This window comes from Myxine glutinosa, chromosome 1, assembly GCF_964187855.1.
Source record: "Myxine glutinosa chromosome 1, kmMyxGlut1.1, whole genome shotgun sequence".
Lineage (NCBI taxonomy): Eukaryota > Metazoa > Chordata > Myxini > Myxiniformes > Myxinidae > Myxine > Myxine glutinosa.
This window is the reverse complement of record NC_136261.1, coordinates 234,574,376-234,718,554: the sequence shown is the minus strand read 5'-3', so window position 1 is coordinate 234,718,554 and position 144,179 is coordinate 234,574,376. Positions and strand designations below refer to the sequence as shown.

The 144,179-nt window shown below is 47.4% G+C and overlaps 2 protein-coding genes across 8 annotated transcripts in view; both read left to right on the top strand.

Moving 5' to 3' along the window:
- Positions 1-870, top strand: part of LOC137435087 (signal transducer and activator of transcription 5B) — a 189,485-nt gene extending 188,615 nt beyond the window's left edge. For all 5 annotated transcript variants that reach the window (XM_068128543.2, XM_068128533.2, XM_068128553.2 and 2 more), the window contains one exon: positions 1-870. This exon is cut by the window's left edge and continues 2,901 nt beyond it. The gene's annotated coding sequence lies outside the window, so the exon portion shown is untranslated.
- A 51,688-nt stretch (positions 871-52,558) lies between these two features.
- DNAJC14 (DnaJ heat shock protein family (Hsp40) member C14) lies at positions 52,559-140,090 on the top strand. 3 transcript variants are annotated; one of them, XM_068128590.2, is made up of 7 exons: positions 52,559-52,671; positions 90,429-91,536; positions 92,437-92,645; positions 113,473-113,579; positions 116,203-116,322; positions 116,556-116,716; positions 136,003-140,090. In XM_068128590.2, the coding sequence occupies exons 2-7, from the start codon at positions 90,675-90,677 to the stop codon at positions 136,347-136,349; spliced, it is 1,806 nt and encodes a 601-aa protein (XP_067984691.2). In that variant the 5' UTR covers positions 52,559-52,671; positions 90,429-90,674; the 3' UTR covers positions 136,350-140,090. The 3 variants fall into 3 exon arrangements, with proteins under 3 accessions (XP_067984691.2, XP_067984682.2, XP_067984699.2); XM_068128581.2 differs by having other exon boundaries at positions 52,559-52,909; XM_068128598.2 differs by having other exon boundaries at positions 52,593-53,046.
- Positions 140,091-144,179: the final 4,089 nt, after the last annotated feature.

Sequence of the window (144,179 nt, the reverse complement as noted above, 5' to 3'; positions counted from 1 at the left end):
TAATAGGCAGGGTTGCCTGCCATCTTCACCCTATATGTAATCATATAATTGGGCAGCGAGTGTCAAATTCTCATCCCCCCCCCACCCCCCTCTTTGGATTTTGTTTTGTATGAAAAAAAAATAGTAAAACTTGATTGAATGCTGGCCATCACAGAGTCTTGCAAACCTGTGTTTCATGCAATTTGCCATGCCATGAGGTGGGATTGTAAGGTTGCTTTGCCATAACTCGAATACTCTGAAATCCTACAATCCGAAGGAATTCTCGGCCTGTGAAAGCCATGAAATAATTGCTTGGCTGTGCATGCTTTCAGGAGTCTTATGATTGATAACTGTGGAAGATGATATTATGCTGCCTTTAATTTTCAGTGACTGACGGTGTTTGCTGTGCTTTTTTTGAAGAGCAAATTATTGATATAATTATCCAGATATGGGGCACTCGATCACTGTGCTTTTAGAACTCGGGGTTGCAAGACTCCTTGTCGTCGCATAATTCTCATGTCTCTGGTGTTGGGTCATTTCTACACCAGCAACTTTTGCATCATAGCTTAAAATTATCGGCATTTCGTTTTTCTTTCTCAACGTGCCATGCTATCAAAGTTTAGAAAATGCTCTCAAAATTCAGCCTCAGTACCACTTATGCCTTAAGCCCATTTCATCTTGGCGGAACGCAACCAACGGCATCACCCAAATATTACCATTGTGCTGTATAACTCCTTGCAGTCGTGTGGACAGACCCAAAGCGAGCAATAGGCTTTTCTATCTTTCTCATTGTGGATTTGCTTTTGCTGTCTCTTGACACTGCCTCTCTTAATTGTTAACTTTCACTAGTCACACTATTTGCAGCAAAGACAATAAAAAATTCACAAGTTTTTTGTTATTGTGGTTTTGCTTTTACATGTTTGTAACGATAATCTGCATTATGACTTTGCCTGAACTCTTCTTGTAATATTTCCTCTATTGCCTGGTGGAAGAAGTCCGTGCTCCTCATCTGGCTTTTATTTTCTTTTTCTGCAGTCATATTTTGCAAATCACCTGTGGCCTTCACTGTGCATGTTACAAAGAGGTATGTCATATGGAAGAACATACCATCTGACATGCACATGTGCTGTTCAATTTCAGGTCCGATTGTCAATACTTACCAGTTTGTAGGCTGTAAAGACCTGATTGTGTTCCATCAATAATATCAACATTATAATAAATAGATTGCAGAATTTATTTTAATTGCAAGTGTTATGTGCTCCTCCCCAAACCCCGGCCACGGTGTACCTCCGAGCCCCGAAAGGAGTCACGGCAGAAAGATGTGCTATTATGTGTGCCATTGACCAATGGTGAAACCACACCAATCAATTGTTACAAAAACCAAGTATTGTATTAAAACCACACAATAATAACAACGCACGTACAAGAAAACCTCACTTGCACAGCAAACACCATATAATTTCTATGATGGTACCACCAATTTCCTGAATCAATAACTCACGGTATTCCCACGTGAGCAATCGGTAACATCCCCCAAAGTCACTGTGTCACGATACTAGGCCAAAGTCGATCCCCTTAACTCTCGCGATCACAAGAAAAGGTCGTACTGAGACCTGAACCCAGAACGGCTAACAGTCGACACTGCAGACAAGCCGCTTGGTGAGGTGTCGGGCCGACGTCAGTCCGGTAAAAGTTCACCCAAAAGGCGACTGGGAATTCACAACTTCGGTTCACCAGACAATGACGCTGACATGAACGATCAGCGGCTCCCAAGCGGAGAACCGCGAAGAACCACGAGTTCCCAAGCGAAATCCACGACACACGAGAACCAGGCGAAGGGCTGGTGCGAGATGAAATGGCGGACGGGCCGGTAATGGAGGCGTACTTGCTCTCCAGCGATGAGTCACTTTCGGAACCAAAAGCAAAACTCGTCACGCAGGTTTATCTGCCACAGCAATAACGACACTGTCACAGGAATCCCTTTCCCGGGAAACCCAATATTCGCTCGTGACCAATGTCCACCAGCGTCCGCTCGACACCTCGAAGCAGATCAGCCTTCCTTTCCCGATCTCACTCGATCCGCTCGCCCGCCTCTTCTTCTTCTTCCGTTTTCGCACTCACCCATCTCGTTTTCCTTGACATTATTTTTACCTTTGAAGACAGTTATCTCCATTTCACACTCAAACGGTAACAATAATAGTACATGAAACTAAAAATGCTTCAAGTGGATGACAACCACAAAGACGGAAGTGACGAATCCGTAACACAAGCCACACTTTCAGCATCGGAGCAAATTTTCATTGTATAGCAAGCACATTTAAGAAAAAAAAATTCACCCCAGATAAAACCAGATAATTTGCCTTCAGATCTTGATTGGGTCTTGTGCTTATACACTGCCTGGGATTTTCCCAGGAGTGATCGAGTAATATGTATTGTGAAGATCGTATGTTGAGGTCATACAGTCATGTGAAAAAGTAAGTACACCCCATGTAAAGTTTTGAGTTTTTCAACATATTTCAACATGCAGCTATTTGATCTTCATTTCAACAATATTGATAGATAAAGGTGATATAATATAACAAATATCATGAAACATTTACATTTTGTAGTCCATTGTATAATTTAAATAAACATAAATGCAAATTTTGCATGTGGAAAAAGTAAGTACACCCTTGGCTCTAATAGGTGGTATTGCCCCCTTTGGCAGAAACAACCTCAAGTAGGCGTTTCTTATAACTGTCTACCAGTCTCTGACATCGACTGGGAGAAATTTTTGCCCACTTCTCCATGCAGAATTCTTTCAGCTGTGCGACGTTTGAGGGGTTTCTTGCATGCACAGCTCGTTTCAAATCCCCCCACAACATCTCGATGGGATTTAGATCCGGGCTTTGACTTGGCCATTCCAGAACCCTCCATTTCTTTCTTTTCAGCCATTCCTTGGTGGATTTACTGGTATGTTTAGGGTCATTGTCATGTTGCAAGGTCCACCTTCGGTTGAGCTTCAACTTTCCAACAGATGGCCTCACATTATCCTCAAGCACCCTCTGGTGCAATGAAGAATTCATAGTGGAATCTATGATGGTGAGCTGCCCAGGCCCTGATGCAGCAAAGCTGCCCCAAACCATAATATTTCCACCACCATGCTTTACAGTTGGTATCAGGTTCTTGTGGTCAAATGCTGTCTTTGGTTTTCGCCAAACATGTCTTCTGGTACTGTGGCCAAATAGCTCTACCTTTGACTCATCTGTTCAGAGCACATTGTTCCAGAAGTGCTGGTCTTTGCCTAGGTGTTCATTGGCAAACTTTAGTCTTGCCCTGATGTTCTTTCTGGACAGCAAAGGTTTCCTCCTGGCACACCTCCCTTGTAGATCAAATTTGTGCAGCCACTTTCTAATGGTAGACTCGTGCACTTTGACATCAACAGTGGCAAGAGCTACCTGTAGGTTCCGTGATGACATTCTGGGGTTCCTAGAGACTTCTTTCAGCATCTTGCTGTCTGCTCTCGGGCTGAACTTGCTGGGGTGGCCTGGCCTGAACAAGTTGGCAGTTGTTTGGAAACTTCTCCACTTGCAGATGATCTTCCGGACAGTCGAATGATTGATTTCAAATTGTTTGGAGATCTTTTTAAATCCCTTCCCAGACTCGTAGGCATCCATAACCTTCTTTCTGAAGGCCTCAGAGAGCTCTTTTGATCTAGACATTGTGATGATGCACACTTCAACAACAAAGAGCAAACCAAACTAAATGTCTCAGGTTTAAATAAGACAGGTTCCTCCAAGATCCTCTCTAACGATGTTCTAATCATTTGCACCTGAGCTGGTGCACCTGATTCTAATTTTAGGTATTTGAAGTAGTGATAAATGTCGGGGTGTACTTACTTTTTTCCACATGTGAAATTTGCATTTATGTTTATTTCGATTATACAATGGACTACAAAATGTAAATGTTTCATGATATTTGTTATATTATCGCACCTTTATCTATCAATATTGTTGAAATGAAGATCAAATAGCCGTATGTTGAAATATGTTGAAAAAGTCAAAACTTTACATGGGGTGCACTTACTTTTTCACGTGACTGTTTTTATGAAAGTTAATAATGGAAACTATATTCCCTTAGTATGATTCTCCCCTACCTCTAATCGTCCATGTCTCGGTACGATTTGCCTGTTTCCCTTTTTATTTTAATCTACCATGTCACGAAGATCGGCACAGTAAGATGTGATGCCTGCCGGAGCACTTCTGTTGGGTTAACACACTCATAGAGATAGCTCTGGAAAGGACCATTTGGGGTGCATTGCACCTCCGGATTTATTATAACACCACCGTGTTCATGCTCCCCCACCTGTAATCGTCCCTGTCTGTTGCGCGGAAATTATACGGACATACCGTCGCTTCGCTGACGGACCAATTAAACATCCTGTTTGCCAAAATTAATTTACCAGTGTGAAGAGTGCTTTAAGCTCAGCATTGCCCAGGTAAAAAAGGGAATGGTCGTATCCTCTGCCTCTGCCACCACCACAAGATGGAGCTGCACAGTACACATTTACATGAAGAATTGATGTCACCCCCACCCACCCGCGTGAGGCTCCCCCAGGATAGTTTTGCATTTTTCCCCATCTCCTGCCCCTGTTATTGGCCTCATGACTGTTACCTTTTGCCTGAGAGCCACTGCAGCACTGCCTGGCCCACATCCCAATTGTTGTGTCATAAGGTATTCCAAGAATGAAGAATTCTGTAAGGTCCAACAGTTTTATTCAATCCAACATCGAACGCACATCCTGTTCCAAATCCTCTCCACGTTCCGTCCTCTCCCCGGAACTCCTCTTCTTCTTTGCCACGCCCCCTCTCGCGTACCTTCTATGCACATCTCCACATGTCCCCGTTTCTTTAACCACATGCATACCATAACTCAGTGACCAACAATATATATAGTAACCCTAAATTAGCCAATCTGTGAAAAAATTTAAAAGAAGCTAGTTTCAACTGATTTTGGTGGGTATGGGTATGGACAACTTCCAAAAAAAAGTAAGGAGGGATAGGGGTTGGGGAAACCTTTTTATTAGAGGTCAAAGGTCATTGACCTCTGCCTAAATCATATAAAATTGTATTTCAGCAACAAAATATGGTATATAGATGATCTTGGTGTCAAAATGCACAGGATTACGAAAGAAGATGACATAAGATAATTATTGACCCTTGGGACCAAATCCTGACCTCTGAAAATGAGGTCAAAGGTCAAAAAAGCTGTTTTATCACTAAAATGTCATATTTATAACAGGAAAATTACCATATTATATAAAAATGAGCAAAAAAAAAACCGAAGAGGTTAATTTCAACTTACGTGGTGGATATGGGGGTTATTATTTATTCCAAGAGCAGAGGGGGAGGGGGAAATTACCTTTCTTGGGATCAAATGTCATTGACCCTAGACTAAAACACTATATATTGCATTAATGAAGTCTTTGTTTTGTCTTTGTTTCAGGAGTGATTACTGAGAAAACCTAGCTGGCCTACATGTACCTTGACTACCCCAGTGCAGTGAGATGTCCCAAAAGTTCCCTGAGGCCTTTGGAACAATACTGTAAAATAACAAAATTACCAGGATGGATATATGTGAAATATGTAGTGAGGACTTTTCAGAAGCAGGAAAGCTACAGAGGTTGTACAGAAAGGGATATGAGAATCTAATAGAGCAGTGTAGACTTATCAACAACTCTTCATTATTGGAGCGATTGGAACAAAAATGGAGTAGCAACACTCCTATGACAGTCCATCGTAGATGCCGAACCCTTTTCATGCAAAAGGAGCCAGATGTTGAGGAGCAAGAGCATGCGCCAAGACCAAAGCGACAAAAGGTGTCTCGAGCAGTAAATGATGACAAAGTTGATGGTAAGATAAAGTAATTCTTTACTTGATTCATGTAAATTTCATTAAGATTCCAAGCCCATACCTGTTTTATGTTATTTTGTTTGAATTTTGAATGTTTGAAGTTAGTATGGTGATTTACATGGGATGGCAACTAACTTTGTCCATGTTTTCATGTAATGTTTTCAGGCCAGGGTTCTACTCGATTTCCGTACAGTGAAAGATGTTTCATATGCAATGAGGACATCCATTTTGATGAAAGACATCCTGATAGACAGCAGACCATACATCGAGCATCAACTATGACGCTAAAGAAATCACTTCTGAGAATCGCAAGTGAAAGAAAAGATAGTCTTGGAATGGCTGTGAAAGGACGCTTGGAAGGAATGGCAGATCTTGTAGCGGAAGAGGCTGTCTGTCATAATAAATGCTACAAGGGGAATCACACAACACGCTACAGCGATAAGCAATTTTCTGGACAATTTTCTGACCAGACAATCGAAGAGACACATGCGGAAAGCCAAGTCAAATGGAGGCTTAACAAGAGGAAGAATGCGCAACGAGAGCTCTGTGAAAGTATGGGCTGGTACGTTTTCACATCTCAAGCTTCTGGGGGACCTGATGGAAGAAATGATTGGTGGAAAGCGGAGTAAGAGGACCCACACAGACCTTGGGGCAAAGCGTCTAGAGAAAGACAGCCAGCACGTCAAGTTGATTTCTGCATGGTTTTCAACTCATAACCCTTTCATAGAGGTTAGTATAGATCTGTTTCATTTACTGATTAAAAAAAAAAAAAAACACCTTTAGAGGCCATTTTTCCCCGCAAGCGGGGGTTGGCCTATTTCGGGAACTGTGGTTGTTGTTGTTTTTCGGTCCCCTTTTTGAAGCAATGTTTTACGGCCGGATGCCCTTCCTGACGCCAACCCTTTTTGCCGCCTTTAACGACAAGCAGGGAATTACCAGTGAGCTGGTACTCAATTTGCCGACCTCGGAAGGATGACAGGCTGAGTCAACCCCCCTGGCGTTAATTCAGCAATTGACCGGGATTCGAACCCAGGATCCTAGGATCCTAAGCCGGCACCCTAGCCGCTAGCCCAACACCAGGGACTGATACTTACTGATAGTAGCACAGAAATCATTCCACATTTCAGTTACTATTTGTGGAACATTTACTTATCATCTTAGCTATGTAAAATAATATTTCATTTTTCATTTCAGGTAAAAGACCCCAACACCATTACTTCGCTGTCTAGTGGAGTAATAACTACCGACAAGTCAATTGTCAACTGTGATGATGCAGTGAGGATAGGCCATGAAATGCAAAAGGATCTTGATAATGAGTCACCGGTTAAGAGCATGAAGACGGCAAAGAAATGCAAAAATCTGGCTGAACTTCAGAAGAAAGTAAAGGTAGGCGACAAGAGGATCTACATCGAAAAGACCCTTCTTTTCAATAGACTGATTTTCATGGCAGAGAGAGATGAAGGGATCGAACACATGTTCAAATTTGAGCTGACCCCGGTCCCAACATCTCTCTTCACAATGGATGGCATGATGAGAAAACCCAAAAAGCATGAATTTGGCAAGATGCTCAAGGAAACAGCTACAATACTTGACGTGGACATAAACAGCAAGATGCATGTTGTTGATGGAGGGTGGCTACTTCATCAGGTAAAGTGGTCCAGCGGTGCAACCATCAAGACTATAGTTGATACATATGTCAGATATGTTGACAACAAATTCAAGGATGCTACTGTAGTGTTTGATGGCTATGGGGAGGAATCATCAACGAAAGACCATGAACATATGCGGCGGATGGCTGGGAAGAAGGTTTCTCCGGACATGAGGGTCACACCGGAATTGACTATATCATGTGACAGAGAGGTTTTCCTGGCAAGTGAGAAGAACAAAGGAGCCTTAATCATGATGATATCTGCAGAGATGGCAAGCCACAATATCACTGTACGCCAAGCAAAAGATGATGGTGACACGCTGATTGTTAGGTCTGCAATGGACTTGGTCGCAAGTGTTAAATCCCCAGTTGTCGCCCAGGACACTGATATTTTGATATTGCTCTGCTATCATAGGCCTATCCACTGTACTAATTTCTATTTACAAGCAGATTTTGGTGGTCTTTACGACATCTCTAGCATACACATCGGAGACAAAGAAGAGTTCCTCTTCAAGTATGGCTGGTCTGGAAACGACACTGTTTCATGCATTCATGGACATACCAAATGTGCTCTCTACAAATGCAGATTTCCTGCCAGTGTCATTACTGCATTCACAAGTCCCACTTCAACCGACTCCATAATTCGAACAGCTGGATTAAAAGCCATGCAGATCACATATGGCTGTGGGGATACTCCCCTAGAAAAGTCTCGCTACATGAAGTTCAAGAAGCAAGCAGCCAAGGGCAAAATCGATCCTGACCGCCTACCACCAACGGAAGATGCAACAGCTCAACATTCCCTTCGTGTCCATCTTCAAGTTGTGGTATGGAAGCATCTTGACACCTCTATTCTTGATCCCAAAGGAAGAGGATGGGAGTTAGATTCCAACAGAAAACTCAGACCAAAAATGCTATCTGTTGGTATCGCGCCAGACAACCTTCTGAAAGTAATTTGTTGCAACTGCAAGGAAGGGGAGAGGCAATGTCAAACAATGAGATGCAGCTGCATGAAAGCTCGCATGTCGTGTGTATCTGCATGTGGAGTGTGCTGTGGGCATTGCGACAATGGAACAGATAGCATAGATGCAGAAGAAGAAATTGGTAGCGATGAAGAAGAAACAGACTGAGTATTATTAATTTGTTGTTGCCGATAGATACTGTAAGTTCTAAGTTGTGAGTAGTATTCTGCAAATTGTTGATTATAAATTCACATATACTTTACATACACAAACTATTTGACACTAATGAACTTTACCCCCCCCCCCCCCTGCTTATTTTGACCATTAACCTCGTATTTTGGTGGTGAAGAATCCATTTCATATTTAGTTTGTATCTTGGTATAATTCTGTTACTGTTACCAATATGATATTTGATATGATATTTTGGTGATAAGACGTCTATTTTTGACCTTTGACCTCATTTTCGGAGGTCAGTAATTGGTTCCATGGGTCAGTCATTATTCTATGTCATCTTCTTTCGTAATCCTGTGCATTTTGACACCAAGATCATCTATATACCATATTTTGTTGCTGAAATACAATTTTATATGATTTAGGCAGAGGTCAATGACCTTTGACCTCTAATAAAAAGGTTTCCCCAACCCCTATCCCTCCTTACTTTTTTTTGGTAGTTGTCCATACCCATACCTACCCAAATCAGTTGAAATTAGCTTCTTTTAAATTTTTTCACAGATGAACCTTAAGTTAGGGATACTAATATAGTTAACTAGAAGATGAAATGTAGTAATGCCACAACATGTATTAATCATTAAATAAGTAATCATAGACATGCAACAGTTTATCATAGCTTTTTTTTCTTACTCTCTAAGAACTTTAGATTACATCATCACATAATCTCGTGTCCAGACTGGAGGTCTGCGAACTCTGGCATCCCGGCCGACCGGCACAGATTCTGATGTGTCTTGAGATGGTGGTGCGGTGATGCCAGGAAGGAGTGGTTGCTCGGTATCGTCTCTTTCATTCCCTTGGCAGGCAGATGCTAAATGAGAAGCATTCCAGATCCATCCATCGGACAGTTTGTACGTGTGAGATGCTCTTCGCTCCATAACTTGGAGAGGCACTGAAAATTTAGATTGTCCCTTTCGGAGGATGCCAGGTTTCCTCACTCGGACGAAGGAGCCACATTTAAAGTTCACATCCTTTGCCCCCCGCCGTTTGTCGGTGTACGCCTTTTGCTTGTTCTGCTTCTCTTGTACTGTGAGTGGTGTCTTTGCATGACGGTGTGTTGGCCTTTGGCATCTGTAACCCAGATACATACAGCTTGGTGTGCATCTCTCTCCGCTGAAGCAGTTCAGCAGGTGATCACTGTGTTGTGGCATGTCGGGTTGCCCGGTATGTTTGAAGAAAGTCAGTTGTAAATGTTTTCCAGTCTTTCCCCTCGATGTTAGCAGTGAGCAAGCTTTCTTTTAAGCTTCGATTGAATCGTTCTATTTCTCCATTCACTTGCGGGTAGTAGACTACTGACTTTCTGTGTGTAATGTCTGTTTTTCAGAAATGTTTCAAATTCCCGAGAGGTGAATTGTGAACCATTGTCGGATATCAACTCTTTTGGGTTACCTTCTCTGCTGAAGACAGATGACAGGAATTTGGTCACTGTAGTGGAAATGACCTGGGAGGTGAAGGCAATTTCTGGCCATTTGCTAAAGTAATCGATGAGTGTAATAGCGAAACAACAGTCCAGTGGTGCAGAATCTAAGGGCCCCACTATGTCGATTGCCAGTTTCTCCCAAGCTGCGTCAGGATAAGGAACCGGCTGCAGTGGTGATGCGTGTGTCACAGCTGTCTTGTCGTGCTGCTGACAAGTAATGCAAGCTTTGATTGCGGACTCTACGTGCGCGTCCATTCCCGGCCACCAGTACAGATCCCTTAACCGCTGCTTTGTCCTCACTATGCCCTGGTGAGTGTCATGCGCTAATTTGATGAAATGTGGTTGTAGTGCATCCGGGACAAGGAGGGGGTGAGTACCTCTCATCACGCAGTCCTCTTGTAATGACAGTTCACTTTGCAATCTAAAGTAAGGAAGGAGATCAGGATCCAGGCCTTTTGACGTTTTCGACCAGCGCTTTGTAAGCATTGCCCACAGCTTTGCTTGAACAGGGCAGGAAATACAGGCAGTTTTGAATTCTTCAGCTGTCACAGCAGTGAGGGTTGATGTGAGTGCGACAACCTCAACATCATCCTCCAGGCTTGGCTCTGAAGTAGGCAGTGGCAGGTGAGACAAGCAATCAGCTGTTACATTTTCAGAGCCAGGCTTGTACTGAATGTCATAATTAAATGACAGAAGCCATGCAGACCATCTGGCCACACGCATTCCAGCTCTTCCCAATCCTTTTGTGGAAAGCAGTGTAGTGAGAGGACTGTGGTCAGTGCGTAATGTGAAGTGTCTGCCCCAGAGATAAGTCCTCCACTTATCTGTAGCCCACACACATCCAAGTGTTTCCTTTTCCCCCGTGGAATATTTTCTTTCCGATTCAGTCAGCGTTCGGGATGCAAATGCGATGGTTTTCTCTGTTTTGTCAGCATGGATTTGCATCAGGACCGCTCCAAGACCATAATCAGAGGCATCAGTTGTCACTATGATGTATAGCTCTGGATCAGAAAGAGCGAGAGCTGGACTACTGACAATTAGTTCTTTAATGAGTCAAAACTTTGCTGTGCCTTGACTGACCAGGAGAAGGTGGATGGTCCCCATAGTAATTCTCTCAGAGGTTCCACAACCGATGCATAGTTAGGGATGAATTTTGCATACCATGACGTGAGTCCGAGAAAAGAGCGCAAACTCTGCACATCTTTCGGTGGGGGTGCTTGTGACACCGCACCAACATGAGCAGGGTCAGGTTTAAGTCCTGCTTGTGACACCACATGTCCTAAAAAGGACAACTCAGTCTGTCTGAAGTAGCATTTTGAAAGGTTCAGTTTCAGCCCAGCTGCATCGATACGTTGTAGTACCTCTCTGAGATTTTTATCATGTGCTTCGGCAGTCCCTCCAAAAACGATTACATCGTCTCGGTAACACCAAGCTCCGGGCTGGTTTTTTTAAATGGCAGACATCATCCTCTGGAAACAACTGAGTGCTGAAGCGAACCCGTAAGGGATTCGTTTGTAGCGAAACAGTCCCTCATGTGTAATGAAGGCAGTGAGGTCCCCGCTATGCTCATGCAATACAACCTGGTGGTAAGCACTTTGCAGATCCAGTGTGGAGAAAAGTGTGCTGCCTCGCAGCTCGGCAAACATCTCCTCCATATGCGGAAGAGGATATCCGTCAATCACCACCGATTTATTTGGTTCTCTTAAATCCACACACAGGCGAATCCCTCCGTTTTTCTTCATTGTCACTACAATTGGTGAAACCCACTCTGAAGATTCAATTGACTCAATTACATCCAATTTAACGAGCTTTTTCAACTCCTGAGAAACAGCATCTCTCACAGAAAAAGGCAAGCGGCGCAGCTTTTGCTGGACTGGTCACATTTGGTCGTATTTTAACGAGATGAATAAACCCCTTTGCACAGCCCAGGGTGTCCTCCTTGCTGTCACCTGTAAGATATGCGACTGGAGTTTGATTTGCCCTGTTTTGGGTGGTAGACGTGATGCTACCATTCAGTAATTGCATGTCGAGTGCAGCAACCAGGTCTCTGCCCAGAATGGCAGTGCCGCTCTGCACTTTGTAGAATTCCGCAGGTGCACAGTGATTCTCGAAAGTCACATCAGCATGCAAGCAACCACGCACAGGAATCGGGTTTCTCAGGTAGCTAACCAGGTGTAGTTTTGGCTCAGTCAGTGACCCATTATTGAAACATTGCATGCAGACAGATTCAGGAAGTATCAATACTGCCGAGCCTGTATCTAACATTAGTTCAATGTCCATGGGCTCTCCCCCGGCAGCAGTAACATGTACAGTGCACATTATCTTATCAGCATCTCGTGTCCTATTGTCGACACTCAACATCCGGTACAGTCACTTCGTGAACGTGTTTTGAGCTCCGGCATACTTTAGCAAAATGTCCTCTTTTTTTGCAGCTGTTGCACTGTGTGTGCGTCCTTTGCTGGGCATCCATAGTAATTAGCTGTGTGGTTTACAGAACACATCTATAACACGTCTTCCCTTGAGCCGGTTGGGATCGCTGATCTGAAATACTTCTCCCAGCGAGTCTAAAGGGTCTTTTGCTGCTCTGCGAATCCTGTGTCTGCACAGGGTGTATGTATGGCGCTGGCAGTTCCTTGGCCTATGATCTTGGCCTCCGCCATTGCCGACTCAGTCTGTCTAGCGATGGTTATAGCTTTCTGTAATGGCAGTCCCGTTTCTCGCAGTAACCGCTCTCTAATCCGAGGTGAATTTGTTTTCTCGACCAGCTGGTCCCGGATCATTTCATCTGCCAGCTCTCCAAACTCACATGTGACGACCATCTCCCTTAATGAAGCAATGTGTTGTGACGTAGATTCGCCATTTTCCTGACCACCTTGCCGAAATGTATATCGTTCTGCCACGACATTTACTCTTGGGACAAAAACATTCCTCAAGGCCGCAAGTGCAGTCTCAGCTATTAATCAGCGACTGTTAATGTATAGAGGAGTCTCTGACCTTCGGTGCCCAAGCAATGTATCAAAAGTGCGCGCTTTCTCGCATCAGCAAGTGTCGTCTCCTGTATCGCCAGCACGTCGTTTTCAAAGACACGAGTCGAGGTCGTAAAAGGCATCGAAGGCTCACCCGGGTTTTGCAGAAAGGGTGTCGGTGGATTCAAGTTCAATCCCATTCTCGTCGCCAGTTTGTTGTGTCGTAAGGTATTCCAAGAATGAAGAATTCTGTGAGGTCCAACAGTTTTATTCAATCCAGCATCGAACGCACGTCCTGTTCCAAATCCTCTCCACGCTCCGTCCTCTCCCCGGAACTCCTCTTCGTCTTTGCCACGCCCCTCCAGCGTACCTTCTATCATGAATTCCATCGTGACGGAATCACCATGTGCACTCTAATTTTGAACATATAAGGTAATTATCTTGAATGCTAAGAAGAGCAGAGAGAATTCAATTATATGTATTGAACCAGAACTGTCACATGGCTACAGACGAGTACTACTCTCAGTGAGGCAGACCAGGTAATGTGACGGAATCACATGTGGGTGACGATTTTCATGGAATTCATCCTATGCACATCACCACACCAATGCACACTATATAGCAGCCTTTGGTGGTCTTAAAACGGATGTCAACGCCAATGTGTGGTCGCTTGCAACTTTGAGCAGATTCTGAAATAATGACACCGAAACGTTGGGGCATCTTGGTGGTGCTGGTCTGGTGGTTTAGTGAAAAAATTGTTACACACCGGACAAAAGCACCATTTTTTAAAAATACAAACACCGCATGCAGTCACTGGTTCAGAAAATCTAAGCTTCAAAAAAAATCTGACGAATGGGAAGCTGAAATGATGACGTCACTAAACTATATTGACATCTGGTAAGTGCTATTCAAATCACCATAATATCGGAACGTGTCTCGTATTTGTTTGTTTTTAATGGTGTATACTGTTTTTCTTACCGAAAATTTCCTCCTTCAAAATATCTGATGATTATGACGTCATCATGACGTCACTTATGACATAACCTTGTAAAAATAAACATCAAAATATTTTGTTATTATTCGATCATGCATATTTTTTATTTTGTAAGGCTGTTATAGCAGGTGGGCTGACTAGTACTAGTAGGGTGGCCTAGCGTCAATTTTGGTGCAGAGCTTCCTTGTGGCCTAACTTTTGATTTTAGAAGGGGTGCCACCTGAATGGGGTCATAGATCCGGGTCAGGGGAACCAGGGGCACTAACCCCCTCCCATGTAGCTGTAATACGGGTTTTATGCCTTTCTCACATTGTCTATTAACACCATTTTGGGTTCATAACCTAAGTTACGCACAACATTTCATTTTAGAATGTGATGGCCCTTGTAACAGGGGCTAAAGGTCAGGTGAGGGGCCAGGGGGAGCCCCCCCCCCCCCCACCCACTTCTCAATGTCAAAAATATGGGCTTTGTTCGCAGTTATTAGAGATTTATTTCTGAGTTAACATGTGTTGTTGTTTTCGTTTTATGATGGGTGCACTTGGATTAGGTCTGTCGTTTGTTTCCCACACAAAATCAGCGACACTTTGTTGCAACATTAATTCTCCAAGTTATCTTTCTGCTTGTGTCAGGTAAAATTTCAACGCAGCATAAAATACAGACATCTGAATTTTTTTTGATGTTGAATCATGATGATGATGTTGAATGATTTGATGTTTGATGTTGATGCCTTTGATGTTGAATCCATCCATTTCAATTTTGTGCTTACAGCTTCGACGTATCACCATGGATTTCAACTGGAGCCGCTGCATCATTCGTCAGAAAGACAAGGATGAACCGTTAAAGTGTCCCATGAAGTCCTTAGATAAAGGCGTTGATGGAGCAGATGCCTATAAATCATTTCTGTTAATTGTGGAAACATTTCGAGCCATTGATGCTCTTCCTGCTGAGCTCTACTTTGGTGAAGAAACTGCTGACAGTTTTGCTTCACATGCTGCTTCTTGGCACAAGTCCTGTCATTTGAAATTCGGTAACTCTAAGATTGAAAGGGCCAGAAAAAGAAAAATGAAAGATTCCAGTGATGCTGTAAGCAAGAAACCTATCAAGCGCCGATCATTTGATGTTGAGAAATGCATCTTCTGTGAAAAGGGAAACGAGGAAGATGCCCTACGTGAAGTTAGCACCCTAGAAGCAGACAACAATATCAGGGAAATGATAACCGAACTGAATGACACAAAACTCATGACTAGAATAGTTGGAGGTGATCTCATAGCACTTGAAGCAAAGTATCATCTACTGTGTCTAGTGAGCTTAAGAAACCGGTACCGTTCTCACATGAGGGCATCTCAAACGCTGGATAATGATGATGAAAAAAATGAATGAAGCACGTGCATTTGCTGAACTAAAAAGCTACATCAAATGCCAAGTAGACTCAGGAATATTCATCTTCAAGTTAAGTGAAATTCATACTCTGTACGTAAATCGTCTCGTTGAATTAGGCATCGAAAAAAGCGTGAACAAGACAAGGCTGAAAGAACATTTGCTGATAGACTTTCCAGAAGCACAAGAACAATTTGATGGGAAAAACATAGTTCTTGTTTTCAAAGAAGGAATGAGAAAAATCTTGAAAGAAACACTTGAAAAGCGAGACTTTGATGAAGATGCTGAGACAATTGGGAAAACTGCATCCATAATACGAAGGGACATTTTGAAACACGAGTGCTTCAGGTTCTCTGGTTCCTTTCCTCTAGAATGTCAGGAAAATTCACTTCCATCAAGCTTGAAGTATCTCATCTCTCTGATTTTGACAGGCCCTCAGTTTGGTGAGCAAGATAAGCGTGACTCTCAAGCTTGCCTCACAATTGGGCAGGAAATCGTGTTTAATACGAAGAAACGACCATCACCTGGACCATCATCGTCTTCAATGAATCCGAGACATTCCCTTGACCGTGAGCCACCGCTCCCTATCTACATTGGCATCAATGTACATGCACAGACTCGAAGCAAGAAACTGATCCAACAGCTACACCACATGGGTATCAGCATTTCGTATGACCGTGTCCTACAAATTGAAAATTGGATCGCGACTTCTGCCTCCGAGCGCTTCGAAGAAGATGGTGTAGTTGCTCCAGCATCCCTCAGGAAAGGAGTCTTTTCTGTTGGGGCCTTAGATAATTTGGATCACAATCCCAGTTCAACCACTGCGATGACTTCATTTCACAGGACAGGTATCAGCTTGTTCCAGCTACCATCTAAGGACAAGCCAGGTGAAAGTAGACCACCAATCAAGATACCACCTGCTGGACAAAATAAATATTCTCTTCCTGATAGCTACGCATCTGTTCCAGCAGTGGCTTTGAAGACAAGCTCAGTGAATGTACTAAAGCGTGACACATATTCCATTGAGAGTACTTTAAATGATGCTATGACAGAAGAGAAGCAGTGGATCAAGCGGGCCCAGTCCCTTCTTCATGAGGAGGACATTGACCATGAAGATACTATCTCATGGGCTGGTTATCACGCCTTAACAAAACAACCAGTTAGGGAAGATCCACCAGCTATTCGCGCACTTCTCCCTCTGTTCCATGAGAAGTCCAGCACACCAGCTATGATTAAACATGGCATGGATGTCCAGATACAAGCGGTCGAATATCTGAATCCAGGACAAATCCCTGTCACTACATTTGACCAGCCTCTTTTTGCTTTGGCAAAGTGTGTGCAATGGAAATGGCCAGAGACCCTTGGTGAGAATATGCATGTGGTTATGCCAGGAGGCTTGCACACAGAAATGACCCTCTGGAGTACTCTTGGCGATCTCTTAGATAGCTCAGGTTGGACAACAGCACTAACAGAAGCTCAAGTAGCATCTGCTGGCACAGCTGATTCCTTCTTGAAGGCAGCACACCTAACTCGAACTCGACATGCTCATCGTCACACTTTTGACTTTGCATAATTTGCAGGATGAGGCATTCAAGTTCAGCCCTGGTCCAAAAGACGAAGACTCATGGGGAGTGTGGAGAGAAAAAATGCTGAAGAAGAGCCCAACTTTCATGTACTGGGACCAGATCATAAAGTACGAAACACTCATCCTCATCTTGATCAGGGCTCAAAGAGAGAAAAACTTTCCATTGTATGTGAAAGTCCTGGAAGAGCTAACTCCTCTATTCTTTGCTTTTGATCATGTGAACTACGCCAGATGGATGCCTGTCCACATCAGGGATATGAAGTCTTTGCCAGACACAATCAGGGACGAGCATGAGCATGCTGGTCGCTGGGTTCTCTTCAAAACTTCCAACAAGTTTTCTTCAATCCCCTTCGATCAGGCACATGAGCAAGAGAACAGGATCGTTAAAGGTGCGGGTGGTGCAATTGGGCTCTTGGAAAATCCTGCTGCTTTGAGACGATGGATGTTTTCTGGACCAGAGATGGCTAGAATGCTTAAGGAGTTTGAGGAAGGATACCTACCAAAAGGTGACGCAGAGGACTCGGAAGAATCTCAGCACCATGAACAAGGTCTTTCTGCCCAAAAGATGTTCCATAAACAGGTCAACAACCTGACTGCCACAATCAATCACATGGGTAACCCTTTTCTGGATGACTTTTGTGATCTTGTAACTCTTGATACTCGCAAGTGCGCAGATGCCTCCGTTGTTAACACTGTGCGCACATGGGAGGAAACAGGAAGGAAACAGTACCAAGACTTTGTCAAGAAAGTGTTTGATGAGCAGACCCAGTCTATTCATGATCCAATCAAGAGGAATTCGCTAGCACTCTTCAGGAAAGTTCAATACAAGACAATGCAGAAGAAGGAGAAGAAGATCAAAGTACTTCAGAATAATGTAGCTCTCCTTGGCCAACTATACGTCGCCATGCAGAGCCGTGAGAGTGACTTGGATGAATTCTTTGCACATGAGATACAGTCATTTCCTCCTTCTCTGTCAGATTTTGGTAAACTTTATCTGCCAGGTACCAAGTCAGATCTGTTGCAATGTCTTGAGCAGCCAGAGCAACGAGAGCCACCTTCAACATTTTGTTGCAAGATTATGGATGGAGCCGTTATTGTCCATTGTCTACCTGTGATTGATGTCAGCACCTTTGACAATTATGCAGATGAAGTCTTTATTCCATACCTAGAGAATCAGCTGCAACATACAAAGAGGTTAGACCTGGTATGGGACACATACATCGAAGGCAGTTTGAAAGAGAGTACACGGGAAAAGAGGGGAACTGGTGTGCGCAGAAAAGTGTCTGGCCAAACTAAATTATCACGCAACTGGATGGAATTTCTTCGTGATCCAGTCAACAAGAAGGAGCTGTTTGCCTTTCTTACAGCCAAGATCGAAAGATTCAACTGGCCACAGGGCAAAAATATCAATGTCACTTCAGAGGAAAGTGTGTCATCTTCAGGATCAGACAACATGGAAAAATGTAATCACGAGGAAGCCGACACCAGGATCGTTGTCCACATTTTCCATGCTCTTCAACAAGGAGCAAAGCAAGTGTTAGTGTGAACAGTAGATACAGATGTTGTAGTAATCATTGTAGGCCAATTCCATGAGCTCCTCAAGGCCCAACAGTCGACTGATATCTGGGTGGCCTTTGGAATGGGAAGGAAATACAGATACTACCACATCAATTCAATCTGCCAGAGTCTTGGGACATCGAAATCACAATCCCTGCCTGTGTTTCATTCATTCTCTGGATGTGACACAACATCAGCATTCCGTGGCAAGGGCAAAAAGTTAGCCTGGCGGGCTTGGCAGGCGTATGACGATGCTACAGAGGCATTCACCTACCTAGCAAAGCATCCTTTCCAAAAGCTGCATGTTGGCTCTGAGATATTCCAAATCTTGGAGAGACTGACAGTAATCCTATATGACAAATCCAGTCCACTGAGTTCTGTCAATGAGACGAGGAGAAAACTCTTCTGCCACGAGAATCGAACAATGGAGAACCTGCCCCCAACACAGGATGCACTGCTGCAGCATGTAAGAAGGGCAATATATCAGGCAGGAATCTGGACAACAAGTACTCAGTCTCTGCAAGTGATTCCATCTCCAGAAGACTATGGCTGGACCAAGGAATCAGGATCCTGGGTGCCGGTGTAGATGACAGTTCCAGAGGTCTCCAGAGCATGCCGAGAACTGATCAAATGTTCCTGCAGAGGAAACTGTTCTACCTGCAAATGTAGCAATGCAAATCTGGATTGCTCTCCACTCTGCAAGTGCAGCTGTAAGAAATAGACTATGAACTACTGCATTGCAAGATACATCTGTCTCATTTCTGCTTTTTTTTTTTTGCTAGAAAATTGTGGGGGGAGGGGCTTGCAGCCCCCAGCCCCCTCCCCCCGGTTCCAGGGCCCATGCTGAAGATCTCGCATGTGCTTTATTTCAAAAATAGGAAAATCTAAAAGCAAAAGTTGGGACACAAGGTGATCTCTGCCAAAATGTGCTTCATAATTATCACAAGCAAAGAAAAATAATATTATGGTGTGGTGGGGGGGGGGGGGGAGGGCTCCCCACCCCAATCGCCCAACCATTTGTCCCTGTTCTCAGGAACCTCACATTCTAAAATGAAATGGAGTGCTTAAAAATGTTATGTACCAAAAAATTGTGCTCATACACAATATAAGATTGGTGTAAAACCCGTATTTCCGCAATATGGGAAGGGGGTAGTGCCCCCGGCCCCCCTGCCCCGGATCCATGACCCCGTTCAGGTGGCACCCCTTCTAAAATCAAAAGTTAGGCTAAAAGGAAGCTCTGTACCAAAAATGGCGCTTTTATCCACCCTGTAACGATATTTCCACTAAGCCACCTAACTAGACTGAGGGGTACTCGAGCGAAGCATGGTAAGCAGCCCAAGACACCGCCTTTCTTCAATCTCTCCGTCTCAAGAAGTTCCATGGTGTGCTGGGTCCATGCATCTTCCTTGACCTCAGCCTATTCCAGTGGTCCCTCGTAAGATGTCCTCTTCACTGCAGGGACCCGTGTCACTGAGGTGTTCAGATTTACGGTTGGGACTGCTGAACGATTAAGGAAGATATGGCCTGTCCTTGCTTTTAGTCTGGCGGCAAGAGTGGTCAATCAGACACGGTCTGCTATAAAAGGTTGTTTTATATGGTTGGATTCCTTAGACCCCCAGCAACAACTTCCAGGTGGACAACCTTTCCAACAGGCTACTGTAACTGTGCAATTCAAGATGGCGTCCAAGATGGTCGCCATATTTTTAAATCTCCATATTGTCGTCAATTGTTATCTTATTTTCATGTGTAATACTTTGTGTCTCTGGTTTTCAAGGTCAGGGAATCTATTTATGATGGTTTCAGAGTGATATGATGTGTTTTATGCCATTTGTCTCATAAAAATCATGTGGGCAGAAATGTCCAAAACTGTGTGATCTGTAGTGGTGTGGCATTGTGTAGTGTGCATGTAGTCTAGCATATCAGAAATTTGCATGTAGTGTAGCATATCAATAGCTTGCATGTAGGCCTACTCTAGTTGCTAGTATGCATAACATGGTGGTGGTTTTGCTGTTGCAGGTGATTGCATGAGAGGTACGATGATGACCCACGCAGAGAAACGGGTGGTGGAAGGAAGCTTGTCACTGAAAAAGGAACTCAAGAGGAGACGCCAGGACACTGACATCGACTACACAAAGTGCATAATATGTCAAGGACTTGGTGCAAAGGGACTATATAATATTACAACAGACAAACTAGTTTTGGCCATGAAGGCTCGACAAGATGAGACATTTGAGAGACTCAAATATGATTTGGCTACTGGTACATGGCTGACAGACAAAATGCCCAAATGGCACAGTAAATGTAGAAACTGGTACACGAATGAAAGAGTTACAAACTTGCTGAAAAGAAGAACATTCGAAGCAGTGATGCTGAAGACTTGAACCAGCCTGGGTGCAGTACCTCTTCCCAGCATTCAAGGTTAACCAGGACCAACACACCAACATTTGATGCGAAGAATGCATGCCTCATCTGCAACAAACGGTGGATGCATGGCAAAGAGCCAACATGCAAAGTATCTACAGAAAACAGTCAGCAAAACATCATAGATAAGGCAAAGCAACTAAACAGAGAGGACATTCTCCTCAGACTGGTTGGTAAAGGGCATTACATGGTGGCCAATGATATATCATACCACAAGCCATGCATGGCTTCATTCAAAGCACATCGTGTCCCCACTGGGAAATCAACAACACAAAACTTGTATGATGTTGCATTTGAGCGACTCCTAGAACAGCTACAGACCCCCCTTTTCCATGACATGTGTGGGTACTTGGTGAAGTCACTGCGGGACCAATACAGGGCCATTTTACGAGAGCTAGGAGTAAAAACAGCAGACTCGTACCGATCTATCACCCTCAAATTGAGGCTGCAACAGAAGTATGGCAAGCGAATTTCCATCCTCGATCAAACATGTGGATCAGGATTCATTTGCGCATCAACCATACGCCTTGGTGATGCACTGGAGAAACTGAGGCACATAGAAGCAGCGCAACATGAGGATGAAAAGCATCGTACACTTCGGCATGCAGCAAAGATACTCCGAGCAGATTGCAAGCAATGCAAAAGACAATGCCGAAATGAACAGTCAACAGAGATTTCTTTTGCAGCTGCTGCCAGACTTATTCCTGATTCCCTGTTCAATTTCACAGCTATGCTGCTCAGTGAGACACCAACAAAACTGCAGGAATCTGGGAGAGTACTGGTCAACCAGCCAACAATAGAGAAAGCCCTCATCGCATCACAGCAATTGCTGCAGCATATTGCTGGTGTACCCACCCCATTGGCAATAGCCACGGCCTACCATGTGTTCAACCAGACACGCAGTAAATCCTTGATCATGCTGAACAACAGGCTTGGACAGGGTATTAGTTATGAGCGCTTGCAGCGTCAACTGACTGTTCAGAGTGCCAACATCATGCAAAAGGTAGTAGAACATGGTGTGTACATCCCAGAGGGCATGACGCATGGAACAACACATGTCTTCGCAATGGACAATCTAGACTGGAAGAAGAAGACTTTGGGAGGGGGAAGTTTTAATGCAACAACAGCAATCATCATTGAAAATCCGGTGAATGCCAACCAGTCAAGGAGAGGGGAGGGTGTCACGCTCTCTGTTGCAACGTCTGGAAGTCAGAAGACCCTTTCTGATGTCCCAAATGCAGACTTTCCTATGTGTTACATATCTGGCAAGGATAGACAGAAGTCCAGGTCCCTCAGTAGCATCAGAGATGTGGAGAGTTTGGCGACTGCATCTGACAACTCTGCCGAAGTGATGCTATTTGTGTGGCGACTAAGAAGAATGGCACCAGCATCACAGCTATTGAATGTGCCATCAGAAGAAGTCTTGCCTGGTTTTTCTGCTTACTGTGGAAGGCCATTACCACACAAGGATGCCAGCAAGATTGGGTATCTGCCTCTAATTCCAGCTTCTCCAACTAACCCCTGTGTGCTGAAGGAGGAGATGACAAGATTAGTGAATACCTCACATGCACTTGGTGACAGATGGACGATCATTACTGGTGATCAAGCCACATATGAACTTGCAATAGTGATCAGGGACAAACACAGACAGGAGTTCTCCAATGTAGTTTTGCTCCTAGGAGGCTTTCACCAAGCACACAACTATGTGAAGGCAATCTGCAAGATCATCAGGGACTCGGGTGCAGCAGATCTTCTTGTGACAGCTGGTCTGTGCCAGAAAGAGACAGCAAACAAGATTTTTGGTGAGAAAGGAGACTATTACCAGACTATGCACGCCATCAGAATCCTCAGTGAGGCCATATGGCGTATCTACTGGGAGGCATTTGAATCATGGGTAGCAGACAGAGACACCACACAGTGGCAAGAGGGCATTGAGAATCTCGTGGAGAAGCTGCTTGAGAATAATGCTGCCACAACTGAGCAGCTGCAAATGACTGAAAAGTCCCAACCACAAATAGCAGCTCTTCAAAATCAGATGCGGGACTTCCAGAAATCCCTAGACCACTATCCCACAGCTATATTCTGGTCCAATTTCCTGGATATGGTTGACATTCTGCACCGATTCATCTACCATCAACGAGAAGGCAACTGGATGGGCCACCTGTGTGAGTCAGCAAGGATGCTCCCCTATCTCACTGCAGCAGGCCACTTCAAGTATGGTCAACAGTCTCTGCCTCTGTATTTATCAGAGATGAAGAAGCTGCCCATCACTGCTCCTGAAGTTCACACGGCACTGATGCAAGGAGCATTTGTTGGAAGGAGAACGACTGGCATCCACAATGCTGTATCTCCTGACATGCTCCTCGAGCAGACCTACAATGCAAATGCCAAGGAACAGAGTGGGCTGGATGGAATAACACTCAATGAGGCTGCCCGGACCAAATGGGTCTACACTAAACCTGTCACGGCTGCGATCTCTGCTGAACTGAAGTCAATGCTGCATCTCACAACTTCAAACCCACATCATGAGTCTGGTCCAACCCGAGTGGCAAGGGATGCAGATATGGTCCAAAAAGTGATAGCAGCCATTGAGACCAATCCTTTCTCAGCAACAATGACAGCTCTGGTGAACATATCAACAGGGCAGCATGCAGATGCTGCAGTGCAGGAACATCTCACAGGTGTGAAGGAACTTGGTCTGAAAGCACTGTCCAGTTCCATATCTGGTTATCAGAAGAAAACAACCATTGTGAAACTGAAAACATTCCACACCCAAAATGCAAAGCCCAAAAAGTCGACAGGGAAGAGTGCAACAGGCAAGAGTGATGAAGTCACTGCCCTTCGCATAACACAGATCAATGCTAGTGGTGGAGACGTCGATGTCGTCAACTTTATTGGCAAACACGAGTGCAGTAAAGTACCCCCATCTTTATTCAATGAAGATGGAACCATGAGGGCTGCAGGTACAAAGGCTAGTCTAGTGAAAACACTGAAGGAGGAGATTCAAGTGACCTGTGCTGATATTCTGCCACAAGGAGACTGGAAGACGACAGTAGTGGTTGATGCAATGCATGCCATACGCCATTGGTCCTTCAAGAAAAATGAGACATTTGGAAACATTGCTGATCGCTACAAGGAGCAGCTGCTGAAAGATGTGCCTGCTGGCACAGAGATCATACATTTCTGCTGCGACCCATACAGTGAACAAAGCCTCAAATCAGCAGAACAGCAACACAGGTATGGCCAATCCAGGCAAGCAAAGGTGTTTGAGGTCAGTGAGCAGTACAAAGCCCCTGACCCACAGGAATTCTTCTCTGTGTCAGCTAACAAAGCAGCCCTTCTGAGTTTCTTGTGTGAGACATGGAGCAAGAGTGAACAGCTAAATCCAGCACTGGGCTCAACTCGCCTTTACTTAGGTGGAGGCTTCAATGAAGAAACCAAGAGCATGCTGGTCACTGAGGGGTCAGCCACCGACATCACTGCCTTGGAGTCTACACAGCAGGAGGCTGATACCAGAGTAATGCTTCATGCTATTTATAGTGTCCAGAATGAAGGTGTTGATAGGGTGGTCATTCATGGCAATGACACAGATATAATCATCATTTGTATCTACTATGCTGCCAGCATTCTGGAAGATCTTCCTGAACTGTGGGTAAGAACTGCTGCAGAGACATATCTGCCCATACACCAAATGGCTAGGTCACTAGGACCTTCGAAATGTCGTGCACTTCCCTTCATCCACAGCCTGAGTGGAAGGGATACGACCAGCTACCCATTCTTCACTGGCAAAAAGACCTGGTTGAACCGTAGCTATACCACAGACATAACTGAGCTCGAACACTTTGGTGAGCAAGGTCAGAACCGCAACCAGATCACATCAGACCTCATCAACCAGGCACGCAAACTTGTCATTGCTGTGTACACTAACAGATCTGATGACTTTGAGAACTGCGATCTTGGAAAGCTTAGAGCCTATAAATTCCTGATCAACAGGTCAACCATGCTGAAACTACTCCCACCAACAGAACATACATTCCTTCTACATCTACAGCGTGCAGCTCTTGCAACTATTATAAATAAGACTGCACATGTGGCCAAGCCTCAGCTTCCTCCATTTGTGGATTATGGTTGGGCTCTGGAGGATGGGAAACCAGTTCCAGTCCTGTCAACTCAGTCAGCCTGGCCACAGACAATTACAAAGGCTGTTGCATGTGGCTGCACCAAAGGCTGCAACAGGAACTGTTCCTGTGCCAGGAAGAACGTGGCCTGTTACATTGTATGTCGTTGCCAGGGATCAGCCACCAAGTGCAGCCGAGTGAAATACATTGCAGCATTTGACAGCAGTGACAGTAGTGACAGCAGTGACTCAAACAGTGACAATTAACTGTATACCATCAGCTGTTCACATGGACACTTGTATTGCAGCATTATATTGAGTGGTAGACCTGTTCATAGGATGCAACATTGTGGCGTGTATCACTGACATGAATTTTACAAATATTTGCCTCAGCCATTTGGCTTGCATTCCAAACTGTGAAGCACATGCAGTAGTTCATTTCTCATGTAATCTGTTCTTGGTAACTAGTACCTTTCTGTACCATTATTGTTCTTACAACAACAGTAAACTACTGTGTATTGTTATTGTAGATTTTCTGTGTCATGGTCGCCTTAAAATAATATATTAACATGTAATAAATATTAGGCCTAGTACATGGTATAAAACACATCATATCACTCTGAAATCATCATAAATAGATTCCCTGACCTTGAAAACTAGAGAAACAAAGTATTACACATGAAAATAAGATAACAATTGACGACAATATGGAGATTTTAAAATATGGTGACCATCTTGGACGCCATATTGAATTGCACAGTTGCAGTAGCCTGTTGGAAAGGTTGTCCACCTGGAAGTTGTTGCTGGGGGTCTAAGGAATCCAACCATATACAAGAACCTTTTATCGCAGACCGTGTCTGTTTTCACAAAAAATGGGGGGTTTGCCCCCTGGGTATTTACTCTCAAGGGGAAGGGTTGGCCTTCTGTGAATGACAGGGTTGTCCTGAGTTGGGAACTGGATTATAGCCGGCGAAGCCGGTGTTGTCAATAAACGCGTACGTATTATGTCGAGAACCAGATGATGCTGCATCCCTTGGCTTGAGAATTCCGAAGCGCAATGGAGGCCGCCATCTTGCGGATGCGGAAGTATGCATAACAAATTGAAAACGTTCAATAGGAGTTTCTTTCACCCGTCATTGTTTGATTCACAATCTTATGCACCTCTAATGTATTATTAAAATACTTTAAGACCAACCTCGGCCCGCACGGGCCTGGTTATCTTCAACGAAAAGCGTCACCAAACACCGGAACCAATGAGATTCGAGCATTTGAAAAAATATTTCTAAAACCAAATCACGCAATGGAGGCCGCCATCGACCGGATGCGGAAGTTTGCATTAAAAAATTGCGAAAAAGTTCAATAGGAGTTTGTTTCACCCGTCTTTGTTTGATTCACAATCTAATGCACCTCTAATTTGTAATTAAAATACGTCAAGACCAACCTCGTTATCTTCAACGAAAATCGTCACCAAACACCGCAACCAATGAGATTCGAGCATTTGAATGCATAAAACAATTGCGAAAAAGTTCGATAGGAGTTTGTTTCACCCGTCTTTGTTTGATTCACAATCTAATGCACCTCTAATTTGGAATTAAAATACGTTAAGACCAACCTCGTTATCTTCAACGAAAATCGTCACCAAACACCGGAACCAATGAGATTCGAGCATTTGAAAAATATATTTTTAAAGCTTATTACGCGTTTCGGAGGGTGAAAACGACCTCAAATATTCTAAAATTGACGAAGAATTATTTTTTAGAAATCTCGCGGCCGTCGGGAATAGTTTTTCACGGCCGGAAATATCCGAAGTTGAGACGGACTTCACCGAATTAATCAAGAAGTAAATTTTCTCAATTTTAATCTCATCCAGAATGCAAATGGTACCTCGTACACCTACTACACCTACTACACCGACGGTACCTACAACACCTACCTACTACCAACTACCTAACCTACTGATGCCACAGTGATGGGTAAAATAGTGGCAAGAGGCTTTGGCTTCGCCGGCTCATTGTGGCTTTGCAGTCGGGTACTAGTAGCCGGCGAAGCCGGTGTTGTCAATAAACGCGTACGTATTATGTCGAAAACCAGATTATGCATTGGCTTGAGAATTCCAAAGCTCAATGGAGGCCGCCATCTTGCGGATGCGGAAGTATGCATAACAAATTGAAAAACGTTCAATAGGAGTTTCTTTCACCCATCTTTGTTTGATTCACAATCTAATGCACCTCCAATTTATTATTAAAATACTTTAAGACCAACCTCGGCCCGCACGGGCCTGGTTATCTTCAACGAAAAGCGTCACCAAACACCGGAAACAATGAGATTCGCGCATTTGAAAAAATATTTCTAAAACCAAATCACGCAATGGAGGCCGCCATCGACCGGATGCGGAAGTTTGCATAAAACAATTGCGAAAAAGTTCAATAGGAGTTTGTTTCACCCGTCTTTCTTTGATTCACAATCTAATGCACCTCTAATTGTACACCGCTCCTTTCCTATGCCATCTCCAGGCATTGCAAATCGTCATTGCCGGGCACCAAAGGGGGCTCGGCAGTGACGCTCGCTGAAAGAGAGTACTCAGTTTTCACTCTGGTTTCTTTCTTGTTTTCTTGTTTTCTTGTTTTCTTTCTTGTTTGTTTGTCCGGGCGATATCTCAGCCATCCTTTGAGCTAGGAAGCTGAAATTTCAGCACAATAGTGAGCAAGTCCTTTGTCAAAAACAGTATTTTTTTTTTTGATTAATCAATCAATTGAGGAGTTATTTAATTATTAGCGATTAATTAAGTACTTATTTAATTAATCAAATTTCCTTTCTCTTCTGACCATTAACTCAGGCACCTTTTGAGTTAGGAAGCTGATATTTGGACATGCCAATGGCCAGGTGATTTGGCTGCAAAGGATGTTTTTGATTTATTAATTAATCAATTAATCGATTAATTATTTAATTATTTGATTAATGACAAAAAAATTTTTTTTTTTAAAGTTACAGATTCTGATGAAATAGTGGTAGTTTATGTGTTCTCTGACCAAATTGATTAATAATTTAATTTTTTATGATTATTATTTATTTATTTTCATTATTAATCATTTATTTATTTTCTTTCTCATTTGGCCAATATCTCAGGCACCTTTTGAGCTGGGAAGCTAATATTTGGACATGAGTGACCAAGTGATGTGGCTATCAAGGATATTTTTGATTTATTGATTAATCATTTCATCTATTAATTATTTATTGATTAATCGATTAATTATTTATTGAGTAATCAATTAATTATTTAATTTTTTATAAATGACTTATTTAATTAGATTTCTAAAAGATACATCTTCGGATGAAGCACTAGTGGTTTAGTTATGCGATTAGCCAATTGATTATGAAAATATTTTGTGATAATCTTTTATTGATTTTAATTATACAATTAATCAATCAATTAGTGTACACCTCTCCCTCCCAATGCAGCCTCAATGAGCTGCACTGCGGTATTGCCGGGCGCCAGAGGCGCCCCGGCAATGCCGCGCTGCAGCATATTTAAATATTTGGCATGGGGCGGTGTACTTTGAATGTATGTGTACTTGTTTGTAATTAAAATACGTTAAGACCAACCTCGTTATCTTCAACGAAAATCGTCATGAAACACCGGAACCAATGAGATTCGAGCATTTGAAAAATATTTTTTTAAAGCTTATTACGCGTTTCGGACATTGAAAACGGCGTCAAATATTCTAAAATTGACGAAGAATTATTTTTTAGAAATCCCGTGGCCGTAGGGGATAGTTTTTCACGGGCAGAAATACGGTATAAGCGGTTTACATACAGAAAGAAAGCTCGGTTTGATTAACGACAGTCACACATTGACATTGCCGTTGAAACGGCGCTATCGTCTGATCTGTCGGCACTGATCTTACTGCAAGCTAACTTCTTCTGGTGGAGGAAGCTGCCGTGCCCGGAGCGAACCAGCCCTGACAGCGACTGAAGTTAGAAGACTACACACATACTATGAAAACGTATGTTAAGCCCAGTTAAAATTTCTTAAAATAGGCCTTAAGCTAGCACATCGTATAGTTACTTCCTTAAGCTTCTTGTGACATTTATTGTATGTAGGTATTGGGGAGGACTGTCTGCTCTTCTCTTTTACCAAGTCTTACCAGGTACGGTACCTACACCGACCTACTATCAACTACCTAACCTACTGATGCCATAGTGATGGGTAAAACAGTGGCAAGAGGCTTTGGCTTCGCCGGCTCATTGCGGCTTTGCAGTCGGGTACTAGTAGCCGGCGAAGCTGGTGTTGTCAATAAACGCGTACGTATTATGTCGAAAACCTGATTATGCCTTGGCTTGAGAATTCCGAAGCGCAATGGAGGCCGCCATCTTGCGGATGCGGAAGTATGCATAACAAATTGAAAACGTTCAATAGGAGTTTCTTTCACCCGTCCTTGTTTGATTCACAATCTTATGCACCTCTAATGTATTATTAAAATACTTTAAGACCAACCTCAGCCCGCACGGGCCTGGTTATATTCAACGAAACGCGTCACCAAACACCGGAACCAATGAGAGTCGAGCATTTGAAAAAATATTTCTAAAACCAAATCACGCAATGGAGGCCGCCATCGACTGGATGCGGAAGTTTGCATAAAACAATTACGAAAAAGTTCAATAGGAGTTTGTTTCACCCGTCGTTCTTTGATTCACAATCTAATGAACCTCTAATTTGTAATTAAAATACGTTAAGACCAACCTCGTTATCTTCAATGAAAATCGTCACCAAACACTAGAACCAATGAGATTCGAGCATTTGAAAAAATATTTTTTTTAAGCTTATTACGCGTTTCGGACGCTGAAAACGGCGTCAAATATTCTAAAATTGACGAAGAATTATTTTTTAGAAATCTCGCGGCCGTCGGGGATAGTTTTTCATGGCCAGAAATATCCGAAGTTGAGACGGAATTCACCGAATTAATCAAGAAGTAAATTTTATCAATTTTAATCTCATCCAGAATGCAAATTGTGTCATTTTAGGTCTGAATTTTCGAAATTTTGTGAGCTGACCAATCAGCGATCAGCTTAGGTCAGCCAATCAGCGCCCTCGACACAGGACATCTTACCAGGGCGTCGTCTGCGACACCGGGAACGAGGTTGGTGCAAAACAACCGAATCACGCGTAAGCATATGCTGCTGAAATAGTTCTCATCATATGCTCAAATTTCCTAAGCTAAATCGTCATTGCTTTGGGCACTGTTGTCTGTTACGGAGAAAGAAAAAGAATCGAAATTAAAGGGAAAATGGTACAACCTCCACCAGTGCTATCATCACTGAAACATGAGTCGACAACAGTCCGTGGTAACTTGAGAGAGGTTTTTACGTTGCACCAAGTAAAGCCATCGGATGTGACACCATTGTCTTCTTTTTGGGAATATGCTGCAGTAGATGTCCCTGGTGATGGGTCATCAAATAACACTGGACCACACGCCAGGTTGGCAGAGAGTGACAAGGCCCAAGGTTTACCTCGATTATTGTATCTTTGCAAAGGGGCCAAAGTTTGTCTTACTTCCAATTTGTCTGTTGAGCACGGTCTCTACAACGGAGCTACGGGTCATATTGAGGACATCATTTACGAAAATGGTCGTTCACCAAAAGATGGATTACCAGACGTCGTCATCGTTAATATTCCGAAATATGCGGGTCCTCCTTTTTTGGAGGATCATCCAAAGCTCGTGCCGATCGTGTCAATTGAGCGTCGTATTGATTGCAACTGTTGCAAACATACGCAAATACCTCTGAGACTTGGATGGGCAGCAACTTTTCATCGCTGTCAAGGAATTACTGTGGGTGTTGGCGAACCTCACAGATATATCGTTATTCATCCGGGGAGAGCAAAATTCGAAAGTCTCAATCCAGGAGCACTATTCGTCGCATTATCTCGTGCAAAATATGCTGGTGACGATGACACCATTCCGGCCTTCGCTTGGAATCCTAACTACTTGTTGAACGACGACCGTATGTGCATGGTTGTTAATACTGCAACAACGTGGGCGAGAGCTGATGAACTGAAACGTATCAAGTCACTCGCTTACTGCACAGCGAAAAAGTACGAGCACTTGAACAACGTGTTTTTCGACTCGATTCTGCAAAACGCCATGTCACTCGGTCAAAGCCAAAAGGTGGAACAATGTTTCGCCTCCATTCTTCATCGCCACACCGACCTATCAGATGTGGCATGAAGGACGACGTTTATGCTTAACCACGACATAAATGTACCCAAGTCTTGGGTACCCAAGCTAATTCGTGAGAAAGTGTCATGTGACTCCTGCTCATTCACCAGGTTACAATCTACACTGTTTCAATTACCAGTTTAAGTCTACACTTTAACTGTACACTGCTAAATTTCTCTAAAGCGTGTAAAGACCTTTGAGTGCTCGCACCAGCATATATGTGTTGTTGAGGATGTTCAAGAGTACTTACAGGTCACTATCAGCGTCTATCACCTTCTTTTCGCGATAAAAAACAATGTTCTCACGAAACGTAATTGGAAAGTAAACCACTCTGCAGCATTTTCGTTTCTCTTCTTTAGTGGTAGACCTGAAAAGCCGAATTAGGCTTCAATCCCATGCTCCCATGCTCAGTAGGTTTGTCTGATTTATGATGTTGTCCTGCACCTACCGGTATAAGCGGTTTACATAAAGAAAGAAAGCTCGGTTTGATTAACGACAGTCACACATTGCCGTTGAAACGGCGCTATCGTCTGATCTGTCGGCACTGATCTTACTGCAAGCTAACTTCTTCTGGTGGAGGAAGCCGCAGTGCCCGGAGAGAACCAGCCCTGACAGCGACTGAAGTTAGAAGACGACACACATACTGTGAAAACGTATGTTAAGCCCAGTTAAAATTTCTTAAAATAGGCCTTAAGCTAGCACATCGTATAGTTACTTCCTTAAGCTTCTTGTGACATTTATCGTATGCAGGTATTGGGGAGGACTGTCTGCTCTTCTCTTTTACCAAGTCTTACCAGGTACGGTACCTACTACACCTACCTACTACCAACTACCTAACCTACTGATGCCATAGTGATGGGTAAAATAGTGGCAAGAGGCTTTGGGTTCGCCGGCTCATTGCGGCTTTGCAGTCGGTACTAGTAGCCGGCGAAGCCGGTGTTGTCAATAAACGCGTACGTATTATGTCGAAAACCAGATGATGCTGCATCCCTTGGCTTGAGAATTCCGAAGCGCAATGGAGGCCGCCATCTTGCGGATGCGGAAGTATGCATAACAAATTGAAAAACGTTCAATAGGAGTTTCTTTCACCCGTCTTTGTTTGATTCACAATCTTATGCACCTCTAATTTATAATTAAAATTGTTTAAGACCAACCTCGGCCCGCACGGGCCTGGTTATCTTCAACGAAAAGCGTCACCAAACACCGGAACCAATGAGATTCGAGCATTTGAAAAAATATTTCTAAAACCAAATCACGCAATGGAGGCCGCCATCGACCGGATGCGGAAGTTTGCATTAAAAAATTGCGAAAAAGTTCAATAGGAGTTTCTTTCACCCGTCTTTGTTTGATTCACAATCTAATGCACCTCTAATTTGTAATTAAAATACGTCAAGACCAACCTCGTTATCTTCAATGAAAATCGTCAGCAAACACCGCAACCAATGAGATTCGAGCATTTGAATGCATAAAACAATTGCGAAAAAGTTCGATAGGAGTTTGTTTCACCCGTCTTTGTTTGATTCACAATCTAATGCACCTCTAATTTGTAATTAAAATACGTTAAGACCAACCTCGTTATCTTCAACGAAAATCGTCACCAAACACCGGAACCAATGAGATTCGAGCATTTGAAAAATATTTTTTAAAAGCTTATTACGCGTTTCGGAGGGTGAAAACGACCTCAAATATTCTAAAATTGACGAAGAATTATTTTTTAGAAATCTCGCGGCCGTCGGGAATAGTTTTTCACGGCCGGAAATATCTGACGTTGAGACGGAATTCACCGAATTAATCAAGAAGTAAATTTTCTCAATTTTAATCTCATCCAGAATGCAAATGGTACCTCGTACACCTACTACACCTTCTACACCGACGGTACCTACAACACCTACCTACTATCAACTACCTAACCTACTGATGCCACAGTGATGGGTAAAATAGTGGCAAGAGGCTTTGGCTTCGCCGGCTCATTGTGGCTTTGCAGTCGGGTACTAGTAGCCGGCGAAGCCGGTGTTGTCAATAAACGCGTACGTATTATGTCGAAAACCAGATGATGCATTGGCTTGAGAATTCCGAAGCTCAATGGAGGCCGCCATCTTGCGGATGCGGAAGTATGCATAACAAATTGTAAAACGTTCAATAGGAGTTTCTTTCACCCATCTTTGTTTGATTCACAATCTAATGCACCTCTAATTTGTAATTAAAATATGTTAAGACCAACCTCGTTATCTTCAACGAAAATCGTCACCAAACACCGGAACCAATGAGATTCGAGCATTTGAAAAATATTTTTTTAAAGCTTATTATGCGTTTTGGACATTGAAAACGGCGTCAAATATTCTAAAATTGACGAAGAATTATTTTTTAGAAATCCCGCGGCCGTAGGGGATAGTTTTTCACGGGCAGAAATACGGTATAAGCGGTTTACATACAGAAAGAAAGCTCGGTTTGATTAACGACAGTCACACATTGACATTGCCGTTGAAACGGCGCTATCGTCTGATCTGTCGGCACTGATCTTATTGCAAGCTAACTTCTTCTGGTGGAGGAAGCTGCCGTGCCCGGAGCGAACCAGCCCTGACAGCGACTGAAGTTAGAAGACTACACACATACTGTGAAAACGTATGTTAAGCCCAGTTAAAATTTCTTAAAATAGGCCTTAAGCTAGCACATCGTATCGTTACTTCCTTAAGCTTCTTGTGACATTTATTGTATGTAGGTATTGGGGAGGACTGTCTGCTCTTCTCTTTTACCAAGTCTTACCAGGTACGGTACCTACACCGACCTACTATCAACTACCTAACCTACTGATGCCATAGTGATGGGTAAAACAGTGGCAAGAGGCTTTGGCTTTGCCGGCTCATTGCGGCTTTGCAGACGGGTACTAGTAGCCGGCGAAGCCGGTGTTGTCAATAAACGCGTACGTATTATGTCGAAAACCAGATTATGCTGTCTCCCTTGGCTTGAGAATTCCGAAGCGCAATGGAGGGCGCCATCTTGCGGATGCGGAAGTATGCATAACAAATTGAAAAACGTTCAATAGGAGTTTCTTTCACCCGTCTTTGTTTGATTCACAATCTTATGCACCTCTAATTTATTATTAAAATACTTTAAGACCAACCTCGGCCCGCACGGGCCTGGTTATCTTCAACGAAAAGCGTCACCAAACACCGGAACCAATGAGATTCGAGCATTTGAAAAAATATTTCTAAAAGCAAATCACGCAATGGAGGCCGCCATCGACCGGATGCGGAAGTTTGCATAAAACAATTGCGAAAAAGTTCAATAGGAGTTTGTTTCACCCATCGTTGTTTGATTCACAATCTAATACACCTCTAATTTGTAATTAAAATACGTTAAAACCAACCTCGTTATCTTCAACGAAAATCGTCACCAAACACCGGAACCAATGAGATTCGAGCATTTGAAAAATATTTTTAAAAAGCTGATTACGCGTTTCGGAGGGTGAAAACGGCCTCAAATATTCTAAAATTGACGAAGAATGATTTTTTAGAAATTTCGCGGCCGTCGGGGATAGTTTTTCACGGCCGGAAATATCCGAAGTTGAGACGGAATTCACCGAATTAATCAAGAAGTAAATTTTATCAATTTTAATCTCATCCAGAATGCAAATGGTACATCGTACACCTACTACACCTACTACACCGACGGTACCTGCTACACCTAGCTACTACCAACTACCTAACCTACTGATGCCATAGTGATGGGTAAAATAGTGGCAAGAGGCTTTGGCTTCACCGGCTCATTGCGGCTTTGCAGTCGGGTACGAGTACTTATACTGTGGTGCTGTGCACACCCGACTCGATTGCCAGAGAGGTAGACCACAACGCGTTGGTACAAACAGGGTTTTTATTAAGAGCTCGCACTTCAGCACTGGGCGGGGTCGAGCTTAGAGCCCGCATATATGTCCCGAGGCCACGCCTTCTTCCCGGGCGTGGCCGATCGGTCGAAAGGCGGGGCATGTGCTTTCGTTCCCCGCCTGGACGCTCGTGCCACCCACTGGTGCACGGAATTATTGCCCTTTGTGCCCGCCACACGCGCCCCCCCAGAATTCCCGCGCACCTGAAGGGTGAGTTTGCGGGGAAGCTGGATGACCCGGCCGAAACGCCCCCTGGCGATGGGTGCAGGGCTGGGGGGTAGCGGGACGGCGGGCCTGGGGGGTGCCGGGGGTCCGACCGCCGGGGGGGGGCGGCCTCGTCGACCACAGAGCTGCTTGCGGGGGGTGGTCCAGATCGAGGTGGGCCGGCTTGAGGCGGTCCATGGAGATGCGATCCAGGGCACCGCCGATATCGATGGTGAAATATTTGTCCCCGGTCTCCAGCACGCGGAAGGGCCCGTCGTACGGGGGCCGTAGCGGTGCCCAGTGGGCGTCGTGCCGGACGAAGATGTACTCCGCCGTGCAAAGCTCCGGGGCGACGTGGGAAGACGGGCAACCGTGGTGTGCCGTCGGCACCGGGGCGAACCTCCGGGCGGTCTCCTGAAGGGTGGAGCGCTGTTGTGCCACGGACCAAGGAGCCGTTGAGTCGGGGATAAATTCGCCCGGTACCCGCAGTGGTTGCCCAAAAACCAGCTCCACCGAGGACGCATGCAGGTCGTCCTTGGGCGCCATCCTGAGGTCCAGCAGGACCCAGGGGAGCCTGTCGGCCCAGCTGCCGTCGCGGAGGCTGGCCCGGAGCGCGGCCTTCATCGAGCGATGAAAGCGCTCGCACAGGCCATTGGCCTGGGGGTGGTAGGCCGTGGTGCGGTGTAGTTTCACGCCGAGCCCTTGGGCCACCGCGGCCCAGAGCTCCGAGGTGAACTGGAGGCCGCGGTCGGACGAGATGTCCGAAGGGGCACCGAACCGGGCAACCCAATTGGCGATGAAGGCTTGCGCCACATCAGCCGCAGACGTCGCCGCCAATGGGATGGCCTCCGGCCACCGTGTGGTGCGGTCCACCATGGTGAGGAGGTGGGTGAACCCCCGCGAGGGGGGCAGAGGTCCCACCAGGTCGACGTGCACGTGGTCGAACTGACGCTCGGGCACCACAAACGGGGCCAACGGGGCCTGGGTGTGGCGGTGGACCTTGGCGCGCTGGCACGCGAGGCACGTCCTGGCCCAGTCGTGGACGTCCTTCCTGAGGCCATGCCAGACGAACTTCGCCGCAATGAGCTTCTGGGAGGCCTTCGTGCACAGGTGGGACAGGCCGTGGATGGCATCGAACACTGGGCGCTGCCAGCCAGCGGGCACGATGGGGCGAGGCCGGCCGAGGGAGACGACGCACAGGAGGGCCGCGCCCGCGGCATCGAACGGCACCTCGGTGACGTGGAGGCCCGTGACGGCGGTCCGCAAGGCCTGGGCACCGGGGTCGGCGGTCTGGTCCTCCGCCATCCGGGCATAGTCGATCCCGAGGTGGACCGCATGCGCGACGGACCGGGAAAGGCAATCCGCCACCGGGTTGTCTTTACCCGCCAAGTGACAGATGTCCGTCGTATACTCGGACACGGCAGAGAGGCGACGCTGCTGCCATGCCGACCATGGCTCGGCGACCTTGGCCATCGCAAACACAAGGGGCTTGTGGTCGACGAAAGCCGTGAACGGGCGGCCCTCCAGCAGATGGCGGAAGTGTCGGACCGCCAGGCGGAGCCCGAGCAGCTCGCGGTCGAAGGTGCTGTAGCGGCGTTCGTGCGGGCGAAGCTGCCGGCTAAAAAACGCCAGGGGTTGCCAAGCACCATGCACCCACTGCACGTGCACCGCGCCCACCGCGTAATCCGACGCGTCGGTGGTGAGGGCGATCGGCGCATCGGGCGCCGGGTGCGCCAGCATGGTGGCGTTGGCCAGGGCCAGCTTTGCGCCCGCAAACGCCGCGGCCATCGGCTCCGACCAGGCGATGTCACCTTTGCCCGGCTTTCCCCGGAGGGCCTCGTGCAGGGGGCGGAGGAGCTGAGCGACGTGGGGCACGAAGCGGTGGTAAAAATTTACCATGCCCGGGAACTCCTGGAGCCCCTTGATCGTGCGGGGTCGCAGGAAATCCCTGACCGTCTCCACCTTCGCCGGTAAAGGGACGGCCCCGTGCCTGGTGATGCGGTGCCCCAAGAAGTCGATGGTGGCAACGCCGAAACGGCACTTTGCGGGGTTGATGATTAGGCCATGCTGGCCCAGGCATTCGAAAAGCGTGCGGAGGTGGAGCAGGTGCTCCTCCCGGGACGCGCTCGCGACTAGGATGTCGTCCAGGTAGACAAAGAGGAAAGGTAAGTCACGCAAGACGCTGTCCATAAGCCGTTGGAACGCCTGGGCCGCATTCTTCAACCCGAAAGGCATTCTCAGGAACTCGAAGAGGCCAAAAGGGGTGATGACGGCCGTCTTCGGGACATCGCCCGGTTGTACGGGGACCGGGTGGTAGCCCCGGATGAGGTCCACCTTGGAAAACACGGACGTGTTTGCCAACCGGGCAGAAAAGTCCTGGATATGCAGGACCGTGTAGCGGTCGGGGGTGGTGGCATCATTGAGCCGGCGGTAGTCACCGCACGCCCGCCATCCCCCGCCGGGCTTCGGCACAATGTGCAGAGGAGAAGCCCAAGCGCTGTTGGAGCGCCGTACGATCCCCAGCCCCTCCAGCGTGGCGAACTCTGCTTTCACCAAGGCGAGCTTCGTGGGTTCGAGTCGGCGTGCCCGGGCGTAGACTGGCGGCCCGACTGTGGGTATATGGTGCTCCACCCCATGTTTAACGGCCACCGCTGAGAGGGTGGGCCGCGTGAGGGCCAGGAAACTGGCTAGGAGGCGGGTAAAGACGTCCGCTGCCGGAAGCGTGCAAACTAAACTCGCCCGGACGGAACCTTCCAGCAAGCCGCTTGGCAAGCCGCTCGGTGAGCCGCTCAATGAGCCGCTCAACGAGCCGCTCAGCGAACAAGCGAGCGAGCTGAAGGTTTCGGCCTGGATGAGACATCTGCGCTTTACGTCGACCAACAGCCCCATGTGCACATAGGAAGTCCGCGCCCAGCAGTGCCATGGGCACGCTGGCGGTCACGAACGACCATTGAAAGCGCTGCCCTCCGAACCGCAGTGAGAGGCAACGCTTCCCGAATGTGCGGATGGGTGTACCATTGGCGGCAAGCAAAGCGGGGCCCCGGCGCTCCAACGTCCCTGCCTGCACGTCCCCGGCCCGCGGACGTGCAGGCAGGGAGGACGCTTACCTGCGCTCCTGTGTCACAAAGAAAACGGCGCCCGGACAAGGTGTCCGTGATGAACATGAGGCTGCCGGAATGGCCGACGCTCATGGCCGCAAGTGAGTGCCGGTCGTTTCCCGACCTGTCAAAAGAACACGGCGGGCGGCACGTTTTAGCCTTGCGGCCGAACCTGGCATGGTAGTAGCACCAGGTTTGCTGCGGTGGCCCCCGCGGCGACCGTGTCGGCGGCGGTGGTGGTGGCTGCGGCGGTAGTGGGCGGGGCGTAGCAGCGGCCACGAAGGAAGCAGGGGGCGCTGGAGCCTCCGCACCGGGAGCCACTACCGCAGCACCGTACACCGACCGCGTGTCGCAGGCCGCGAAATACTTGTCGGCCTCTCCAGCCAGGGCGCGGGGTTCCGTTAGTTTGGAACCGGCCAGCGCCAGGCGCACCTGTGCAGGTAGCTGGTGGAGGAAAAGTGCGCGGAACAAGAAATCCGGGCGCTGGTCTCCGAGCAGCGACAGCATGAAATCCATCCGGATGGATGATCGTGTGTCGCCGAGGGCGGGAAGGTCCAGGAGGCGGTCGGCCCATTCGATCTCCGTGAGCCCGAACGTGGCGAGGAGGAGACATTTGAGCGCCTCGTACTTGTTGTCGCCTGGCGGGCGCCGAAGGATGGACACGACTCAGGCGGCAGTGCCGGGCCCGAGGGCAGCTACCACGTGGTAGTACCGGGTCTCGTCCGCCGTGATGCCTCGGAGCTGAAATTGAGCTTCGGCCTGCACAAACCAGACGTCGGCTTGCGCTTCGCAAAACTCGGGGAGTTTGACGGCGTTGGTAGCCATGGCGCGTTCGGGGGTCAGCAGCGGCTGAACCAATCGGGGTCACCAGTGTGGTGCTGTGCACACCCGACTTGATTGCCAGAGAGGTAGGCCACAACGCGTTGGTACAAACAGGGTCTTTATTAAGAGCTCGCACTTCAGCACTGGGCGGGGTCGAGCTTAGAGCCCGCATATATGTCCCGAGGCCACGCCTTGTTCCCGTGCGTGGCCGATCGGTCGAAAGGTGGGGCATGCGCTTTCGTTCCCCGCCTGGACGCTCGCGCCACCCACTGGTGCGCGGAATTATTGCCCTTTGTGCCCGCCACAATACCACTTCCATGAAATGAACCCTTAGCTGTGGTGGATGAGGGGTCATGGTCAATGTTATCTCGGGCTCCAACAGTGAAGAGTCCCTTTCTCAGGGTTGATGGGCATAACACACCATGAGCCTTTAATTGCTCACACGTGGAGAGGGCCAGCCGATTTTTCAAGTTGGAGAGCACGGCTATTTATGATGCTCATGTAGCGACCCATGCGTCCCCCAAGCAAGACCAGCAACAGAATCTCCTTGCTCCAGCTGGTGACGTAACCGGCGGACAAACCACGGCGCCGGGGTGGCCGGTCACGTGACCACCAAAGCGTTCCGCGCGTGCGGTTATAATCCTTTGCACCTGTCGGTCACGTGACCACCAAAGCGCGCCTCACCTGAGAGGCGTGGCTTTCGGTTCCGGTTGTGCTTTCTGGTTTTGATATATATTGTTACTGATCGCGGTTTAGGATGTTGTTTGCCGAGCGAAGGCTCCGCGACCGAACAGTTGTTCCCCGACTCACCCGATTCACCCAGAACTTTGGCCGTATCGCACCGCAGCTGCCCAATCTGGGAAAAGACTAAAACGACGAAATGCAAAGAGGAAAAGGAATAAGACGAGAAGACGGACAGAAGAGTAATTGGATTTATTATACACACAAGCAAAAGAAAAGCAGTCACGTTTATTTACAACACATAAGACGCAGGTGACACAGTGCAAATACTAGCTTATACAGACTTAATTAACCCAGGGACAGAACAAACCAAACAAACTCACGTACACAAGAAGGGTGGAAAGGCAGGAGGTGGATGGCTGGAGGGAGAGGAAGGTCCAAGGGGGTCCTGCAGCACGATCGGCGCGTTTAGCAGCCGCCGTTCCTTCGCGGCCCTGCTCAAAACCGCCGTCCAGGCCCCAAGCGGCTGTTGGGTGTTGTTGCTGCTGTGGCCGCCGCTTGCTTTGCCAGGACTCGTCTGACTCGTCTGGTCCAAACCCTCAACTCAACAACACTCTTGCACGTCTCCCTGTCCAACCACTCTTTCTCTCTTGGTCCAACCACTCTTTCTCTTTCTTGGTCCAACCACTCTTTCTCTTTCTTGGTCCAACCACTCTTTCTCTTTCTTGGTCCACTCACTCCTCACCACCGACTCTTCACCACCGACTCCTCACCACCGACTCCTCACCACCGACTCCTCAACGCAACCAACGCAACCACTGACCACCCCACGCTTCTTGCGCGCGCGCCTTTATAGCGCCTCCGGCGATCAAGCCGCCGGCCTTCAGGACACGCCCATCGGTGTGCTCACCTCGGCCCTGGTTGGTCACGCGACCCTCTGGCTCCGCCCTTGATGACGACGGGCGGGCACGCCCCTCTTCCCCGACCCGAGCACATGTTCAATGGTGGTTTTGGAGGGGATGTAATTAGCAATCGAGGCTTGGCAATGACGAAAGGGGATGTGAAAGGAAATGGAGATTTTGGGGATGGGAATGAAAGGGGATCTATTCTCTTTCACTGGTGCAATGGAGTACTTCAATTAATGGGAGACACAGCCTTACCCTAAAACACAGAATAAGATATAACTATCGAACAGGGGTATTCTATTATTGGCTGACGTGTATGCTTGTGGACTAATTATGGGATGCCCTTTCACCTTTACACAGCTCCGGAGGCAGGGGGCGCAGAATAAACAATAATAATAATAATAAAGCACACAATCAAAAAAATATACAGCCCTCATATCCGCAACACTGCACCCTCCTCCTCTTAGGCACGACCCGGGCCTACAACTTTTATTTAGTGTGACACGTAGGTGTAGTTCCCTCTACTTTTAACCTGACCCTGAGTGCGACAGTTTTAAAACATAAATAAATGTGTCCCGCTGCTCCATTGCACCCTGCCTAACAGACTTACGCCCACAGTTAACCGAATTGCGGAATGGTCTTCAAACTGTACACTGACGGTGGGGAGCATTATTTACAATGACGCTATTTTTATTTACAAAACTAACCCAGGACCTGTGATTGTTCTTTCTGGGGGGGGGAGACAGTCTGCTCTGCATCAATGCACCATGAAAGCACCCAAAAATGCACCAATACACCCCCAAGCACCAATCGGTGCAGTCGCCATTGTTCAAGAAAATAAAACCAACAACCCCTAACCCTGCAGGTGATCTCTTGCTCTTCGGCTCCCTCTGCTGGTTATTATTATTTGTTTTTCCAGATGTTGTCATTCTTTCATTTTCTTACTGGTGGCCTATTTGCAATAAAGTGTGCCCAATGTGTCATTTTTATTTTCTTTTATTTATTGCCCACAGGGCCGACTATGTGTGCTTCACCTGTGTGGCATCGGTGCCCTGTGGCCAAGGTCCGCCAGCAAGATTTCGAGCCCTCATGGCCGGTTCCAGCAGAGGGGCCATGCCCCAACCCATGGGGTCCATCAGTGGTGCTCGGCCACAGGCATGTGGTCCATAATGTGGTGCATCGATGCAGAGAGCTGGTTCTGGGAATTTCGGGCGCACAATGGCCGACCCACGCATGCTCCCCTCGGCGCCCAATGGCGCACAGGTCATGTGGGAGACAAAAGAGACAATTGAGTGAGGGGTAAGGTCACAAGGGTACACATCAATAAGGCAATGCAAGGCGAAATGCGTACGGAGGGCGAAGTGAGAAAGCTCGTCCCTACCGTACGTCACCCCCCTGTCACCTACACTACCCTTGCCCTTACCCCATATTTACAAAATCTACCCATTTACAAATTCGTCACTACTGTCACGTCTTCCCCATATTTCTCCTATACCAAATTCGTCACCACAATCCCTCTATCCAAAATTTGCCATCACTCAATTCGTCATCAATCCTCATAAGGAGGAAGAGATGGAACATCAAGCACAATGTCACACCCACGTCATGATGCGTCTCACAATCCAAACATTTGCACAGTAAAAATAATCAAAACATGGCATGGTGTGGAGTTCCTGTCACCTCAGGTGAGTGGATGCAGATGGTGCGAGGAGATCCTTCATCCTAACTATCCTCTAAATGATTTTAACACACTTTACACTACCCGGGGTCTTTCCCTGCCAATCCATTGGCCATCTTACACTATGGGTTCTAAAAACCAATTCCCATTGACCAAACTGTGGTGCTTCTCAATTTGGGGTCTCACTCCCCCGATTCATCTCCCGGTGCCCTCGCACAATTTCTGGGCTGCGACGTGTAGCTCTCCCAGCAGGTCTACCCACCTGCACACCTCCACCACTGCAGTTGCCACCCGAGCTTACCTAGCTCCTCACCCTAACCTAACTAACTGGGGAAGACCCCCCCTGGCTCTGTCACCCCACTCGGTGCCCTCTGGCACTGGGCTACCCGGGTCCGTCCTCCGGATCCTCGGGCCCCATCCACAACAACTACTACCGGCTCCCAGAGCCCACCTGCGGCCTCACCTGGCCGACATCCTCACAGTGGTGGAGTGCCCAAACCAACTACACACACTAACAGGCTACACGCCCAGCCATTTCCACAACACTAATGCACCCATCCAAACATCATTCTTCCACTCGCACCACAGATGCCAATATCCAACCACAATTTACCTATACCCTCTACCTAACGCTTACACTACCCGCCCTGGGTATTCGTGATGGGGGTCCATCCTTCCCCCATTCACACCTTCGCACCATCCACTCCACTCCACAATTTCCACCATACTCACTCCACGACCATCCATTCCAATACTCCATTTATTCCACACTACCATTCTCCATACCTGTTGTTGCACACCTGTGCCCTCACACCTGGTGCCACCTGCACCCTCCTTTCTTCCTGGACCATTTGGTCAACACAACACGCAATCACCACTACTCCCTCATACACTGCTCCATACACCTATTCAGTTGCACACCTGTGCAATCACACCTGTTCAATCACACCTGTTCAATCCTCAAACACACGGCATCATCTCATCTAACTACTCCCCTCTGAAACCTGCGCTTCCCAGTCGCCCCTTTAAACTATTGCGCTCCCACGTCATTATCATCCACGCTAATCTACCTGCGTCCCCACTACAGGTATCCTTGTCACTAACTAATCTTAACGTTACCTAATGTCATCTTCGCTAGATCCCTACACACAATATCCTAACCCACCCCGGCTCGTTTTCACTGCCATACACCCCATAAACTAGTGCGCATTTGCCCCCCCCCCCCCCCCCCCCGTTGTGAGGGATGACAGAGTTGCCATCCCACCACATCGGGGAGGTCCCACTATCAATTTTGCTCGTCCAAATTCCAACCAATTCAAAAATTTTCCATTTACTGCCAATTCTACCCACTATTATAAATTTCGTATCAAATCACTATCACTATCACTATCACCATCATCACAGTCCACTATATCCTAGCCTCGGTGCGTCGTGACATCATTAAACTCGGTTCGTAAAGCCGAGCAATGAATTCGGGTGGTTTGGTCGCCTGCAGGTTGAATCCGTCCGGCTTTCGGTTCAAGGGAGGTGGTTTGGTTGGACCGAGGTTCCACGCACCATCTCGGCGCGGCACCTTGCGGTCCCGGGCCCGATGGCTCAATCTCCCCCGGTCAGAACCCCGTCCCCACGAGGGGGCACCGTTCCGCTTCCTCCCACTCGCCCTTGAACCGGACCGGTCGCCTCGCCCGCCAAGGCCCGGACTCGACCGTGCGGGGCGGGGCCAAGCCCGAATCGGCAACGACGCTTCGAAGAGAAGCGACGCAGCATCGACCCGCGCCGGGCCTCGCACCCAACAAATCACCCCTCGCCCCGAGTGCTCGCATCGGCTATCCGTCGCCCTAACCGCTAACCCGGTTACCGTCGATGCTTCACCTGCATGCTCACACGCATACGCTACCCCTTTCACCCTCACCAAACCCGGCGTTCCAACGCCGTCCGTACATTCCACCAACGCTCTCCCTGTTACACACCACACCTCTCACGCACACTCTTGCGCACACTTTGGTCCACACCTCTCCTCCGTTACATCCTCCGTAACACTCACCATGGGCGTGCACTCTTGCATCCACCCACTAACGCGCTCACATGGGCTCTCCCACACCCGCGCTACCACCAACTCAGGTGTGCTTCCTCGCACACGTTCCACCACCACCTTACTCTCCGTGTCACACTTCGTACACCCCGACGTGCATTCTCGCTCGCACTCGGTATCACACTCGCGCTTCGTAACACGCTCACCCCTTGACGCACACTTTTTTTCCACACGCGTGCCATTTCCACTCACACGGGACCCTTCACCAACGCCCGGATGCTTCCTCGATCCCAAGCGCGCGACAATTCTTTTGTCGCTAAACATCCTCTTACAAAATCTCCCAGCACAATACACAACAGCACGACTCACCTGGGGGATCCTTTTCTCCACGCGAACCTGTAAACTTCCATTTGGATTAGCGAGTACATCATCATGATTTGAGCAGGGACTTTGTACATATTCCATTTCTCCCTGCAATTCCCGGGCTACCTCCGTCATCTCTTCAATTTTAATTCCCAGCACTGCTTTTTCTTTATTCTCCTCGACGACCGCTGGGTTTAATAAAACACCCTCCTCTACCTCAGCGGTCGCCGGCTTTTCCAAACCCCGGGTCGCGATTTCTACCCCTGTCATTGTACCCGTGCTTTTCTCAACTTCGTTCAACCGGCGCTTCTCGACCCGCGTTACTTCCTCGTGCACCCCTGGGACCCTTTCGCCCACCATGCGATCCATGGTCTCCCCACATTTTTGCATGCGGTCACCCATTCTGTTGGTTATTGCTTCAATTTGGTTTCCCAATCGCTCACTGTTAGCCCTCCTTTCGTCCCTCATTACTCCCAATTGCTCGCTATTCTTCTCCATAAGGGCCTCCATTTCGTTGGTTATTGCTTCCATTTTATTACTCAATTTCTCCCCGTTTATTCTCAGCATCTCGGCGAATTGCGCCATGAAGTCCCCCACATCAAAGCCCGCTGCTACGGTCACGGGCGCGGCAAAATTTGGTGCCGCTGTAACCACGTGCGCGAGAGCGCCATTTTGTGCACCTGATACCTCCTCAACCACACCTTCTTTACTCTCCTCCACCATTTTCCCCACTTATTCCCTGGGGTCCTGGGTTACTCCTAACCCCTTCTCTAGCTCACCCACCGGCATCCAATCGCCTTGACCAGCCATGGCGCGATTTCAAAATTCGGGTTTTGCTTTAAAACAAAATCAAATTTCGGTACTTTATAATTTTGAGCGCGTTAAGCGCGCTTCGGGTCCAATCCCACTTCCCGACACCAATTGTTACTGATATAACACAATTGGTGTTCCAAAATTTGGGCCTAACAAATTTAGTCCCAGGTCCGAATCCCAACTCCTGACAACCAATTGTTACTGATCGCGGTTTAGGATGTTGTTTGCCGAGCGAAGGCTCCGCGACCGAACAGTTGTTCCCCGACTCACCCGATTCACCCAGAACTTTGGCCGTATCGCACCGCAGCTGCCCAATCTGGGAAAAGACTAAAACGACGAAATGCAAAGAGGAAAAGGAATAAGACGAGAAGACGGACAGAAGAGTAATTGGATTTATTATACACACAAGCAAAAGAAAAGCAGTCACGTTTATTTACAACACATAAGACGCAGGTGACACAGTGCAAATACTAGCTTATACAGACTTAATTAACCCAGGGACAGAACAAACCAAACAAACTCATGTACACAAGAAGGGTGGAAAGGCAGGAGGTGGATGGCTGGAGGGAGAGGAAGGTCCAAGGGGGTCCTGCAGCACGATCGGCGCGTTTAGCAGCCGCCGTTCCTTCGCGGCCCTGCTCAAAACCGCCGTCCAGGCCCCAAGCGGCTGTTGGGTGTTGTTGCTGCTGTGGCCGCCGCTTGCTTTGCCAGGACTCGTCTGACTCGTCTGGTCCAAACCCTCAACTCAACAACACTCTTGCACGTCTCCCTGTCCAACCACTCTTTCTCTCTTGGTCCAACCACTCTTTCTCTTTCTTGGTCCAACCACTCTTTCTCTTTCTTGGTCCAACCACTCTTTCTCTTTCTTGGTCCACTCACTCCTCACCACCGACTCTTCACCACCGACTCCTCACCACCGACTCCTCACCACCGACTCCTCAACGCAACCAACGCAACCACTGACCACCCCACGCTTCTTGCGCGCGCGCCTTTATAGCGCCTCCGGCGATCAAGCCGCCGGCCTTCAGGACACGCCCATCGGTGTGCTCACCTCGGCCCTGGTTGGTCACGTGACCCTCTGGCTCCGCCCTTGATGACGACGGGCGGGCACGCCCCTCTTCCCCGACCCGAGCACATGTTCAATGGTGGTTTTGGAGGGGATGTAATTGGCAATCGAGGCTTGGCAATGACGAAAGGGGATGTGAAAGGAAATGGAGATTTTGGGGATGGGAATGAAAGTGGATCTATTCTCTTTCACTGGTGCAATGGAGTACTTCAATTAATGGGAGACACAGCCTTACCCTAAAACACAGAATAAGATATAACTATCGAACAGGGGTATTCTATTATTGGCTGACGTGTATGCTTGTGGACTAATTATGGGATGCCCTTTCACCTTTACACAGCTCCGGAGGCAGGGGGCGCAGAATAAACAATAATAATAATAATAAAGCACACAATCAAAAAAATATACAGTCCTCATATCCGCAACAATATGCAGCCCGATAAACGGGCTTTTCAGGGTTCCTGAGTTGGTTTTTACAATAAACATCTTCTCGGACGAGTTTGTGTCTTGCCCGTCACTTCGTCCGTCTCAAGCAAGGGCCATGCTCTTCACTGGTGACCCCGAATTTACGACACGCGATGGACACCGCAGTGTCCCTCAAATTGCCCACCTTCTGGGAAGCACATGCCGCCGTCTGGTTCGCGCAGGCGGACTGCCAGTTCGCCCTGCGTAGCATAACGGAGGACGCCACGCGATACCATTACGTGGTCGCCGCGCTTGGCTCTGCGACTGCCGCCCGCTGCCTGAGCTTCCTCCAGAACCCGCCCGCTGACGGCAAGTACGACGCCATCAAGGCACTTCTTCTGGGCGCTTTTGCCCTCTCCCCGGCTGATCGCGCACGACGCCTGCTCGACCTTCCTGAGCTCGGCGATACGCGCCCGTCCGAACGCTTGGACTACATGCTCGCGTTGCTCGGCGAGCACCCCTCGGATTTCCTGTTTCGGGAGCTTTTTCTTCGCCAGCTCCCGGCCCAGGTACGGGTCGCCCTGGCAGGCACGACCATCGTGAACCCCCGCGACCTCGCCAAGGAGGCCGACAAGATCAATTCGGCAAGCCAGCTCACCGGAGCGGCAAGCCAGGTCGTCGGGGTGGCGGCCGGGAGCCCTCCCGCCCTCCCGCCCGGCGCCCGCGACGCAGTTTCCTTCCCGGAGGCCACCCCGACCGGCCACCCGTGTTATTTCCACGCCAGGTTCGGGCGGCAGGCCCGATCATGTCGACCCCCGTGCACGTTCGGCAAGTCGGGAAACGGGCGGGCCGGCGTTCCCTACCAGCAATGAACGCCGGCCGTTCCGGAAACCTGCTATTCATCGCGGACCAAGCGTCGGGGCGGCGCTTTCTCTGCGACACCGGCGCCCAGCTGAGCGTCATTCCCGCTTTGGCGGAGGACAGGCGGGCCGCCGTTTGCGGCCCCTCCTTAATCGTGGCCAACGGCTCCGCCATCCGCACCTTCGGCCCACGCACCGTCGCCCTCCGCTTCGGCAGCCAGCTCTTTCACTGGGAGTTCGTGACGGCGTACGTCCCCATGGCTTTGCTCGGGGCCGATTTTCTGTGCGCCCACGGGCTGCTGGTCGGCGTGAAACGCCGCCGTCTCGTCAACGCCGAAACTTTCAGCTCTCTGGCATGCGCTTTGAGCCGTTCCGCGCCCACCGAGTTTTCCTGCGTCCTCCCATTGGCAGACGACTTCGCACGTCTCCTCACGGAGTTCCCGGCCCTCACGCGACCGACGTTTTCGGCCATCGCGGTGCGTCACGGCAATGAGCATCACATCCCCACTACGGGCCCGCCGGTGTACGCCCGGGCTCGCTGTCTCGATCCCGCCAAACTCGCCGTCGCCAAGGCCGAGTTTGCCGCGCTGGAGCGCCTCAGCATCGTGCGGCGCTCCGACAGCGCCTGGGCCTCGCCGCTGCACATCGTCCCGAAGCCGGGGGGCGGATGGCGGCCATGCGGCGACTACCGCCGCCTTAACGACGCCACTACCCCCGACAGGTACCCCGTCCCGCACATCCAGGATTTTTCCGCCCGGTTGGCGGGGCGGACCATTTTTTCAAAAGTGGACCTGATTCGGGGGTACCACCAGGTGCCCGTCCGCCCGGCCGACATCCCGAAGACGGCCGTTATTACACCTTACGGCCTCTTTGAATTCCTCCAGATGCCCTTCAGCCTCAAAAACGTGGCACAGGCGTTCCAGCGCCTGATGGACGGCGTGCTGCGCGACTTGCCGTTCCTCTACACCTACCTGGACGACATCCTCGTCGCCAGCACGTCCAGAGCCGAGCACCTCCTCCACCTCCGGACGCTGTTCGGCCGCCTCAGCGAGCACGGATTGATCGTCGACCCGGCCAAATGTCACTTTGGTGCGGCGACGATCGACTTTCTGGGCCACCGCATCACCCGGACAGGCGCCGTGCCGCTACCGGCCAAAGTCGAGGCCATCGCCGCTTTCCCGCGTCCCCGCTCCGTCAAGGCGCTGCAGGAGTTCCTCGGGATGGTGAACTTTTATCACCGCTTCGTGCCCCGAGCTGCGCAACTCATGCGGCCCTTGTACGCCGCCCTCCGCGGCCAGCCGGCGAAATGCGACGTTGTCTGGTCCACGGACATGGACGTTGCTTTTACCGGCGCAAAACGGGCCCTCGCCAACGCCACGCTGCTGGCCGACCCGGTACCCCAGGCTCCCATCGCCCTCACCATGGATGCCTCCGACTACGCCGTGGGCGCAGTCCATGAACAATGGGTAAACGGGGCCTGGCAGCCGCTCGCGTTCTTCAGCCGGCAACTCCTGCCCAACGAGTTGAAGTACAGCACCTTCGACCGCGAGCTCCTCGGGCTGTACCTGGCCGTCCGCCATTTTCGCCACCTCCTGGAGGGCCGCCCATTCACGGCTTTTGTCGACCACAAGCCGTTGGTTTTCGCCATGGCCAAGGTCACGGAGCCGTGGTCGGCCCGCCAGCAGCGCCACCTCCCCGCCGTGTCGGAGTACACCACGGACATCCGGCACGTCGCCGGGAAGGACAACGCCGTGGCCGACTGCCTTTCTCGAGCCGGCGCCAATGCCGTTCACCTCGGCGTCGATTTCGCCCTAATGGCAACGGACCAGGCCACCGGCGGCATGGTGCAGGCGCTCCGGGTGGCGGACACGGGCCTCCGCTTGGCTGACGTCCCCTTCGCGGTCACGGTCCTGCTGTGCGACATCTCCCAAGGCCGACCTCGCCCCATTGTGCCGGTCACCTGGCGGCGTCGCATTTTTGCTTCGCTCCACGGCCTCTCTCACCCGGGCCGGAAGGCGGCCCAGAGGCTGGTGGCGGCACGTTTCGTCTGGCATGGGCTGCGACGGGACGTCCGCGACTGGGCCAACGCCTGCACACCCTGCCAGCGGGCCAAGGTCCACCGTCATACCCAGGCTCCGCTGGCTCCCTTCACCGTGCCCGAGCGACGGTTCGACCACGTCCACGTGGACCTGGTGGGTCCCCTTCCCCCATCGCAGGGGTTCTGCTTACCATGGTGGACCATGGTTCACCTTACCATGGTTCTGCTTACCTGCTTACCATGGTGGACAGGACCACCAGGTGGCCGGAGGCCGTGCCCCTCGCCTCCACCACCACCGCCGACGTGGCCCAGGCGTTCATCGCCGCCTGGGTCGCGCGTTTCGGCGCACCAGCGGACATCTCGTCGGACCGCAGCCCACAGTTCACGTCCGAACTATGGGGCGCGGTCGCCCGCACGTTGGGTGTTACCCTGCACCGCACCACGGCCTACCATCCCCAGGCCAACGGGTTGTGCGAGCGGTTCCACCGCTCCATGAAGGCCGCACTCATGGCCGGCCTCCAGGACGACGGCTGGGCCGACCGGCTCCCGTGGGTCCTTTTGGGCCTCCGCACGGCTCCCAAAGAGGACCTCCAGGCATCCACCGCCGAGCTGGTGTACGGCCAAGCCCTCCGCGTACCGGGCGAGTTCATTCCCGACGCCACCAGCCCCTGGTCCGCCGCGCGCCAGCGCACGGACTTCCAGGAGGCCGTCCGACGTTTCGCCCCGGTGCCCACGTCCTGCCACGGCGACCCCCAATCCTACGTCCCCCCAGCACTCCGCACGGCGGAGTACGTCTTCGTGCGCCACGACGCGCACCGGGGGCCGCTCCGGCCACCATACGACGGACCCTTCCGGGTCCTACGACGGGACAACAAGTCCTTCATCGTCAACATCGGCGGCCGGGCGGACCGGATTTCGCTGGACCGCCTCAAGCCGGCCCACATGGACGTCGGCCAGCCGCCACGGCTGGCTCTCCCACCGCGGCGCAGCCGCCCCCCGTCCACTGCACCCCCCGTCCGACCACCCGCCACCACACCGGACCCTCCCCCCCACCCCCCCCCCCCCCCCCCCGCGACTGGCCAGGGGTCGTTTCGGTCGGGTCATCCGGACCCCCCCTCAGGTTGACCTTCCTGGATCAAGTCCATTCTGGGGGGGCGTGTGTAGCGACCCATGGGTCCCCCAAGCGAGACCAGCAACAGAATCTCCTTGCTCCAGCCGGTGACGTAACCGGCGGGCAAACCACGGCCGGGGTGGCCGGTCACGTGACCACCAAAGCGTGCCGCGCGTGCGGTTATAATCCTTTGCACCTGTCGGTCACGTGACCACCAAAGCGCGCCTCGCCTGAGAGGCGTGGCTTTCGGTTTCGGTTGTGCTTTCTGGTTTTGATATATACTAGGGCATTGCCCGTACTATATCTATATCTAAAATTATATCCCCCCCCCCCCTCTATTTACATGAAATGGTTTGGTCCAAAGCGAACGGCTTCCGGAGTTTGGTAAAGAAATCGCCATCGCGTGCACAAACGCGCAGGAAAGCGAATGAATCGCAAATTCGTTTTTATTAGTTTTAAAACATAGTTTAACGCCAACATAGTTTGCAAACGTGAAATAAATGAATACGCTCTCAAATGTGCCATCCGAGGCAGAGTGTGTCCGCCACGTTCGGCACACGCGATAGTTCGCTGCTCTCTGATTGGTTGAATCGTTTTTTGGACATAGCTCGGTAAGTAATTGTCCGATTAATATGAAACCTTGAAAAGGCACATCCTCGGGTCCCCAGCAATATACCTGGCAAGTTAAAAGTATATCGGACCCGTGGTTGTCGAGAAACAGCGGTCACAGACAAACAAACGTACAAACGTACAAACAGAGATTACTGGAATTATAGATAGATGCAGCCCGATAAACGGGCTTTTCAGGGTTCCCGAGTTGGTTTTTACAATAAACATCTTCTCGGACGAGTTTGTGTCTTGCCCGTCACTTCGTCCGTCTCAAGCAAGGGCCCTGCTCTTCACTCACACCCAGACCGGCTAATTGTCTGGATGTTCATACTGACACAAATGGGAAGAGGAGGCTCTTTTTTCTTTTCTTGTTTTCTCTCTCTCTATCTCTATCTCTCTCTTTCTTTCTTTCTTTCTTTCTCTCTTTCTTGAATCGGAGGCAACTTGAATCAGAGGCATCCCCCAATCTGCAAGGTGGTTCTGAATTTTTTGAAAGAGAGCAGGAAATCAATTTCGTATTTTGGAATACTTTAAGGCTCCTTCATTTATCGCAAATATGTCTGCTCGCGTGGCGTATATAGAGCCTCTTATGACTACAAAAATAGAGAAGAAGAAGAACTTTTAAACAAAGCCTTTGGTTTGTGGTGTATTTCAACGCCATGACGTAATTAGGTGACGCGGCAATTGTACGTGATGGTGCATTCGCGTTTTGCCCTCCGAAGTCGACAACATCAGTTGCTATCTCATCGGTATGCGATTATAAACATGTCGCTTGAATGGAAAGCTGTAAATACCATTCAGTGAGGGTGTTTTTTCCGACGAACGTTGTTGCGAGAAGTTTCGCTGCCGGGCCCTGATCCGGATGAGCCTGAAGCTCGCTTGGCGTTCCCGCTTCCCCAAGCTCTAACCCGAACACGGAGGTTTTGCTCTCGTTCGCTTGTGCTGAGGCGTTCGGCCTGGCGCCGGACGGAGTGGGGCTGCCGTGAGGTGAGAACGTTTATTTCGTATTGCCCGGCGATGTTCAGTCAATGGATGCCGTCGTGCGAAGGGCAAACCGAACGTGCTCCTTGTTATCCTTGATACGACTTCACTGTGGTGAACGGACGGACTGAACTCGCACTGCAGTTAAGTGAACGACCTATACAGTATACTCGTACTGTACTAGTGAATGTGCTGTTAACTTGCAATCGATTTGCATTACCAAACGATTCAGGTTAAAAACATTGCCAGCCGATCCTGTCGGTACTGTACATCATATCATTGACATTATCGTGGCTAATCGTTCGAGTTGCACTACCTTTGCAGTTTTGGAAAGGACGCTTGCAGCAAATTGACGTTTTTGGAGCAAGTTGACGTGTTTGGAGCAAGTTGACGTTTTTGGAGCAAGTTGACGTTTTTGGAGCAAGTTGACGTTTTTGGAGTAAGTTGACGTTTTTGGAGCAAGTAGACGTTTTTGGAGCAAGTAGACGTTTTTGGAGCAAGTAGACGTTTTTGGAGCAAGTTGACGTTTTTGCAGCCAGTTGACGCGTTTGCAGCATAGTGTTGCCCCAGTCAGTTCTGATTGAGCAGACCAGTGGCACTGAGACAGCTGATCGATCTCACAGGAGCGACCAAGAGATCCCGCATATCCAAGATGTTGTGCTTTTGCCAAATGAAGCCAGGACTGCGCATTCTTCCATGCTATATTTTATCGTGCGTAGCGCGGCCTGGCAGTCGTTGCAGGTGTCGTCAGTGGTGTAGTCGAGTCTACGTTTGTGTGTAAACGTTGTGTTGTGGTGTGGTGTTGTTGATGTTGCTTTGAGTAGTGGAGATTTAGTCGTCGTGCAGTTTCTGTTTTTTCCTTCACTTTGTCATTTCTGGGAAATCCTTTTGGTTTGGTTTGTTTTTGCAAACACGTGGGTGTGGTGTGGTGAGAGGAGGGAGAAAGGGGGGGGGGGGGGGGGGGGTTTTCGACTCATTTTGTGTTGAGTGATAATGTCTACACAGAATTTCCTATTCTATTGGGAGGGGGCAGTTTGGTCGCACAATTATTGTCCCCCGTCGCACCGCGGAGCGAAAGGGGGACTATGGTTTGTCTGGGCGTGCGTACGTGCGTGCGTGCGTGCGTAAGCGAAGGACCGAATTCTAATTTGGTGTGTGGGTGTATCTAGGCACAAGGACGAACGCAATTGAAAATTGGGTCACCACGTCAAAATCAAAGATGGCCACCGCCATGTATGTCTGAACCTTGTGAGTGGAATATCTTGAAAAATAAGCGAAGTACCAACTTCTAATCTGGTGTGTGGGTGTATCTAGGCACAAGGACGAACGCAATTGAAAATTGGGTCACCACGTCAAAATCAAAGATGGCCGCCTTGCGTCTTCTACTTTGTCAACTCACATCACTTCACCGACGGGGGACCTAGGCGTAACGCTTGTTTACTTTCGTTTGCCACCTCTTTGTGTGTCAAAATTGCTCACCGCAGGCAGGTTGGTGGTCTTTCTGTCTTCTACTGACTCCTCTCCGGCCTTGCTCCCCCAGCTCTCTCTGTACTCTGTCCCCCTAATATTCCTACAGGTCGCACAAGATCTGCCAGCAATCCTCTTATGGTTAAACTGCCAAAATCTAGGCTCTCTGCTCACCTTCACTCTTTCGTTCCCCTTTTCTCCCGCCTCTGGAACAAACTCCCCCACTCCCCCACTCCCTTCAATCCCACTCCCTTCAATCCCACTCCCTTCAATCCCACTCCCTTCAATCCCACTCCCTTCAATCCCACTCCCTTCAATCCCACTCCCTTCAATCCCACTCCTCCCTCCAGGTCTTTAAAACAGCTGTTCACCACCATCTCTTATCTTTCCCCATCTAAAACCTTGATCTTTTCTACCCCCGCTAGTTCACCCCAGATACACTTTTTTTGAAATTCCAACTTCTTTCCTGGAAGTCCTTGCAGTGTCCATATGTTTTATACCTCTCCCACCTCCCCTCAAGCCTTCTCCCTCCCACATTTCTCTCGATGTCCCTGCTCTCAAATGTTGTGTTTGTGTCCTTCCCCCTCTCTCCCCATCTTGTCTACCGCTCCCCTTATTTTGTGTTTTGTTTGTCGGTTTGTCTTTGTATGATTAATGTGAGCTCTTTCACGAGCCTCGATCTTGTATACAAAAAAAAAAAAAAGGCCACATCTTGGTGCAAAAGTTTTGCCACTTGCTTGTGATACAACAACAACAACAACAACGAATTTTAAGGCCATTTTCCCTGCAAGAGTGGGGGTTAGCCTTGCGGGCCGCATGACAATGTTCTCCATTTTGCCCTATTTTCTGCATCTCCCCTTGTTAACCCCCTTGCCCGCATTTCTTCTTCCACCATCTTTAGCCAAGTCTTTCTCGGTCTTCCCCGTCTTCTACTTCCTTCTACATTCATTTCCATCACTCTTCTCAACCAGTCACTTTCATCCTTCCTCAACACATGACCAAACCATCTCAAACTGTTTCTCTTCACAGCATCCATCACAGGCTCTATTCCCATCATCTTTCGCAATTCATCATTTGTCTTCCTCTCTCTCAACGATACTCCACACATCCACCGAACCATTCGCATTTCCACCCTTTCCAGCCTTCGTTGCTGCTCTACGTTCATTACCCATGTCTCGCTCCCATAAATCATAACACTTCTCACACATGCAGCAATGCAGCATGCACCTTTCCCTTCAGCTTCATCGACACTCCCCTCCTCGTCAGCATGCCACTCAGTTCCCGAAACTTCTTCCATGCACATCTCACTCGAGCAACCGTTGCCGAGTCTGATCCACCTTCTCCATTCAGCATGTCTCCTAGGTAGCAAAATGTTTTCACACCTTCCAGCTTCACGCCGTCTCCAAGATCCAACTCAACATTTCCTCTATCTGCAGCTCCCTCTGTGCACACGTTACACTTGAATGTAGCTGCCACACTGGTTAATGACCCTCTCAAACCACTACATTTTTGATGAACCCACTCAGCGCCCATTGTACATTGAATGGAATTCACTCCGACACCCTTCCTGCACACAGCACACGGCCACTTCCCAGTTCTTTCCACCTCACCACATGCTTTACCACTTGCCATCACCTTCGTCTTTCCGATATTCACCTTCAGACCTTTTGTCTCCATACATTCCTTCCACTTGTTCATCTTCTCCCTCAGTCCATCCATACTTTCTGCAATCAACACTAGATCATCCGCATACAACAACTCCGACGGTAAACCCTCCTTTACGTTCCGAGCCAGCACCTCCATCACAGTTACAAATAGTATTGGACTTAGTACCGACCCCTGATGCACTCCCACCTTCACCTCAAACTCACCACTGTTCCCGTCCTTCGTCCATACAGCTGTGTTTCCTATGTGCTTGTGATGCATGTAGGAAAAGGAGGAAATCGAAGTGTGGTATTTGCTTTTGAAGTTGGGATATGGTGGTGATAATCCGTGTCTTCGGGACGAATTACAGCTTGTGCAGAAGATGGGGACATATTTGTCAATGCTCGAGACGTTTTTAGTTTGTTTCTACCACAAGTTTTGAGAGAGACAGAATAACAGAGTTTATGATGCCTTGGAATGTTTCTCGGTTTATTTTCTCATAAACATTACCTGCCCTCATCAGCATTGTCTCTCCTTGCTTTGCTGGTTATGCAGTTTTTCTGGTTTTGCTGGACAAATTTGGTGTAAATTGTACAATAGTTAATATACACTCGCGAGGAATTTCACCTCAATGACTTTACAAAAGCAGTTCCGCAGTCTTGTATCTGGAATTTGACAAATGTATAAATATATTAGAGGAGATCTGAAATTTGGTCTGTGTAAAAAAAAAAAAAAAAAACACCTTTAGAGGCCATTTTTCCCCGCAAAGCGGGGGTTGGCCTTTTTTCGGGAGCCGTGGTTGTTGTTGTTTTTCAGTCCCCTTTTTGAAGCAATGTTTTACGGCCGGATGCCCTTCCTGACGCCAACCCTTTTTGTCGCCTTTTAACGACAAACAGGGAATTACCAGTGAGCTGGTACTCAATTAGCCGACCTCGGAAGGATGACAGGCTGAGTCAACCCCCCTGGCGTTAATTCAGCGATCGACCGGGATTCGAACCCAGGATCCTAGGATCCTAAAGCCGGCACCCTAGCCGCTAGCCCAACACCAGGGTCTGTGTGACTGATGTATTTTCCGTAGCATTGTTAATTCTTGTTTGTTCGTTTTTCAAAGATAAATTTCAAATTCCCCTGACACTGCAATCTACCACAATGAAGCTGAGTCTGTAGGGCCATCATTTTCACATCGCAGACACATCGATGGTCTCTGTCTTCCACCATGTCATCCATGGTCCACCATCAACCCCCTTCTCGTGAAACTCCCAACATCTAAGATCACTGCTCACCTCCACTCATTTGTTCCTCTTTTTTCCCACCTGTGGAATTACCTACCACATACTCTTCAATCTCATTCTTCCCTCCAGATTTTCAAGACAGCTGTGCTCACCACCATCTTGGATCATCCCCAATCTTAAACTATGATCTTTTCTACAACCGTTAACTCCCGCAAAGCCCACCTCTTTCCAACTTTCCTATTTTCCTTCCTTAGAGTTTGCTTCTGTGTCCATCTTGTCAACCGTGTGTCCTCCCTTTGTCCTCATTCTTCCTCGCATCCCTTATCTTCAAAGTCTCTCTCTATTTTTGTCCCTAAACACCAATGTTGTGTGTTTTACCTCTAAGTTGATTAAGCTGGATGGAGGTTATGTTTCACCCCTGTCTTTTTGTGAACAGGATATCTCAAAAGGTTGTGGATGGATTCGGATGAAATTTGGTGGATATGTTGGGTATGTGACAAAGATGAAACTATTACATTTTGGTAAATATCCGGATGTGGATCTGAGAATTTATTAAGTGATTCTTCACCATTGAGTGATAGGGCCAAAAACGATATATATGGCATGACGTTTCAAAAGGTTGTGGTTGAGTTGGGTGGGTGACAAGAACAAGCTGACTAGATTTTGTTTCAAGTCTGATTCCAGGTCTGGCCCATCGGTGGGATACAAAATGTAAACTGTTTAGTCTGGCGGAGGTATGCTCTCTACCGAGTGCTGTTCTAGTTGTGTTATGTTGTGTCGTGATCCATTCCATGTTCTAGCTCCACTGCGTTTCTGTGCACCCCCATGCTCTTCCAGCCCCAAAAAATGACACAAGGTAAGCCCTCCCTTTGCTGCTTCAAACCCTGCCCGGGTTCCTCCACAGCTGCAGACATTCACAAGTTGCACATACATGAGAATTCCAATGCTAACTGCCCCCTCAGCCACCGGAGTACGATGTGTAAATGTCGTAACAGCTGTGGAAGGACTCTGGGAAGAGTTTGAAACAGACAAAGGGCTTACCTTGTGCAGCCTTTACGGCCACAGTTATGCAGCTTTCTTCAGCTAGAAGAGCATCAGAGGAGCCAATTTATTTATGTAATCCTAGCCACCTGGGGTAATTGATTAGGCGAGAGCTGATTGGTTATTCCCTCCATTCACGTGAGCGATGTGAGTAGGTCTTTGTTATATTTTCACTACCGGTCAAAAGTTTTAGAACACCTCAATTTTTCCAGTTTTTATTGAAATTTACGCAGTTTAATGTCTCAATTTACTCTGAAATTAAGCACAGAACAAATAAACAATTGGAGATAAAAAAAATAAATCATAGAATAATTTTGTTTAACAAAATGTAATTTAAATTTTTGACTCAGCAAAGTAGCCACCTTTTTCAGATATAACCGCCGAACACACTCGTGACATTCTTTCTACAATGGAAATCAAATATTGTTCGGGAAGTTCTTCCCAACACTGTTGCAGAAGTTCACACAAATGTGTTGCACTTGTAGGTTGCTTTGCTTTCACCCTTCTGTCCAGTTCATCCCAAACCAGCTCGATGGGGTTTACGTCAGGAGACTGTGCTGGCCATTCCATGATTTGAAGCCCACCATCTTGTTCTTTTCCTCGAAGGTAGTTTTGACATAGCCTAGAGATGTGTTTAGGGTCATTATCTTGCTGTAGGATGAACCCCTGACCCAACTTGGCGTATACCAGAGGGTATTGCATGGCACTCCAAAATGCTGTGGTAGCCCTTTTGGTTCAGGGTGCCAGTCACTCTGTGCTTGTCGCCGACTCTGGATCCAGCAAAAGAGCCCTCGACCATCACGTTTCCTCCTCCATGTTTGACAGTTGGTGTCACACTCTGAGGAACCATCCTTTCACCTACTCGGCGGCGTACAAAAACCCTGCATGATGAACCAAAGATTTCAAATTTTGAATCATCGGTCCATAAGACCTTCTTCCAGTCTTCAGTAGTCCTCTGGCGGTGCTTCATGGCCCAGGCGAGCCCCTTTTTCTTATTTTGCCATCTTAGTAATGGCTTTCTTACTGCCACTCGACCTGTCAAAGCTGCAGCTCGAAGTCTTCTCTTCATAGTTGAAACTGAGACTTGCTTACTTCGACCAGTGTTAAGCTCTGCTTGAAGCTGTTGTCCTGTGAGCCGCCTATCACACAAGCTGCGGACTCTCAGAAACTTGTCTTCTGATTCTGTTGTGGCTTTGGGTCTGCCAGACCTCTTCCTGTCAGAGTTTCCTCCAGTTTCCAAGTGCCTTTTGATGGTGTAGGAAACTGTACTCACTGACACCTTGGCTTTCTTTGCAATTTCTCTATGGGAAAGACCTACATTTTTAAGGGTTATAATGGTCTATCTGTCTTCCTTTTGTTACGGATTCGTCACTTCAGTTGTTGTGGTTCTCATCCACTGTAAACATTTTTGGTTGCATGTACTATTATTGTTATCGTTTAAGTGAATTTGAAGATAACTGTTTTCAAAAGGTAAAAAAAATTAATGCGTTTAAAAGAAACCGGAAACCGGGTCGGGACCTGGACGAAGAAGAAGAGGAAGAAGAAGAGAAAAAGGAGGCGGAGCAAGTGAGGTCAGAGAAGGAGCCGAGCTGCGTTGAGGTTTTGAGCAAACGCTGGTGAACGGGGGTCACGAGTGAGCTTTGGGTTTCCTGGGAAAGGGATTCCTGCGACAGAGTTGTTATCGCTTTGACAGATAAACCTGCATGACAGGTTTTGCGGTTGATTCCGAAGAGAGCATTGGAGTGCCGTTACGTCTCGAGAACGGACCGTTGGCCATTTTACCTCGCGCCCGATTTCGCATCGCTCCAAGTTTTTCACCTCGCTCCAACCATTTCAACGCATCCAGCCGTTAGCTTGGTTTACATGTGTAACGTGGATTTCGAGTGGGAATTTGCGGTTCGCCGTGTGGGGAGCCGTTGAACATCCATACCCGAAGGTGTGATTTCCCAGTCGCCTCTTGAAGACACCTTTGCCCATCTTTGGCAGTGTGACTGTCAACCGAGCGGGATTCTGGTCTCGATACAACATCGTTGTGACGATCACTGGAGCGTGGATCGACTTTGGTTTGAAGCTGGGACAGAGACATTGGGAATGTTCTTTTCGCTCACTTGGAGCACAGCGAGTTATATTGTACGAAAGTGATGGTACCATCATAGGAATGATGTAATGGTTGTACAATTGATTAATATTGTTATTGTACTGTTATTCTTGTGTGACCTTAATACAATACTTGTTTGTTGGTAACAATTGGTGTGGTTTCACCATTGATCTTTGACATACAGAATAACACATCTTTCTGCCGTGACTCCTCTCAGGGTTCGGAGGTACACCGTGACCGAGGTTTGGGGAGGAGCACGTAACACTTTGTTAATTGCCTTTTTGTCGTCATTATGATAGCAATATACTACTTCCTGCAGTGCAAAATGTCCAAATAATGCTTCAGAGGGTGTAATAACAGTCTGCTCCAATACTGCTTTCATACAGACAGGGGGTTTGTCATCAAGTAATCAGCAGAGGTTGCGACACCTGTAGGAATTGTTTGCATCAACTTTCAAGGCTTAATTTACTTACATTGCTGCAGAACAGCTGTAAGTTGTTAACCCATTACTTGTTCCCTGAAGAAGGCCTTTTTTTTAAACAATATAACTGTGCAATTTAAATTATTTTCCCGTTTTTGCTAACCTAAACTTTTTTTTTTAACCTCGAGCAGTTTACTGCCTTCCTTTGTACCATTTCAGGTTATTCACTGGACTTGAATTGCTTAAATTTCAATAAAAACTGGAAAAATTGAGGTGTTCTAAAACTGTGTGTGTGTGTGTGTGTGTGTGTGTGTGTGTGTGTGTGTGTGTGTGTGTGTGTGTGTGTGTGTGTGTGTGTGTGTGTGTGTGTGTGTGTGTGTGTGTGTGTGTGTGTGTGTGTGTGTGTGTGTGTGTGTGTGTGTGTGTGTGTGTGTGTGTGTGTGTGTGTGTGTGTGCGCGTGCGTGCGTGCATGTGTGTGTGTGTGCACGGGCAAGATAAAAATGGTAAATTGCCAGGGGCATAAAAAAGGCCCCCTTTATATAAGGGTATGTGGCAACGTATAGAAAAGAATGGGCATTCCATAGCTTGTAGAAAATGCCAAATAATACAAAATAGGGGCATTCAAAAAATATATTGTGCAGGCTGGACTACCCTTGTGTTCTGAGGAGGAACCAAGTAATGCTCTAGAAAAGTTCACTTAAAGGGGTGCCAATTTGATTCATACACATGCAGAAGTAAATGTATTTTATTTGCACAGAAGTAAATGTATTTTATTTGCACAGAAGTAAATGTATTTTATTTGCCAGATGTAGGGCTCCCCTTTATAGGGCTTTATTTCACAAAATGCTTTTGTTCATCGTACAAGACTCTATTCAAGACAATATAAAAGACTTGAAAAAGTTATGGGAAAAAAATATTCAACCCAGATGGGAGTCAATCCCGCAATCCCAGCTTGGGAGTCTGATGCTTTATCCATTAGGCCATTGAGCCAGCATGTTAGAATTTTATTATTATTATTTTAAAGGGGTATAAAGTGTGTATATGTATCTTTATATACACAATATGAGAGAGAGAGAGAGAGGAGAGACAGACAGAAAAAAAAAAAAAAGAAAGAAGGAAGAGAGAGAAAGACCTAACCCTAACAACTTCCGGAAAGGAAGAGGGCAGCCGTCTTCCTCCTCGTAACGGCTGGGTTTTTTGGGGGGTTTTGTCGTCCCAACTTAGTCTCGATCCTGTTATTCTCGGCGATTTTATGTCTTTTTTTTTTGCACAAACGCCCGACCGAATATCGTCGCTTCGTGGCTGCTTTCAGCCGCCGAAATCCAGCGCGGCTTCGGCGATTCTGCCCCTGTTTGGAGAACACCCAGCGAGGCCTTCATCGGGGCTGAGTGAGCAAGGCTTCCGCTGCCGAAATCCAGTGCGGCTTGGGCGATTTTGCCCCTGTTTGGAGAACACCCAGCGAGGCCATCATCGGGGCCAAGCGAGCAAGGGCGTGTCGGGACCTGGTTCGCGCCATTGACCGAGTGGTTCGCACCAACCGGAGCTGTTTTCGGATGACGTGCTGATGTCCTTGGACTGCGCGCCAGGCTCTGGGCCGACCGGGCCGACGTGCATCGAAGTCCTTTCCAAGGGTGTGGTGCTGACCGGGCAAACATGGTGTGGTGCTGACCGGGCCAACGTGTGGTGCTGACCGGGCCAACGTGTGGTGCTGACCGGGCCAACGTGTGGTGCTGACCGGGCCAACGTGTGGTGCTGATCGGGCCGACGTGGTGTGGTGCTGACCGGGCCGCCGTGGTGTGTGGTGCTGACCGGGCCGCCGTGGTGTGTGGTGCTGACCGGGCCGCCGTGGTGTGGTGCTGACCGGGCCGCCGTGGTGTGGTGCTGACCGGGCCGCCGTGGTGTGGTGCTGACCGGGCCGCCGTGGTGTGGTGCTGACCGGGCCGCCGTGGTGTGGTGCAGACCGGGCCGCCGTGGTGTGGTGCTGACCGGGCCGCCGTGGTGTGGTGCTGACCGGGCCGCCGTGGTGTGGTGCTGACCGGGCCGCCGTGGTGTGGTGCTGACCGGGCCGCAGTGGTGTGGTGCTGACCGGGCCACCGTGGTGTGGTGCTGACCGGGCCGCCGTGGTGTGGTGCTGACCGGGCCGCCGTGGTGTGGTGCTGACCGGGCCGCCGTGGTGTGGTGCTGACCGGGCCGCCGTGGTGTGGTGCTGACCGGGCCGCCGTGGTGTGGTGCTGACCGGGCCGCCGTGGTGTGGTGCTGACCGGGCCGCCGTGGTGTGGTGCTGACCGGGCCGCCGTGGTGTGGTGCTGACCGGGCCGCCGTGGTGTGGTGCTGACCGGGCCGCCGTGGTGTGGTGCTGACCGGGCCGCCGTGGTGTGGTGCTGACCGGGCCGCCGTGGTGTGGTGCTGACCGGGCCGCCGTGGTGTGGTGCTGACCGGGCCGCCGTGGTGTGGTTCTGACCGGGCCGCCGTGGTGTGGTGCTGACCGGGCCGCCGTGGTGTGGTGCTGACCGGGCCGCCGTGGTGTGGTGCTGACCGGGCCGCCGTGGTGTGGTGCTGACCGGGCCGCCGTGGTGTGGTGCTGACCGGGCCGCCGTGGTGTGGTGCTGACTGGGCCGCCGTGGTGTGGTGCTGACCGGGCCGCCGTGGTGTGGTGCTGACCGGGCCGCCGTGGTGTGGTGCTGACCGGGCCGCCGTGGTGTGGTGCTGACCGGGCCGACGTGGTGTGGTGCTGACCGGGCCGACGTGGTGTGGTGCTGACCGGGCCGACGTGGTGTGGTGCTGACCGGGCCGCCGTGGTGTGGTGCTGACCGGGCCGCCGTGGTGTGGTGCTGACCGGGCCGACGTGGTGTGGTGCTGACCGGGCCGCCGTGGTGCGGTGCTGACCGGGCCGACGTGGTGCGGTGCTGACCGGGCCGACGTGGTGCGGTGCTGACCGGGCCGACGTGGTGCGGTGCTGACCGGGCCGACGTGGTGCGGTGCTGACCGGGCCGACGTGGTGCGGTGCTGACCGGGCCGACGTGGTGCGGTGCTGACCGGGCCGACGTGGTGCGGTGCTGACCGGGCCGACGTGGTGCGGTGCTGACCGGGCCGACGTGGTGCGGTGCTGACCGGGCCGACGTGGTGCGGTGCTGACCGGGCCGACGTGGTGCGGTGCTGACCGGGCCGACGTGGTGCGGTGCCGCCGCAGCCGTGATACCCCCCCCCCCCCCAGAATTTCCATGTTTTAAACGTTTCCCAGTGTATACCTTGGATTAGAATAGGTACACCGTATCTCTGCGTGTCGTAAGAGAGGACCAAGAGGGTTGGCCCTTGTGTAAACGTGTAAACGAAGCAGGCATTCCGTACTTTGAACAACGAGTCCACATAATATATCACACAAGGTTTTTATTCGGACAAATTGCCACCTCCAATCCCTCCAAACCACCCCTCTCCCACAACCCCCCCCCTCCACTTCCAACCCCCTCTGGTTCCCCCCCCCCCCCCCCATTTTATCCCCCCTAAAACCAACCTTCCCGCATTCACCTTTACCGCATAGGGCCACATGTGATGATCTTGATAATGTGACAATTTTCTTTTGTCTTAAAAATTTTTGGCTTTAATATATTTACAGTTTTAATTTAATTTACAATTTAATTGTTTGCAAGTTTAACTTTTGATTAAATGTAATGATTGTTCCGGATTTTCTCAACACTTGCGTTATAATCCAGCATTGCTTACAGGATTATTTTGAACTGTTAATATGCGGTTGATTTTTGAATTTGGTCGGTAACGTCTCCGTTCACGAGAGCGGTGTGATACGGTTTCATTGGCTGTCCAGCATTGCCCACCCCACTTTGCATATACCCCGCCCACTGTGCATGTAAGGGGATGTTGAGATGATTTTATCACTCTTGAGGAAGATTAACGGAGGCGTGTGGCTTCACATGTTGTTAATCGAAACGTTGAGTCATTGTTTGTTCAATTAAAGGTTGGAGATCTTACCATGGAGTCATTTGGATATACTCCCAACCGCAAATCTTTGCATATATATATATATATTGGAGGTGTTGCATATATAAATATATAAAATATATATAATAGATAAAATTTGCATATATAAACTGTTCACCAGGTGGAGGTATGCTCTCTACTGAATGCCATTCTAGTTTGCAAGCTGTTTTTAGAGTCTGCAGTGAAACTGGTGGGCTAGCGGCTAGGGTGCCGGCTTAAGATCCTAGGATCCTGGGTTCGAATCCCGGTCGATCACTGAATTAACACCAGGGGGGTTGACTCAGCCTGTCATCCTTCCGAGGTCGGCTAATTGAGTACCAGTTCACTGGCAATTCCCTGTTTGTCGTTAAAGGTGGCAAAAAGGGTTGGCGTCAGGAAGGGCATCCGGCCGTAAAACATTGCTTCAAAAAGGGGACCAAAAAACAACAACAACCACGGTTCCCGAAAAAGGCCAACCCCCGCTTTGCGGGGGAAAATGGCCTCTAAAGGTGGTTATTATTTTATATATTATATCTATATATATATATATCTATATATATATATATATATATATATATATATATATATATATATATATATATATATATATATATATTGTTGCGGATATGAGGATTGTGTTTTTTTTATTGTGTTGTATTGTATGGTAAATTGTTGTGAAATATTGCTTTATTCTGGACCCTCCTTACTCCAGTTATGTATAAAGGTCAAAGGGCGTCCCATAATTAGGTCATAAACAATCACGTCAGCCAATCATAGATTTCCCCCTGGTTGATAGTTATATCTTTATTATGTGTATTAGGGTAAGGCCTTGTCTTCCATTAAGATGACACTCCATTGCACCAAGTGAAATAGAGTAGATTACCTTCATTCCCCATTCCCACTCCCAAAAACTTTCATTGCCAAGCCTCGATTGCCAATTACATCCCCTCCAAGCCTCCATTGCCAACTGCACGGGGCACAGGTTTGTTACAGCGGTGGGTTGCTGATTTCACCCCAATAGCTGCCATTAAGCATGTGCTCAGCTCGGGGTCAGAGGGCCTGTGCCCACCAATCAGGGCCGAGGCGAGCTGACCGATGGGCGTGTCCTAAAGGCCGGCGGCTTGATCGCCGGAGGCGCTATAAAAGTGCGCGCGCAAGGTACTGCCAAAGGATATCCAGGGAAGCACAAAGCCTGCTATTCGTCGCCTTGCTCGCCAAAGTTGGACCAAAAAAAGGAGTTAACAGCAAGAAGCCTGGAGAAAGCACGCGACGTCCACGCAGCAACACAGCAGCTTCAACAACAGCAGCTTCAGTAACCGCAGCTTGGGGCCTGGACGGCAGTTTTGAGCGGGGCCGCGAAGGAACGGCGGCTGCCAAACGCGCCGATTGTGCTGCAGCATCCTTGGACCTTCCTTTCCCTCCAGCCATCCACCTCCTGCCTTTCCATCCTTCTTGTGTACGTGAGTTTGTTTTGTTTGTTCTGTCCTTGGGTTAATTAAGACTGTAAGTAAGCTAGGAATTTGCACTGTGTCTCTGATTCTTCTGTAAATTATTTTCTTATCTTTCCTTCTTCCTTGGTTACTTTGAGCGTGTAAATAGTAAGAATAAATTTAGTAGTATTTCCAACCATTTCGTCTTCTTCTTCTTCTTCACATCTGTGTCGCTTTTGTCTTTTCCATATTGAATATCTGTGGCGCGATCCGGCCAACGTTCGGGAATCGGGTTTAGTCGGGGTAACTGTACGGCCGCGGTGCCATCCGCTCGGCAAACCAACATCCTTAGCCGCGGTCCGTAACAATTGGTGTTAGGAGTGTCGGATTCGGACCTGGAACTAAATTAATTTAGCCCAAATTTTGGAACACCAATTGTACTATTGGCCGTAACAATTGGTGTCGGGAGCTGGGTCGGACCCGAAGCGCGCTTAACGCGCTCAAAATTACAAGCTGCTGAAATTTGATTTGTTTCAAAGAAAAACTTCAATTTTGAAATCGCGCCATGGCTAGTCAAGGCGATCGGATGCCGGTGGATGAACTAGAAGAGGGGTTAGGCGTAACCCAGGATCGGAGGGAAGAAATAGAAGAGAGCAATGAGGTGGTTGAGGAGGTATCAGGCGCACAAAATGGCGCCCTCGCGCACATGGTTGTTGCGGCGCCAAATTTAGCCACGCCCGTGGTCGCAGTAGCCGAGCCCGAGATGCCAGGGTACATGCGAGCCTTCATGGCCCATTTCATGGCAGAAGTACAGAAAAAGAACGACAGTATAGACAGGCTAGAAGCCAAAATGGGAGAAATGGGGGGCCAAATGGGGGCAATGAGGGACGAAGCGAGGGGTACCGGTGAGGGGTTAGACAAGAAATTTGAGGGGTTAGACAAGAAATTTGAGGGGTTAGACAATCAAATAGAGGGGGTGAAAAATGGGTTAAGGGGGCTAGAAGATAGGATGGAAGGCAAATTGTGGGAAGTAGGGGAGCAATCCGCCCGGGAAATCAAACGAATGGGGAACCAGATAGAGGAGGTGAAAATCGGGGTAGAAACCAAATTGGATGCTCAGAGGGATGAATTGGGACAGATGAGGGTGGCATCTACAAAAGAGAGGGAGGAGATGAAGGAGGAGATACGACGAGGTGTAAGCGAGGAGGTCTCGGGGGTACGCGAGGAGGTAAAGCGAGGCGAGAAGCGTATGGAAAAAGAGGTGAGAAATGGGACGGCAAAGTTACAAGGGGGCATAGAGGACCTGACGCAGGAGGTGGAACAGCTGACGGTGGGACAGACGGAGTTAGTGGAGCAGGTACAAAGGAACACTGCGGTACTAGGAGGGTTAAAAGCGACACAAAAAGACACAAGAACGAATTAATAGCGACACAGAGGCAATGTCAGATGGTACGTGAGGGACTGACAACGAGGTTGGATGAGGTGACAGAAGTAATGGAGGCGAAAGACCGGGAGGTGAGGACGCACATAGAAACGGTCAGGGTAGCCTTAGAGGACGAGATAGAGGAGACGCACCGGGAAATAAAAGAGGTGAAGCAAAAGTTAGAGGAAGTGGAAGACGAGGTGAGTGAAATTAAGAAGAGACGGACAGAAACTAAGAGAGAAATACAGGAGGAGGTGATGGAATATGTACAAGGTCGGTGCTCAAATCGTGATGATGTGCTCGCTAACCAAATAAAGAGTTTGCAGGTGGCGAAGGAGGTGCGGAGACGAGGTGCCAAGGTGAGTGGCGATATGCGTGGAAATGTATATGATGTGAGGGGAGCTTCAGTCGACTTGGGGGTTGATTTGGATCCGGGTGTTCGTGAGAGGCCGTTGGTGAAGTGTGCGACAGGTACGGTGTGCGAAGAAGGAGGTGTGCGAGAATGTCCGACTATGGGATGTGTGAGGAAAAAGTGCGCGCCGAGGAGTGAGTGTGCTGTCGAGAGTGAGTTGGTCGTAGCGCGTGTGCGAGGGAGCACATGGAAGCGCGTAGTAGGGAGTGTTACAAGGGATGTAACGGGAGAATGCACGCCTGTGGTGAGTGTTACAGAGGGTGTAACGGGAGAGAGTGCGCGAGAAAGGTGTGTAACGGACGGTTGCATGGGGAAAGAGTGCGCTGTCAAGAGTAAGGGTGAGTGCGCGACCGAGTGTGGAGGTGAGAGTAGTAAGAGTGACACGGAGCGTGAGTTGGTGGTGGCAGGTGAGAGAGGATGTACACCTGGAATGGAGGGATGCACACCTGGAATGGTAGAACGCGTATGGGAATGCACGCTGGAGTTGGTCGTGAGGCACGTGGTTGGGTGTGCAAGTGAGAGCGCACCTGTGATTGTCACAGAGGAGGTGACCAAGGAGGGGGCGCGAAGAGGTGTGTTGGTGAGGTGTGCGAACGACGAGTGTGTGCAAAGGTGTGCGGTGGTCAGGTGTGTGACCAGGTCTGTGAGCGAAAGAACGAGTGCAATAGCGAAGTACGCGGGGTGTACGGGCGGCGCTGGAGCACCGAGCTGGGTGAGGGTGAAAGGGGTAGCGTATGCGTGTGAGCATGCAGGTGAAGCATTGACGGTAACCGGGTTAGCGGTTAGAGCGACGTATAGCCGAATCGGGCCCTCGGTGCGCGCCGGGCAGCTTCGCGTGCCGCGAGGACCAGCGGGGATCCGAACCACGGCGGTTTCAAAAGAACCGCCGAACGCGAGCCACGCCGGGCCGCGCTTTGAACGGCCGCGTCCGTGCTCCACTGGGCGGAGCGGGCAGCCCGATAGGAAGGGTCGTCATGGCGACCCCTTTTTGTTGAGGCGTTCCGGCAGGTCGAGATCGGGCCATTGGACGGCTCTGTGCCGAGATGGTGCGTGGGATCTCGGCCCGGGTAAGCGTCCTTCCCTGCACGTGCCGGACGCATCCAACCGCCGGCACCAAACAACCCGCATTCATTGCTCGGCTTTACGAAGCCGAGCTTTAGAAGTGAATTGGCGCACCGAGAGGCACTAGTGAGTAGACTGTGATGATGAGTATAGTGTTTTGGCCCCGAAATTAGAAAAAGCAAAATGTGATGATTGGCAAAGGATTGGCAGAGTGATGATTGGCAGAGGATTGGGAGTGATTGGCAAATTTTTTGATTGGTTGGAATTTGGTGAGCAAAATTTATAGTAGAAGATACCCGATGTGGTGGGATGGCAACTTTGCCATCTCTCACAACGGGGGCAAAGGAGCACTAGGTTTATGGGGTTTATGGCAGTGAAAACTAGCCCGGGGGAGGGTTAGGATTTAATGATAGGGATCTAGAGAAGATGACCTTAGGTAACGTTAAGGTTAGGTAGTGACAATGATACCTGTAGTGGGGACGCAGGTAGATTAGAGTGGATGATAATGACGTGGTATGTGCTTAGTTTAAACGGAAGACGGGGAGCACTAAGTTAGCAGGGCACCAGGTAGATTAGATGATGCCGTGTGTAAGGAACAGGTGTGATTGCACAGGTGTGCAACTGAACAGGTGTATGGAGCAGTGTGTGAGTGAGTGATAGTGATGTGAATTGTGCTGACCAAATGGTCCAGGAAGGAAGGAGTGTGCAGGTGGCACCAGGTGTGATTGCACAGGTGTGCAACAACAGGTGTATGGAAAAACAGGTGTATGGAATAAATGGTATGCAGTATTGGAATGGATGGTCGTGGAGTGAGTATGGTGGAAACTGTGGAGTGGAGTGGATGGTGCGAAGGTGTGGATGGGGGAAAGGAGGATGGACCCCATCACGAATACCCGGGGAGGGTAGTTTAAGAGGTAGGTAGAGGGTACAGGTAAATTGTGGTTGGATATTGGCATCTGTGGTGCGAGGTGAAAGAATGGTATTTGGATGGGTGCATTAGTGACGTGGAAATGGCTGGGCGTGTAGCCTGTTAGTGTGTGTAGTTGGTTTGGGCACTCCACCACTGTGAGGATGTCGGCCAGGTGAGGCCGCAGGTGGGCTCTGGGAGCCGGTAGAGTTGTTGTGGATGGGGCCCGAGGATCCGGAGGACGGACCCGGGTAGCCCAGCGCCAGAGGGCACCGAGGGGTGACAGAGCCAGGAGGGGCCTTCCCCAATTAGATAGGTTAGGGTGAGGAGCTAGGTAAGCTCGGGTGGCAACTGCAGTGGTGGAGGTGTGCAGGTGGGTAGACCTGCTGGGAGAGCTACACGATCCAGCCCGGAAATTGTGCAAGGGCACCGGGAGATGAATCGGGGGAGTGAGACCCCAAATTGAGAAGCACCACAGTTTGGTCAATGGGAATTGGTTTTTAGAACCCATAGTGTAAGTTGGCCAATGGATTGGCAGGGAAGACCCCGGGTAGTGTAAAGTGTGTTAATGTCATTTAGAAAGTAGTTAGGATGGCAAATTTTGGTCAGAGGGATTGTGGTGACGAATTTGGAATAGAAGAAATATGGGGAAGACGTGACAGTAGTGACAAATTTGTAAATGTGTAGATTTTTGTAAATATGGGGTAAGGGCAAGGGTAGAGTAGGTGACAGGGGGGGGTGACGTACGGAAGGGACGAGCTTTTCTCACTTCGCTCTCCGTACGCATTTCGCCTTGCATTGCCTTGTTTGATGTGTACCCTTGTGACCTTGCCCCTCGCTCATCTGTCTTTTCCCCCTTTTGTCTCCCACATGAGGACCTGTGCGCCACTGGGCGCCGAGGGGAGCGTGCGTGAGTCCGCCATTGTGCGCCCGGAACTCCCAGAACCAGCTGTCTGCATCGATGCACCACATTATGGACCACATGTCTGTGGCCGAGCACCACTTATGGACCCCATGGGTTGGGGCATGGCCCCTCTGCTGGAACCGGCCATGAAGGCCTGAAATCTTGCTGGCGGACCTTGATCACAGGGCACCGATGCCCCACAGGTGAACCACACTAGTCGGCCCTGTGGGCCATAAATAAAATAAATAAAAATGGACACATTGGGTGCATTTTAATAGTGCAAATAGGCCGCCAGCAAAGGAAGATGACAACACCAGGAAAAGAATAATAGCCAGCAGAGGGAGCCGAAGAGCAAGAGACCACCTGCAGGGTTAGGGGTTGTTGTTTTTATTTTCATGAACAGTGATGACTGTGCACCGATTGGTGCTTGAGGGTGTGTTGGTGCGTTTTGGGTGCTTTCATGGTGCGTCGATGCAGAGCAGACTGTCTCCCCCCAGAAAGAACAATCACAGGTCCTGGGTTACGTTTTGTAAATAAAGTAAAGCCATTGTAAATAATGATCCCCACCGTAAATGTATAGTTTGAAGACCATTCCGCAATTCGGTTAGCTGTGGGCGTGAGTCTGTTAGGTAGGGTGCAATGGAGCAGCGGGACATATTTATTTATGTTTTAAAACTGTCGCACTCAGGGTCAGGTTAAAAGTAGAGGGAACTACACCTACGTGTCACACTAAATTAAAGTTATAGGCCCGGGACGTGCCGAAGAGGCGGAGGGTGCAGTGTTGCGGATATGAGGATTGTGTTTTTTTTATTGTGTTGTATTGTATAGTAAATTGTTGTGAAATATTGCTTTATTCTGGACCCTCCTTACTCCAGTTATGTATAAAGGTCAAAGGGCGTCCCATAATTAGGTCATAAACAATCACGTCAGCCAATCATAGATTTCCCCCTGGTTGATAGTTATATCTTTATTATGTGTATGAGGGTAAGGCCTTGTCTTCCATTAAGATGACACTCCATTGCACCAAGTGAAATAGAGTAGATTCCCTTCATTCCCCATTCCCACTCCCAAAAACTTTCATTGCCAAGCCTCGATTGCCAATTACATCCCCTCCAAGCCTCCATTGCCAACTGCACGGGGCACAGGTTTGTTACAGCGGTGGGTTGCTGATTTCACCCCAATAGCCGCCATTAAGCATGTGCTCAGCTCGGGGTCAGAGGGCCTGTGCCCACCAATCAGGGCCGAGGCGAGCTGACCGATGGGCGTGTCCTAAAGGCCGGCGGCTTGATCGCCGGAGGCGCTATAAAAGCACGCGCGCAAGGTACTGCCAAAGGATATCCAGGGAAGCACAAAGCCTGCTATTCGTCGCCTTGCTCGCCAAAGTTGGACCAAAAAAAGGAGTTAACAGCAAGAAGCCTGGAGAAAGCACGCGACGTCCACGCAGCAACACAGCAGCTTCAACAACAGCAGCTTCAGTAACCGCAGCTTGGGGCCTGGACGGCAGTTTTGAGCGGGGCCACGAAGGAACGGCGGCTGCCAAACGCGCCGATCGTGCTGCAGCATCCTTGGACCTTCCTTTCCCTCCAGCCATCCACCTCCTGCCTTTCCATCCTTCTTGTGTACGTGAGTTTGTTTTGTTTGTTCTGTCCTTGGGTTAATTAAGACTAAGTAAGCTAGGAATTTGCACTGTGTCTCTGATTCTTCTGTAAATTATTTTCTTATCTTTCCTTCTTCCTTGGTTACTTTGAGCGTGTAAATAGTAAGAATAAATTTAGTAGTATTTCCAACCATTTCGTCTTCTTCTTCTTCTTCTTCCCATCCGTGTCGCTTTTGTCTTTTCCATATTGAATATCTGTGGCGCGATCCGGCCAACGTTCGGGAATGGGGTTTAGTCGGGGTAACTGTACGGCCGCGGTGCCATCCGCTCGGCAAACCAACATCCTTATCTGCGGTCCGTAACAAAATATATATATATATACAGTGGAACCTTGACTTACGAGTTTAATTCGTTCTGTGACCGAGCTCGTAACTCAATTTGCTCGTTTCTCAAATCAAATTTCCCCATTAAAATGCATTGAAATGCTATTAATCCGTTCCAGCCCGCCAAAAACCACACCAATTTTTTTTTAAATATGCAGTATATATAAAAATATCTCGCGCTTTATATTTCACCTGTATGCAGCATACAAGTTGGCAGGATGGCCTGGACTGGAGGTACGCACACTTGACTCTAAACTGTCCAGCCTGGGTTTGAATCCCGACCCAGCTATAACCTGTCATGTCGGTGTTTCACAGGCAGGGTGATTCATCAATGTGTGTACCGCTAAACTGGGCGCCCCGTTTGCGTCCCATTAGTTGTTGGATGTTAAGGATCTCACCGTGTCTTCCACAAAGAGAAGGCGAGCTATCGCCGGCACTCTGAACAAGTTGTGGCCTGGCATGCTCTTCTCCTCTGCCGTTATATACGTCCTCCTCGGCATCTTTTTCCAGAAGAGCCCTGTCTCGTCACAGTTGAAGATTTGCTGGGGGATGTATTGTTCGGCTTCTATCAGTTCGGCAAAAGTTATAATAAAATCTTCAGCTACCTTCACATCTGCCTCACCAAGTCGACAACACGCACACCTCGCTCATGTTTTTCGACGATTGCGTGTTTTATATCCAAGCACATCATCCTCCTCTTCTTCTCAGTACTGCCCTTGGCACTCAATTACTTAGGACCCATGGTTAAAACTAAGAAATTTTCCAAAATAACCAACATGCGAAAACAAAACAGCAGCGATATACGGCAGATATGCTTGCACGGCAAGATAACCACGTGACCGGAACCCACCTGGTGGCGGCTGGCGTAAGCTCCAAAATAACCAACATGCGAAAACAAAACAGCAGCGATATACGGCAGATATGCTTGCACGGCAAGATAACCACGTGACCGGAACCCACCTGGTGGCGGGTGGCGTAAGCTCGTAACTCAGATCTCGGCTCGCATCTCAAAGCAATAAACCGCCCGAGCGACGGCTCGTATCTCGGAAAACTCGTAAGTTGGTGCACTCGTAAGTCAAGGTTCCACTGTATATATATATATATATATATATATATATATATATATATATATATATATATATATATATATACATATACAGTGGAACCTTGACTTACGAGTTGAATTCGTTCCGTGACCGAGCTCGTAACTCAAATTGCTCGTATCTCAAATCAAATTTCCCCATTGAAATGCATTGAAATGCTATTAATCCGTTCCAGCCCGCCAAAAACCACACCAATTTTTTTTTAAATATACAGTATATATAAAAATATCTCGCGCTTTATATTTCACCTGTATGCAGCATACAAGTTGGCAGGATGGCCTGGACTGGAGGTACGCACACTTGACTCTAAAGTCTAAACTGTCCAGCCTGGGTTTGAATCCCGACCCAGCTATAACCTGTCATGGGTGAATCACAGGCAGGGTGATTCATCAATGTGTGTACCGCTAAACTGGGCGCCCCGTTTGCGTCCCATTAGTTGTTGGATGTTAAGGATCTCACCGTGTTTTCCACAAAGAGAAGGCGAGCTATCGCCGGCATTCTGAACAAGTTGTGGCCTGGCATGCTCTTCTCCTCTGCCGTTATATACGTCCTCCTCGACACCTCGCTCATGTTTTTCGACGATTGCGTGTTTTATATCCAAGCACATCATCCTCTTCTTCTTCTCAGCACTGCACTTGCCACTCACTTTCTTAGGCCCCATGGTTAAAACTAAGAAATTTTCCGAAATAACCAAAATGCGAAAAAAAAAATGCAGCGCTGTACGACAGAGATACGTACTGTACTTGCACGGCAAGATAACCACGTGACCAGAACCCAGCTGGCGGCGTGAACTCGAAATAACCAAAATGCGAAGAAAAAAAATGCAGCGCTATACGACAGAGATACGTACTGTACGTGCACGGCAAGATAACCACGTGACCAGAACCCACCTGGCGGCGTGAACTCGAAATAACCAAAATGCGAAAAAAAAAATGCAGCGCTATACGACAGAGATACGTACTGTACGTGCACGGCAAGATAACCACGTGACCAGAACCCACCTGGCGGCGTGAACTCGAAATAACCAAAATGCGAAAAAAAAAATGCAGCGCTATACGACAGAGATACGTACTGTACGTGCACGGCAAGATAACCACGTGACCAGAACCCACCTGGCGGCGTGAACTCGAAATAACCAAAATGCGAAAAAAAAAATGCAGCGCTATACGACAGAGATACGTACTGTACGTGCACGGCAAGATAACCACGTGACCGGGTGGCGAAAGCTCGTAACTCGGATCTCGGCTCGCATCTCAAAGCAATAAACCGCCTGAGCGACGGCTCGTATCTCGAAAAACTCGTAAGTTGGGGCACTCGTAAGTCAAGGTTCCACTGTATATATATATATATATATATATATATAAAACACACACACACACACACACACACATACACAGACATACACAGGGTGAGTCAAAAGTAGCGCCCGATTTCTGTTTGTATATATATATATATTTCTGTCAGTTGATTGTTTGTTTGCCATTTGTATTACAGTGTACAAGAAGGTAGAAATATATGAATGACATGTTTATCTAACCATTTATTCGGGGTAAAATTATTACGGAAGTGTACCAAGCTGTTTTACTTGCAATTTTCAAAGTGCCCTCCCTCGTGATCGATGCACAATTGCAGCCGAGCAGGCACAGAGTGGCACACATGCTTGCAGAGTTCGATATCGATTTCCTCAAACTTTGCAGTGATTTGAGCCTTCAATTCCTGAATGGTACGAGGCTTTTCACGATAAACAAGGTCTTTCATGAGCCCCCAAATAAAGAAATCTGGCTCTGCGCATGCGCAAGATTGGAGGTCTCGTCTCTTCAAAGCTGTCCATGCGCGCTCGCTTTCGAAGTTAAGTAACTTTTCACAATTGTGTTTTTGTCGAAACTGTATCTTTCTCTCGGTGTATGTACCTATTGGGGTGTCTTTAATAGTATTCTTGGTGTTGGTTTTTCATACCTGTGTACAGAATCGTCGGTCTTTCGTATCGCGTATTCTGAGGCCTAAGTGTAGTACTAGGCTACCGTGTCCGACCTTGGCTTGAGGCTTTGTTTTTGTCTCAGCGGTTCTCCGATCGCGCTGCAATTACTTTCCGGTCTCTGTTTTTCACGGTCTTTTCACCCCATACTTCCTTGTTTTAAAATCTCAAAAAAAACAAAAAAAACAAAGAACATTTCCTTCTGTTCTTATTCGTTTATTCGTTCTTATTTGTTCATTCGTTCTTCGACCACGTTGTTTGTGATCACGTTGTTAAAAAATGTCTCATCTGTCCCCTGAAGACCTGTATTCTGTCATATTCAATAACACCTTTTTCTTCTTCTTCTATAAAAGGATGCTTTCGACTTGCTCACCAAATCTATTCATTCCAAAAAAAAATTCCATCTCTTATAGTGCATCTTTCATTCATTCCCTAAACTCTCCAGCACTCCATCCTCCCTCCAGCGTCCTCAAACGTATTTTTGACTCGAATGTCTCAAGAAACTCATTTTGCAATAAATGTTCGTTTCCCATTAATCGTACACTTTTCAAAATCCCATCACCGCAAAATCCCATTTCCCATCACCCTTCCCCTCTAAATCTACCCCCTTGCCCCTCCCCTCCAAATCATCCCCATCACCCATCTCTTTCAAATCTTCCCCCTTGCCCCTCCCCTCCAAATCTTCCCAATCACCCATTCCTTTCAAATCTCCCCCCCACACCCCTCCCCTCCGAGACTCTCCCTTGCTCCTCCCCTCCTAGACTCCCCTCTCACCCCTCCTCCTCAAAGCGTCCTCCCCGCTTCTTCCCCCTTCCAACTTTCACCTTCATCTCCCTCAACCTTCTGCCTCGCTCTTCCCCCTCGTCAAATAACACCTAACTCCGCCTCTCCCAATCACCATCAAACCTTTTGTCCGCCCCATTCTTCCCTTTCTCCAAGCTATTCTGTAATCTCCGACACACCTTCAACAGCTCTCCCTACCTCTTCCTCCTCTTCCACATCTTACCCTACCGCTCCCCCCCCCCCCCCCCCCCACCCGTTCTGTATCCGATGCTCCCCCTTCCTCTTCCTTAACAGTATGGACCTCAAACATCCGGGGCCTTCGCTCCAACTTGTCTGATCTCTCCATACAGGTTGCTTCTGACAAACCAGACGTGATCTGCTTAACAGAAACTTTCCTCCTTCATGATGTCTCTGATTCCTTGGTATCTCTCCCAGGTTACTCCCTCCTCCGGTATGATAGACCTGAGCCTCGTCCTGGAGGTGGGGTTGCTATCTTTATAAAAAACTCTCTTCCTCACTCGCCCTGCACTGCCCTCTCTCCACCTCACCCCCAGGAATACCTTTGGCTACGGCTTCCCCTTCGCTCCCACCTTTTGTTCATATGTGTGTTGTACCGTCCACCAAACAGTGATGACTCCATCTACATCTCGCTGTCTGAGAATATGGACCAACTTCTATCTACCCATCCCAACTCTCTCTTCCTCATATGTGGTGATTTCAACTGTCACCATGCCAGTTGGCTGGGTGTGGGACTGTGGGTACCTCTCTCACCAGCCATGGCTCTTCAGCAAAGGACTTCTGTGACTCACTGGGACTGACACAATCTGTCAATTTCCCGACCCGGATTTCAGTCAACGGAGCATCTTCTCTTCTGGACTTGGTTATGACTAACTTCCCTGAAAATGTCTGCTGCTCTTCTTCTGCTCCAATTGGCTCTTCTGATCATGTGCTTGTTAAAGTGGACATCTCTCTGACCATTCTCAGAGAGCCTCCTCAGCGTCGACGAGTCTGGCATTTCACTCAGGCCAACTGGCACGGTCTTCAAGCAGCCATCAATCATCTCGACAGGTCTCCCATCTCTACTGCCTCTGACATAAATTCTTCCTGGGAATTCTTCCAAAGCAAACTGCTCTCTCTCATGCACAGATTTATCCCATCTCGTCTTCTGTTGTCATACCCTTCCTCCCGTCCATGGTACACGGAATCTTGTGGTGAGGCTATTGCCCAGAAACAACTTGCTTTCGTCTCCTGGAAAGCAAATCCAACGGAAGGAAATCTCATTTCCTTTCACAAAGCCCGAAACAAGTGTGTGTCCACCCTCAGGAGAGCCAGGAAACAATATCTCTCCGTTCTCAGGACCGAACTCTCTTATCTGTCTCCCTCTTCCAAATCCTGGTGGCGTCTGGTCAAATCTGTTTCTGGTGTTTGTTCCCCCTCCATCCCCTCCCTCACCTCAAATGGCCACGGCTGACTCCGCACGTGAAAAAGCTGAATGCCTCAACTCTGTGTTTGCCTCTAAATCTTGTGTCCCAAACCCATCCCTCTCTGTACACACCGTACCCAGTCGTACCCAGCTGCTCCTGGACTCTGTGTCCTTTCCTCCTGACAAGGTGGAAAAGTTTCTGTCAACCCTCGACTCGGATTCTGCAACTGGACCTGACGGCATCAGCCCACGGATCCTAAAATCCTGTTCTTCCGCTCTTTCACTCCCTCTCTCTGTTCTCTTCACCCTCTCTTTTGCTCAAGGTCATCTTCCATCTGCTTGGAAATCTGCCAACATCACCGCTTTGCACAAAAAAGGTGCAAAAACAGATCGCAGCAACTACAGACCAATCAGCCTTCTCCCAATTATCAGCAAAGTCATGGAATCCATCATTGCTTCAGATATGAAATCTTTCCTCTTCTCCAATGGCTTGATCTCTGATCATCAATTTGGTTTCAGACCTGGACACTCTACTCTGGACATGCTGCTTCTGCTTTCTCAACAATGGATGGAGGTCCTCAATGCCAAACAGGAAATTAGAGCAGTCTCCCTTGAGATATCACGTGCCTTCGATACGGTCTGGCACCCCGCTTTGCTCACCAAACTCTCCTCTTTTGGTATCCATGGAAATCTCCACGCATGGCTGGCGGACTTCCTCTCTAGTCGTAGTCAACGTGTGGCCCTGAATGGGTTTCTCTCATCTCCTCTTCCTGTTCAGGCTGGCGTTCCACAAGGCAGTGTTCTGGGCCCTGTGCTTTTTCTGGTCTTCATCAATGATCTCTCTGACTCTCTTGAAAATCCTCTGTATCTCTTTGCTGATGACTCTAATCTCTGTCGTTCCATTCTTCATCCCTCAGATCGGCAGTCTGCAGCCTCCTCACTCTCTGCAGACCTGGACAAAATCACAGACTGGGCAAACAAGTGGAACATGTCTTTCAATCCTGACAAATCTCACACTCTTACGATGTCTCTCCGAAAAGACCGACTGGACAACCCTCCCATCCACTTTCTGAATAATCCTCTCCAAGAAGTTCTGTCACTCAAGCTTTTGGGTCTCACTATCTGCCATGATCTTTCCTGGGAAAACCACATTTCAAATCTGGCCTCCAAAGCCAGTCGCCGACTGGGCATCCTCCGTCTTGCGAAGTCCTTCCTTGGCACACCTGAGCTCCTCACCACATACAAGGCTTTCATCCGCAGCTCAATGGAATACTGCTCTCCCCTCTGGGCTGGTGCTCCTGCCTCACACCTAGCTCGTCTTCACGCTGTTGAAACCAAAGCATTCAGAATCATTGCAATCTCCCACGATGAAGCTAACTCCAAGGGCCTCTCACTCACTCACCGCAGGCAGGTTGGTGGTCTTTCCGTCTTCTACCGACTCCTCTCTGGCCTTGCCCCCCCAGCTCTCTCTGGGCTCTGTCCCGCAAATATTCCTACAGGTCGCACAAGATCTGCCTGCAACCCTCTTATGGTCAAACTGCCAAAATCAAGACTCTCTGCTCACCTTCACTCCTTCATTCCTCTTTTCTCCCGCCTCCGGAACAAACTCCCTCACTCTCTTCAATCCCACTCCACCCTCCAGGTCTTTAAAACAGCTGTTCACCACCATCTCTTATCTTCCCCCATCCAAAACCTTGATCTTTTCTACCCCCGCTAATTTCACCCCAATTCCACTTTTTTGAAATACCAACTTCTGTCCTGGAAGTCCTTGGTGTCCTTGTGTTTTATACTTCTCCCCCCCCCCCCCCCCCTTCCCACGCCTCCTCCCCCAAGCCCTCTCCCTTCCACACATCTCCCTGCTCTCAAATGTTGTGTTTGTGTGCTTCCCCTTCTCTCCCCATCTTGTTTCCCGCTCCCTCTTGTTATATATTTTGTTTGTCTGGTTGATTTGTTTGTGAAGTGAATGTTAGCTCTTTCACGAGCCTCGATTCAGTATACAAAAAAAAAAAAAAATCTGGAGGTGTAAGGTCTGGGGAGCGTGCCGGCCACTCGATCGGACCAAGGCAGCCGAGCCACTTTCCGGGAAAGTTTTCTTCAAGCCACTGATGAACATGACATCCATAATGAGGTGGAGCTCCATCTTGCTGGAAATAACAGTCCTGATTTGAGCCTTCAATTCCTGTATGGTACGAGGAACAGAAATCGGGCGCGGGCGCTACTTTTGATTCACCATATACATATATACATATATATTGTTGCGGATTTGAGAAGTAATTGTTGTAAATATCACCCTCTGTAAATAGTGTAATGATCCTTGTAAATACCTCCGTTAAGTTTAAAGATCAAAGGTCGTCCTCTTAGTTAATCCATCGCATGCACGTAGAAAATCATATACCCTTCTAAATAGTTATTTCCTTATCATGTGTATTAGCTTAAGGCTCTGTTTCCCACTAGTTGACTCTGCATTGCACCAAATGACATAAGATAGTTCCCTTTTCAAGTTTCCCCCAATCCTCTCTTCGAAGTGTCAGTGCATTGGGCGGTTTTCTTCACCCCAACCTCCATTACGCACGCGGTCAGCTCGGAGAAGAAAGGCGTGTCTCCACCTCGTCATGAGAAGGAGTGAGCCAGCCCCCGATCAACCAACCAAGGATGAGGGGTTTGGCCTGAGAGGGCGGAGAGAGAGCGTTCGAGGAGGTTCGCGAAAGTTCCATGGGCGTGGTTATATAACCCGTCGCCCGGAGCCTCCCACCGGGAGTCCACCGGAGCCCAGTTGAGTCCAGTCCAGTTAAGGAGGAGCTGTGAGTCCAGTTGGAGCAGATAACCGAGGAAGCCTCCACAGCAGATGAGTAAGGAATCCACCGCAGCTGAATCCACCGCAGCTGAACCAACCGCAGCTGGGTGGAGTTGAGCTTTAACGGCGGTTCGACCCGCCGGCCGCAAAGCAGCGCCGCCGTGCGAACGAAAGTGTGGAGAGTCGGCGGCTGCTCACTCCCGGCCCGGCCGTTCTCCTGCGTCCAGCTGAACCTTCCAGCCCTGTGGTCCCACCTCCTCATCCGTCCAGCCACCCACCTCCTGCCATTCCTGTCATCATCCCCGTGTAAGTCTGACTGTCGTCTGTCCTTTGTGTTGTCCCTGGGAATAAGTAAGCCTGAATAGATAAACTCGTATTGCACTGTGTCTTCTCCTTCTGTCATTATTTTCGTATCTTTCCTTCTTCCTTGGTTTCTTTGGACTTGTACATAATTAGTAATAAATCCCTGTTATTTCCTACTTTTGTCTTCTTCTTCCTCGTCCGATCGTCTTTGTGATTTCCCCATTGAATACCTGTGGCACGATTTGGCCAACGAATAGGATCGGGTCTAGTTTTTGTTAATGGTTCGAGCCGCGGGCTGCTAATCCGCTCGGCAAATAACATCTTGTCCGCGGTCTCGAACGAGGTTGCTCACCTGCCTCGTGGAGGGAGCTGGGCAGCTTCAGGACTCACGTCGGTCAGTCGCAGACAAGGGGATTAATCCCCCCTTGGTAAGGGGAAAAGGGGCAGACGGTGAGATCCGCAATATATATATATATATATATATATATATATATATATATATATATATATATATATATATATATATATATATATATATATATATATATATATATATAGATATATATATAGATATATATATAGATATATATATATATATATATAGATATATATATATAGATATATATATATATATATATATAGATATATATATAGATATATATAGATATATATATATAGATATATATAGATATATATATATAGATATATATATATATATATAGATATTGTTGTGGATATGAGAATGTTTTTTATTTTGTTGTTGTGGTAAAATGTTGTTGTAAAAGGTTGTTGTAAAATATCACCCCTCCTCCCTCCGTTTGTGGTTGTATAAAGGTCAAAGGGCGTTTCCGTAGTTAGTCCATAAAACATACATGCAGGACACGATATATCCTTTCTTTTGACAGTTATATCCTTATTATGTGTATTAGCGTAAGGCTGTGTCTTCCATTAATTGAAATACTCCATTGCACCAGTGAAAGAGAATAGATCCCCTTTCCTTCCCATCCCCAAAATCTCCATCCAATATTACATCCCCTCTCGTCATTGCCGAGCCTCGATTGCCAATATTACCTCCCCTCCGATAACCGCCATTGACCACGAGGCTCGAGTCAGGGAAGAAAGGCGTGTCTCCACCTCGTCAGAGGGGAGGAGGGGCGTGCCCGCCCGTCGTCATCCAGGGCGGAGCCCGAGGGTCGCGCGACCAACCAGGGCCGAGGTGAGCACCCCGATGGGCGTGTCCTGAACGCCGGCGGCTTAACCGCCGGAGGCGCTATAAAAAGGCGCGCACGGAAGTAAAAGGAGAGGTGGTTGGACAGTTGGTTGGTTGCACAGAGTTGGTTGCACCGTTGGTCAGGGTTGGTTGCACCGTTGGTCAGAGTTGGTTGCACAGAGTTGGTTGCGGTGAGGAGTCGGTGGTCAGAGTGAGGGACCAAGAAAGAGTGGAGGGTTTGGACCAGACGAGTGGGACAAGGCCTGGCAAGGCAAGTGGAGGCGGGAGCAGCAGCGACACCCGGCAGCCGCTTGGGGCCTGGGCGGCGGTTTGGAGCAGGGCCGAAAAGGAACGGCGGCTGCTAAACGCGCCGATCGTGCTGCATGACCCCCCTTGGACTTCCCTCTCCCTCCAGCCATCCACATCCTGCGATTCCTGCAATTCCCCGCGTGAGTCAGTGTCTTTTGTTTGTTCTGTCATGGGATAAGTTAAGCCTGTAGATAAGCTAGTATTTGCACTGTGTCACCTGCGTCTTATGTGTTGTAAATAAACTTGATTGCTCCTTTTTGCTTGTGTGTGTAAATAATAAACCCCATTACTCGTCTGTACGTCTTCTCGTTTTAATTCCTTTTCCTCTTGCATTGCGTCGTTTTTGTCTTTTCCCTCATTGAGCAGCTACGGTGCGATACGGCCAAAGTTCTGGGTGAATCGGGTGAGTTTTGTTAGGTCGCGGTCTTACACCACCGCTCGGTCTATAACATCTAACCGCGATCTATAACAATTGGTGTCGAGGAGTGAGATCGGACCCGGAGCGCGTTTACGCGCTCGAAATTATAAAGCCGAAATTTGTTTGTTGTATAAAAATCCGAATTTTGAAATCGCGCCATGGCTGTTCAAGGCGACGGGATGCCGGTGGGAGAGATAGACGGGGTAGAATCGACCCAGGACTTAGGAAAAAAAATGGTGGAGGAGAGTAAAGAAGGTGTGGTTGAGGGTGTATCAGGTGCACAAAATGGCGTCCTCACGCATGTGGGTGTAGCGGCACCAAATTTTGCCGCGCCCGTGACCGTACCACTACCAGCGGGCTTTGATGTGGGGGACTTCATGGCGCAATTCACCGAGATGCTGAGAATAGAGGGGGAGAGATTGAGTAATAAAATTGAAGCGACAATAAACGGAATGAGGGCCGATAGGGAGGAAAGGGAGCAGAGGGACAGAGACCGCAAGTTGGGCGAAAGGGTCCCAGGGGTGCACGACGAGGTAACGCGAGTCGAAAAGCGCTGGTTGAGCGAAGCGGAGAAAAGCACGGGTACAATGACGGGGGTAGAAATCGCGACACGGTGTTGGGAAAAGCCGGCGACCGCTGAGGTAGAGGAGGGTGTTTTATTAAAGCCAACGGTCGCCGAGGTGAATAAAGAAAAAGCAGTAGCGGGAATTAAAATTGAAAAGATGACGGAGGTAACCCGGGAATTGCAGGGAGAAATGGATTATGTACAAAGTCCCTGCTCACATCACGATGCTGTGCTTAACCCGAATGGAAGTTTGCAGGTTCGCATGGAGAAAAGGATCCCCCAGGTGAGTCGTGCTGTATATTGTGCGGGTAGATTTTGTAAGAGGATGTTTAGCGACAAAAGAATTTTCGCGCGCTTGGGATCGAGGAAGCACCCGGGCGTTGGTGAAGGGTCCCGAGTGAGTGGAAATGGCACGCGTGGGAGGAAAAAGTGTGCGTCGGCGAGTGGGTGTGTTATAAAGTGTGGGAGTGAAACCGAGTGCGAGCGAGAATGCACGTCGGTGTGTACGGGGTGTGACACAGGGAGTGAGAGCAATACGGAGTGCACGCCCATGGTGAGTGTTACGGAGGACGTAACGGAGGAGAGGTGTGGACCGAAGTGTGCGCAAGAGGTGTGGTGTGTAACAGAGAGAGCGTTGGTGGAATGTACGGACGGCGTTGGAACGCCAGGTTTTGTGAGGGTGAAAGGGGTAGCGTATGCTTGTAAGCATGCAAGTGAAGAAGCATCGATGGTAACCGGTTTAGTGGTTAGAGCGACGGATAGCCGATGCGAGCACTCGGTGCGAGGGGTGCTTGGTTGGGTGCGAGGCCCGGCGTCGATCGAAGCTGCGTCGTTTCTCTTCGAAGCGTCGTTGCCGATTCGGGCTTGGCCCCGCCCCGCACGGTCGAGTCCGGGCTTTGTCGGGCGAGGCGACCGGTCCGGTTCGAGGGCGAGTGGGAGGAAGCGGAACGGTGCCCCCTCGTGGGGACGGGGTTCCGACCGGGGGAGATGGAGCCATCGGGCCCGGGACCGCAAGGTGCCGCGCCGAGATGGTGCGTGGAATCTCGGTCCAACCAAACCACCTCCCTTGAACCGAAAGCCGGACGGATTCAACCTGCAGGCAACCAAACCACCCGAATTCATTGCTCGGCTTTACGAAGCCGAGTTTTAATGATGTCATGACGCACCGAGGCTAGGATATAGCGGACTGTGATGATGGTGATCGTGATAGTGATAGTGTTTTGGACCCAAAATTTGATGATTGGCAACGGATTGGCAGTAGTGATTGGCAGATGATGGGCAGTGATTGGCCAAATTTTTAATTTGTTGAAATTTGATGTGCAAAATTGGTAGTGAGAGACCCCCGATGTGGTGGGATGGCAAATCCACCATCCCTCACAGACGTGGGGGCAAAGGAGCAATAGCTTATGGGGTGTATGGCAGTGAAAACTAGCCCGGGTGGGTTAGGTTATATTGTAGGGATCTAGAAGAGATTGACATTAGGTGACGTTAAGTTTAGTTAGTGACTGATACCTGTAGTGGGGACGCAGGTAGATTAGTATGGATGATAATGACGTGGGAGCGCAATAGTTTAAAGGGACGACTGGGAAGCGCAAGTTTCAGAAGGGAGTAGTTAGCTGAGATGATGCCGTGTGTGTGAGGATTGAACAGGTGTGATTGAACAGGTGTGATTGCACAGGTGTGCAACTGAACAGGTGAATGGAGCAGTGTATGAGTGAGTGATGGTGATGTGTGTTGTGTTGACCAACTGGTCCAGGAAGAGGAGGAGGGTGCAGGTGGCACCAGGTGTGAGGGCACAGGTGTGCAACAACAGGTGTATGTGGCTGTGTGGAATAAATGGTAGTGTGGAATATCTGGAGTATTGGAATGGATGGTCGTGGAGTGAGTGGTACGGAGTGGTGTGCATGGTGCGAAGGTGTGGATGGGGGAAGAGTGGACCCCTTTCACGAGTACCCGGGGCGGGTAGTGTAAGTGTTAGGTAGAGGGTGCAGGTAAATTGTGGTTGGATATTGGCATTTGTGGTGCGGTTGCAGAATGGTGTTGTGAATGGGTGCATTGGTGTTGTGGAAATGGCTGGGCGTGTAGCCTGTTAGTGTGTGTAGTTGGTTGGGCGCTCCACCACTGTGAGGATGTCGGCCAGGTGAGGCCGCAGGTGGGCTCTGGGAGCCGGTAGTAGTTGTTGTGGATGGGGCCCGAGGATCCGGAGGACGGACCCGGGTAGCCCAGTGCCAGAGGGCACCGAGTGGGGTGACAGAGCCAGGAGGGGCCTGCCCCAGTTAGATAGGTTAGGGTGAGGAGCTAGGTAAGCTCGGGTGGCAACTGCAGTGGTGGAGGTGTGCAGGTGGGTAGACCCACTGGGAGAGGTACACGCCACAGCCCAGAAATTGTGCGAGGGCACCGGGAGATGAATCGGGGGAGTGAGACCCCAAATTGAAAAGCACCACAGTTTGGCCAATGGGAATTGGTTTTTAGAACCCATAGTGTAAGAGGGCCAATGGTTTGGCCGGAGAAAGACCCCGGGTAGTGTTAAGTGTGTTAAAATCATTTAGAGGATAGCTAGGATGAAGGATCTCCTCGCACCATCTGCATCCACTCACCTGAGGTGACAGGTACTCCACACCATGCCATGTTTAATTATTTTTACTGTGCAAATGTTTGGAATGAGAGACGCATCATGACGTGGGTGTGACATTGTGCGTAATTCCATCTCTTCCTCCTTATGAGGATTGATGATGAATTGATGATGGCAAATTTTTGAAGTAGAGGGATTGTGGTGACGAATTTGGTATAGGGGAAATATGGGGAAGACGTGACAGTAGTGACGAATTGTTAATGTGTAGGTTTTGTACATATGGGGTAAGGGCAAGGGTGGGCTAGGTAACAGGGGGGTGACGTACGGTAGGGACGAGCTTTCTCACTTCGCCCTCCGTACGCATTTCGCCTTGCATTGCCTTATTGATGTGTACCCTTGTGACCTTACCCCTCGCTCAATTGTCTTTCTTTTGTCTCCCACATGACCTGTGCGCCGTTGGGCGCCGAGGGGAGCGTGCGTGGGTCGGCCATTGTGCGCCCGAAATTCCCAGAACCAGCTGTCTGCATCGATGCACCACATTATGGACCACATGCCTGTGGCCGAGCACCACTTATGGACCCCATGGGTTGGGGCATGGCCCCTCTGCTGGAACCGGCCAAGAGGGCCCGAAATCTTGCTGGCGGACCTTGGCCACAGGGCACCGATGCCCCACAGGTGAACCACACATAGTCGGCCCTGTGGGCCATAAATAAAATAAATAAGAAGGACACATTGGGCACACTTTATTGCAAATAGGCCGCCAGTAAGCAAAGCAAAAGAGAATGACAACATCTGGAAGACAAATAATAATAACCAGCAGAGGGAGCCGAAGAGCAAGAGACACCTGCAGGGTTAGGGGTTGTTTGGTTATTTTTATTCATGAACAGTGATGACTGTGCACCGATTGGTGCTTGAGGGTGCTTTGGTGCGTTTTTGGGTGCTTTAATGGTGCATTGATGCAGAACAGACTGTCTCCCCCCCAAGAAAGAACAATTACAGGTCCTGGGTTAGTTTTGTAAATAAAAATAGCGTCAGTGTAAATAATGCTTCCCACCGTCAGTGTATAGTTTGAAGACCATTCCGCAATTCGGTTAACTGTGGGCGTAAGTCTGTTAGGCAGGGTGCAATGGAGCAGCGGGACACATTTATTTATGTTTTAAAACTGTCGCACTCAGGGTCAGGTTAAAAGTAGAGGGAACTACACCTACGTGCCACACTAAGGTAAAAGTAATAGGCCCGGGACGTGCCTAAGGGGAGGAGGGTGCAGTGTTGTGGATATGAGAATGTTTTTTATTTTGTTGTTGTGGTAAAATGTTGTTGTAAAAGGTTGTTGTAAAATATCACCCCTCCTCCCTCCGTTTGTGGTTGTATAAAGGTCAAAGGGCGTTTCCGTAGTTAGTCCATAAAACATACATGCAGGACACGATATATCCTTTCTTTTGACAGTTATATCCTTATTATGTGTATTAGCGTAAGGCTGTGTCTTCCATTAATTGAAATACTCCATTGCACCAGTGAAAGAGAATAGATCCCCTTTCCTTCCCATCCCCAAAATCTCCATCCAATATTACATCCCCTCTCGTCATTGCCGAGCCTCGATTGCCAATATTACCTCCCCTCCGATAACCGCCATTGACCACGAGGCTCGAGTCAGGGAAGAAAGGCGTGTCTCCACCTCGTCAGAGGGGAGGAGGGGCGTGCCCGCCCGTCGTCATCCAGGGCGGAGCCCGAGGGTCGCGCGACCAACCAGGGCCGAGGTGAGCACCCCGATGGGCGTGTCCTGAACGCCGGCGGCTTAACCGCCGGAGGCGCTATAAAAAGGCGCGCACGGAAGTAAAAGGAGAGGTGGTTGGACAGTTGGTTGGTTGCACAGAGTTGGTTGCACCGTTGGTCAGGGTTGGTTGCACCGTTGGTCAGAGTTGGTTGCACAGAGTTGGTTGCGGTGAGGAGTCGGTGGTCAGAGTGAGGGACCAAGAAAGAGTGGAGGGTTTGGACCAGACGAGTGGGACAAGGCCTGGCAAGGCAAGTGGAGGCGGGAGCAGCAGCGACACCCGGCAGCCGCTTGGGGCCTGGGCGGCGGTTTGGAGCAGGGCCGAAAAGGAACGGCGGCTGCTAAACGCGCCGATCGTGCTGCATGACCCCCCTTGGACTTCCCTCTCCCTCCAGCCATCCACATCCTGCGATTCCTGCAATTCCCCGCGTGAGTCAGTGTCTTTTGTTTGTTCTGTCATGGGATAAGTTAAGCCTGTAGATAAGCTAGTATTTGCACTGTGTCACCTGCGTCTTATGTGTTGTAAATAAACTTGATTGCTCCTTTTTGCTTGTGTGTGTAAATAATAAACCCCATTACTCGTCTGTACGTCTTCTCGTTTTAATTCCTTTTCCTCTTGCATTGCGTCGTTTTTGTCTTTTCCCTCATTGAGCAGCTACGGTGCGATACGGCCAAAGTTCTGGGTGAATCGGGTGAGTTTTGTTAGGTCGCGGTCTTACACCACCGCTCGGTCTATAACATCTAACCGCGATCTATAACAATATATATATATATATATCTATATATATATATATATATATAGATAGATATATATATATATATATAGATATATATATATATTGTTACAGACGCGGTTTTGGATGTTAGTTTACCGAGCGGTTTGGTATGACCGCGTCTGCACAAGTTACCCGATTATACTCGAACGTTGGCCGAATCGCGCTACGCTAGATCAATGAAGGAAAGGACACAACGGCTGGGTTAAATGACACGACACCAGGGGTACAGTTCTCAAGACCTCCGGAGGAGGTTATAATATGGATTTGCAGAACGTTTAGATTACACTGACAAGAGGTACAGCATAGGAAGGTGGGCACTTAAACACGGTCTTATATTAGCCCCGACAGACCACAGATAAACGGGACAAGACTGACTCACACAGGGATTGATGGCAAGGAGGGGCAGGTAGTCGATGGCTCAAGGTGCACCTTGGCTCAGGGGCAGAATCGACCCGGTCCGGTCCAGAGATGCGGGAGGTCTCTCTCAGCGCTAGAAGGTGACGTTCTTTCTCCAAGCTGGGGGCGCATCTGACGTCACCTCCGGTAAGTGGCTGCGTATATCCAGCGGGGAGTGACACGCCCTCGGCTCGTTAGCTCCGCCCCAGATGGAATCGGCCCGCCGCTTCTTATTGGGTGCGGGGGGTTACCGGGCTCCGCCCTTGACGAGGGGCTGACAGTCAGCCCCTGAGTGGTAACCCCGTCGGAGCAAATGGGCAATGGCGGCTAACCAAGCCGGAGTGAGGACGCACACTCCCCGCGCCGCGCCGCGCCGCCCCCCTCTGTTGTTGTAGTTGTTGTTGTAGTTCCATGAGATGATGGGAGGATGCGGAGATGAGGTTGTGGGGAGGTATTGGGAGGTCCTAAACTCACTACTGGTGCCATACAATCACATTCTGGTGCAACGAAGAGTCAGAATTAATGGAAACGAGTCCTTAACTGACATAGACTAAGAATAACTAGCAAGATGTCCGAAAGTTGTCTACGTGAGATGCGGTGAACCTGGGCACGACATTTAATGGGGGAAAAAGGGGGAGGTCGGTTCTACAGAGTGTTGTTTACAGACAATGGGACTAGGGAATGGGGGATTGGGGATAGTTGGGGAGTATTGGGGAAATAGGGGAATATTTACAAGCGGATATGGATGGAGGCCAAATCCCATATCCGCAACAATATATATATGTATATATATATATATATATATGTATATATATGTATATATATGTATGTATATATATGTATATATATGTATATATATGTATGTATATATATGTATATATATGTATATATATGTATATATATGTATGTATATATATATGTATATATATGTATATATATGTATATATATGTATATATATGTATATATGTATATATATGTATATATATGTATATATATGTATATGTATATATGTATATATATGTATATACATGTATATATATGTGTAATATGTGTATATATATATGGACTGGCTGTCCTGTAAGTTTTACTTGTAATGATTAAATGGGCTAACTTGTTGTTCTGTATGCTGCAGGTTGGTGAAGCATTTGACAACATCTGCTTGTGGAAATTTGTATTCAATTTTGATATTTGGAACCATCCTTCATCAACATCAGTTCTGTTCTATTTTGATGCCAGGCAACGTACGTCCTTCCGATAGTTTTGTACTACTTTGATTGGTGCATGGCTTCAGAACTTGTTACTTCTGAGTGTTTCAGTTGTCAACCACAGCCAGGGATGTTGCATAGTTAGCACAGCATACATCGGTGAGAGCGATAGCATGGATTATACAACGTCCTGCAGTAATGGAGGATCAGATGGTGTTAACTTTGGGATGAGAGGATCGACAAGCTCTGCCTGGGACTTTCACCAAGATGAGGCCTCGGATGCGATCGAGAATGACTGCCCAAATCAGAATGGGCTTGACGGACTATCAAGTCATTCGTGTTTTCCAAAAGCTTCAAAGTCTGAAAAATCCTTTTGCTCTCCTTGCAAAAACAACTTTTCTTCGAACGTAGCTGCAGAAACTTCAGGATTGGACACATCTGTGAATGATGGGTTGGAGGGATTTGATCTTCAAAGTAACATGGCTGAAAAAGGGCACAAACACACAGATGAAGCCAGGAACTGCAACAACGTGAGGCCACGGGAGAAGACGTCAAGAAACTTGACACGAAGGAGCCATGGCAGGACACATAAGCGAGTGCAGGTTCATTTATTTTCTGTGGAATGGCAACATAATATGCATGACTTGGCAAAACAAGGCTTCCAGAGTGTAAACAGGCTGCTGCAAATTGGAGCTGAAATGCTGTTGCTCTTGGCTGCAGTTATTGGTGAGTTAACATTGGAACTTGCGGACAGGCTAACAACAGTTGTTATTCACTGGTGGTTAGACCGCTGCAACCAGGCAAAGCAAAAAGCCTCACTCTTTGTGGACAAGTGGCGAAGAGCGTGCGATGAGGTGTGGTTGAGAGCCGTACTTTTCTGCGATACCGGGTACCGAGTGATGCTTGACGCTCCCGGCTATCTCGAGAGTATAGGCTTGATGCCGCAACTCTACGCTTGCTGGAAGTGGACCGTGGAGCTCACACGGTGGTTGTACTCTTTGAGCGGCGTGCAGAGGCCTCAGCTACCCGTTTATGGTAATGATCACGATACCGTGCCGTTCATTTGATTACTGCTTTGTTTGCAATTGATTTTGAATGGCGCTTGTTGCTCAATGACATCCGTCAGTTTTATGTTGGAATAAGCATCTTTATTTGAGAGGGGGTTTAAAAACGTTTGGTCTTGAAGCAAAATCAAAAAAAAAATGTTTTTTTTTTACTTTGCTCTTGGACTTTTCTCAGAAATAAAGTTCGGAGGTAGTTGTTGGTTTCGGCCAACTAAGCTCATTCAGTACATTTAATGTTTGCACAACAAAAATGGTATAAGCAGGTACTTTTTGCAACCAATGCCTTTTTTTATGGCTGTGGCAGTAGCTTCTTAATAACACTAAATTGGCATCCCAGAGGTTGTGGGTTAAAATCGAGCTGAAGGCAGCAGTATTGAAATTTTGAAAACAGAGCCAACATCCGTAAAATTATATCTTCTACTGCGATTGGGTTGTCAGGTATAAACTGAACTGGCTCATTCATAACCTTCAGGATTTTAATAATCACATGGTTTTGTCCATGTGTGATCCCAAGTTTGCAGAGAGACAGACAAGAATGTTGATTAAAAATTGAAGGAAAGGAATGTCATGGATTGGATGTGGGTTGGTGTCGAACATTCCAGCATTTTTTGCATTCGTTAAAAATAGCGTTTCTACTATCATTTCAGTATTATTGGATACAAAATGTTTGATTTTATTGTGGAGTTGGGGCAGCCTGTCTGTGAATAAGATCATCAAAAGGTGTTGCGATCACTTTCAGTACATTTATTAAAGTTTCACTGCGCTCCCATATTGGAATTGTATCACTACTTGGAACTTTTAAAAATTACTTCACTACCATATCCTGTATATGGCACAAAGCTTGCATGTTTTCCTATCTCCCACGGCCCAGGTACTGTACCAGGCGACAGCCATACCAGACCAGAACAACCAAAACGTGTCCACCCTGAAGATAAACTAGAGGTGGCCACAGTTGTAAAGCAACTGCTGGTCCAATCTGGATTTCCTCCTGACCAGCTGGATCCTTATGCTGCTATGGGACTCAAGCTGAATACATCCAATGCTGAGATAAAGAAGATGTATCGTCAACTGGCCATTCTGGTTAGAAAAAAAAATGTTTGTCTTGTGGTAATTGTTGGGCTTTTCCATTCAATCATTTTGCTCAACCGATGATTTCTCGGGGAAGACGCTATAAATAAATTTTTTTTTAAAGGCCAACCCCCGCTTTGCGGGGAAAAATGGCCTCTAAAGGTGGTTATGGTGAAGACGCTGACGAATGAATTTTAATCTGGATGTTGTTGCTTGAAAAAAACCCCAAAAACCTTGCTTCAAGTAATTATCTCTACTTCATATTCTTGATACTTGTGTTTGAAATCAATAACAAAGAATCCGTCCTTGTAGACGGGTTGGATATGCCACAAAAATCCAGACGGGTTAATTTTCCCCCTCCCCCTCTAGAATTCCAGGCTGGTTGGTTGGTTTCCCCCAGAATCCTTACCGTAACCCCCTCCCAGTGGGTGCAGCACTACATGCACTGCATACAGAGGCAATTGGCATCCCCCCCCCCCTACCCTGAAAGCTTTGTGGTTCAACTGGTTTACAAGAATGAATGAATGATCGTTTTAAGGCCATTTTTCCCCGCTAGAGCGGGGGGTTAGCCTTGCGGGCCCCATGACAATCATGGTTCCCTGTTTGAGGCAATGTTTTTATGGCCGGATGCCCTTCCTGACGCCAACCCTTGGTCGCCTCTTACGATGCGCAGGGATACGGTGTACCTATTCTAAACCGGGGTACACACCGAGAAACTGGTTTACAAGACATGGGTCATTATCATTTTCAATGTCTTCAAGCCCTATCCAGTGATGCCATTGTTGACGTGATAAATAATAAACAAAATTTATTTTTCTGACACTTCAATTGAACGTTGACTTTACCTGTAACTTGAGACTAGCCTCAAAACAAAAAGTCACTATATACGAGTATATACATTCTGATGGTTCATACATACCCTTAACATAGTGTGTGCACAAATTATTTCACACTAGCAGAAGTACCCGGCATTGCCGGGCGGGGGAGGGAACGGGGGGCAGGGGAGCAGAGGGGGGGGAGGGGAGAAGAGGGGGAGGGAAGAAGAGGGGGAGGGGGAGGGGAGAAGAGGGGGAGGGGGAGGGGAGAAGAGGGGGAGGGGGAGGGGAGAAGAGGGGGAGGGGGAGGGGAGAAGAGGGGGAGGGGGAGGGGAGAAGAGGGGGAGGGGGAGAGGGGAGAAGAGGGGGGAGGGGGGAAAAGAGGGGGGTGGGGAGAGGGGAGAAGAGGGGGGGGGAGGGGGAGGGATGGGAGGGGGAAGGGGGTGGGAGGGGGAGGAGGGTGGGAGGGGGAAGGGGGAGGAGGGTGGGAGGGGGGGAGGGGGAGGGGAGGGGAGAATGGGGGGAGGGGGGGAGGCGGAGGGGAGGGATATAGATGGTTACTGGCAATTAATCACATCCACAAATGATGTAATCTATCTATAATTCCAGCAATCTGTGTGTGTGTGTGTGTGTGTGTGTGTGTGTGTGTGTGTGTGTGTGTGTGTGTGTGTGTGTGTGTGTGTGTGTGTGTGTGTGTGTGTGTGTCTGTGTGTGTGTCTGTGTGTGTGTTTGTCTGTGACCGCTGTTTCTCGACAACCACGGGTCCGATATACTTTAAACTTGCCAGGTATATTGCTGGGGACCCGAGGATGTGCCTTTTCAAGGTTTTAAATTAATCGCAGAAGTAGTTACCGAGCTATGTCCAAAAAATGATTCAACCAATCAGAGAGCAGCGAGCTATCACGTGTGCCGAACGTGGCGAACAGGCTCTGCCTCGGATGGCACATTTGAGAGCGTATTCATTTATTTCCCGTCGGCAAACTATGTTGGCGCTATGTTGGCGTTAAACGATGTTTTAAAACTAATTAAAACTAATTTGCGATTCTTTCGCTTTCCTGCGATATGCGACCTTCCGGAGCTCCTGTGAGAGCGTGCGCCATTACGGATAGTAATTCAATTAAAAACATAAAAACATTGTCCCAATTCAGTCAGAGCGAAGGGCGTTGTTTTAAGCGAAGAGCGTTTTATTTTTCCCCTTAAATTCAGTCGCCGGACGGTGAAAGCTTTTTTTTGGGGGCAGCTACTGGCAGCCACGTACGGCCAATCACAGGACACGTTGTTGTGTCGACGTGCCGTGTTGTTTTCCCTCGCGGTTTGGAATGTTTTTCCTTTTCATTTCTTTTCTCTTCCTTACGGAAGTACGGGCATTTCCTTAAATTTGCGATTCTTTCGCCTTCCTGCGCGTTTGGGCACGCTATGGCGATTTCTTTACCAAACTCCGAAGCCGTTCGCTTTGGACCAAACCATTTCATGTAAATAGAGGGGGGGGATTGTCACCGTACTCGCAAGCCGTTCGCTTTGGACCAAACCATTTCATGTAAATAGAGGGGGGGGATATAATTTTAGATATAGATATAGTACGGGCATGCCCTAGTCCACACAATTTATGTACTTTACATAACGTTAATAGGAATACATGGCCGTGTAGATGGGAAATACAGTTTGTTTGAAATAAATCACAAATATCAGATGAAAGTGAAAAAAAACCTATGTGGTGTGAATGGCAATGTTCCTCGCTGAAATGTGAAAAACGGAATTACGTGCGAATGCATAACTGTGAGATTATGGCGGCAAAGTTGGAACATCACGTGATTGCTCTGAGCGAATCAGCGCGCTGCTCTGCGACCAGCTGAGATTCCGTGTATAATGTTCCTCGCTGAAATGCGCTGAGGTAAATATGAATAAAAAATTCGATATATTTTCACTTTTACGTTTTGGCTAACTCGCTCCGCGAACCTGACGAAGATCCTGAGCAAGGATCGCTACGTTATGCTAACGCTACGTTAGCTACGCTACGTTCGCTACATTATGGCTAAAAATATGGATCTAAGGATGAAAGAAAAAAAAAACCTATGTGGTGTGAATGGCAATGTTCCCTCGCTGAAATGTGAAAAAACTGAATTACGTGCGAACGCATAACTGTAAGATTATGGCGGCAAAGTTGGAACATCACGTGATCGCTCTGAGCGAATCAGCGTGCTGCCTCTGCCATTCCGGTCATAATATTCCTCGCTGAAATGCGCTGAGGTAAAAATATGGTTAAGAAATATTATGAAATAAATTTTTAGGTCGACCATGTTCGTACCAGGCTCAATGGCCATGTTTGTGCCAAATATCAAGTTCGTGAGCCTCTCCGTTTAGGAGTCTATCGGTAACACACACACACACACACACACACACACACACACACACACACACACACACTGTGTTTTATATACTAGGACGTGCCCGTACGTGGGTGCCCGTACGTGCGTGCAAAAAAACATGCGTGCAAACAACAACAACAAAAAAAAACTTTGAAACCACGTGGCAGTAACGACCACAGAACCCCCCCCCCCCTCTATTTACATGAAAATGGTTTGGTCCATTCGCAACGACCACAGAACCCCCCCCTCTATTTACATGAAATGGTTTGGTCCATTCGCAAAGCCAAAGCGAACGGCGAACGGCTAAATCGCCATAGCTCGGTAACTACTTCTCCGATTAATATGAAACCTTGAAAAGGCACATCCTCGGGTCCCCAGCAATATACCTGGCAAGTTTCAAGTATATCGGACCCGTGGTTGTCGAGAAAACAGCGGTCACAGACAAACGACACACATACACACAGAGATTACTGGAATTATAGATAGATATATAGATTATTTACAGTTATGAGTGATTTTGTACCAATGGGTATAAATAATTGGAGTATTTTCACCATCCAGTGGCCTTTTAAGCGATGCAATAACTGATCGTTGAAAAATTTAGGCTAGTTTGCACACATCATTGGAATCGTCAATAAGTGCATTCCTCTCTGAATAATGTGCTGCCATTGATTTTGACATTTCTTCTCTACATATAACTGCAGATTCTGCTCAATCAGAATCTTGTATTCGACCTATGAGTTAAGGTATTTATGTAGTGATTGGTACCTGTATTATTTTATGGTACATGCCATACAAATTCTGCTAAATGTTATATACGATCAGCTTTCAGTGCTCGACTCACTGGCAAGCTGCTCATTACTGCCATTCATGATCACCATCGATCCGACTCGCGGTATCAATTATGCTGGCTGGGCAATTTGCATGGTTCGATTAATTGTCACAAGAGAACCAGAATCTGTGGTTTGTTTGCTTGGGACAAAATCCGGCTCTTTTATTTTTACATTTACTGTTATTTAATTTTATATTTTGTTATTACCAAGCAACTAATAATTTGGTGCAGATTATTGTTTGATGATGTAGTTTTCTTTACGTTAGGTCGAATACATTTGTTTTCTTCTTCCCATCCCCCCCTCCCCCCCCCCCCCCCCCCCCCCCCACCTTTTTCACTGCCACCCTCCAAGTGCAGAAGAATTGGTGAAGTTGCTGAAGTTAATTGATGTACTTATGTGAATATACTTTAGGTTAAATAATTCTACTTTTGTGTAAAATGTAAACACAATGGCCTGCTTAATATCATAAGTAACTGTCAGTCTGGGACCTTCTTGAAACTGTATATACTAATGGAACTAATGGAACATCCACTAATGGAACGCCTCTCGCTTCCCAGATCGAGGGCCACGTGGTCAGGAGAACCTCGTCCCTTCTGGTTGCCTTGCCGTCCCACCGTGAGCGCTGGTCAGGGTGTACTTCAAGCTAAGCTTAAGTGTTAAGTTCCTCCTTGCCCTCGCAAGGGAAAGGCTAGGGTCAAGCTCTTCCAAATTTCCAAACACTAGAAATCAGACGTCTCAAATTAATTAATTAATTTGTTAATACATCTCAGTCGCCCGCGACCTCTCTAGCGCGGGTGTCGAACCAGTTCATTTCCGGTGTGGCCGGGCCGAGTATCGACCTGGCCGTGGCCGAAGCCGTTGGTTCCGCCGTAGCACGCTAACGCGTAGGCTCACGCGTCCCTGGTCCGCCGGGGCTCCGCGGGTGTCCTACCGTGCCTGACGCCGTTACCCTCTCGACTTCCGGGAGTAGGTGCCGGTGCCCGGGGACGGATTTCACTGTCTAAACATGGTAGCGCTAGGCCAGTGGGACCGCCGGGACCCACGTGCACTCACAAGGTGTGCTGCGCGTGGGCGGCAGTATCAGACCGGAGCGCCCAAACGCTCCCCGGCTAAAGTTCATCCTGATGCGCCCACATTGTGCGGACAAACCCCACCAAGTCGAGGGCCACGTGGTCAGGAGAACCTCCTCCCTTCTGGTCACACTGTGCCTATCGGCCGGCCTCGAAGACCGAAATTGTGTCGGTTACCGATCCTTCGGGTTCGGAACTATGCCACCCTGAAAATAATGGTTCATTGCCATTCATTGTTCATTGTTCATTGCCATGTTCATTGCCATGAAAATAATAAAATAATGAAAATAATGGCCACGGCCGGGTTCAATAATGGAACTAATGGTTCATAATACGTATGAACTGACGAAAAACGAGACATTCAGGTGTATGAAAATAACCGAAGGACATGCTGTGATGAATGAGGACGACACCAAGGCAAGAAGTGGTCCAAGGACATGAGAGAAATTGCACTGATCTTTGTCCACTCCAATCAGGAAAACCAAATCACACAGACAAGTTACAGATCAGAATATTGAGAAATAGCTGTTGGAATCCATACCAGGGGACATTTCTTTCTTAAACCAATCCCTTACAAGTTGAGAGATCGGTTATTTTTTACCTTGCTGGTGTTTGTTGTCCTGGCCCTAACCTGAAGCAGTATGAGAGGAGCATGCGAGTCAGAAGATTTGCAAAGCACCTACCGGATAGGCTATGGTACAAGGCTACCTTAGGACGATTAATGGCTGACCACATTTATGCCTTAAACCCCGCTTTAAAAAGAGATAACAGGTGTGCAAGCAATCATTGTGGCGTTACATAGTCGGTCACGTGTGTGTCGTGGGCGTTTTATAGTCTGAGGAGGGCATACCCCGCTGCCACTCCCCTTAGACACGCCCCGAGTCTAAATCTGATGCGCCCGTGTTTTTTGTCGTGAAAAGCTACCCCCCCCCCCCCCCTCCCCCATGGACCCCCTATTCCCTCTCTAAGTCACTTCCTTAGGCTGTCCATGAGGCACAGCCGAACAAACAGACGTTCACAAATCGGGTTATGTGTATATATATGTATATATCTATATTATAATAGGCGACGGTGATTCTGTCTGTCTGTCTGTCTGTCTGTCTGGTCGGGGGTGTGGCTTACTCCGTTTACAGAGTAGCTCCACCCATTCTTGGAGAGGCTTCATGTAAACAAATATCCACCATTTTATTAACTCGAATAGCTTTGAGGCCTGTTTAGTTAGACCCGTGCTGTCTTTCTCTCTCACACAGGTTTATTTCAACTCTAATTCGATATATCATTTCATTTTTAACAGTCGCTAACATAGTTTTAGACTCAGTTGAAAAAAAACGGGAAGAGAATCCCATGAAAGTTTCCGTTTAAATAACGAAATGATTTCTCAAAGGCCTGTAAAATAAAGCCCATTCATTGAGTCACCCTCACGATTTATTTTTATCGATGGTTTTAGACTCGGTGTCAGAAATAATTGAGAACATTCATGCACACACGGGAAAATGCAGAGATATATGTTTAAAAATCGCGTGACGATGATACACGAAAATACACTGCCTAAAATAACAGTCGGGGAAAATGTCGACATATATTAAAAATTCGCGTTTTCTTTTCCGTTAAGATATATTACTTTTACTTTTGATGACAGTCGTCACAAAACGACATATATTTCTTCGTTCTTATTTCATTCAACATTATTATCCGGAAGTGAAAACTAAAATATATTTCAGGAAATTACCAAGAGATATTTCTTCGTTTTTTTTTATTAGTTATGTGCACATACACTTTAAATAGGTTTATTTGAAATCTTTAAGTTTCACAATGCAATTTACTTGCCATTTGATGATTACGAGACACTTCCTCTTGAGGATCGTGACAATTCATGCATTGCGTGGAAACTTCCATTTCCAAAATGAATGAGACGGGAGAGGAGCGAGGAGTTGGAGAGTGAGGAGCGAGGGGTTGGAGAGTGAGGGGCAAGGGGTTGGAGAGCGAGGCACGGGTTGGAGGACGATGGGTTGGAGAGCGAGGAGCGAGGGGTTGGAGAGCGAGGAGCTCGGGGTTGGAGAGCGAGGTGCGAGGGCTTGGAGAGCGAGGGGTTGGAGAGCGAGGAGCTCAGGGTTGCAGAGCGAGGAGCTCAGGGTTGCAGAGCGAGGTGCGAGGGGTTTTCTCGTTTCGCGTTTTTTCGGGTTGGAGAGCGAGGAGTGAGTGTTTGGAGAGCGAGGAGCTAGGGGTTGGAGAGCGAGGAGCTAGGGGTTGGAGAGCGGGGAGCGAGGGGTTGGGGAGCGAGGGGTTGGAGAGCGAGGATCTAGGGGTTGGAGAGCGAGGATCTAGGGGTTGGAGAGCGAGGAGCTAGGGGTTGGAGAGCGAGGAGCTAGGGGTTGGAGAGCGAGGAGCTAGGGGTTGGAGAGCAAGGAGCTAGGGGTTGGAGAGCGAGGAGCTAGGGGTTGGAGAGCGAGGAGCTAGGGGTTGGAGAGCGAGGAGCTAGGGGTTGGAGAGCGAGGAGCTAGGGGTTGGAGAGCGAGGAGCTAGGGGTTGGAGAGCGAGGAGCTAGGGGTTGGAGAGCGAGGAGCTAGGGGTTGGAGAGCGAGGAGCTAGGGGTTGGAGAGCGAGGAGCTAGGGGTTGGAGAGCGAGGAGCTAGGGGTTGGAGAGCGAGGAGCTAGGGGTTGGAGAGCGAGGAGCTAGGGGTTGGAGAGCTAGGGGTTGGAAAACGAGGCGCGAGGGGTTGGAGAGCGAGGCGCGAGGGGTTGGAGAGCGAGGCGCTAGGGGTTGGAGAGCGAGGAGCTAGGGGTTGGAGAGCTAGGGGTTGGAGAGCTAGGGGTTGGAGAGCTAGGCGCGAGGGGTTGGAGAGCGAGGCGCGAGGGGTTGGAGAGCGAGGGGCTAGGGGTTGGAGAGCGAGGGGATAGGGGTTGGAGAGCGAGGGGCTAGGGGTTGGAGAGCGAGGGGCTAGGGGTTCGGAGAGCGAGGGGCTAGGGGTTCGGAGAGCGAGGGGCTAGGGGTTCGGAGAGCGAGGAGCGAGGGGTCGGAGAGCGAGGAGCGAGGGGTCGGAGAGCGAGGAGCGAGGGGTCGGAGAGCGAGGAGCGAGGGGTCGGAGAGCGAGGAGCGAGGGGTCGGAGAGCGAGGAGCGAGGGGTCGGAGAGCGAGGAGCGAGGGGTCGGAGAGCGAGGAGCGAGGGGTCGGAGAGCGAGGAGCTAGGGGTCGGAGAGCGAGGAGCTAGGGGTCGGAGAGCGAGGAGCTAGGGGTCGGAGAGCGAGGAGCTAGGGGTCGGAGAGCGAGGAGCTAGGGGTCGGAGAGCGAGGAGCTAGGGGTCGGAGAGCGAGGAGCTAGGGGTCGGAGAGCGAGGAGCTTGGGGTCGGAGAGCGAGGAGCTAGGGGTCGGAGAACGAAGAGAGTGAGGAGCGATTGGAGGGGAGTGAGGATTTGGAGAGGAGTGTGAGGAGGAGTGGGATTGGAGAGGCGTGAGGGTGGAGAGGCGTGAGGGTGGAGAGGGATTGGAGAGGCGTGAGGGTGGAGAGAGGAGAGTGTCAGGTGGAGAGGAGGGAGGGGTCACATATTATGTGAAATAAATAAATTGTGTTCATTACACCATTTCTGGATCTGATAAATTGCTAGTAACCATTTTGTAAAATTTAATGTGCAGCATCTCAATGAAGATGTCCAAAATGTCACACACGTCCATGCCCATGGGATTCCCACGGGTGACCCCACTAGACTGCAGCAATAAAAAGAATGAGATGGGAGAACGAGACCCTCGACGAACGTGATCACAGACTCGCGCAGGATTCTGCTGCAACAACGATGAGGAGGGTTGGAGAGGAGCGAGGGGTTGGAGAGGAGCGAGGGGTTGGAGAGGAGTTAGGGGTTGGAGAGGAGTTAGGGGCTGGAGAGGAGTTAGGGGTTGGAGAGGAGTTAGGGGTTGGAGAGGAGTTAGGGGTTGGAGAGGAGTTAGGGGTTGGAGAGGAGTTAGGGGTTGGAGAGGAGTTAGGGGTTGGAGAGGAGTTAGGGGTTGGAGAGGAGTTAGGGGTTGGAGAGGAGTTAGGGGTTGGAGAGGAGTTAGGGTTGGAGAGGAGTTAGGGGTTGGAGAGGAGTTAGGGGTTGGAGAGGAGTTAGGGGTTGGAGAGGAGTTAGGGGTTGGAGAGGAGTTAGGGGTTGGAGAGGAGTTAGGGGTTGGAGAGGAGTTAGGGGTTGGAGAGGAGTTAGGGGTTGGAGAGGAGTTAGGGGTTGGAGACGAGTTAGGGGTTGGAGAGGAGTTAGGGGTTGGGGACGAGTTAGGGGTTGGGGACGAGTTAGGGGTTGGGGACGAGTTAGGGGTTGGGGACGAGTTAGGGGTTGGGGACGAGTTAGGGGTTGGGGACGAGTTAGGGGTTGGGGACGAGTTAGGGGTTGGGGACGAGTTAGGGGTTGGGGACGAGTTAGGGGTTGGGGACGAGTTAGGGGTTGGGACGAGTTAGGGGTTGGGGACGAGTTAGGGGTTGGGGACGAGTTAGGGTTGGAGAGCGAGGGGCAAGGGGTTGGAGAGGGAGGGGCAAGGGGTTGGAGAGGAGCGAGAAATTGGAGAGGAGTGTGAGGGTTTGGAGAGGAGTGTGAGGTTTTGGAGAGGAGTGTGAGGTTTTGGAGAGGAGTGTGAGGTTTTGGAGAGGAGTGTGAGGGTTTGGAGAGGAGTGTGAGGGTTTGGAGAGGAGTGTGAGGGTTTGGAGAGGAGTGTGAGGGTTTGGAGAGGAGTGTGAGGGTTTGGAGAGGAGTGTGAGGGTTTGGAGAGGAGTGTGAGGGTTTGGAGAGGAGTGTGAGGGTTTGGAGAGGAGTGTGAGGGTTTGGAGAGGAGTGTGAGGGTTTGGAGAGGAGTGTGAGGGTTTGGAGAGGAGTGTGAGGGTTTGGAGAGGAGTGTGAGGGTTTGGAGAGGAGTGTGAGGGTTTGGAGAGGAGTGTGAGGGTTTGGAGAGGAGTGTGAGGGTTTGGAGAGGAGTGTGAGGGTTTGGAGAGGAGTGTGAGGGTTTGGAGAGGAGTGTGAGGGTTTGGAGAGGAGTGTGAGGGTTTGGAGAGGAGTGTGAGGGTTTGGAGAGGAGTGTGAGGGTTTGGAGAGGAGTGTGAGGGTTTGGAGAGGAGTGTGAGGGTTTGGAGAGGAGTGTGAGGGTTTGGAGAGGAGTGTGAGGGTTTGGAGAGGAGTGTGAGGGTTTGGAGAGGAGTGTGAGGGTTTGGAGAGGAGTGTGAGGGTTTGGAGAGGAGTGTGAGGGTTTGGAGAGGAGTGTGAGGGTTTGGAGAGGAGTGTGAGGTTTGGAGAGGAGTGTGAGGGTTTGGAGAGGAGTGTGAGGGTTTGGAGAGGAGTGTGAGGGTTTGGAGAGGAGTGTGAGGGTTTGGAGAGGAGTGTGAGGGTTTGGAGAGGAGTGTGAGGGTTTGGAGAGGAGTGTGAGGGTTTGGAGAGGAGTGTGAGGAAGTGTTGGAGGGGAGTGTGAGGGTTTGGAGAGGAGTGTGAGGAAGTGTTGGAGGGGAGTGTGAGGAAGTGTTGGAGGGGGGTGTGAGGAGATATTGGAGGGGAGTGTGAGGAGGAGTGGGATTGGAGAGGCATGAGGGTGGAGAGAGGAGAGTGTCAGGTAGAGAGGAGTGAGGGGTCACATATTATGTGAAATAAATAAATTGTGTTCATTACACCATTTCTGGATCTGATGAATTGCCAGGAACCATTTTGTAAAATTTAATGTGCAGCATCTAAATCAAGATGTCCAAATGTCACGCACGTCCATGCCCGTGGGATTCCACGGGTGACCCCACTCGTCTGTCAATATTGTTGAAATGAAGATCAAATCGCTGTATGTTTAAATATGTTGAAAAAGTCAAAACTTTACATGGGGTGTACTTACTTTTTCACGTGACTGTTTGCGACCAAAACGTCTTCTTGTTCTTCAAAAGAAATTTATAAACACCCTCTTAATTCACCCTCTTAATTACGTTTTTTTTTTTTCTTTCTGTGTACAAAGTCGAGGCTCGTGTAAGAGCTAACGCATTAAACACAAAAAAAGACCAACAGACACACAAAACATAGAATGAAGGGAGCGGGAGACAAGAGGGGCAGAGAGAGGGAAACACGAACACAACAGTAGAGAGCAGGGACATCGGGAGATCTATGGAAGGGAGAGGGCTGGAGGTTGTTGGAGATGGGGGGGGGGGGTGAGTGGTACACAGAATATAGACGACTGAGACCCCTCAGACCTTTGACGACACTTTAATTTACACAAGACCCTTAATACCACCAAGATCCCCGAAGACCCAAAATACCCTTAAAGACCCAAGACACCCCAAAGACCCAAGACACCCCAAAGACCCAAGACACCCCAAAGACCCAAGACACCCCCAAAGACCCAAGACACCCCAAAGACCCAAGACACCCCGAAGACCCAAGACACCCCGAAGACCCAAGACACCCCGAAGACCCAAGACACCCGAAGACCCAAAACACCCCGAAGACCCAAAACACCCCGAAGACCCAAAAGACACCAAAATGGTCAAAGATGCCTATCCCTCTGAAACAACGTGTGGTGAGGCGCCGAGTCAATATGCACATATTGAGCATTGCGGGCCGAAAAACGCTAGTATTTATATACAGTCACGTGAAAAAGTAAGTACACCCCATGTAAAGTTTTGACTTTTTCAACATATTTCAACATACAGCTCTTTGATCTTCATTTCAACAATATTGATAGATAAAGGTGATATAATATAACAAATATCATGAAACATTTAAATTTTGTAGTCCATTTGTAGAAGGTGTGAAAACATTTTGCTACCTCGGAGACATGCTGAATGGAGAAGGTGGATCAGACTCGGCAACGGTTGCTAGAGTGAGATGTGCATGGAAGAAGTTTCGGGAACTGAGTGGCGTGCTGATGAGGAGGGGAGTGTCGTTGAAGCTGAAGAGAAAGGTGTATGCTGCATGTGTGAAGTGTTATGATTTATGGGAGCGAGACATGGGTAATGAACATAGAGCAGCAACGAAGGCTGGAAAGGGTGGAAATGCGAATGGTTCGGTGGATGTGCGGAGTATCGTTGAGAGAGAGGAAGACAAATGATGAATTGCGAAAGATGTTGGGAATAGAGCCTGTGATTGATGCTGTGAAGAGGAACAGGTTGAGATGGTTTGGTCATGTGTTGAGGAAGGATGAAAGTGACTGGTTGAGAAGAGTGATGGAAATGAATGTAGAAGGAAGTAGAGGACGGGGAAGACCGAAAAAGACTTGGCTAAAGGTGGTGGAAGAAGAAATGCGGGCAAGGGGGTTAACAAGGAGAGATGCAGAAAATAGGGCAAAATGGAGAAGATTGTCATGGGGACCGCAAGGCTAACCCCTGCTCTCGCAGGGAAAATGGCCTTAAAATGCATGTTGTATTTACATTTTGTAGTCCATTGTATAATTTAAATAAACATAAATGCAAATTTCGCATGTGGAAAAAGTAAGTACACCCTTGGCTCCAATAGGTGGTATTGCCCCCTTTGGCAGAAACAACCTCAAGGAGGCATTTCTTATAACTGTGTCCAGTCTCTGACATCGACTGAGAGAAATTTTTGCCCACTCCACCATGCAGAATTCTTTCAGCTGTGCGATGTTTGAGGGGTTTCTTGCATGCACAGCTCGTTTCAAATCCCCCCACAACATCTCGATTGGATTTAGATCCGGGCTTTGACTTGGCCATTCCAGAACCCTCCATTTCTTTCTTTTCCAGCTATTCCTTGTTGGATTTGCTGGTATGTTTAGGGTCATTGTCATGTTGCAAGGTCTACCTTCGGTTGAGCTTCAACTTTCCGACAGATGGCCTCACATTATCCTCAAGCACCCTCTGGTACAATGAAGAATTCATAGTGGATTCTATGATGGTGAGCTGCTCAGGCCCTGATGCAGCAAAGCTGCCCCAAACCATAATATTTCCACCACCATGCTTTACAGTTGGTATCAGGTTCTTGTGGTCAAATGCTGTCTTTGGTTTTCACCAAACATGTCTTCTGGTACTGTGGCCAAATAGCTCTAACTTTGACTCATCTGTCCAGAGCACATTGTTCCAGAAGTGCTGGTCTTTGCCTAGGTGTTCAATGGCAAACTTTAGTCTTGCCTTGATGTTCTTTCTGGACAGCAAAGGTTTCCTCCTGGCACACCTCCCATGTAGATCAAATTTGTGCAGCCTCTTTCTAATGGGAGGCTCGTGCACTTTGACATCAACAGTGGCAAGAGCTACTTGTAGGTCCGTGTTGACATTCTGGGGTTCTTAGAGACTTCTTTCAGCATCTTGCGTTCTGCTCTCAGGCTGAACTTGCTGGGGCGGCCTGGCCTGAACAAGTTGGCAGTTGTTTGGAATCTTCTCCACTTGTATTTGATCTTCCGGACAGTCGAATGATTGATTTCAAATTGTTTGGAGATCTTATTTAAATCCCTTCCCAGACTCGTAGGCATCTATAACCTTCTTTCTGAAGGCCTCAGAGAGCTCTTTTGATCTAGGCATGGTGATGCCGCACACTTCAACAACAAAGAGCAAACCAAACTAAATGTCTGAGGTTTAAATAAGACAGGTTCCTCCAATATCCTCTATGACGATGTTCTAATCATTTGCACCTGAGCTGGTGCACCTGATATTCTAATTTTAGGTATTTGAATTAGTGATAATGTCGGGGTGTACTTACTATTTCCACATGCGAAATTTGCATTTATGTTTATTTAAATTATACAATGGACTACAAATGTAAATGTTTCATGATATTTGTTATATTATATCACCTTTATCTTTCAATATTGTTGAAATGAAGATCAAATAGCTGTATGTTGAAAAAGTCAAAACTTGGACATGGGGTGTACTTACTTTTTTCGTGTGTGTGTGTGTGTGTGTGTGTGTGTGTGTGTGTGTGTGTGTGTGTGTGTGTATATATATATATATATATATATATATATATATATATATATATATATATATATATATATATATATATATATATATATATATAGTATGTTATATATATATGTAAATGTTTATGTATATAATGTTATATATATATGTATACGCCACTATATATATATATATATATATATATATATATATATATATATATATATATATATATATATACACATACATATACAGTGCATTCAGAAAGTATTCAGACCCCTTCACTTTTTTCACATTTTGTTATGTTGCAGTCTTATGCTGAAATCGTTTAAATTCATTTTTTCCCACATCAATCTATACTCTACACAGTTCTACACAGGATTTTAGAAAGTTTTGCAGATTTATTAAAAAGAAAAAACTGCAATATCACATTGACATAAGTATTCATACCCTTTGCTATGACACTTGAAATTTTGCTCAGGTGCCTCCCATTTCTCTTGATCATCTTTGAGATGTTTCTCCACCTTGATTGGAGTCCACCTGTGGTAAAGTCAATTGATTGGACATGATTTGGAAAGGCACACACCTGTCTATAAGGTCTCACAGCTGACGATGCACATCAGATCAAAAACCAAGCCATGAGGTCGAAGGAACTGCCTGCAGAGTTCAGAGACAGGATTGTGTCGAGGCACAGATCTGGAAAAGCCTACAAAAACATCTCTTCTGCATTGAAGGTTCCCAAGAGCACAGTGGCCTCCATAATTCTTAAATGGAAGATGTTTGGAACAACGAGGGCTCTTCCTAGAGCTGGCTGCCCCCTAAACCGAGCAATCCGGGGAGGAAGGGCCTTGGTAAGAGATGTGACCAAGAACCCGAATGGTCCACTCTGGCTGAGCTCCAGAGATCCTGTGTGGAGATAGGGAGAAACTTCCAGAAGGACAACCATCATTGCAACACTCCACCGATCTGGGCTTTATGGCAGAGTGGCCAGACGCGAGCCTCTCCTCAGTGAAAGACACATGAAAGCCTCCTTGGAGTTTGCAGAAAAGCACCTAAAGGACTCTCAGACTGTGAGAAACAAGATTATGTGGTCTGATGAAACCAAGATTGAACTGTTTAGCACACATATATATATATTAAATCCTTCCTCCTCGTTTGGCACCAAAAGCTGAAGTGACAGAACGTATTCGAGAGGATTGTTGAGAAAGTAGATGGGAGGGTTTTACAGACCGTCTTTTCGGAGAGACATCCTGAGAGTATGAAATTTGTCAAGATTGAAAGACATGTTCCACTTGTTTGACCAGTTCGTGATTTTATCTGGGTCTGCAGAGAGTGAAATGGCTGCTTCCTGCCGATCTGAGGGTTGCGATTATGGATCGGCAAAGGGTGGAGTCATCAGCAAAAAGATAGAGAGGATTTTACATAAAGTCGGAGAGATCATTAATGAAGACCAGAAAAAGCACAGGTCCCAGATCACTGCCTTGAGTAACTCCAGCCTGGACAGGAAGAGAGGATGAGAGAATTCCATTTAGAGCCACATGTTGACTACGACCAGAGAGGAAGTCCGCAAGCCAAGCGTGGAGATTTCCATGGATACCATAAGAGGAGAGTTTGGTGAGCATGGCGAGGTTCAGACCATATCGAAGGCACGAGATATGCCAAGGGAGAGGGCTCTGATTTCCTGTCTGGCGTTGAGGACCTCCATCCATTTTTGAGATGGCAGAAGCAGCATGTCCAGGGTAGAGTGGCCTGGTCTGAATCCAAATTGATGAGCAGAGATCAAGCCATTGGAGAAGAGGAAGGATTTAATATTGGAAGCGTTGATGGATTCCATGACCTTGCTGATGGTTGCGAGCAGGCTGTTTGGTCTGTATTTGCAAGGATCTGTTTTAGCACCTTTTTGTGTAAAGCAGTAATGTTGGCTGATTTCCAAGCAGATGGCAGATAACCTTGAGCAAAAGAGAGGGCGAAGAGAACAGAGGGAGGGTCAGATAGAGCGGCAGAGCAGGATTTTAGGACCTGTGGGCTGATGCCGTCTGAAAAATGAAAAAAAAAACATGGAAAAAAAAAACGAAGTGAGTGACTGGTTTTGCATTATTATCTCATTCTGTGCCAAATTTCATTAAAGCTCGAGGAAACGAGGTTATGAGTGTGTTGATTTCACTTGAAAATTTGGTTTCAATTGTAGATGAAGGATGGGGGGGGGGGGGGGGGGTGGAGATGATAGCTTTTGCGAGGATGATAGCTTTTTTGTTTTTGGTGATTAAATTCATTTTTGTCAGATTGTGAACACCCTGCTCACTCATGGTAGCTGAAAGTAGTCCTTTAAAGTAATTGCTGATAGTGCTGGTAGGAAGATTTTTTTTATGCCTCCATTGACGATGTCGCCGGAGGCATTATGTTTTCAGGTTGTCTCCGTCCGTCCGTCCATCCGTCTGTCTGTCCATGATAGGTTTTCGTTACCGCGATAACTTGAGAATGGCTGAAGGGATCTTAGTCAAACTTGGTGCAGTTATGTATAACTAGGGCATGCCCGTACTATATATATATCTAAAATTATATCCCCCCCCCTCTATTTACATGAAATGGTTTGGTTCATGAAATGTTTTGGTCCATTCGCAACGCCAAAGCGAACGGCGAACGCTTTACATGAAATGGTTTGGTCCATGAAATGTTTTGGTCCATTCGCAACGCCAAAGCGAACGGCGAACGGCTTGCGAGTACAGTGACAATCCCCCCGGGGTTTTAATTAGTTTTAAAACGGAGCTTGGCAACCGCTGGCGTTCTTTAGCCGGCAGCTTCGCCCGCCCGAACGCCGTTACAGTACCTTCGACCGCGAGTTGCTCGGACTTCACTTGGCGGTCAGGCACTTCCGCCATCTGCTCGTGCGAGTACAGTGACAATCCCCCCCCCCCCCCCCCCTCTATTTACATGAAATGGTTTTTATTAGTTTTAAAACATAGTTTAACGCCAACATAGCGCCAACATAGTTTGCAAACGTGAAATAAATGAATACGCTCTCAAATGTGCCATCCGAGGCAGAGTGTGTCCGCCACGTTCGGCACACGCGATAGCTCGCTGCTCTCTGATTGGTTGAATCGTTTTTTGGACATAGCTCGGTAAGTAATTGTCCGATTAATATGAAACCTTGAAAAGGCACATCCTCGGGTCCCCAGCAATATACCTGGCAAGTTTAAAGTATATCGGACCCGTGGTTGTCGAGAAACAGCGGTCACAGACAAACAAACGTACAAACGTACAAACGTACAAACGTACAAACAAACACACAGAGATTACTGGAATTATAGATAGATGAGGGAAATATAAACTGATTCGATTTTGGAGTCATGAAGTCAAAAGTCAGACATGACTATGTCATGTTCGGTAAAATAAAAAAACCTGTTATTGCAATAACTTGTAAATCAGTGATGGGATTCTGACCAAATTTGGTACAATTATGTAGAATGATGTAAAGATGAACTGATTCGAATTTGGGGACAAGAGGTCAAAGGTCAAAGTCCTAATAGGCCTATAACCTGAGAATGCCTGAAGTGATCTCATTCAAACTTGGTACAGATATGTATAATGATGTAAAGAATAACTAATTCGATTTTGGGGTCAATAGGTCAAAGTCTGTAAAAGGTCTATAACTTGAGAATGGCTAAAGGGATCTAATTCAAACTTGGTGCAGATATGTACAGTCGTGGCCAAAAATATTGGCACCCTTGCACTTTTTTCAAATAATGCACCATTTCCTCCAGATAATTGTTGAAATTAAAAAATCTTTTGATATCCACATATTCTTTGGTTTGCAGTGGAACAAACAAAAAAAAAAACTGAAAAAATTACTAAATCTTAGCTTATTCCACACAGAAATCCTAAAATGGCCCGGACAATATTATTGGCACCTTTTAGAAATAATTGGATCTCAAGCAGGTGATTCTTCTTTACTTTGGAATTTAACTCCCCTGTGGTGAGTTGCAGGTGCCTGCAATAAAAATCACTCATTCAACCATTTTGAATGGAGAAAAGGAGTCATTCTGCTGTGTTGTGTCACTGTGTGTACCGCAATGAGCATGGAGAAAAGAAATAAAACCAGAGAATTGTCTGAGGGGGACAGACACATTATTGTAGCCAAGCATGGACAATCTCAAGGCTACAAGTCCATCTCCAGAGACTTTGATGTTCCTGTGTCCACCATACACAATGTTATCAGGAAGTTTAAGGCCCATGGCACTGTAGCCAACCTCCCTGGACGTGGCCGCAAGAGAAAACTTGATCGAAGATTGCAGCGAAGGATTGTTCGAACGGTGGAGAAAGCACCTCGATCAACTGCCCAACAGATTCAAGCTGACCTTCAGACACAAGGTACGACAGTTTCAAATCGCACCATTCGTCACCAACTTGATGAAAGGGCTTCTATGGTAGGAAACCCAACAGGACCCCACTGCTGAGAGAGAGAGACATAAGAAAGCTTGACTGGAGTTTGCCGAAACACACCTGAACAAGCCAAAATCCTGGGAGAATGTCATATAGACAGATGAGACTAAATTGGAGCTTTTTTGGTAAGGCACATCATCTCTGTGTTTACAGAAAACAAAATGAAGCCTTCAAAGAAAAGAACACCTTCCCGACAGTCAAACATGGAGGAGGTTCAGTGATGTTTTGGGGTTGCTGTGTTGCCTCTGGCACTGGGTGCCTTGAATGTGTGCATGGCATCATGAAATCAGGAGATAGCCAAGGCATTTCGGAGCACAATGTTCAACCCAGTGTCAGAAAGCTGGGTCTCCGTCGAAGGTCGTGGGTCTTGCAGCAGGACAATGACCCCAAACACACTTCAAAAAGCACCCAGGAATGGTTCAAGCCAAAACACTGGACTGTTCTGAAGTGGCCAGAAATGAGTCCAGAACTAAATCCCATTGAATACGTGTAGGGAGATCTGAAAAAAGCGGTTGGGAGAAGGCACCCTTAAAATCTGGGAGAACTGGAGCAGCTTGCACAAGAAGAGTGGGCCAAACTGCCAGTAGAGAGGTGGAGCAAGCTCAATCATGGCTGTAGGAAGCGCTTGACTGCAGTTATTTTGTCCAAAGGCTGTACTACCAAATATTATGTCGAGGGTATCAATAATTTTGTCAATGCCATTTCTTTTTATTTTCTGATTTGAAAGGATATACAGTCGGACCCCGCTATTCTCGGGGGATACGTTCCTGGAAAATCCGCGAATAGCGAAACCCGCAAATAGCGGGGCATTGTTTCAATGGAAAAAAGGGGGGATAGGTTCCCGAGGCGTGAAAATCCGCGAATAGAGAGGACCAAACCTCGAACTGTGAGGCAAAATCCGTGAATGGTGACGCAAATCCCGAGAATGTCGATGATAATCCACGAAGGTTGATGGAAATTTGCGAAGGTCGATGAAAATCCCGTGAATGTATGCCACGGCATTGTTTAAATGGGGAAAAGAGGGATACGTGTTAGGTTCCCGGCAGTTCCTGATTCATGGAGGAATTTTATTTTTAAAGTTTAAAATGTATTTGACCGCAAATGCACATGATTACCGTTTCACAAAAAAATGCTTACAAATTTTAAAAAACGACAACACCAGGTACGATTTCCAATTTATTGAAGGAATGCGCTTTCAATCTATTAAAAGTGCTTAACCATGCCATACCGTGAAAGTAAAAAAAAAAACACGACACCATCATGTACGAGTTAAAAAATTTATTTTACAAACACATGCAACTTTCAAATGATGATGATGGTGATTAATTAAAATCGCAAGAATTCCTCGAACCTTGAGGGTGACCCAAATGATGATGCAGCAAAATTCGCGCCCGCGAAAGCCGTTAAAACACAAAGCATACAGCAGTGAATGTATGGTACTGTACTGTACTGTACAAACAGGTCATGCTCACTGCTTGTATAAGATGTTTTTTGCATACGTCCACCTGCTTCATGTATGGCTGGTAAAAGATGGGTTTTATAAATGTGTCAAGCTAGTGGCTCGTGAAATTTCTTTTTGCTCCCCTGAAAAACCGCGAATTCGCGGAGCACAGCTGCGAAAAGAAAAAAAAGAAAAACGTGAATTAAAGTTTTTCCCGCTAATAGAGACATGTCATATTTTATCAACCGCAAATACGCGGATTCCGCGAGTAGCGGGGTCTGACCGTATTAAGTTCTGAATAAAAAAAAACAAAGGTTCTGTCATATTAACAGTGAAATAAGGAATTGTGGAGACCAAATACTTTCGTTAATTTCAACTTATTTTTCGAGAAAAATGTTAGTTATTTGAAAAATTTGCAAGGCTGCCAATATTTTTGGCCACGACTGTTTAATGATGTAAAGATTAAGTGATTAGATTTTGGGGTCCCAAGGTCAAAGGTCATGTCAGGTAAAATTGTGATAACTTGTGAACAGCTGAAGGGATTTAAATTAATACTTGGTACAGGTTTGTCAATGGAGAAGATTGTCATGGGGCCCGCAAGGCTAACCCCCGCTCTAGCAGGGAAAGTGGCCTTATAATGCCTTTGTTTTTTGTACAGGTATGTATAATGATGTAAGCATGAACTGATTACATTTTGGGGTCAAGAGGTCAAAGGTCAGAGACCATGTCAATGTGATATCTTGAAAACAGCTGGATGGATTTAAATCAAATTGCTACAAGTGTTATAATGATGTAATAATGTGGGCGGAGGCATATCGGTTGACATCGTGACATTGAAGAGTGTTGTTATAGTTTTTAACTTGTTTCACAATGTTTCAGTAACCTGAGACTAAACTCATACAGTTAAAAAAAAACTGCTGCTTGGTTTCTTGTTGAATTTGGTTGTTGTTTTCAAAAGGTGAGGAAAGTGATTTATCTCTAAATCATCGATTCATGCAAATAAGGAAGGTTGTCTTTTTGAACAGGTACACCCAGACAAGTGTCGGCACCCCCGGGCGGAAGAAGCATTCAAGGTGCTAAGAGCAGCATGGGACATACTATCCGATCCCATGCGCAAGCGCGAGTATGATAGGTAAATGCAAGCCTCATCTTTGGACATACTGACTAACCTTTCTTGTGCTGATCATGGAATATCTATCTATAATTCCACTAATCTCTGTGTGTATGTTTGTTTGTATGTTTGTCTGTGACCGCTGTTTCTCGACAACTACCGGTCCGATATACTTGAAACTTGCCAGGTATATTGCTGGGGACCCGAGGATGTGCCTTTTCAAGGTTTTAAATTAATCGCAGAAGTAGTTACCGAGCTATGTCCAAAAAACGATTCAACCAATCAGAGAGCAGCGAGCTATCACGTGTGCCGAACGTGGCGAACAGACTCTGCCTCGGATGGCACATTTGAGAGCGTATTCATTTATTTCCCGTCGGCAAACTATGTTGCCGTTAAACTATGTTTTAAAACTAATAAAAACTAATTTGCGATTCATCGTATTCATCGCTTCACATTTGCGACAGTGAAGACTTCACTTCCGGCAGCCAATCACAGAACGCGTTGTTGCGAGCCCGAGAGCCTGCGCCATTACGGTTCGTAATTCGATTTCTTCCGGAGAAAATAATAATTTCTCGATTTCTTATGCGCATTATTTCTCCCAATTCAGTCAGAGCGAAGGGCGGAAGCGAAGAGCGTTGTTTTTTTTGTTTACGGGCGTACGGGCGGGGTAGAGCGTACGGGTAGCGTTTTTTTTTTTTTTTGGCAAGGAACGGGCACCCACGTACGGGCATGCCCTAGTACCTTTAAATAGAGGAAAGTCTGGACTTGAATCAAGACTTCAAATAACAGAAGTTATAACTGCGAGCAAAAGTTAAAAGTAATCATGGTTCGCGTTTGCACATTGCAATGTGTATTGGAAGCATCTTTGGAAGTAATGACTCGAGTTGAAAGATATTGTTACGAAAATCACTTGGGGTTTAATTGCTTTGCAATGAATGTTCACAGAAGGCATTTTGTGTCACTAGAATAGCAGCGGTCAGAAGAGATTTTGTGGAGAGCTCCTTGTTGCCCTGATATGTGTCATTGATATTTTCGTCGTAGATGAATACGTAATGGACTTTCCGTATTTTTGGAACCTGTGTAAAAATTAAAAATTGATACTGATATCCGTCCGGTATGAGCCCACCAGTATATCGAAATCGGAAAAAATCGCTACCTGCGGAGCTTTCTGAACTCGTTCATCATTGGAGTGACTACGCTTATGGCCAGTTTGTTAAAGTGACAAATCTATTTTGCATGTGTTCATGATGTGATTCATCAAATGATTGGTCCACTTCCACATCGAGAGAGGAGAGCGAGGAATTTGTACATCGACATGTAAGTACCTGGTAGTGTACTTGCTTATGATTTGTCCAGTCTGGGTTTGATTTGTGAACTAGAACGGCACTTGGTAGAGCACATACCTCTGCCGGGCTCAACAGTTTACATTTGTTACCCTGCTGATAGGCCAGATCTGCATCCGGACCTGAACCAAAATCGAATTGGCTTGTTCTTGTCACCTATCCAACTCATCCACCAATTTTGTCATAATCCTTGCGCAACTTTTTTAAATATCGTGCTACATATCGTTTTTGGCCCGATCTCTCAATTATGAAAAATCACTTTGATATATATTTTTTAATCGTATCTGGATAGTCACCATAATCAAATCGATTCATTCTTGTCACCTACCCAACTAATTCACCAAGTTTTGTCATAATCCATCCACAACTTTTGGAAATATCATGCTGTATATATTTTATTTTTGGCCCCATTTGTTATGGTGAAGAATCGCTTGTAAATTACAGTATTTTTATCCGGATCCTGATCTTCACCAAAATCGAATCAATTCTTCCTTGGCACACATCCAAGGAAATTTTTCAGATATCCTGCTTACTGATAGACAGACACATAGACAGGCATGAAAACATAACCTGCACCCACCTTTGGTGGAGGAGGTAATGAGGAAGACCCAACGACAAATTATCACCATGATGCTTTACAAACCGGGTGTTGAACATAGAGTACGCTGCGAGGGAAAACCAGGTGTTGAACGATAGAGTATGCTGCTAGGGAAAATGATCCAAATGTACCTTTTCCTAATACCTGCTCGTTGATGACAGTGATCCAATACTGTGCCTTTCGAAAGGAGTAGGCCACAGTGTTGTACCCTGGTCAAATTCCACATTTATATTCTTGGCTTCACCTGGAGAGATGCACAAAATCCAAGTTGCCATGCTTACTGAAAGTATTATTGCCTACTACCTTTGTGACGCCTAAACGATCATTTTGCTCGGACCTTGCTTGCTTGCATAATTTCCATTTAAGCCTGTCGTTAGGTAAGTGTAAGCTTGGGCGTATGAAGGAATTTGTACACAATATTTTGGAGGAAAAAGACATTGGAAGACATCAGTGTATTTTGCATAAATTGCAAGGATGTTGGTAAAAGTGCAAGCACATGGTATGTGGGATTTGAACCTAGATTCCCATCCATATAATCAGCCATGGGTTCAGAAGGTAACACAAATGCTTTCTGTTTCTATCTGTGCAGTGCCAGATCACAGAACTGGCTGAAAGGTGCAGCCAATCGTGATTTGGGGTTTTTCACACATGAGGTGTTTGTTTGTATTCATGACATTATTTTTTGTTTGCTTGTGCATCTCAGCAAGCAGGAGACTGAAGACAAACTGAGAAAAGCTATGAATGATTTCATGATGAAGCTCCAAAAGGATATAGATGAAGCTGTAAACACCATGAGCTGTGTCAAGTGTGGTGGCAAACACAAGTAAGAGCAAGGTGCAATGGTAATTGCGTATTTTAAATGTCTCACTATTTGATGAATCTGCAGAGAGAGTGTTGATTTTTTTAAAATTACCTTGATGTTGCAACTTGGGGTTGTTTATTTTATACACCTTTCGCTCAGCCGTATCTTGGCTTTGAACTCTTGCCTTTGAAAGTTGTGATTTCTTGCCACAAGTCGGTGAGTTGTTTCAACCCTGTGGTCTGTGGTTCTCGCAGGCGGTACAAAGTGGAGCGAACTGTTTGGGCCGGACGTTACTGCGCCCGATGTGACACCCTGCATGGTGCAATGGAAGGCGATTTGTGGGCTGAGTCGAGCATGCTGGGCTTCAAAATTACCTTCTATGCATTAATGGATGGTCAGATTTACGACGTGACAGGTCAGTTGTGTTTAAATAAAATGTTGTAGGGAAAGGTATAGGCTCCGGGCCAGGTATGGTCCATCTGCACCCCCCCCCACAACTCTCCGACCCTGGGTTTTTCTGAACCATTGGGGTGTCCTGGGGTGGAAATCAACTGGTAACAGTAAATAAACTTGGACTCACTACCCATTTGGTACCTATATTGGATGGTACCCTCAAAACAGCATATTTTTAAATCCGCGTTGCGCCATATTCGACACACGTGTTCTTTTGGTATTTGTGCCTGCTAATATTAACTCAGAATAAAAAGTTATATACCAAAAGAAAGCTGTTCATCTACTGATCATCATAGAATATTGACACATTACTTATAATGGTACCTTAATGGTCATAACTAGTGCTGAATAGCAGTACCCCACTTTAACGTAACTTAATTCGGTATCGACCGTACTATTTCATCTTACACACATAATATGAACACATTACACCTGATATGCTTACATATATATTTTATTGGCTTTCTCCTGTATATCAGCTTTAATTTGATACCAGATACATCCCCATAGCTTCAATTCTCTTTTTTATACAGCGTGTCAAAGATACTACCGGTATGGGGTGATATTGTAGGCGATGCTGCATTTGTCAATTTACAAATGCTGCCACGTATATCATGTACATATATGTTGGACACATGACAAAATCTATGTATTGTTAATATGTGTTACTTAATATATTGTATTGATGTATCACTGCAGTTTATTGCAGGAATTTTGACGAAAATGGCATGCAGATCCTTCCATGTTTGTATCCTGCGTAAATTGAGATCATCAGATTGTACAATTATGTTATTTAAGTGTCTCTTACAGCGACAGAACGAGTCAATTAGTTAAGTTAAACACCTTTTTTTACATAGTTAAGTATGCAATATAAGATATTTTTTATAATTAAGATGCAATTTATAATAATTATTCAGCTTGGTACTTACCAATATTTTGATGTGTTTTGCAGGTGAAGTAACAACGCTAATATGGAACATCTGGCGCGAGCGAAACGTACACGTGAGAGTGAACAACCACCCATTGTGTGCATAACTCATGTAAAGGGACTGAGCTATGGAGAGTTGCACTTGTTATCTGGACTCAAAAATTCTGAGAAGAAATTGGCCAAGCTGCAGGAGGTCAAAGAAAGACGCCTTGCACAACCCCCACAGTCTCCGCATATGATGAAGGACACATGTGATTTGGTCCCTGAATCTCTGGCCGAACACCATGGTTTCCACTGGGAGTGTTACAAGCGTTTCACGATGAACTTAGACAGACTGAACCCTCCTACTGCAGGTACATCTGAAACAACTGGTGCCACAACTCAGCGGATGGCCCGTACTAGTTCTGGTGACAAGATCATATTTAAGCCAGACTGTATCTTCTGTTCTTCGGAAAGTCGTAAAAAAGTGAAAGTGCATGGCAGTTGGACTACCCAGGGGATGAGCCAGTTCGAGTATGAAGGCTGGAAGCCGGTACTGGAGATGGCTGAAATGAAGCAAGATGAAACGCTCTTAATGAGGATCCGAGGCCATGATCTTTTTGCCTCTGAGGCAAAGTTCCACAAAACTTGCCGTATGAAATATATGCAAAAGCCAGAGAAATGGCGCAGTACTGACGAAGAGGCACAGCACCATCAAGGAGAATTAGAAGAAGCCCACAGACAGGCATTCGATGTGGTATGTGATGCCATTGAAAGGGATGTGTTAATGGCCAAGAAGATAATGAAACTATCCGACCTGAGGCAAATGTATGTCATTAACCTGCAAACCAGCAAATATGCGAAACCTGACTACCGAGCCAGCAAACTAAAACTGAAGCTTGAAAACCACGAGCCTTTCAGGGAGAGACTATCATTCTGTGATCTGGGAAAGTCCTACATAATATTCAGCACTGCAATTGACGTCCAGACAGCAGTGAAACAAGCCTTCAAATTGGGATCAAGAGATATGCCTGAGAGTGCAGGTAGCCATTTACGACTGTCAATTCTGGATGATTTCTCGAATGCCCCAGAACTGAAATGGCCACCAAGTCCTTCTGATCTCCAACAAATGGACGATGTTATACCAGATTCACTCAAGAAGCTGCTATGCTACATCATAACTGGAACAACATCAGCAAGGTCACAACGAAGCCAGCGATTAGTTCAATCAATCGGCCAAGATATCTGTCGCGCTGCCACCAAAGGCTCTTGGAAGCTTCCAAAACACATCATCATGTGCACGTCCCTGAGACATCTATACAGAAGTGAAAAGCTCATAACCCTTCTTAATAGAATGGGACACTGTGAGAGTTATTCATTTTCACTTGAATTGGAGACTGCACTGGCCGAATCAGTGATGAAGTCATCGACACAACTCTCCAACCAAATCATCAGGTCACCACGAGAGCCGTCTGTCTTCCACTCGGAGTTTGACAATTTCGACTCATTGGTGAATGATCTGACAGGAAAAGGTTCTGTTCATACAGCACACGGGATCATGATGCAAGAAGTCAGTGATCATGCCGCATCTGGTCCAGCAAGGCCAACTCAAGTTAGGACCAAACGGCGTTCTCTGCAGTTGATGCCAAAGAGTTGCCTCAGCTGGAATCGTCTCAAGAAGAAACAGACTCGCGCGTGATATTATACGTAAACTACGCCAGGAGCCAGAAATATGAGTTTGTTCGAGTGAAGAGCCCAGACTCGGATGTATTCTTCATCTTACTGCACTACGCCGCATCGATAAACGACATAAAGATACTGTTTGACACAGGCACAGGAAACAAGCAGAGGCTAATAAACGTCAGTAAACTCGCAGCAGACTTCGGCCAAGAGAAGAGTACTGCTCTTATGGCACTTCACGCCTACAGCGGTTGTGACAGCACTAGCGCTTTCCGAGGGATTGGAAAAATCAAACCTGTTAAAACGCTGCTTCGTCTGCCGCAATACATCCCTATTCTCAACAAGCTTGGAGATACGTGGGATGTGCCAGAAGAGCTGAACAATCAACTAGACAGCTTCACATGTGCCATGTATGGAAGAGGAAAGGTATCACACGTTGATGATCTGCGACTCCTGAGAATAAATGAGCTATGTGCCAAGGAGAATCGTCACCTACCCTCAGGCAATGTAGACATGGCCAATATTCCACCATGTATGAGGAGCCTCACACAGCACATCCGAAGGGTCAACCACCAAGTGGGAATTTGGAAGAGAGCTCACGTTCCTCGACCAAGGATTCCCAAAGCAAGTCCAGGCCATGGCTGGGAAGAGGAGAAAGGCTGCCTGGATCCTCTCTGGTATGATGGAGACATGCTTCCGCGTGAGCTGGCTGATATAGCTCAGGTCATGTCAGACGACGATGAGAGTGATGATGAATCAGGTGATGAAACACCTGATGATATGGATCGTGTTTTGTACAGTGATACCGATGAAAGTGACAGTGACGATGACTGATCATGATGGACATATGCCATTCGTGCAAGCAAGCCAACTTGACTGCACTCATGCAGTGTTTGACTTTTGTTGATAATTAACAAAATGCAATTGTTTGTTTGTGTTCTTTTGAGAGTGGATACTTGTATTATATGATATAATGTGGTTAACTGAGTGTACGACATACATATGTAATTGTAGGGATAAAACTGACTGTTAATATTATTATGATATCTGTTGTTGAGCAATAATGTTTGGTTTATCATCAAAATATTCGATACTAAAATTTTTTTCAATGGGATGTTAAAATTTAGTTTCAAATAAGAAATATTTTTACTTTTACAGTAAATATTCGAGCATTACATTGTTACTGTTCTGTGGAAGGTGTTTGACCCAGTGTATGAATATTAATATGATGATATTAAAAACTACTGTGATTAATAAACAAGTTTTTCTTGTTTAATATGTTAATAAGATGGCAGTATGATTATGATATTCGATTATGAATGACATTTATAAGTGTAATAGGCAGTTCTTTTGAATATAGACAAAGACTGTTACCGAGATTATATGATTCATGGTTCCCGCGAAACAGGTAGTATCTTTGACACGCTGTATAAAAAAGAGAATTGAAGCTATGGGGATGTATCTGGTATCAAATTAAAGCTGATATACAGGAGAAAGCCAATAAAATATATATGTAAGCATATCAGGTGTAATGTGTTCATATTATGTGTGTAAGATGAAATAGTACGGTCGATACCGAATTATGTTACGTTAAAGTGGGGTACTGCTATTCAGCACTAGTTATGACCATTAAGGTACCATTATAAGTAATGTGTCAATATTCTATGATGATCAGTAGATGAACAGCTTTCTTTTGGTATATAACTTTTTATTCTGAGTTAATATTAGCAGGCACAAATACCAAAAGAACACGTGTGTCGAATATGGCGCAACGCGGATTTAAAAATATGCTGTTTTGAGGGTACCATCCAATATAGGTACCAAATGGGTAGTGAGTCCAAGTTTATTTACTGTTACCAGTTGATTTCCACCCCAGGACACCCCAATGGTTCAGAAAAACCCAGGGTCGGAGAGTTGTGGGGGGGGGTGCAGATGGACCATACCTGGCCCGGAGCCTAGTACGATGAACGTTTAGCATGTAGTATGGGACAAAGTTTGCAATACATACCATTTGGCCTGCATTTTAAATTCCTTTCTCCAGGTCCCTAATTCCTAAGTACGTGTGTGTGTGTGTGTGTGTGTGTGTGTGTGTGTGTGTGTGTGTGTGTGTGTGTGTGTGTGTGTGTGTGTGTGTGTGTGTGTGTGTGTGTGTGTGTGTGTGTGTGTGTGTGTGTGTGTGTGTGTGTGTGTGTGTGTGTGTGTGTGTGTGTGTATGTATGTATGTATGTGTATATATATATATGTATTTATTTATTTTTTTCACATGAAAAAGTAAGTACACCTTATGTAAAGTTTTGACAATTTCAACATACAGCTATTTGATCTTCATTTCAACAATATTGAGAGATAAAGGTGATATAATACAACAAATATCATGAAACATTTACATTTTGTAGTCCATTGTATAATTTAAATAAAAATAAATGCAAATTTCGCATGTGGAAAAAGTAAGTACACCCCTACATTTATCACTACTTCAAATACTTAAAATTAGAATCAGGTGCACCAGCTCAGGTGCAAATGATTAGAACATCGTTAGAGAGGATCTTGGAGGAACCTGTCTTATTTAAACCTCAGACATTTAGTTTGGTTTGCTCTTTGTTGTTTAAGTGTGCGGCGTCACCATGCCTAGATCAAAAGAGCTCTCTGAGGCCTTCAGAAAGAAGGTTATAGATGCCTACGAGTCTGGGAAGGGATTTAAAAAGATCTCCAAACAATTTGAAATCAATCATTCGACTGTCCGGAAGATCATCTACAAGTGGAGAAGATTCCAAACAACTGCCAACTTGTTCAGACCAGGCCGCCCCAGCAAGTTCAGCCCGAGATCAGACCGCAAGATGCTGAAAGAAGTCTCGAAGAACCCCAGAATGTCATCACGGGACCTACAGGTAGCTCTTGCCACTGTTGATGTCAAAGTGCACAGGTCTACCATTAGAAAGAGGCTGCACAAACTTGATCTACATGGGAGGTGTGCCAGGAGGAAACCTTTGCTGTCCAGAAAGAACATCAGGGCAAGACTAAAGTTTGCCAATGAACACCTAGGCAAAGACCAGCAGTTCTGGAACAATGTGCTCTGGACAGATGAGTCAAAGGTAGCGCTATTTGGCCACAGTACCAGAAGACATGTTTGGCAAAAACCAAAGACAGCATTTGACCACAAGAACCTGATACCAACTGTAAAGCATGGTGGTGGAAATATTATGGTTTGGTGCAGCTTTGCTGCATCAGGGCCTGGGCAGCTCACCATCATAGAATCCACTATGAATTCTTCATTGTTCCAGAGTGTGCTTGAGGATAATGTGAGGCCATTTGCCGGAAAGTTGAAGCTCAACCGAAGGTGGACCTTGCAACATGACATTGACCCTAAACATACCAGTAAATCCACCAAGGAATGGCTGAAAAGAAAGAAATGGAGGGTTCTGGAATGGCCAAGTCAAAGCCCGGATCTGAATCCCATCGAGATGTTGTGGGGGGATTTGAAATGAGCTGTGCATGCAAGAAACCTCTCAAACATCACACAGCTGAAAGAATTCTGCATGGAGGAGTGGGCAAAAATTTCTCCCAGTCGATGTCAGAGACTGGTTGACAGTTATAAGAAACGCCTAATTGAGGTTGTTTCTGCCAAAGGGGGCAATACCACCTATTAGAGCCAAGGGTGTACTTACTTTTTCCACATGCGAAATTTGCATTTATGTTTATTTAAATAATACAATGGACGACAAAATGTAAATGTTTCATGATATTTGTTTTATTATATCACCTTTATCTATCAATATTGTTGAAATGAAGATCAAATAGCCGTATGTTGAAATATGTTGAAAAAGTCAAAACTTTACATGGGGTGTACTTACTTTTTCATGTGACTGTGTATATATATATATATATATATATATATATATATATATATGTGTGTGTGTGTGTGTATATATATATATATATATATATATATATATATGTGTGTGTGTGTATATATATATATATATATATATATATATATATATATATATATATATGCTGTATATATATATATATATATATATATATATATATATATATATATATATATATATATATAGAGTCCACGAGGCCGCTACCCATATATATATATTATGTGTGTATATATATATATGTATATATATATATATGTATATATATATATATATATATATATATAGTTGCGGATCTCGAGCCCATCGACGTACAGAGGGGGGGGGGGGGGTTAAACCCTTTTCCCCCTCGGGCCTTCAAGTCCACGAGGCCGCTACCAACTTTACACTCGTGGGGCGGATTGCGGAGCAATTCCAGCCGCCACCCCCCGGAGCGAGCGTGCGGAAGGGTATCTGGTCGAATCCCCAAGTACCTTCTATACACACGCCACCACGAGAACGGGGACTGGACCTCGCACGAGTCACGCTGGTCTGATACGCCCGAGTGGTTTGCGTGTCACGTGACTCGTGCCGTTAATTCTTACTGAACCCAATTGAGCGGTTTTATTTCGGACAATGCGAAGCAAATGGTGGGAAGAGACGTGAACGGCCAAATGGAAGCAAAGGTACACAGGTTTATTATTACAATTTGAACAAATGATCAGGGCAAAGAGACACAGGGTAGAAACTTAACGCCCTTAACTTAATTTCCTGGACAAGGGCCCTCTCACTCACGCGGGGAAAAGGATGAAGAAGGATGCGCTCAAAGCGCGGCCGTTGGTGCCGTTCGCCCCGGACAGCTCGTTGGGCGTGTCCCTCAAGATGTTCGCGGCACGTGCAGGGAGCCCAGGCAGGGAGATCGTTGGGGTCTCGGGCCCCTGGAAAGATCGTCCTCGAAAGCGCTTATAACAGGGGCAGAACTCAACGACAGGAACAGTTCGTGCTTTCGATCACAGAGCGCAGAGAGAGCTGATCACAGAGAGCCTCGATCACACGCACAGTCGCTTCAGAATCCCGGGACAGAGAGCTCGTTTGGGGATCCGGGGCAGGGTTTTATAGCCCCTCCCCAGAGTCTTACCCGAATGTTCCAAGCACCTCCCCTGGCCTCCGTCGCTGGCCACTCCCCTTTAGCTCCCATTGGCTGCTTGCCGCTTACCAGCCACTCCCCTTCAGCTCCTCCCTCAGGCCTCCCAGACTTGTTCCAGGCCCTAGCACTTGGCATTCCAGCCCAATGAGGCCTACACTTACTGGCCTGCTTCAACGCATACTAACACAGGAAAGGAGACAATACTTAACATTCAATAAGACATAACTGAACTAAGCGAGGCTACATGTTGTGGTGCAACTTATCAATGATCTCTCCGACTCTCTGGAAAATCCTCTGTATCTCTTTGCTGATGACTCCACTCTCTGCCGCTCCATTCCTCTTCCCTCAGATCGGCAGTCTGCAGCCTCCTCACTCTCTGAAGACCTGGACAAAATCACAGACTGGTCAAACATGTGGAACATGTCTTTCAATCCTGACAAATCTCACACTCTTACTATGTCTCTCCGAAAAGATCGACTGGACAACCCTCCCATCTACTTTCTCAACAATCCTCTCCAAGAAGTTCTGTCGCTCAAGCTTTTGGGTCTCACCATCTGCCATGATCTTTCTTGGGAAAACCACATTTCCAAGCTGGTCTCCAAAGCCAGTCGCCGACTGGGCATCCTCCGTCGTGCGAAGTCCTTCCTAGGCACACCTGAGCTCCTCACCACATACAAGGCTTTCATCCGCAGCTCAATGGAATACTGTTCTCCCCTATGGGCTGGTGCTCCTGCCTCACACCTGGCTCGGCTTCACGCTGTTGAATCCAAAGCTTTCAGAATCATTGGAATCTCCCGCGATGAAGCTATCTCTGAGGGCCTTTCACTCACTCACCGCAGGCAGGTAGGTGGTCTTTCTGTCTTCTACCGACTCCTCTCTGGCCTTGCTGCCCCAGCTCTCTCTGTGCTCTGTCCCCCAAATATTCCTACAGGTCGCACAAGATCTGCCAGCCACCCTCTGATGGTTAAACTGCCGAAATCTCGGCTCTCTGCTCACCTTCACTCTTTCATTCCTCTTTTCTCCCGCCTCTGGAACAAACTCCCACACACACCTCTCTTTCGCTATCTGCTTTGCAATCCTGAATACCGCTCTCTGACCCTCTTCCGAATCCAAGCGTTCTCCGAACATTTTCCTACATGCCTCCTGTGCCTTTGCTACCTCTTTCTTTGCAGCCTTCTTGGCTGCCTTATAACTCTCAAGCTCTGCCTTTTCTGCCCCCATACCCTTTGCCTTCTGCCACTCCTTGAACTTCTTCCTCTTCACGTCAATCTTCTTTCCAACTTCATCATCCCACCACCATGTTTCCGAGTGCCTCGGTGGTCCTTTTGTCCATTCACATCCCTCACCAATGGCTCCCAACAGACTAGCTTTCATTGACATCCAACTACTTTCAAGCTCAACCACATCATCCTCTACCCTACTCAGCCTCTCTTTTAATGCCTCCCTTACTGTCACCTCTTTCAACCTCCACACCTTCATTCTCGGTTGGTACTTCACCCGCCGAGCTCTCCTCGCACCTTTCACCCTTATGTCGCAGACAACCAAGTGGTGCTGTGAAACAGCCTCCTCCCCCGGGATCACCTTTGTGTCCCGGAGGTACCCCCTATCTCGCCTACGCACCAGCAGGTAGTCAACGGTTGTCGTCGGCCCACCTGACGTGTATGTAACAAGCTTATTATCCTCTTTCTGGAACTGAGTATTACAAATCAACAAATCATCTCCATCAGCAAACTCCAAAATCCTTTCACCTTCTCCATTTCTCACACATATCCGTAACCCCCATGAACTCTCTCAAAACCGTCCATACTCCTTCCCACATGTCCATTTCGGTCTCCTCCTACCACAACAACTAACACCGACCGTGAAGCAAGGAAATAACTCCTGCCCAAACCACGGCGTTAGTGGACACGCCGAGCGAAGCGAGCCGCGATTCGGGCCGTTAACAATGACTCGACCCGATTATGGCGGTTCCGATCGTGCCACGTTTACCCAATGGAGAAAAGACTGATGCGATCAGATGGAGAGGAAACCAAGAAAATAGGAAGAACAAAGCGATTTATTACCAATGTACAAGAAAGAAGAGGAAACGAAAGAAATGTACAGGATAGGAAGAGGAAGAAGAAGCACACAGGGCAGCCTTAAACAGTCTTATTCTTCATACCCCAGGACAAACGGGCCCATCTCACATACACGCTCACACGGGGATTGTCGATGGTTGATGGTCACCAGCGCGTCCAGGCTCCAGCCCGGCTCCAGTCCAGGCTCCGGTCCAGCGGACGAAACCCGGCAGGCAGCTCCGCGTGTAGTGGAACGCGAACGGACAATTATATAACGGGGGGAAGGCTGGTGTCCTAGCGGCTAGCGGCATATGTAATAAGTGCACACTCGTGCCAAACGCCCCCTCTCTCCAATGTCCTGCTTTAGCACAAGGTTCCAACAAGAGTCCTTTCACAAGCGCGCTTCCAACAAGCTCTTTCAACACCAATGATTCTCATAAGTCCTTCTCGATGCGCATTTCCAACCAGTCCTTATACTCGCGAGTTCTCCAGGTAGGTTCTCCTAATGTGCTCTCTGGTAAGTCCTGTACAGTCCTGTTAAATGAGCGCTGCCATATCAGTCCTTATACTCGCGAGTTCTCCGGGTAAGTCCTCTCAATGCGCTCTCTCCCAATACGTCCTGCACAGTCCTGCACAGTCCTGTCAAAGGGCTTTTGCGTTCACGCTTTCATAACTCGAGCAGCGATCGCTCCGCCAGCCCAAAAGCCACGCCTATGAGGCGATCTTACCTCAGCCCTGGTTGGCTGGGCATCGCTTACCGGCCCCGCCCTTGACGGCTGGGTGACGTGGCCACACCTTCTTCCTGGCGCTCCGCCCTCTTTCTCGGGCTTTACCTCGTGGCTTATGGTGGCGTTTGGGCGAGCTCAAGCTCAAGGGCAGCCACGGCTGCTGTTTGGGCGGAAGCCCAGCGAGGTTGCATACGCCGCTGGCCCTAAAAGGCGAGGGCGGTGGCTTGCGCTTAATGGCGTCGCTTGGAGAGGGAGGCTGGCAAAATTAATGGAATGGGGACCTACTCCTTATTTGATTGACACAACGCAGATTCAACTATTGGAAACATGGCCTTATCTATACACATACTATTGAAATAACTGAAGTCCTATGGTGACCTACGTGTTGCTTGTGGCCTATCTATGGGGTGCTACCTTTAACCTTTTAATGATGTCATATTTACAAGTGTGGGTTCTCAAAACCGCAACACTGCCCCCCCCCCCCCCCTTTTCCTAGGCTCGACCCGAGCCGAAACAATAGGACTATCTTTTAACAATTAGTGTGACACTTCGGTGTAGTTGCCCTCTACTTTTCACCTACTACCCTGAGTGCGACAGTTTTAACACTAGATATGTCCCCCCTGCTGCGTTGCGTCCTACCTAACTGACTCACGCCCAAAATTAACCGAATTACGGAATGGTTCTCAAACTACGCATAGAGCCGGTGGGGAGCATTATTTACAAGACTACTATTGTTTACACTACAACCCAGGACCTGTCTTTTGTGGGAAAAAGCAGAAAGAATTTGATGAGGAAAATGCCATTACAATGCACTGCACCGATACACCATACCCATATGCACCAATAAAATGCACCATAATAAAAAAATGCACCAAAAAGCACCAGCACCAAAATGAAAATGCACTGAAACATTTCAAAAATAATAAAATGATGTCTTCTTGTGCTTCTCTGCTGGGCCGATGTATCTTGGCTTGGCTTCTTGCTTGCTGTTCTTTAATTAATAAAAAGGGCACACACCGCGTCCGATTTTTTTATTTATGGCCAGCAGGGCCAATGTAGGTGGTCCGACTGCTGGGCATTGATGCCACTTTAAAACACAGTGGTCCGCAAACCAGATACGGCTGGCAGCAATGGTCTGTCCCAGCAGAGGTGCCAGGCCACAGAACGTGTGGTCCATAAGTGCCAGGCCACAGAACGTGTGGTCCATAGGGTGTCCCGGTGCAGGCAGGCAGGCAGCAAGGGTGCAGGCAGCACAATTCAGGGCACCTGCACACTCCCCTCGGACAAAAGACCATGGTCCATGAGTGGGGAAGGAAGACAAAGCAGAGGTTAGCGAGGGGCAAGGGCGCAAGGGTACACGTAAAACAAGGCAATGCGACATGAGGGGCGCTGGAGAGTGAGCTGAGAAAGCTCGTCCCTACTCGTACGTCACCCCCCCATGTCCATCTACACTACCCTTGCCCTTCCCCGTATTTACACAATTTACAAATCCGTCTCTACTGTCACGTCCCCCATATCTCCCCTAAACCAAATTCGTTACCAATCCCTCCCAAGAAGGAAGGGATGGAATCACACACAATGTCAAATTCCGTCATGATGCGTCTTACATTCTCCAAACAATTGCAAAACATGGTGTGGAGTCCTATCACCTTGGTGAGTGGATGCGGATGGTGTGAAGTAATTTTCTCCTAACTATCCTTCTAATTGACATTAACTCTCTTTACTCTACCTGGGGTCTTGCCCTGCCAATCCATTGGCCATCATTACACTATGCGGTTCTAGAAACCAATTCCCATTGACCATCCCTGTGGTGCTCACCAATTTGGGGTCTCACTCCCCCGATTTTTCTATACTGTGCCCTCGCACAATTTCGGGGCTGGGTCGGGTGGCTCTCCTAGCAGGTCCTACTTACCTGCGCACCTCCGCCACTGAACGTCGCCACCCGAGCTTGCCTAGCTCCTCACACCCTAACCTACCTGGGGAAGGCCCTCTCTGGCGCTTACCCCCTCGATGCCCTCTCTGGCATTGGGCTACCCGGGTCTTCTCTTTAGGATCCTCGGGCCCCGCTGAACACTACTGAACTGAACACTAACTGGCTCCCAGAGCCTACCTGCGGCCTCACCTGGCCGACAGACTACCAGTGGCGGAGTGCCCCAATAACCACACTTACTAACAGGCTCACACGCCCAGCCATTCCACTTCACTTATGCACCCAACAAAACACTACTTTGCAACTACACGCACCACAGATGTCAATACCCAACCAAATTTACCTACTCCCTTTACCTACTTTTAAACTACCCTCCCCGGTTATTCGTGAAGGGGTCCATCCTTCCCCCATCCACTCCTTCGCATCATGCACTCCACTCCACTCATTCCACACTCCATTTCCTCCACACCATTTATTCCATACAGCCATTCTCCACTTGCACACCATGCAAGTCATTCACTCAACACCATTACACTCATCGACAATACCCTCACAATACATCACTTCTTCAAACCATTGCCTCATTCGCTCAGCTTTTCCCACGCTCCAATTCCTCATTTCAACATGCTCACCAGCAAGACTCTCATTCAATTCCTCATTTAATAAACTACACCACAAACACACTGCATCATTTAACTATCTCCTGCCGCTCTAAAACTCGTGCTTTCCCTGTCATCCCTTTATACTACTGCACGTCCCACGTCATTATCATCCAACTACTCTACTGTACGTCCCCACTACCTGTACAGAAGTCACTACTTAAATCTCAAGTCACCTAAAGTCATTTCTAGGTCCCTATACATTTATCCAAGCCCTCCCTCAGCTAGTTCATACCGCCAAACCCCATAATCTATAGCCCATGTGCCCCAAAAAGAAGTAGTAATGTGAATGGTAAAACTACCATCCATCACTACTGCTATCATTTGTCCACTGTACTAAGAGCCTCTCATGCGGTAATACATTTCCACAGCTCGGCTTTGAAAAGCCGAGCAATGCATGTGGTGGTCTGTCTCCTGTTGGTTGGGTCCGTCTGGCATTTTCGATTCTGGGGAGGAGGCATACTCGGACCGAGGTTCCAAGATCCATCCCGGCGTGGAGCCTTGCGGTCTCCGGCCTGATGACCCAACCTCCCCCGGTCGGAACACAGCCCCCGCCAGGGGGCGAAGGTCCGACCCGGCCTTTCTCCCCCGGAATCGTGCCGGTCGCCGCTACGACCCCGCACCGACCATACAGGGCGGGACCCGGCCCGAATCGTGCACGGCGCTCCTTGCAAGAGCGCCGCGGCAACAATCCCCGCCGGCCCCCACAAAACACAAAGAACACCACGCCCCGAGAGCTCGCGTCGGCTATCCGTCAGCCTAACCGCTGCCCCGGTCAGCGTCGATGCTCGAGTCGCATTCTCACACCACGCGACCCGTTTCTTACTCACACATCCCGGCGCTCCAACGCCTCTCGTACATCCCATACACTCCGTTAACTCTGCCACCGCATGCTCTCGTGCACACTCTTCTCTCGCACACTCTGTTACACACCACTCCTCTGTGACACACCTTTCTTCCACGCACTCCTCCCGTGCACTCTCCCCCGTTACGTACTCCGTAACCACCATGGGCGTGCACTCTTGCATCCACCCACTCAGCGCACACCTACCCACGGGTGTGCAATCTCCCGCTGCACACCCAATCACGCGCTCTGGTGTGCATCCCCGCACACTCTCCACAACTAACTCCGGTGTGCATCCTCGCACACTCTCTTCATCCAACTCACACTCTGTGTCGCACTCCTCACACTCTGTTTCACACATACACTCCGTCGTGCATTCTCCCTCGCCCTCGGTTTCATACTTGCGCTCCGGCGCCGTTCGCACACGCACGCCATTTCCTTTCATACAGCGCACCACGGACCTTCCACAAGCGCCCGGGTTACGCCGGAATCCCAAGCGCGCGAAAAATCCCTTCGCGCCAAACCTTTTCACGCCATATACAGCCCGGCTTACCTTGGGGAGCCTTTTCTCCTCACGCACCAGCTGCAAATTTTCATTCGGGTTAACAAGTACGGCATCATGATGCGAACACGGACTTTGCACATTTTCCATCTTTTCCTCCAATTCATGTACTACCTCCGCCGTCTTCTTAAACCTGATTTCTACTATTTCTTTTATTTCCTTATTAAGCTCGACGACCGCTGGTGCACATAAAATAAGATTTTCCAATTCAGCGGCCGTCGGCTTCTCTATTCCCCGAGTCGCGATTTCTACCCCGGTCCACCCGGCTGTGCTTTGCTCCAGCTCGCTTAACCCGCGCTCCTCAAGCCACGCTACCCCGTCGCATACCGATGTGCCCTTCCCGCTTGACCTGCGGTCAATGTCTCTCCCCATCTTTTTTATCTGGCCACCCACTCTGTTTCCAAACCCTGTTAACCCGTCCTTCATTCCCTCCATTTGATTTTCTCGGGTGGCCATCCTGTTTCCAACCCCGTTATCCCCTCGTTCATTTCTCTGGCTTGGCCACCCAAGTCCTTCAATTGGCCCCCTAATTTGTTCTCTAATCCCCCCAATTTACTTTCTAACCCCCCAATTTGACTTCTCAATTGCTCCCCCATTCTATTTCCATTCCCTCACTATCAGCCCTCATTTCTCCCATCTGCATTCGTATGACTGCCTGTAGCTGCGCCATGAAGGCCTGCATATCCATCCCTCCCACTTGTGCAGCGGGCGCGGCCCTCGTCGCCATGTGCGAGGCGCCGCCATTTTGTGCGCCTGCAACCCCCACTGCCGCACCTTCTTCACTTTCCTCCTCCATTCCTCCCAATTGTCTCACTTCTACCCGGGGGTCCTGGGTTGATTCTAATTCCTCCTCATCTACCCCCACCGGCATCCGATCGCCTTGGCTATCCATGGCACGATTTAATTTAGATGTTTATAAAAATTTCGGCCGCTCGTAATTTTGACCAAATTTGTTCAGATATAAAAATTTTGGTTCGGGTCCCAAATCCCACTCCTGACACCAATTGTTGCGGATCTCGGACGTCGGCTCTCCCCTTATCAAGGGGGTGGGGGAGGTTGGCCTCTTGTCCTTTTATCTGGCCGACGCGAGTCCTGGAAGTTATACGTTCCTTCCGGTCGGTATTAGGTTTAGGTATTAGGTGTGGCTGCTTAACTGATGAATTGTGCCTTTTCCCTTAAAAGCATGAAACTTGGCACATGGCTAGAATACCCCAAAAGAAAGATTTTTAGTCCAGGGGGCATCTCCAATTTCACCCCATATGGCGGCCATCTTGAAATTCAAGATGGCCGTCATACAAGACCTGTTTTGATGAATATCTCCATAATTAGAACAGATATCAAAATGGTTGAAGTGCCTATACCTACATTTTTAGGGTCTAGGAATCCAATGGCAACATAAAATATTCAATAGTATATGGCAGCCATCTTGAAATCCAAGATGGCCGCCATAACAGACCTGTTTTGATGAATATCTCCATAATTAGAACAGCTATCTAAATGGTTGCAGTGCCTACACCTACATTTTTAGGGTCTAGGAATCCAATGGTAACATAAAATATTAAGCAGTCATATGAAAATATTAATTTTGCATAGTATCATGCATACTGGTAATGCATATAAATACTCTTAACAGGTTGGCATTCTTCAGTGATTAAAAGTGTCTATGCCATCGCAGACTGTAACTGTGCCATCTTGTGGTTTTCTAGTCTTTGCTGCATTCTCCATCACATGCGCAGAGAGAAGTACAGGGAAGTGCAGCTTTCTTACACCGGCAACGACCAGTACATCCTTTTTTGCACCCACACTTAACAAGTTCATTGCAGATCTTTGCAGCCTCTGGAAGTGTTGTCCATATTGGTTTGAACTGGCCAGCAGACGTTTTTTGCCAACCCCATTCAGTGGGGCTTGGTAGATCAGGCTTAGCATGCAATGCTTGTCCCCAGCATAGTGCGCCTTGGTATACTGCCCGCTTTACGTGCTGCACAAGGGCATCATGTGTTGGTGGAATTGATTCCACAGGTCTGCCCTTCTTTGCAAACAGTTTCTTTCCTACAATGTTAATGTCAGTAGCAGTACTTGTGCGATCATACAACAGAATAACAAATCTCTCAATGACGTTCATGCAGGTTTCAGTTATCTCTGTGCTCTGGTGGCAAATTTCTGCTAGTACCTCTGTGAGCTCAGGGAATGATTCCCACACATTCCATGCAGTTACCTTTCCATGCCCATTAAACGCTGAAGAAGTGTCACACCCTGTTAGTGCATGAAACATGGGGAGGGCTTTAGATTTCTCAGGGCCAAGAGCTGTGGCTATATCATGTGCAGAGATAAATCGCATGTTCTTGCCTGTCCCAAATTGTAACCATATCATCACTGAAAGCTTCTGGGATGCTGTAACTGCAAGCACGACAACATCTGTGTCCACAGTTTGTATGAGGACCTTACTATGCCCTCTCTGTGTTGCATCAGCAGCATGTAGGAACATCCGACCATCTGCCTCTTCCTGAGTGCACGGGGAGAGTGATTCTAGATCAATGCGTGGTGGAGCAGTAAGAACCTCTGTATCAAGTGTGACAACCAGCTCCTTGCGCTGGTCTTCAAATTATTTCATTGTTTCATTGGAAAGGAAGCTGAAGAGTTCACGCTTGTTTTCATCAACTTGAAGAAAGTTCTGCCACTGTCCAGGAATTGCAACTGAGGTATCTACTCGTCGGCGAACCCCCTTGCCACGCTTTTCACGGGTCATGCTCTTAAGGCTGTCGGGTAGGTAACGGTCCCACACCAGATCAAGTCGGGTTGCAGATTTGTACTGTGAGAAAACAAATGGGATGAAGACCTTTTTGGCATATTCGCCAAATGTTTTGACTGTGCCAACATTGGGCTTTAGCTTTTGAACAATTACTGCCCCGTCAAGTATGACACATGTCACCTCTGGCATCTGTGTGCTTGATGGTGAAAGTTCCTCTAAGCAGTCCAAAAGGGCGCTCTTTGTACCAGGTCGAAGCTTCCCATCCTTGGACAGAGATGGAGGGAAAGATTGATTTTCATGACGGAAAAATTCATCCAGGTTTCCCTCGCGGGTTTGACAGGCAATATAGAGGCGAGAAAACAGTTGAACATCACTCTTCAATGAGGCTACCTTGTGTTTATCTGTCAGCTGGTCTGTTACTGATGAGCTGCCAAACAGAGGTAACTTTTTGCGCGGGACGACATCATTCAAAGGCTTTGAGCGTTCAATCAGCCTCTCTTGCACAAATGACTCCAGAGCCTCCTTTCCCACTTTCTGCACGTCTTTCACACTTTGTACGACTGATGCACTTGCTATATCCTTTGTGTCAAGGACCAAAAGGTAGGTAAATGTAGGTATAGGCACTTCAACCATTTTGATATCTGTTCTAATTATGGAGATATTCATCAAAATAGGTCTTGTATGATGGCCATCTTGGATTTCAAGATGGCTGCCATATGGGGTGAAATTGGGGATGCCTCCTGGACTAAAAATCTTTCTTTTCGGGTATTCTAGCCATGTGCCAAGTTTCATGCTTTTAAGGGAAAAGGCACAATCGATCCGAATTTTTTAGCTAAGCCGCCCAGCTATAGGGTTATTGGTCGACTTAGTCCGAATACCTAATTACTAACACCGACCGTGAAGCAAGGAAATAACTCCCGCCCGAACCACGGCGTTAGTGGACCCGCTGAAATATCATGTTTCTTTCACTGAGGAGAGGCTTCCGTCTGGCCACTCTGTCATAAAGCCCAGATCGGTGGAGTGTTGCAGTGATGGTTGTCCTTCTGGAAGTTTCCCCCATCTCCACACAGGATCTCTGGAGCTCAGCCAGAGTGACCATTGGGTTCTTGGTCACCTCGCTTACCCAGGCCCTTCTACCCCGATTGCTCAGTTTGGCCGGGCGGCCAGCTCGAGGAAGAGTCCTTGTTGTTCCAAACTTCTTCCATTTAAGAATTATGGAGGCCACTGTGCTCTTGGGAACCTTCAATGCAGCAGAATTTTTTTTTGTAGGCTTCCCCAGATCTGTGCCTCGTCACAATCCTGTCTCTGAGCTCTGCAGGCAGTTCCTTCAACCTCATGGCTTGGTTTTTGCTCTGGTATGCATTGTCAGCTAGGAGACCTTGTATAGGCAGGTGTGTGCCTTTCCAAATCATGTCCAATCAATTAAATTTACCACAGGTGGACTCCAATCAAGGTGTAGAAACATCTCAAAGATGATCAAGAGAAATGGGAGGCACCTGAGCTAAATTTCAAGTGTCATAACAAAGGGTCTGAATACTTATGTAAATGTGATATTTCAGTTTTTTTCTTTTTAATAAATTTGCAAAACTTTCTAAAATCCTGTTTTCTCCTTGTTATTATGGGGTATTGAGTGTAGATTGATGAGGGAAAAAATGGAATTTAAACGATTTCAGCATAAGGCTGCAACATAACAAAATGTGAAAAAAGTGAAGGGGTCTGAATACTTTCTGAATGTGCTGTATATATATATATCACCTTATTTAATCAGATGGTTGATTGAGAGTATCAATTAACGGGACATGCCATGCTGCTGGAAAGCATTTCCCCAATTGTCTGGAATGTAACTCATCTTCTTTGTTTTTGATGATAGTTTTCCATCTGTTAAAGAACGATTTGCTGAAGTTTCAAAATTATAAACATTTTGATGTTGTATTTCCCAATATAAGTTCTAAATAGCTTTTGCTAAAGTTATTTGAGTTTTATGTGTGTTGGCAACTTTTTTTAAAGTCATTATATTTTGTTTCAATAACAAGGAAAAAACAATGTGCAGTTATTCCTTCTTTCCCTCTAATGTTCTTTGTGACCCTCCTCTTCATGCCCTTGGTCTCTTCATTCCTAGAGTGGGCAGCATGTCAGCACATTCCCATACCAATGGACAGCCACACCGTGAGGTATCACTTGTCGACTTGCTCAAGGCCCCCATCCCGGACTCCAAGCGCCAACGCAGACAGCGAATCCCAACAGGAGCTTCAGGAAATCCTCCGTCGCCTTTTCCAAGATTCACGGGGGATGGAAAGAGACGCATTTAACTATGGTGATGGATTTTTCGGGTTCCAGCAACCTTCACCATTTGGTCAGCCGGCTGACTGGCCTCGGCCTCATTCTGAGAGTAGTTCCATGAATGGGGAGACTGGTTGGAGACGAAGGAAGAGGGGAAAGAAAACGCCCAAACGAAATCGGCTGTGAGGATTGGTGAAGCACTTTGTTTGCATCCGCGTCTTGTCAATACTGGTCGAAGAGCTGGGAAGTTCAAGCCTGTGGATTGTGACAGGCTCACTTGTCCCTTGTTCCCAATTTTATAAACCGCTACCTTTTTTGTTGATGTGATTTAGAAGGACTTTAATTTTGTTTGAGTTTATCTCTTGCCACAGTGTGATATTGAAATGGAGGCAGTCTCTGGATTATTTTTAAAAATTTCACTTTGTTTTCGTGATCTTTTATTGAGGAACCAACCAGAATTGCTTGGAACTTGATTTGGCATTTGCAGCTTCATTAAAAGCATGTTAACATCTTGAGCTGCTCTGGGTTTTTCAGTTTAAGCTCTAGTGATTCCAAAGTTGTTTTGTTTTTGTTTTTGTTTTTTGTTTTATCATAGAGAAGCTTTAACTCAAGAGTTTGTAAATTGGTCCTTCTTTTGTTTTTTTTAACTTCATATTGCTCATAATTATCTTGAGTTTTTTGGGGGGTGGGGGGTTCCTCATTTCCTCGAGTTATTTTTGAACATTTTGATTTCAATTCAAAATATCTATTTTTCATAAGGTTCTAAGAAATGCCCAATTTATTTGTTTGACAAATTATTCAATTTAAGGTTTTCGTGTAGTGGAGTAGGGGAGTGGGGAAAGCACTAATGATAACATTCAGCCTGTTTTAATCGATTTTGATTCAATATAAACTGATAAATACAATTTGTTTTTGGGTCCCCTCCCCTTCCCTCCTTAATTATAGCAACCCAAGGAATGAGGATCGTTTAATGTCTTGTCTTGAAAGGTCATGTATCCATGTATATATTACGTATGCACAGGGTATATAGGAATGGGTTTGGGGTGAGTAGAAGTTGAGGTTGTTGGGTGGAGATAGCACGAGTTGAATTGATAGGAGTGGAAGAGGAGGGAGATTTATTGAAAGGGTTGTTGACAATTCTGCCATTTTACGTAATATTTACGTATTTGAGTACATAAGCCCCTATCGTGTATTGGAGTCTGGAGCTGCCTGGAATCTGAGGAATGAGTTTTTCTCTGTTGTGTTCATTTTCATGTTCGATTATTTTGCAACAACATATTCTCATCATATATTTTGGGTTTTATTTGCACATTACAATTTTAAATGTTTCATTTTAAAATGTACAGTGTGTTGCTTTTTATTTGACACGCAATTGTGCTAATTTTCTTTGATCTCGTCTCATTTGTGCTCCTTGAAAGTTGTTGGGGTGTGCCAGAGTGCCTTAAAAGCTCCAAGTTGAAAAGGATGCTCTTTCATTTTTTTTTGTTTTGTTTTGTTTCATGCTTAACATTGTTGTGGCTAACATTAGAAACTTCTTGTTTGGCTTGCATTGCTGATAAATTTCCAGCGATAAATGCAACGGGCTCGTCTTGAATGTCTGGATAGTTTATTCCATTTTGAAAAGACTTCCATTTTGTTTTGAAATGTTGTTTACTTACAAAAAAACATGATGTGCACATTTGTGTAAACTTTTATGTCCACGAATTACATATTTGGTATTGGTTTGATGGTACAAAACACTCAAAAATCCCACATTAGTCTCATGCAGATGTGGAAACAAAGGACTCCATTACCATCCGAGCCTGCACACCTATAACCGTTTCTAATGCGTTGTCAGGGTCTTTGCACATACTTTCCGACTAGTTGTAATTCAGCAAGTGTGCGCATCGATTTTCAGTTTCTGAAATTGCATCTTTTCAGGGAAAACAAAAAAAAACTAAATTTTATGAAAATTGTCAACTTTTTATTTTTTTTCATCAAAACAAAGTTTATACCTCAAGCTGCAGGTATTGTGCTCAATGACCTGGCTATGGACCAAGTTCTGGTTTTCTGCATTGTTGGTTTGACTCATTACAAGAAATCTGATAAACATCAGGATTTTTTTATTTAGAATTATTTTGGGGTGGGGGGTTAGAAATCAAAAAGATAGTAACGTTATAGCAAATCAATGAAACCATTAAATCAGTACATTGTAATTTATGTCCAGCAGAGCTCTTGTGCAGCAAGCAAAGGAGAATATCTGGTCGAGTGCCTGAGAAATGATACGAAATGTTACCCCACCCTCCCCCAAATTAAACTCTGGTGAAAAATGGCAAACATGTTGCAAAACAAATAATTGTCAGTTTCTTTCCAGTATGAAGATTTTTTTTGCTCACTCGCTGCAAAAGCACACAAATATTTGTATGAAAATGAAATGGTCACTGTCAATTAATACATGTATTTATCACGCATACTTCATGGCACAATATGAAACGAGGTTCTGTGAAATGTATAGTCATTAAATTATCTAATCTGATTCACCATCCAGAACAACCTCGTCCGCAGCTGTCGTGAGGGCCATTTTAGTTGAGGCACGACATTGCACATACGCACCCCAGTGAGCTCCCCATCTTATTCTTGACACAATTGCACCACGATGAAGAGCATCTGCTTGTCGTGCACCTTCGGGCAGTGTTTGAGCGAGGACATGTGATGGAAGGACAGGAACCAGATAAAACTGTTATTAATCACAGAAAAATTGACTTAACTTGTTCTTTTTATTCTTAACAGTAAAACGCATTTCAGAGTGTGTAAAAACTAGATCCCTACCACAAAAGTTCAGTTTGCCACCAGACCTTCAATGAGACATTTGCCTTGTGAAAAATTTTAATGAGTTCTAAGGATGATTTTGGGGCCATTTTGAAGATTGTGATTTATTATTTATTTTTTTCCCCGGTGTTTCACAGGCAGGGCGATTCATCAGTGTGTCGTGTCCCCCGGATGGACGTTAAACTGGGTGTCCCATTTGCCGGCATTAGTTGGTGGACGTTAAAGATGCCACGGTATCCTTCGTTAAGAGTAGGCGAGCCTTCGCCGGCACCCTGACCAAATTACAATTCCTGCTCTCACCTACAAGGGGCAGGTGCACCCGACCCATCAGTGGCACACCTGCACCCACAGCAAATGATGCTACCCACAACCATGTACTCCATGTGGAAAAAGAACATGACTGAAAGGTCCTAGATTCCATTTCACAAGGTTGTAGTTCTACAGGAAAAAGTAGTAACGGAAAGCTTAATGAAGGCACTCTTCCGTTTCTGGCCATTTGACTACATAACACCAATCAATACACACTGCTCTTACGCATAGGAATTGTCTCTGGCCTGGGAAGGTTTTTCTGAATATGAATCCCTCCAGTTTGAGGGATTTTCAAACCTGTGTAATTATTTTCATATTAGTGGTGAGATAACCATCCATCCTAGTTCTTAGTTTCTTTGTGATTGGCCTTTTCTTAATCTGTGTGTGCTGACATCACTCTTTCCATTTCTTATTTTCTCTCCATCACCGGTGATGTATTGCTCCTCTTTCTCTTGTATTATTTCAGGTGATGCACTTGCAGTTGTATACTAGGTGATGTTGTATCGCTTCCTGGCCTGTGAGGCTAGACCCTGCTTTATGATTATTGAAGTTCCATGTGAACCATTTTGTTGCTGAAAGGAGATTTTAGCCTGGAACAGCCACCCGAGACTGGTTGTTGATGTGAGCGTTTACAATCCCATGTGTCCATAGCACGCTGCCTTTTTTTGTGTGGAGGCGTGTGATGCCGGCATGTACAGGTCTATCTCTTGTATCTTCCCACTTGGCCTCATAATGTTTATATTTGCTCAGCGTGTAAGGTATACGACCAATTATATTTGCTGCTGTTTGAATAAAAATTGAAGACTTTCATTTCAGCCTGTTCTTTCATTCTTAAAATTGTATATTGCTGGCTGGACTTTTATGGTTTTTGGTTCACGAGTTATCAAGTGACCACGATATTCGTCGTGTGTGTGTGTGTGTGTGTGTGTGTGTGTGTGTGTGTGTGTGTGTGTGTGTGTGTGTGTGTGTGTGTGTGTGTGTGTGTGTGTGTGTGTGTGTGTGTGTCCGCAGCATAACTACCCGATGATATCATCCGATCTTGATGAAACTTGGGTGGGAGGTTGATATCATGATCTAGTTGTGTCCTGCCTAGAGTGGGCGTATTGCGCCAATTGTGGGCGGAGCCACGCCCGAAAAATGTCTTTTTAGGGGGTAATCGAGTTCAAGCTACATCTTCTCCGAGGGGTTTTGTGTAATCTGACAAGGGTTTCGGTATTTGGTTAGGCCAATGTCATGTGTCTAGCCCCACGGAGGTCGATTTTTCATTTTATTTTGTTGTTTTTTTTTTGGTTTTTTTTCATTTCATTTTTCACCGAATTTTCGGTATTGTGTGGCTAACTACAAGGCTTTCACATACAGGCAGGCATACATACAGGCATTTCACATAACTAATCCACATACAAGGCTTTCATCCGCAGCTCAATGGAATACTGTTCTCCCCTATGGGCTGGTGCTCCTGCCTCACACCTGGCTCGGCTTCACGCTGTTGAATCCAAAGCTTTCAAAATCATTGGAATCTCCCGCGATGAAGCTATCTCTGAGGGCCTTTCACTCACTCACCGCAGGCAGGTAGGTGGCCTTTCTGTCTTCTACCGACTCCTCTCCGGCCTTGCTCCCCCAGCTCTCTCTGTGCTCTGTCCCCCAAATATTCCTACAGGTCGCACAAGATCTGCCAGCAACCCTCTGATGGTTAAACTGCCGAAATCTCGGCTCTCTGCTCACCTTCACTCTTTCATTCCTCTTTTCTCCCGCCTGTGGAACAAACTCCCACACTCCCTTCAATCCCTCTCCTCCCTCCAGGTCTTTAAAACAGCTGTTCACCACCATCTCTTATCTTCCCCCATCCATAACCTTGATCTTTTCTACCCCCACTAATTCACCCCAGATCCACCTTGTTTGAAATTCCAACTTCTTTCCTGGAAATCCTGGCAGTGTCCATATGTTTATACCTCTCCCACCCCCCCCCCCCCCCTTCACATGCCTCCCCCCCTTCACATGCCTCCCCCCAAAGCCCTCTCCCTCCCACAGATCTCTCGATGTCTCCATGTCTCTCGGTCCCTGCTCTCAAATGTTGTGTTTGTGTCCTTCCCCCTCTCTCCCCATCTTGTCTACCACTCCCGATGTTATTTGTTTTATGTGTCTGTTTGTCTTTATGTGTGATTAATGTTCGCTCTTTCACGAGCCTCGATCTTGTATACAAAAAAAAAAAACAAAAAAAAAAAAACCTAACCTCATAACTGATTATACATTTTTTTCTATCTCATTTCAAGGTCAGTAACCTTCGTTTTGACATTTCCGGGCCTGTTTTGGTTATAGTCCGTCCTTTGTCATTGAATACCGTTCGCTCGTGAACCATCGTCGTCTCCTGACTTGTTTCTTTTATCATTATTATTACATTGTGCAATGAAAGTAGAATTGAAATTCGGGAAGTGATATGATCCGATAAATAATAATCGTTTCGGAAACATTCACAAAACATTTTCTTATTAAATGCTTTCATTTCAGTTTGTACTTGAAATGGTTGGGATTCGTTGGAATCCATATATTAGCAGTAGATAATATGAAAGAGCAATCAGAGATTGCAGACCCTCGCCAGGACATTTTTGTAGGGTTTTTTTTTGTTAAAACATTGTTAAAAAAAATTGTTTAATTTTTTTTGTTTTTTGTTAAAACAAATATGTCGGCCGAACCACGTGATTGCTGGCATCATTATTTATTTATTTATTTTTCTCCACCAATTTATCCCTAGATTATGCTCAAGAAACTTCATCTTGATCGATGAAGTTTTGTAATTGTTGAATTATGACGTCATAATGGAGGCACCTATGACATCATCATCATTATCATATCTTATTACCCATGGAGAGTTATTGTCCCCCCGTCACTCAGCGGAGCGAAAAGGAGACTATGGCTTTCCCCTCTGTCCGTGTGTCCGTCCGTCAGTCCGTCAGTGCGTGCGGGCGTGTGTGCGTGCGTAAGCGAAGGACCGCATTCGAATTTGGTGTGTGGGTGCAACCCACGTAAAAATCCAAGATGGCCGCCGCCATGTATGTCTGATGCCATGTATGTCTGAACCTTGTAACCTGCATATCTTGAAAAATAAGCGAAGTACCAACTTCTAATTTGGTGTGTGGGTGTATCTCGCCATAAGGAAGAACGCTATTGAAAATTGGGTCGCCATGTCAAAATCCAAGATGGCCGCCGCCATGTATGTCCGAACATTGTGAGATGAATATCTTGAAAAATAAGCGAAGTACCAACTTCTAATTTGGTGTGTGGGTGTATCTCGCCATAAGGAAGAACGCTATTGAAAATTGGGTCGCCACGTCAAAATCCAAGATGGCCGCCACCATATATATATGTCTGAACCTTGTGAGAGAAATATCTCGAAAAATAAGCGAAGTACCAACTTCTAATCTGGTGTGTGGGTGTATCTAGGCACAAGGAAGAACGCTATTGAAAATTGGGTCGCCATGTCAAAATCCAAGATGGCCGCCGCCATGTATGTCTGAATCTTGTGAGAAGAATATTGTTACGGACACGACTTATTAAGATGTTATGCTGGGCCGAGCGGAATGGCCGCCGTGTTCGCACAAGTTACCCGATTATACTCGAACGTTGGCCGAATCGCGCTATGCTAAATCAATGAAGGAAAGGACACAACGGCTGGGTTAAATGACACGACACCCGGGGTACAGTTCTCAAGACCTCCGGAGGAGGATATAATATGGGATATGCAGAACGTTTAGATTACACGGACAAGAGGTACAGCACAGGAAGGTGGGCACTTAGACACGGTCTTATCTTATTCCCGACAGACCACAGACAAACGGGACAAGACTGACTCACACAGGGATTGATGGCAAGGAAGGGCAGAATCGATGGCTCAAGGTGCACCTTGGCTCAGGGGCAGAATCCACACGGTCCGGTCCAGATATGCGGGGAGGTATTGTCGCGCTCGGAAGGTGGCGTCCTTTTTCTCTCCAAGCTGAGGCGCATCTCACGTCACCTCCGGTAAGTGGCTGCGTATATCCAGCGGGGAGTGACACGCCCTCGGCTCGTTAGCTCCGCCCCAGATGGAATCGGCCCGCCGCTTCTTATTGGGTGCGGGGGGTTACCGGGCTCCGCCCTTGACGAGGAGCTGACGGTCAGCCCCTTCGTGGTAACCCCGTCGGAGCACATGGGCAATGGCAGCTAACCAAGCCGGAGTGAGGACGCCCACTCCCCGCGCCGCCGCCGCGCCGCCCCCGCTGTTGTTGTTGTTGTTGTTGTTGTAGTTCCATGAGGAAGAGATGCGGGGAGGTATTGGGAGGTCCTAAACTCACTACTGGTGCCATACAATCACATTCTGGTGCAACGAAGAGTCAGAATTAATGGAAACGAGTCCTTAACTGACATAGACTAAGAATAACTAGCAAGATGTCCTATAGTTGTCTACGTGAGATGCGGTGAACCTGGGCACGACATTTAATGGGGGAAAAAGGGGAAGGTCGGGGCTACAGAGTGTTGTTTACAGACAATGGGACTAGGGAATGGGGGATTGGGGATAGTTGGGGAGTATTGGGGAAATAGGGGAATATTTACAAGCGGATATGGATGGAGGCCAAATCCCATATCCGCAACATTGCACCCTTCTCTACCTCGGGGCGTCCCGACCCGATAAATTTTTACCTACTTTAGTGTGGCACTCAGATGTAGTTCCCTCTACTATTAACTCTACCCTGAGTGCGACAGTTTTACAGATGTTCACAAATGAGTAAATATGTCCCCCTGCGACGTTGCACCCTTCTCCTCACAGAAACACACCCACAGGATAACCGAATCGCGGAAAGAATCCTCAAACTAAACATACGGCCGGTAGGGAGCATTATTTACACAAGACTACACTGATATTTAAAC

Excerpts from the sequence above, each read along its gene's own strand:
- DNAJC14 (XM_068128590.2), top strand. The coding sequence starts at position 90,675 with ATGGATTATACAACGTCCTGCAGTAATGGAGGATCAGATGGTGTTAAC. Across the intron at positions 91,537-92,436 it reads GCCTCAGCTACCCGTTTATG|GTACTGTACCAGGCGACAGC; the intron begins GTAATGATCACG and ends CCCACGGCCCAG. Across the intron at positions 113,580-116,202 it reads CGCAAGCGCGAGTATGATAG|CAAGCAGGAGACTGAAGACA; the intron begins GTAAATGCAAGC and ends TGTGCATCTCAG.